The sequence below is a fragment of the Sturnus vulgaris genome, chromosome 2 (genome assembly GCF_052056855.1).
Source record: "Sturnus vulgaris isolate bStuVul1 chromosome 2, bStuVul1.hap1, whole genome shotgun sequence".
Taxonomy (NCBI): Eukaryota; Metazoa; Chordata; class Aves; order Passeriformes; family Sturnidae; genus Sturnus; species Sturnus vulgaris.
This window is the reverse complement of record NC_142244.1, coordinates 47625646-47756549: the sequence shown is the minus strand read 5'-3', so window position 1 is coordinate 47756549 and position 130904 is coordinate 47625646. Positions and strand designations below refer to the sequence as shown.

Sequence of the window (130904 nt, the reverse complement as noted above, 5' to 3'; positions counted from 1 at the left end):
TTCTTCTGAAATAATTTTAAGAGGGTTTACAATAATCCATGTAATCTTTACTTGCAAAGTAATTTTTATTATATTTTAAACATTTGAGGGGTTTAGTTGGATAAATCTCGTTTTAATGGAGAAATGGTATTACAAAACAGAAGGTAGGATCTTAAAACTGAAAGAGACTTCCCAGGTCACTGAGTCCGCTATCTTGCTATTAGAGGAAACTGTGTCATATAATCCCTTGCAGAAACTTTTCATGCCCCATCTTAATGGTAGCCTGATATGTTTACCCCCTACTTCTGTTGCTAATCTGTTCCAGAACTTGATTGTTTTGGTGCTTATAAACCTCCTTCTAATTTTCAGACTAAATTTATTCAAGAATTTATTTGTTTTTGTGCCAATATTCATCCTTTGGCTTAAATAGCTCTTTACCCTCCCTGGTGTTTAGCCCAGATATATTTATAGACAGCCATCATATTCCCTCTCAGCCTTCCTTTTCCTAGACTAAATAGAGATTTTTTAGTTTCTTCTTGCTCAACAGATCTTCAGTCCACTGGTCATTCTACTAGGCTTTATTGCTGCCCATCCCAGTCTGAACTCATCTGTCTGAATGTGAGTTCAAATTCCCAAAATAATCCATTTTAGGCTGAATTATTACTTTGTACAGCAGATCAATATTTCCGTATCTCCATGAAATATTACAATCTTGGGTGTGTAGTTGCCTTTTTGCATAAGTACATTATATAACCACCATCTAGTCTACTGCTATCCATGTTCTTTTCTACCACTCAGTTACTGGGAAAGGTCTCCATTAACAGCAAAATTTTTGTTAGCCTCCAAGTGCATGACCTTGCATTTTGTATGACAGCAGTTTGTTTTGTTTCCGTGAGTTCAGTCATCAAGGTCATTCATTGTTTTTCCATATGACATCCCACTGCAGCTCTGTTGATGATGCTGCCTAGTTTTGTGAAACCAGCCACTGCAATAAACTTATGTTGTCTTCTTTGCCAAACAAAAAGATCAATCCAAACAATAACTCCCAAATAAATCTACTAGAAGACACTATTCATTTTGGTACTCTCCTGTTTGATGCTACCTGCTGCCATTTCCTTCCTTCTTCTCTGGAAAGTACCACTTTATCTCTGTGATTCTCAATGTGTAGCAACACTCTTCTGCTACTCAGTCCCCCTTTCCCCAAGAGCACTCTACTTAATGATCCTTTTAATGAACTGTCTTAGCACCTGCCCCTTTAAGAAAGGGTAAATAATTTTAATTTCAAACTTCTGAGGTCCTCCATTCAGTTGACTTGATTAAATAGGTCATAGTTGACCAAAATTTGCCTTATGAAATCAAGGGATTTAGATACAGACTTGCTTTTGTCTTCTTTCCATACAATTTACACAACATCAACTTCTGGGATAATTTTCTACAGCCAGTTTTTCTATACTGTCCTGTCCTCAAACTGTAAGTCCAAGTCTAAAATAGCATGATTTCGTGTTGGTTTAGTGACATTTTGCCGAGAAAAGCTGTCAGCTGTGACATTCAACTATTTTTGGGGCCCTGCTACCATTAATGACATTTGTTCTCCAACTTACTAAATCAATTAAGTAAAAAAAAAAAAGGCAAATAGCTTTTTGCCACCTTAGTGAGTTGAAGAGACTTGTGTGTCAGCCGGGTACCAAAGACCCCACAAAGACAGCACAGAAGAGAGTGCAGCCTGAAGGAGGAGAGAATGACTCCATTTCAGCAGGAGGGAGTTGTTGCATGAACCTAGCTTCTCATCTTACCATAACCTCTCTTGGGAGCAGCATCTCTGTATGTATTCCCATATATAAGGAAAGTTCCATATTCTTTCTACATCCTTTTTCTAGATTTTCACTTGTGGATCTCAAAAGCTATTTGATCACAAGTATTAATCAACTACTGGACTTGGTAAGTTAAACCTTTTCTAGTTTCCTAAACAAGATCTTTTACTTAAGAGGTTGAAGATCTCCTTCTGTGGGGTGTGTAAGAACAGTGCAGAACAAAAGAGCTTCTATGTACCCTCACCTTTGTTTCTTTCCATTGAATCTGGCTTATGATATTCCTTTTTTTATCCTGGTATTTCTCATACTGAAGAACTTCAATAAGATCAGGCACCATGGTTTCACCACAGGCAAGTTGCTGCATGATAAAGCTGCTGCCAAAAGTAGCTGTCCTGTCCTCTTCTTAGTGACTAGCTATAAATTTATGTCACATTTCTATGGTGACATGAGTATTCTTGCAGCTAAAAATTGGCCAATCTTTAGTTGAACCAACACATTGATCTTTCTTCATGTGCAATCAGATGAGTGATAATGCCTGATAATGGGGTGCAGTGGGAAGCACAGGGGAATAATGTATATAATGTATATATTTTGAAACAACACTACTAGCCTGCAGAAATTGAAGCAGTGCTACACGTATATAAAGGAATGAGTAGTTTTTGGCTGATGACCTGGTTTCTGCTTTATCTCAGTAAGATTCACAATGTAGTTTTTAATTGGTTATTAGCACTGTCTGAGAGAAAAAAACGAAACTTGCAAAATATGAATTTGTCAAGTGAGTTTTATTTCAGAATGCTTAAATTTGGTCAGTTTTTAAAACATTCTTTAATATATTTCTTGTAGTAAAATTAATTTAAAAATCAAATCATTAAAATCATAAGATTCTCTTACTGCAAATCATTGTGATGGTAGTTTGGCAATATTTTGACATGTGCTTCATAGACAAAAACTGGAAAAAAGTTTAATCTTTTGGTGAACTTTCTCATTTTCAAAGCAAAGCCATTTCTCTTCAGTTTCATTATGTGTTTGGGCCTGTTCTAGCAATGAGCAAAGTTGCTTTTTTAGGAAACTTGTCCTTTGGCTGTGCCATAGTCAACAGGACCATCAGGTTGGATTAATGCACTGCTCTTTTTATTCTAAAAGGCCATTTGAAAAAATTAGTTAGGGCAGAACAGAGTCAGGGCATTTACTAGAGCACTTTTCCATGATGGCTTTGTTAAACTGTAATATTCTAAATAGCAGAGTCTCTTCTCAGAATATGTCCTGCACAGAGCCTTCGGAAGACTCCAGCCCTTCTTCTCAGAAAGAGATGATTTTGTGATGACACTCTCATAAGACCCCTTACTGACCTGGCCATTTCTTCCTTTAAAAAGACTACAGGCTTGGACTTTGACTTGTGACCTAAAAACCAAAATTCTTCCTCTTTAAATATGTCATCATGGTGCAGCCTCTTTTTCACATGAACAGTTTTTGTCCTTGTTTATATTAACAGTGCTTTATCCTCAATTTCAGACCCCTTACTACTGCACTGTCACCCCCGGAGCTGAATCTGTTGTGGACTTTTTATTTTTTGATCTTTCAGAGGTCCATAATTTCCTTTTGTCTTTCTAGTGTTTCTTAAGGTACCTTCCTAAAAATATAATTTCTTTCACAAACTTTCCTTCATTTAGTTCTAAACCATTCTTGCTCATCATAAATAAATGTGTTATACATGAAAAAGTAAGTGAAGCAATAGAAACTTTGCAAAGTCTATTGCCTACAGGTTAGGAAGTGCAACATTCCCCACATCCCCATGCAACTTCAGTTCTAAAAGCCAACTGTGAAAATCACAATGAATTTGTGGCATGGCTTTTAAGAGCTGCCTTCCCTACTCTTTGCTCTCTGGAGCTATTGTCTCCTATTTTTGTGTCCCACTGCCTATGTTCAGCTCAACAGGCTCCCTGTCCCACTTTGCCAACTTATGGTGATTCACACTCAAAAATCCCCTTCCTGTCTGTGATCCCATCTTCAAGCTTCATTGGTATAAATTCAGACTGGATAGTAAAAAGTTCTTCACTGAGAGGGTGGTCAAGCACTGGAACAAGCTCTCCAGTGAAGTGCTCATGGCCCCAAGCCTGTAGGTGTTCAAGAAGGGTTTGAAAAATACTCTCAGATATATAATTTAACTTTTAAGTTGTCCTGTGGGCAGTCAGGAGTTGAATTTATGACCCTCATGTGTCCCTTCCAATTCAGGATATTCTATGATTCCATGGCTCCTTTGACATCTATCACTAGCATGTAACAGCTTCACAAACAATAATGCATTTATCCCTATTTTATACACAGAGAGCATACCATTAGTGTCAAAAATATGTGTTATTTGGCTGCCTGTTTTGGATGGCTATGTTTGTCAAGGATATAGCATTTATTTCTACACTTTATTTGGCAATCACATCTGACATCAACTTTGTTTGCAGTTGAGAAGTCTTCACAGCCTTAGGCTGGGTGCCCAGAAAGTGAAAAATATCTATTTCTCATCACCTGTCCCAAAACTGAATTAAATGAGTTTCAGCCTCACACAGGATTCATTGAAACAAGACAAGGAGATAATCCAGTTGCTCAGGAGAGATTCTTCTGTCCAAAGAACACAGTTTCTCTTCATGAAACTAGGTGCCTCAGTCACTGTACTGTGTAGCTTTTGTACTAGAAAAGGTAAATACAAAGTCATACAATCAGCAGGGTACTTCATGTCATCTTCTTACACTGAATGCTAGATATCTCTTGTACTGAAATAAATAAGGAATGGCCTGTGATTCAAACAGGATGTGATCTCTCACAGATAAAAGCCTCTATCTTCCAGGAGTTTGAATTAAGTTTTCACAAGTAACCTGAGTTTGAGTGCTCTCTATTTTTTGAATGTTTTAATGTCTGTATTCTTAAAACGTCCCAAATTACTTTTAGGAATTAACTAATCCAGAAAAACAGCCATCAGAAATTCTCTCTTGTTAAACCAAATTTATATCCCAAGACTCATCCAGAAAGTTTAAAACTATCAAGTTTATGGAATAAATTCTGGTGATATAAGCCAATATCAAATAGAAGCAGGAGAAAAATATAATCTGTGGTTTCTGTGTACCTTGATCATGTGGGAGACAAAAGCTAAAATGTTATGTTGTCTCTTTACCAGCTAACACCAGAATCCTGGATCCTGAGCTGCATGCAAAAGAGCCATACATTCCCTTTTCTATTGAACTGCTACCTGCACTGCAGCCTATGTTTCAGTGTTCCATTTTCTCATGTCTTAACTTCCAGTTTGAAGATGCACATCCTGGCACATTTGAGGCTTATATCCTAGTCTCCTATTTTTCTGAAATGTTGTTCCAGCTCCCATTCTTTCCTTAACTCAGTAATCATTCAGTCCCTTTGAGCATATCTTCTCACATTTATGTATTCCAGCACTGCTTCCCTGCTCTCAGTTCTTGGCATTGTAGCAAGCTGTTCACGAATAATGACAGTTTGGACCTCAGACTGGAGCATATTAGTATATATGGAACCAAGAATTTATCAATCACAAGCTAACTTGTGCAAACAGAGAATTTTCAAACTTACAGTAACATAAAAACATAAAAGCAGTCAAACCAAAGGTTTCTTTAGCCCAAGATCCCATCTCTCACAGTGGCCAGTGGCAGACATCTAGCAGAAGACAGCAGTGCATGGATACCCCCCCAAATATTCTCTCAGCCTCCATCTTATCACTTTTTCAAATATAGGTGAGTGAATAGAAATCAGGGGGGAGAGAGGTGGAAAACAACAGGTTGAATATATTGCCATGGATCATAGCTGTTAAATATGTTGGTTTCAAGGTTTCTTTTGGAACAAACAGGACATTTTTGTGGATTTCTATGAGTTCTGTCCCATGCCTTTTGGCTAACATTCCATGGCATTTTAAAGATTGAGATTTCAGGGTGCCTAACCTTGACCATATTATCAAAACCACCTATCCAGCCCAAAGCCACTGTTCTGCTGGAGAACAGTTTATCCACTGAAGTAAGTGGCTAATTTTTCTAGTCAATTAGATACCAATTAATTTCTAGACAAGGAATCATAGAATAGAATAATAGAATATCTTGAGTTGGAAGGGACCCACAAGAATAATTTAGTCCAACTCCTGGCCATTGTGGAAAATGGACTGGCTGGTTATGTCAAAACAGAGAGATGCTGTGAGATGGTGGAGAACTGATGAGGCTGATTCAGCAAAACCACAAGCTAGGCCAGTTGCTCATCTTACACCTGGGCTTGAGCAGGGCTTAACAACTGAATGGTGCCTGGGCTGAAGCAGAGGCCCCACAGCCTGATGCTGTCCCAGTGAGGAGCAGAAGAGCACCCACATCTCTGTGTCAGCCCTCAGCCTCACTGCCCCTTCACCGTGCACAACAAGCCTGGGTTTAATCTGTTCCTCTGAGGAGACAATGATGGGATAAAGCCCTGGCAAAGGTCAGACAGCCACCACTGCTGCCCCAGCCCCAGTGTGGAGGAGCACACTGAAGTACCACACGTCTGCACTGTCTTTGTTTCAGCCACAAGACAGATAGCTTGGCTCGATAAAGGTAACCAAAGACCCTCATTAACCCCTTGTTTATGTATTAAAAACCACACCTACAACTATGAAAATAAGAAAACAGTTGTCCCCCCACCCCACACCTATGATGGCAGCAACATGCACTCAATGATCTTTACTTGAGTCATGCATCCATTTGTCCAAGAAGTATAAAACTGGTATTTGAAATCTTCCACTATGAAAGGACAAGAATGCAACCCCACTCTACAGACAAGTCAATGGGCTTGCTCCTCTCCTCTCCCAAAAGCAAGGACAACTCTGTGGTAAGATTTGCATCTCTGACTGCATTGGAGCTTACCTGGGAACACTTGTACACAGAGCTATGCACTTCTATTTTGTAGGTCTAGTGCAGTTATCAGCAATCTAACAAGAATAAATAACCTATTATTTCAGTAAACTACACTGTTTGTGAAGCACTGATTGTGAAAGTTCTTATTCCATGTGACCAGACTTAAAGTGTTGAATTGGTAAACTGCATTATTCCTGAATCTGTGATTTGTGAATGTTCTTAACTGAATGCAACCAGACTTTAGGGCCTAATTAGTCATAAATCAGAAATTAAGCTCAGCCGCACCAATCCTCTGTGGTCTTTCAGGACTAGTTGGGATGCAAGGGGGTTTATTTTCTGCCACATTTCTTATACTTACTGCAATAACTCTGCACAGCACAGCCCCAAGAATCACACCATGTGCCTGGGAGCATTGCTCAAACGATTCTTGAACTTTGTCAGACTTGGTGCTGTGACCACTTCCCTGGGGAGCCTATTCCAGTGCTCAGCCAACCTCTGGGTGAAGAACCATTTCCTAATGTCCAACTCACACCTCACCTGACACAGCTTCATGCTGTTCCTTTCATTTCCATCACTGGTCACCAGAGAGAGGAGGTTGGCTCCATGAGAAGGTTTCCCCTTAGTCTCAGGAGGAGGTAGAACCTTGATGTAGCACATAAAAGAGGACCACATAACTTACAGGAGAAAGTTTCATCTGAACTTAAAATATTGTTTCTGATAAATCCCTTTATAACAATGCCAAATGTCACAGATTTTAACTCTCTGCAGTATAGAGATCTTTAATGTAATGGAAGAGTGTCAACAGATACATTTTACTGATTGAAAAAATTGAGTATGAGACTCACTCTCTAATTACGTTGGTAAAACAGAGGTAAAAGTGTGGAACAAGTAAAACTGTAAATACTCCCATGAGGAAAGATCCTAGGCTGGAAACTGCTCTACAAAGACACTCCTGAACACACACAATGTAAAATGGCTGGAGATAATTAGTGGAAAATCCCCATTATGAAGAGCCATTCATCAGGGAATCAGAGAGCAGAAATTAATGTATAATCATGTATTTCATACAATCTGGGAATGGGAAGAAATTCGTTTTCTTGCTCTATACCTGATGGGCCACTGATAATAGCAGCAAAATTTATGATGGCATAATTTACGGAAACTCTTGCTTTAACTTTTGTGGGGACCCAAACAAGAGATGAGAAGTCACTTTCCACTATGTAAAGGAGCAGCACATGTGATCCAGTAAGACATTTATAAAATACAGTTTATAGTCTTCCTTGGTTTTGACTGTAAGCCACTTTGTTAATGCTGTTAATCTGCAAGCACATGTCACTCTCATAAAATTGTACAATCGTTTAGTAAGAGAGTGCAAGGAACAAATAGACATTTTAATATTTCTACATGCAAACTCATCAGCTGAGAAGAAATTTTACCATCTTTAGAGTCCAGGTGCTCTGTTCTGGCCAGTGCTAACTGGGTCACAGTGAAATATGATTCTTCAGCGCAGTCTTGTAGGAAAGAGGACCTTTATAATCCTTAAAGGTATAAAGAATGACATATTAAGAGGTTGTAGAGAAGTTATATTACAACTGTAATTGCCAAAGTTGTAGACCAGTACTGAAGTGACCATTGGCTGTTTAGCATAGCTGGTTTGCTAATACTAAACACCCAACTTTTGGATGTCATGAATCCAATCTGTAGTTACAGACACCCGTTGTACTGAGAAGCTCAGGTGATTTTATCTTTGTACGAATCCTAACTTTACTTAACATTTCTCTCATGGGAAACTTCTGTTTGGTAAAACCAGAGCACCTTGCTCCTTGCCTAAGGAGATCAGATAGAACAAGAAAAAAAAAGAAAGAAAGAAAGAGAGACATAGGCTGCCCTGGAACTACTTATCGAGCCTTGGTGTGAATTCTTCATTACTACAAATGTTTTAATATTTTTTTTTTCCCCCAGAAGTTGTACTATAACTCACATGGGAAATAATTCTGAGTCTTTCTGTCTATGTTGTTTAGGCACCAAAGGTCTGTTCTAGAATCAATCAGCAGAGGAGAGACAACAGCCCTTCCTGGCCTTCTGTCAGTAAAGCCATCCTGGATATCCCTTTTTTTCCAATAATAGGCCCCAGGTAGTTTAGCAAGAATTAGGAATTAAGAATTAAGAAGACAAATGGAAAAATGCCCTGTGACACTTAAAGTACATGTAGTCTAATCAGTTCTTCAGAGGAAGATCGTGTTACTGTTTATTTAGATGTGATTATCATAAGTAGAATACACATTAAGGAACAGTAAAAAAATTCAGAATGTAGAACTGCTAAAGAAGACTTACAATCACTTTCTTGTTCTTCTGCTATAAAAGAAAAATTTTTTTTGTATATTCCTCAGAATATGTACCTTTTTATTTCTTTGGAAATAAGTGAGATTGTGTCAAGAAATAACTGACTGTATTACCAGTTTTTCTTCTGGAGGAAACAAATCAACACCCAAAGTTGTTGGGAAAGCCTCTGACTAAACAGAGGTATTGTATTTTCCTCTAAGCAGCTTTGTGTTTTGTTGTTTGTAACAATTATTAATTTTGGAGAGCTTTTCAATCATTATTAAATTCTAAGAGAAGGATAGCAGGAAAAAACTTCTGGTTTATTTACAAAGAGCAGTTAATAACAATTGACCAGTTATTTCTCCTGAATTGGGTTGCATTTCTTAATTCTAATTTTCCTCCAAAAACAAATAACAAGGGGCTTAATTTTCTTTAGTTACCTATATGCAAGTTCAGATAGATATTTTAAATTAATAATCACATTGTTGTCAGTGTCTATATTTCCTAGAAAAAATTATCTGATTCAGACATTTTTGTGTAGATTAATGGGTGCACTAAGAATTCACTGCAGTTCTGTATCAAGTCTGTCACTGCTGTGAATATCATAATCACAGTAAATTTATAAATCCAATGTGATGCTTTCAGAATTAAAATGAAACTATTTTATTAGAACTAGAAGCAGAGAGGTAAACAGGAATTTGTATAACACAAATTAAGTTAATGTCAAAACTTTTATTTGTTTATTGTAAGATGTGCACTTTTGTAAGAAACATTTCTTGGTGTATGGAATGGAATTTCAAAGTGGTTTAATTTCTTTCTTTCACTGATTCAGAGGTGAATTCAGAAGCTTCACAGAATTCCTACCCCTCCCAATTCTCATAGTTCTAAAGACTCTAAAGTAGGTGTTTCTCATGCATCAATCACTTTTAATTTCAGACTAAATATGATTCATGTAAAAAAATTAGAGAGAAACTACAACATTTTCCTGGTTTTGTGTTTTCACTTTCCAGTTGTTACCTAGAAGCTGATGTACTGAATATTCCCGGTTATATAGCAGCTGAGGTAATGGTCTTCTTATATGTTTGGCATAGGCCTAGGGAACCATCATTACCTTTTTTGCTGTAAAATGAAGGAATTATGTACTATTTGATAATAAGTGATTGTGAAATACTCCAGAGGAAAAAGGGAATTAGCTAACCTTTTAGAAAAGATGAGTATGAAATTTTCTGCATAGCACAGGATTTTTAAATGTGGGTGTCAGGAAAATTAATCCACAAACACCAGAGGTTCGAGTCCAAAAAGGAGACAGAGGAGTCCTTTTTGCTTTATTCGAATAAAGGGAGAGGCCATGGGACATTCCCCTGGGATCTCTCAAATTTTTGGAGGATGCAGCCTCCTTTTTATCCTATTTTCCCGGCCGCATTTCCCTCTCTCTTTCCCCATTGGCTGAGGTACTTGAGAGGCACAGACTTCCCGGAACGCCTGATACCTGAAATTCCCCTCTAATGTATCACCCTCCCTTTTAATTTTTAATTCTTATAGAATTCGTAGTTCTCCCCCGCGTTGCTTCTTTCATTTTTCGATATCCAATTTCATTTATCAGCAGCCCTACAGTTTGTTTGCAGAGGAAAATATCTTTTTCCATTCATCAATCAGTGGAATCCATCCCATTGTTTCTTTTATCTCTCAGTGCTAGCCTTATCTACAAGCAGATCCACAGCTCATTTGTAAAGACAAATTCAACATTCCTCTCACGGGAATGGAATATTGTTAATCCAGTGTATTTTGCATTATAGAGAAAGAAACATAAAAGTTGTGTGCTTGGACACTACTCATTTTATATGCAAGGTTAATCATTCTGTCTTAAGATTAACCTTCTTTCCATAAAATACTCAGTGTCTTTTCCTTGTTCGCTGTTGACAAGCTTTATTCCAAGAGTCTAGCCAAAGTCAATGGATACTGAAAGCAGAATTTTGAAATTAAAATACTTAAAGTCATGTATACATTAATAGCTGAAATTATTTCCACCTACGATTTCTCAACAAGCAAACAGGTTACAGCAAAACCCACAGGTTTTTGTTTTAAGTAAAGATGACACTGAACTCAGGAAGACAGAACTGCCAAAGGATTTAACACATTAAATAGTCAGTCAAGTGTCCACCGACAAAGCTGAAAAGAACCAAAGAAAGTTCTAGTGCATGCAGAGGGCTGGTGTGAATTAGTCAAAAACAAGTGCCACTAAGGGAGTGGCAGGGAAACAATACAGGGCAGAAAGCAGATCTCAAGAATACCAGTAAGTGCTCAAGAACAAAAGCCAGGAGCACGATTACAACTTAAAAGCAAAGAGCAGCAAAGAATGACAGTACTCATTAAATGTATGGGGTAGATCTCCTGCAAAAGCAGAGACAAAGCTCTAAGATCAGCTTCTAAATTGTCCACTTGTCAGGTATTGATATGATCAGCTACGGAGCTGTTAGCCCAGAGCAATCTGGCTGGAGAACACAGCGGGATGTGAGCCTTAACACATCGATGCTACTTGGATTTCTCAGTAGCACAAGTGAGCAAGTCAGCTCCACAATGTATTTTGCAGCTGAGCATGGTTTTAGAGGGAACAGAGTAAAGAGTTTTAAACCAAACAAAGCAGAAATTCTACTGTGGGCTTGTGACAATATTTCCACTTGAATATGAGGAAGAACTTTCTTACTATGTAGGTGACCAAGCCCCGGAACAGATTGCCCAGAGCGGCTGTGGTGTCTCCCTCACTGCAGATATTCAAGAACAATTCTGTGCTATGTACTCTAGGATGAGCCTGCTTGAGCATAGAGGTGGCACTAGATGACCCACTGCAGTCTCTTTCACCCTTACCTATCTTGTGATTCTGTGAATACCACTTAAAAGGGTAATTCCATGATGAAAAACTGGGTTTAGACATTTTGACAATTTTAGTCATTGGAGCAGCTCCATTACCTAACACTGGGTCAGAGCAGCTACATTCAAATGAAACGTTAAACAGTAGGAAAGAAGTGAATTGGTCTCCGCAGACCGAAGTTTTCAGTTGTCATTACATTTTTATAATCTGAAATGATCCTTTAATATTATTGTACATCTTTGCATATAATTTGTCGTCTTCCTTTAGAGACAATAAAAGTAATATTTTAAAATATTTTAGGATGATATTGAACGCTTTTATGTTTTTAACTCTTACCTATGTAGAACACAACCATGTGTACATTAATAAAATGTTCTGAGAACTGGAAAAGTGTCACCAGTATGGGTATGGAAAGCAACTTACCAGAGGTAACATCTACAGATTTTTATTCAGTGCTGGAGAGAGCTCCTTTGTTGAGTGACAGCTGCATCTAGATGGGCTCTTTTATCCAGCATGTGACAGAAAGAGTGTACAATCAATAGAGGTGCGAATCTGAGAGTGGGTGGGAAGCTGGGAGGGGTTCAACACGGACCTTCTACCCTTCTCTGTAATTGAAGAAAGGGATACCTGGAATGGCAAGTGTCCCATTAGAGAAACAAATGTTTTCAAAGACTTGAAGATAAAGAGATAAAAAGTTATGACCATCAGAGTGGTGGACGTCTCACTTTTGTATCAGTGATGGCAGGTGAGATTATCAAGATACACAACAAGAAGTGGCTCATCTGTTGTGTATGGCACAAACGGAATCCTGTGGAAACAAAGAGATACAACATGAAATCAAAAGTGTGATAGTGCTGGCTATGATGTTATTATATTGAGAAAAAGGACTTGCTTAAATTAATTATTTACTCCATCTTTTTTGCTTAAAATTACAGTTTAGAATGTACCAAAGATAGTGTGAAGTACCAAAACAGTTATTCCTGTCAAACTTACACAGAGAGTAGTAAAAATTACAGTCATTACAGAGATAGTGTAGTATCTTCTGCAAGTAGAAATTATAAACTCAAGGAGAATGACATCAGCAATAAGTGTAAAAGAAACTGTCTGACACTTTTGGGAATGGCTAATTACTCTGCAGCAGTCTGTGCACTCTGAGTGATCAGAAAGGGTCAGCATGTGACAGTGTGCCATACCAGCTCTGTTTAGAACATCAGACAAATATTCTGGCACTTTTCAGATACTGATCAGAGAATGAATAATTAATTCCATTTCAACTACTGTGCTGTATGTTTAGGAGCAAAGAGTCTAAAATAATCTTTAAGTATTCTATGCAATGAACTGTAAAATGTTCACAAATAAGAATTCCCTGAAGAGACAATAAGTTACAATGGCTCAGTTCACATATGAATAGTTCCAGCTGCTTTTTGAGGAAATGGTATCAAAGTGACACATCAGCCTCTTACCCTCCTGCCATGAATGAATTAGTAAAATCATTCATTCATTCATTCAGCCATTTGAGAAAGCAATCTGTGCTCCATTCCTCCATGGTATTAAGCTAGCTAGCTCAAGCTAGTTACCAACACAATAATCTTCTGTGTGTAGAAAGGCACTCTGGCACTACCCTTTGTAAGGCTTAATTTAAGGCCTCACCAGGACGTTCTAATCCTTAATATACAGATGGATACTGAAAATAAATATTATGACTGAATAGTTCCAGCTAAAAACATCAGAACTTTCATGTTACAAAAAAAAAAAGGATATATTGGAAGCATTTGGAAAGGTGGAGTAATTAGGACAGAGAGTGATCCCATCCTCTGCTTCACTAAGCTGAAATCTCATAGAACTAATTAGGTTGTGAAGAAGACATGGAATGCTGAGGCTGAAAGAGGTGTCTCTAGGTCATGTAGCCCATTGCTTTGGCCCAATGCAAAATGAATTCTATCTTTATCATTCCCAGACTGCTCTTTAAAACTTTAGTTAGCTTGGTTTTAAACAACCTTTACAGCCCTGCTCTTTAAAATTTTAGTTAGCTTGGTTTAAGACAACCTCTACAGCCTGTTGAGTTTTATTCCAACACCTTCAACATCCAAAAGTTTTTTCTAACATCCAATTTGAATTTTTCTTGCTTTTTCAGGACAAATATAAACAAACTGTATTCCTAATTTCTTTCAGTCTTTACTTTCTACAACTCTAGTCATTCTTTTGGTTTTCTCTGGACTCTTGCTAGTTGATACATGACCTTGTTCAGAGCCACAAATTGAACATGTCGTTCCATTAGATTAGTCCTCAGAGCCATATAATGTGTGTCTATTTCCCGTGTCAATAGATTGCATGACTGTGCATCCACTCCACCATTGCTGGGATGTTTGTAACACCACTGTATGTTGGCAATACACCAGGAGTCTCACATCCTTCTTTGCAGATCAGTCACCTGAGCACTTTATTGTTATCCATCCTATATTTGATTATTTTTGCCTGAAGATATCATCTTTTCCCTGTTTGAGTTTTATCTTTTTTTTTTTTCTTCAGATGATTTCTCTGATTTACTTTTTTGAATACTAATCCTGACTAAACACAGCTAAAATCCCTCCCATTTTTGTGCAAAGTTAAAGTTTCTATTTAACAATTCAGATATCTTTTTAAATAGGGAAGAATACTGAACCCCACCCTTGTCGGACTCCAGTTAATATGCTGTAGAAACAGTCAATAAAAACTCTATTAGCACAGTTTTGCATTACAGTAGTTTCATCCAGGTCGTCTTTCTCCAGGTTATTTATTAGGCTCTCACATACAGGAATATCAAACCAAATACTTAAGTCAGTATACAAAACATCAATCAGTTCTTCATTTGTAAAACCAATTAATCTGACACAGAAAATAATTGAACTAACTTGCTATGATTTTTTTTTTATGCTGACTATAACTTTGTTCTTTCTGATTCTTACAAGTTGTTTGTTCCAGCATTTTTGCAGGAAAAGACTGATTGGTTTATCATTTCCTGATTTATCTTTCCCCATTTTAAATGTTTTCCCTTTCCTAATCTCTTGACACTTTTTAGAATTTGTCAAAGCTAGCTACTAAATACTTCACCCATATCCTAGACTGAGGTTTCTTAGGTTCAGACAGTTTGAGAGTTCACAATTCAAAGTATTTTCTAGTCTTCTCGTGCTTATTCTTGGCTGAATACTTACTCCTTAACGATGGGCCTTGCACTATCATCTGATTGCAACTGACCTTGATGGTAGAAGCTGACCCAAAAAAAAGGCATTAGACTATCACATCTGTTTATAACTTTCTTGTGTATTGGTCAGTGGGCTAATAATTTTCTTAGCATGGTATAGCCAATGTATTTATATATTTTTTGTGGGTCTTGACCTCTCTGATTTTTGTACCTTTATATTTATGCTACATATTTTTATTTCTTCCTTGGTAATTTGACCTATTTTGTACTTTCTCTGTGTTTCCTTGCTGCTTAAGAAGAACTCATGATTTAACCAGGTTGGTCTCTTTGTGCATTTGCTGTCTTTCCTACACAATGAAACAGTTCACATTTGTGTACATACATTATTGAGGAACTGGTCTCTTGCCCCCAGTTTCTGACTGCTTTTACTTCCCAAAAATCTGGAATTCCTATTTTCTATTTCCTCCTTTCTAGGCGGTCTCCTAATTTCACGTTTTCAACCAGTTCTCCAGCTGGTTAAAAGTATCTTATAGAAGATACCTTCAAGGTGTTTTCTCCTGCTGCATCAAAAATTTTTCACAGACTGGACAGTCTGTGTCCCATTGTGTTCTTTTCCCAACAAATAACAAGCGTAATCAATAACTTACATTATTATCAAATAGCTGCTCTTAACCACTTGTCTACATGACCACAATTAGTTACAACTTTTGGTTTGCTGGTCTGTGATAGGTTCTCACATATTTCCTTTATTCTTTGTCCAGAGATCTTCAGCATAAGATCTACCATCTGCAGCTCATATCTTATGCAAAGATAAGTCTTTGCTTATTTCATTATCTATGTCATTTAACAACGGGTTGTACACAATTATAGTTCCCTGAAAAATAATACAATCTATTACTCCAACTTTGCGATCATTTGAATAATGTATTAGGATTTCAATGTCTTTAGACACAGTTGTATTTAAGTGGAGAAGTGAGAAGAGGGAGTGTTCATCTTCTAAACCTCAGCTCAAGACTGAAGATTCACGACTGCTTATACTAAGGATGATCTGTCAGGGGTTCTGTTTAAGATGTCCTCAGCATCCTGTAAATTTTTATCCTGCAAAGACTCAGAGGATTCTCTAATCCTTCTAATGCTACAAAGGGGGTCAGTTTAAAAGACCTGTCTGACTAATCCCAGTGCACCATCCATAAATTTGTGCAGCATCATCTCCTAGCCCTTGAAGCAGTCTGTGGACTCAGGTATATCATGATATGGGATTCCAGCTTTGCTGTGAGTTGTCTGCGGGAGTAGTGGTGGCAGGAGCTGCCTTCTCCACTATCTTGGCAAGAACAGTATCATAGAATCATCGAATATTTTGAATTAGAAGGGATGCACAAAGATCGTCGAAATCTCACTGCTGGCCCCAACAGGTCACGGCCAAGAACCACACGTGCCTGAGCGCCCTCTGTTACCTGCTCACAGACAATCCTCAGGGAATGACTCCACTCAGGAACAATGAAGTGACTATAGGAATCCCCGTCTCCCTTCAGAGCAGAAGCAGGAGGAGGAAGAGGTATGCATAGATAGTACTTCTCTGCAGCCAAGCTATTCATGTGCCTTAGTCTGGAAGAAGTCATCTGTGAATTCTTTTGTTCACAGAGTTCTTTCACTAAGTGGTTGTTTCCGTTCACAGCTCACATTTCTTGTTTAGGCTTAGAGATTACACACCCTCAGTCAGTCACACCTAATTTATGGTTGCAGTATTTCCTTCAGAGCCACATGACTGGAAATATGCTTTTTAAGTTTTAAATACAAGTCCGAGGTTTTTTTAAAAAATAATTGTGTGGAAGTAATACAGCAGGCACTAGGATATAATATCTATGCTTTAATCCTACCCTAGATAAAAAGTTAGCTCTCATTATCCCAGAAAAACTCTGAAATGCTTTATCGAGATCAGGTAGGTTTTCTATCACGCTGTTAGGCTAAGAACGAGATTCTAAGATAGATATTGAATAATCAACTGATATTTAAATGTGACACCTGATAGTTCCTAATGAACTTACTGGCAGCTCTTAATTACTGTTGCCAAAAATCAAACTATGCAGTTAGAAAAATAAATATGGATAGAAGATGCTAATTTAAATTTCCGTTAGAAAACCGACAGTTTTTAAGTAGCTATAATGCAAATATACAATCAATTACCACACACCAAAAACTTCTCTTGCACCCTAAGATTACATAATGAACTTTCCATGTACCACGTTCTATTATGAGGAGGAAAATTTATTTGAAACTGTTCCTATTTAAGTAACTTTCACAGTGCACTAACTCAGAAACATTCTGGTTTCTTTAATCTTTCTCAGTCTTTATACGGTGCAGCTGGAATTGTTACTCGGGTGCTTTAATGAAAACCAAACCAAACCAAATTTTGCAAAGTAGATCCAGTAGGTGATTTCTGAAGACATGCTTCCTCTGCTTGATTGTCAATGGATGCAGAGAGCCCGGACCCAACTTCTGGCCTTTAAAGACAATCTGCACAGAAAGAGGTGCTAGGATTCCTGAAGTTAGCACGTCTCTTCGGAGAGTTTGCAGGCTTTTGCTTTATACAAGTGACAGCAAAGAAAAAGTTGTACAAAACTTGTTCACTGGTTACCTTGACCAATGCATTTCTGCATGTGCTCTGGCTGTTCACTACATAGAGGCAATCTGATATTAGCATGTCAGGTTCCTCTCAGGGGTGTAATTTTTATCAAGGTAATTAATCTTTAATTATCTTCAGACAACCTTGCTCTCCTCTCCCCAGTCTCCCTAGACAGGAGGTGATCCATCTTTGGCATTTACACATCTTTGTCATTCTTGTCACCCTTGTCACCTTGCTGTGATTCTCCACTTTGAGGACCAAAGTATTGGATCACAAACATTGAAGCCAGGTGATGCAAAGTCCTGAGCTCACACAACCTACACTGAAACTTCAAGTGTGTGTAAAAAATGTGAAGACAGACTCTGTCCTAGAGGATTTGATATTGGTTAAGGTATTATCAAGCTACTTTTGACTCCTTGCTGAATCAAGCATACTTTGGCCTCCTATAGACTCTATGAAAAACTACAGCCATTATAAAAGAGTCTGTATCAAGTACTATGGTAGTGTGATGGAAATGCAGTGTTTTGTTCATGCTTGATCTATATTAAATCTGAATTGAAAGATGATCCACTATGTACAAATTTGGAACCAGGTCTGAGGCTTCTCCTGGTCAAGGGAAATACTCCAATGAATGACCAGTATGCTTATTGCACTTCTTATAATTACATATTATTTTACTTCATTGAAGCTCTGTTTAGATAAAACATCCCTTCCATTATTTTTCCCAGGACTTTTAAGGGTAGAGGGTAAGATAGAATAGATCCTTCTGAAGTAGTAGATCTAGATACTACAAGGTATTTGGCTATCACACTATTGTGGCTATGTAACTTGAATATTTTGTGTTGAAGCAATTTTAAACCATATATCAGTGCTGCACAACATTAGGATTTTTTTCTCCATCTTCTGGAATTCAGAACTAGTCTGCCCAGCTTTTTGAAAAAATTAACTAAAATAAAAAATACAGGGAATTTTGATGAAAGCTTAATTGTTCTGCCAACAGTTATACAACAGTAGCAGTACAGTTTCTATAGGTAAGATTGAATCAATTAGATTGCATATTTAATTACAGTAAAAAACAGTGTATTCTAGCGAAATAATCCCGATATTAGGAGATATACCCCAGCTTCAGCTGAGTAAATGAAGATGCAATATTTTGCCACTTAACAGTCAAGTAAGTAACCACAGTTACTTTTTATTTTACAGCTACTCCCAGACAGTGTCTGGAAGGTGAGTAGAAATAGATTTGTAATTGTGTAACTAAGAAGAAATGTGGAACTTTAAAAAATACATTGTCTGAAACACCTGGTATTTGGGATACTAGGTACATTTACCACGGTGTCTTTGTAGGTAGATAGATAATTTTTTGACCAGTTCAATACAGATCTTTAAACCTCCTGTACTGGGACAAATGCTATAAAAACATCAACAGCAACTCCAGTCTCCAAATAAAAACAGGCTGATTAATGTTCTTCCTTCATCATTATTTCACTCTGCAGCATAGCTAGCTGACTGTGTAATGATGATATCCAAGCCACTTTTTACTGTAATTCCTGTCATTCTACATCAAAAAACTTTGCATATCAAGAAGGCTCTGTAATCTTTGAAGGCATTTTTTCACTGAGACTTCATTCAAGCTTGATCTCTCTATGCCATTCACCTATTCATTTAAGCTACCCTAGAGAGCAAGTTTCTATTGCTTTCCACGAGTTTTGAGAAAGAATAAGAGTTGCCTTTGATGGCCTTACTGCATTTCTTTGTATAATACACTTTTTCCACACTTCTACAATGTGCTTAGTTTTCCCCTCTGTACTACTTATTCCTCTGATCCTCAAATGTATGTTGGAAGAAGTATCAGATTCATACCAGAATATGGAATATATATTTTTAATTCTTGATTAACCAAAACTTCTATCACACTCTCAAAATAATTTGCATCTGAGGATGGTGGGATAGGCTTCCCTGGAGTGATTCTGAAATACACAAAGAATGTTTTATAACAGTAAATACAGTGCTTCTCACAGACAACTTTTCTCTAGGTTAAACATTCACACTCTCTGGATGGACTGCAGTCTATGTTCACAGATTTAAGTGTATTTTTCACCCATTTTGTACAGTGTGGTCTTCTGGAAGTTCATTTGGCAAGAAACAATTTTTTACTAAGTATAAAGTGTGAAATCTGGCAATAAAGTTTTAAATTAAACCCAGCATTTTTCAGCCTACATTCTGGCAACTGTGGTCTTACTAAACAGTATCAATTTCTAGCCAGTATTATGTTCCATGTCCACTGCCAATTTTTCAGAGCAACATACTCACAGCTATTGAGATACCAGGTATCACAAGGCAACAAGGATAGGCAAGAATGACTACAACACCTCTGTTGAAGATATGGTGAATGTGAACCCATAAGAAAGAATAAATTGAAATAGTAAAATGACATGATTGTCTTTCAAATGTGTTGCCCATTGGATAAATGTCTTGTAAGAGTAAATCCATCTGGGGGAACCCTGGCCAAGTGGCCATTAAAGCAAATGATGCTCAGTACTGTTGGCAGAAGGGATTCTGTCTTGGGAGACCGTTCTCAGCTCTGACGTTTCCAGGTATGAACAGATGGATCAGTGTAGACTGAACCTCTTTACTATACATATCAAAAAGATAATGTATTTCTGAGTATTTAAATAATCTCCTCTTGAGTACAAATCAGTTACAGCATTGTGTAAATCAATTACTTAGCCGACAAGTTAAAACTGATTGTGTTGAAAGTTATTTATGCCATGTGTAGCCTCAGACTCCTAACTTTTGTCCTAATACGGAAACAAGGTGGATCATTCAGACTCATGCACTGTTGAAAACCACTGAGACCTCTAGCACTGCATTCTTCCAGCATCACATATGGGGCTGTACTCCATCAATGACCATTTCCAGTACTCCCAGAAGTGAAGATATGCCCTCCACAGAGGGTAAAGCCACACTGCACCAGCACTCTCTTTAAAAATAGCATCCAATTCCCATAGTTCTCAATGGGAATGAAGCCACTGTTGCCCCCAGGCTTCTATTTTGACAGCTTTGTAGCCCTTGGGTGGGCTGGGCCTGCCCCTGTGGCAGGGCTGGTGAGCTCAGTTCATCAGGAAAAACAGCATGGACCTGGAAAATGGTAGAATAAAACAAATCAGCCTGCACTCTCAGGAAGAACAGAACATGCTGGCATTGTGGAAGGGATCAATTATTCATTAGGTTCCTCACAGGTGACTTTATGTACTGCCTCTGCTAAGCCTCCAGGTACAGCAGAAAATGAATTAAGCAAGGATTTTGACTATTAGTGCTAAATAAGTACTTTAGAAGGCAACCTATGGTAAAATAAAGTAATTAAGCAAGGAGTTTGATTATTGATGCTAAGTAAGTACTTTAAAAGGCAACCTATGGTAACATATTTGCTAAAAGATGAGAGATTAGGGTAAGAGAGATGCAATGATATTGAGGCTATAGGGATGTAGGATAAGTGAGGAGGGCATTGCCATATACATAACAAAAAGTGTGTGTTTTTCACACATGAAAGGAATTTCCACTTCAACCTGGCCACTTACTGCAAGTGCAGCTAAATCACTTTCTGTTTGCATAACCCAGCTCCTTCTCCCAGCTTGATCTGCTGCTCACTCAAATAAAGCCAATTTTTGTGCTGATTGAAGCATTTTTTCCTTTTTACACTGTTCATCCTTCTGTCTTTTATGGGAACATTCACTGAAGTGGTGTGGAGGATACTGGTATACAACCCATACCAGAGACAATAAATTCAGCCATCAGTGTATTTTGGTATTTTGACCAACAATCTTCCCATCATCCAAGCACTCTGCCTCAGGCATCTCCCACAAATAGCAGAAGCATGAAGCAGTGATGTTGATGTTGCCATGCTGTTGAATGAAGACTTTCATCCTGCCAGTGCACTTGCTCTGCAGGTTGGCACATCCTGGCTCCTCACATTGCTCATGCATCTTCTTTCTTCTTTCCTTCCATGTAAGGGCAGATTATATTGCATTTGGTTTTCTATCATCTATGTTCTAGACTTGGCCTTATTTGTCTTGATGAGTGGGCTGGATTTCACTGTTCTCCGGTTATTTTCCTTTTTGTTCCTATTATTGACCTATTTCTGCAACTTCCTGATATTACCCATATGACAATGCAGCATGGAAAGGTTGTTATTCTTCAGTGTAATAAAGGAATGGTTGTATTCACCAAATGCTTAATTGTGTGTCCCAAATATCAGGTCTTTTTCTCTTATTATAGCAGAAAATCTCCTTTGCATTATCTTCTCTTAATTTAAACATAATCTTCATTGTTCTTTTTCTATTCTTAATTGAAAACAGGGAATCTGTTCTCTAGTCAGTCAACTGGTTACCAAACTGAAGCTAATCGAAGCTAATCAGTTTAGTCCCTGAAACAATACACCTTGATGGTTCAAAACTGATTAACAGCACTCCAGGTCTCAACTTTTGATCCAATTTTACCTGTGCTCAGATTCTTTCCTGTGCAAAACCATTTGCATTCCACTGCAATGCATGGTAGTACCTTGCCTAAGTGTGGTCACCAGACAAGTTTAGGTGACCTAGTCCAGAACCAAATCATATAAAGATCCCACTTGGCTAAATAAGAAAGCAAAAGTGAAGATGAACACAAGGAGGTGATTATTTCTCAATTTTTTTTTGAGCCATGAGAAATACTGAGAAAGAATACATTCTTTGACACAGAGAGCTCAGGCAAAAGCAATTAGGTTATTGAGATATTGTAAGCAAACTTCTCTCACCAGGCCTAATTTCAATACACAGGCTCAGAGATAGCTGAGAAATCCCTTCACACTTGGACCCTGGCCTGTCTATTTTAGGGCTTCCCTGAAACCTGACGTGTCATAGAAAGTGTGTGCACATGTCTGAGGGTGCTCTCCTTGTGTTCTGCGTTCATCACACTCAGCATAGTGTGTCATGATTGGGCTTGTTTGAGAAAAAGTATTTCAAGTGTTCTGGTTGCAGTTCTCCACTGAGTGTCCACCAAGTAAGTTCATCTGAAAAAGGCTGAATTAGTGACGTTTTGTGACCTTATAGTTCCAGGTTTGATTATGTCCAGAAGAACTGGATACACCACTTAGGACATTCCAGGACCCTGGGTTCCAGGTGCTTCTGCATCAGCACAGCTTTTTCAAATGTCATGCCATTTCCCATATAGACTAACAGAGGCATTCATTCCTAGCCTAGTTAGGCTTAGGCACATGGCTCCCACTGTGCAAACAGTGTAGGCTGCTGGGTTTGCTTGTGGCCTGCTTTGTACATTGTACATGGCAAAATTGGTTGCATGCAGGATGCCTCTGTGAGCATCAGGTGATCATGTGAGCAGATTTGCAGAGTTGTATGGGTATCTGGCTTTAAGGTTGGGGTTTGTTGTGGGTTTTTTTTGTGGGGGTTTTTTTTTTGTTTGTTTGTTTGTTTTTCTTTCTAGTCCTGTTCCTACAAGCAGTACATTTAGTCCTTTGCCTTTTTAAAAAAATGACTACAGTGTCTCAGCTTCTCTCAGAATTGGAACATCTAATGAATGTCACTTGCTTTGGGGATTTGTCCTGCTCACATTTCTGCCATAGGAAAACTGGGATTCTGTGTGTGATAATACACACTAATAATCTTGGGAATTTATACTTGAAGTTTCCTTCATTTGAGAATTCAGAGTGCTTAAAATTGAATTCATATTACATTACATTACCCATGTGAAACAAGTAAACATTTTCCTCAGTGCAGAAACTGAGATATTATGAAGATCAAGACTTTGTAGGCTGTATGTCTCACAGACACCTGTATAAAAAATGACCTTATTTTTGAAAGTACTAAGTGCTTCAGGCTTCTACTGATTTTAGTCTCTAGCTTTTGTCACCTGCTTTGGAAAATACTGACTTAAATAAACTGTGCTGCATCACAGAATGATGTGTTAAGTGTGTTCACATCAAATATCTGCCTTTGGTCTGACATTCAAACAGAAACCCTTCTTTAATTCCCTTTACAGTCCTTAATATTAGGAAAAAAATACCAGGAGAAAAAAACAACACCACAACCCAAACCAAAAAGAACCTCATATATGTGTCTCATCTAGAACCAGATAAGATGTACTATTGTCTTAAATGTCTCAATGGAGAGACAATTACAATTTCTAACAGATTTCTTTATTGCTGGGCAACAAAGCAATCTTGCTATGCTACAGATGTAACCAGTGACTTGCAGGAACTGTCACACAGTGTGAGGAGCACCACCAGCACCTGTGGGAGTAACTTATTCCAGCCTGTAACTAATCAGTCACTGGTGCAGGGAAGCACTCAAAGGAGCAGATCCCTCCTACTAGGTTTAAACGGGATTCCAACAGGCATAGAAGCTGGCTGGCTGTAGGAGAATTGTTTTTAAGTGCAAGAGGTTTTCTCTGAGATCACATTATCACACTCTGAGATCACACAAGGCTGCCTGACTTTCAGGTATGTACAGAAGTTTACTGTATTTGTTTGCTGAATGAGCTAAACTGCCTTTGCATTTACTTTGGGAGTAGATCTTGTGTGAGAGATTAACTGGGGTGCCTGTGGCCTTCTTTATTCTGGTCTGAAAAGAGATAAAATGGACTATACCACACAACTTTGAATTACAACTTTGGGGAAAAAAGTGGGTCTATATTTAAAGTTTTTGCTCAAATTTTATTGTTGATTTTACTATCATGATTCAGTGTGTTACATTCATCAACTACCTGCTTGGTAGCTGAGCTATTTCCTTGACAAGGTAAATTTACCTTAATCCAAAGATGAGCTGGGAGCAAGGAATACGTGCTCAGGTCTCATTTACTCCAGAGTTCAAATCCACTATAATGAACAGTGTAGCAGATAGCTGGCAACCCTTACCTGAAAGATGGCTGGCATAGGGATAGAAAAATTTCAAGCTGTAGCAGGACCTGCTCAAATGCCTTAGGTTAGGTTTTTGCAGGTGTTTTTTTTAATAGTTTTTTTTGTCACACTCATGAAGGTGGACACTTCCAAATTCCAGACATGGAAGGAGTTAGTACTTTAGGAAGTGCTTCTTTCCTCCCCTCAGGTAACAGGAAACCTCTATCAGGTGCTGTTTGAGATGAGGCTGGAACGGTAATACCACATTTATTAACCACCAATTCTTGCTTAAACAACCTTTCACTTGCTCCTCTTCTCCCTCTCCCTTTATTCTTTCAGCTGGATTAGTTCCCCATCCCATTTACATGTGGCTGTGTAAGCAACAGAGTAATGTGTTAAAAAAACCCTGCAGTAAGAAACAAGACAGGGACAGTAAGAAATGTCAGGTCAAAGAATGGAGCAGAGACTCTACAGAGCAGTGTAAATGGTGCTGCTGGCATGGGCACACTCACAAAAACTAGATGCCCAGAGTTTTGGAGGGAAAAAAAGTAAAAATGTTTAAAATCTGATCTATGTGTGCTATAATTTTATACATGCACCTGAATTAACGAATACTGAACAGCAACTATTAGCAAGTTAAAAAGAGCTTAATGCCTTGTTATATAACAAGAAATTCGACTTAATTTTCTGGTATCAATTTTAACTTATCAATTTAGAGATTATATATCTTGCATTATTTTTGTTGATTTTTAAAAAACACTAAAACTGTACATCTGCTTTCTACATTTACTTCCTAGACAGGTTAACACTTTTCCCTTTAACATTTGGTATCAACTACCTGTCAAAAATAGTACAATTAGTAAGAAAGGCCTTGAAGTTTCTCTAATATGGCAGTTCCTGAATTCCTGTGTGCTACACTACAGACAAATCACATTGCACCTTAAAAAAAGAAGAAAAAATCAAAGTTAACTTTTCAAAAAAGTGTCACAACAATATTCCAATTCATTTTTCATTATTTCCTAATTTTCAGTTAGGTAAAATTTTCAAGTTAATGAGTTTTCAGGATGGTAAAATATTTTGACCTGTAAAAAATGTGCAAAGATTATAAATACTATTTCTTGTCTAGCTGTAAGAGTAATTGACAGATATGAGTGAAATCAAAGGGGTTTAGGTAAAAGTATTAGATAAACTCCTGAAAATTGAGTTCACACATTCCTAATTCAGTTTAAATTTCTTCCCTTGACAAATTCAAAATTCAATCCTGGAACTGGAAAGCAAAAATAAAGACCACAGAGAAATGTCTTATACCTTCTCAGATCACAGTCACTGTTCAGATTATAGAATATTTTCAGCCCCAGTGGCACTGTGGAAGAGTAAGTCAATTCATAGAGAAATAGCCTTATGTTCCAATTTGAAAGGAAATCCAAAAGAAAAAAATAATGAAGAAATAAGAACCATGTAAGAAAAACTCACAGAATACATTAGCTTAATTTCAGAGGATACAAATAATCAAATGCAAGAAATATATTTTGCTACAGATTGTAAAAGAGATGATTTGGAGTAAAACAGAACAAAACCCCCAACCATTGGCCATCTACCATATTCCACTGAATCCCCAAGTGAAGCTCTACTGCCAGATGTGCTGACAGGATACCAAATGATTGTTTAGATATAAATTAAGGGCTGAATACCTTTGGGAAATGCTTCCCTAAGTCTCTAACTTCCTTCTTGCCTTAGTGCTTTACTGTCACTCTTCTACAGAAAAGAGAAAGACAATATGCTGAAAAATATTCAAAAAGGAGTGCATTGCATGCATTGATTATATTAATGGAGAAAGTAGCTTTGGAAAACTCAGGTAATGCTTGTTGAGCCTATATGTCCATCTGACAAGTACCTTCATAGACAATATATTTTCATATATTTTCAGTTCTTGTTTCCTTGAGACCAACATTGTTTCAAAGAATAATACTAACTAGTCAAACATGGATAATTTCAAAATACAGGTCTTCATTCACATTAAAGTATCTATTAATATGGAATGAATTTAGGTGACTACTAACCATTTTAGGTTAGGTTGTACAGATTTTATAAATGTGATTCATGCACATTTCAATCTAGAAAGGCAGCTTTCCCACCAAGTTTAAAAATAGAAAATCCGAGTCGTGCTGTCCATCTGGGACCGGAGAGATGGTGTTACTGTAAGTTTGTCATGTTTATTTCCACTTGAATTATTCTATTAAAGTGATAATTCCAGTAATTGTCACCAGATGGCACTGCAGTGACATGATCCATTAACCTCTCCTCACACTCCGTTCGTGGCCCCATGAAGTCATCCCCAGGCAATCACAAAGAATGCATCCCTGCTGCAGATTGCACTAAGCCCCTCTTCCTCCACTCCCATATGTTTACCCCATCAGGCTTGCTGGCACAGCTGTGACAGTTTTTAATATTCTTAGCCAGCTAGATTTGGTAAGAAAAGCTCAGTAGTGGAGAACCAATACCTGCCTAAAGTTCATTTGCCCAGCTATTGCTGTGAGCAACACCGAAGGCAAACGCAGTCTTTCATGGCAGGAGATGAAGCTCCCACCTGTGTCAGGCCATGCACAGAGGCTGGCCTCAGTCCCCTGGCCTTGCAATTCTGCATAGGATCTCATTCTCTACTTTTCCAGTGCAGAATTTTGTGTTTTCCCTTGTTTCCCTTCTCCTCTCGAACACAGCATCTTCTTCCATGCCCAAATTTGCCTCTCAGTTCTAGTGCTCCCTGACACATTCTGTCATGACCTACCACCGGAGCTCGAATTAAAAGTACTGATCCTAACTGCAATCCTCATTGCAGATTTTAGGAAGTAAAAGGAAATAAACCTGGGAGTCCAGAGATGTGTTGAGCACTAAGCCACAGTTGTCTTTTGAGAAGTCAGTTTCAGCACTATCACGGCTGTCACCACTGGAATGCTGGCATTTGAGCAATCACACTGAAGATATGCAAAGGTAACTACAAATACTGTCAGATTTTTATTTGCAAACCAGGATGTGTAGCATTTTCAAGTTTGCAGCATAAAAAGCTCTCGTAGCTTCCTTTTAGAGGTCTGATGCATTCCTGATATTCAGCAGGATGCTCATATTTGGTAGGAAAGTAATGCTATGATACAGAAAATTAAAAACTAGGTCAGTTCCTTCTGACTGTCTCTTATAGCACATGGCTGGATGGTGTTTGTTTTGAAAATATTGCCAAATCTCTTGATACACTTTAGCATACCTCAAATGCAACCTGTCCCTGTAGAAAACAAAATGAAAAATACTGCTGATTTTCACAATTCTGTTTTCTTCTTTTATTTGCCAATAAATGTTCTTAATAGGTCATTAGGGCAATAGTGATTGTACTATAGATACTCATACCTATGCAGAATATTGTATTTATGCTAGTAAAATTAAATACAAAACCGTCTGTGAGATGATAATCCAAAATATTACAAGATTAAGAAAAAAGAGTCTGGCAGTACATGTAAAGACAGAAATAAAATTAAATGAAATTAAAAGACAAGAAAGTAAATATAATGACATGAAGTGAAATTGCAAAACCCTAGTATTCCTAAATGAAATTAAAACAATTGCAGGATCATGACATAGCCACGTTTTTGCCTCAACACCTTCCAGCCTAGGGCGATGTGCAGGGATGGGCACCTCAGCTCCAGCCCCACGCTTGTTAAAAGGTTTATGTGAAAAAAAGAGAAAATTCTGAAATTAAGTGAAATCAAATAAATAGAACACAATGAAATGAAGTGCAGTGAAATGAGCCAAAACTTAAAGGAACCCTTTTTTCTCCTTTCAAAATATTTATTGGTTAACTAGTGTCAGTGTAGAAGTCACCAAGATAACAAGACTCTGAGCATTTTGGGAGATAAACTGTCTGGGACTTTTCTGATGAATGAGTAATTATTTTGAAGTGATGTGTAAATGAAGGTGAAGAAGTGACTGAACACAGCAGATATCAGGTTCTTTTTGCATGTTGCCTTTAAATGTTTGATCATGTGGCATGTGCAAACAGCTCCTTCTCAAAAAAGCAAAAACAAGTGTAAGCATTATGGTTATACTGTGAATCTGACTAATTAAGATAATGTATGGATTCAAGAGCACATTAAGTATATATGTATATTTTCAGACATATTTCCTTGTTTCTGGAAGGTGGAATTTTGTTCTCTATTTTATTGAACTATAATTTTTAATTGAGATATTGCTATAGTTAAAGAAAATTTAGAATAGTATGGAATTTGTAAACGCTCCTTCCTCTTCCTATTGAAATTTTTATAGTACACAGGAAATTGTGGTTGCAATTTAAATAGTTGCAGCTTTTACCACTAACCTGATTTGGAAATGTCTATTTGAAAACCATGACAATTTTATGATATTACATTGTAAAAACTTAACAGCCAGACTACCTTGCATCTCCTTTTTCCCATCTACTGATGAGTACACATCTACAGTGTATAGTCATCTCATTTTTAACATATATTTCACTCCCTTTTCATGCTTACCCCTTTTAGAAAGTTACTGATTTGGTGTAAGTTGGTTCCTTTTTTAACCACTTGAGTCTTAACACTTGTTACTGAATCCTACATATACTTCAAAGCATTGTTCTTTGGACAGTCAAGATGATTAGGCTTTAGGGATCCCATACTGCTTTAGGAACCCCATGCTCTAATGTCTCCATCATGTTCCTACACTGCCTGACTTCCTGTCTTTTCTATGAGTAGACATCCTTCCCCCATCATCTGTATTTTCTGAATTTCAGAGGTTAAAATCAGCATTTAGCTTGATGCCCTATACCCACTACTCTGCTTCAGAAAGAGGTAGACTGATAAAGCCGGGAACTTGTGTCTTCTCAATATCCTTGAACAAGCTCAGAGATAGGAAGAAAGGGACAGATCTTTGTTGTACCTCAAGTACAAGACAGAGGAACTTAAAATATTCCACAATAGACAAAGTAATCCCCAAGCAACACATTCATGCCTGTTGTAGAATTAATTTGTTCTTGAGTATTATAGATGATATTGTTATTTCCAAACAACAGTATATGCCACACACTAGTTGAAGTAACTACTGACCTCATAAGATGGTCTGGATTTCTTCAATGCTAGAGTTGTATTAATGAAACAAATAATTCTGAGAAACCACTTTGTTGTACTACTGGTTGAAGCACACAAACCGAGCCAAGCAGCTGCAAATCTGGCAGGGGAGCAAACCAGTCTGGTGCTGCAGGAGATCCATGGTCTTTGCTACAAGAAGGCATGCCCAAGGAAGGAAACCTTTGACTTCACACCTCTCAGAAGTCGCCTCCTTTATAATGAAAGTTGTTGCTCTGTAAGAAGTTGTCCTGGAAGCAGTGTAGCAAGACTTCACTCAGATTTGTCTCCCATGATTTGTCTGCCTCGGTGAATGCTTTTTGTGCCTGGTCTGTCCGCAGATCCTGCCATGCTGCACAGCAGTGCCTGAACAGCCCTTCTTGGCCTGGCTCAGCAATGGTGTGGCCAGCAGGAGCAGGGCAGTGACCATCCCCCTGTACTGGGCACTGCTGAGGCCACAGCTCCAATCCTGTGTTCAGTTCTGGGCCCCTCCCTGCAAGAAAGACATGGAGGGGCTGGAGCGTGTCCAGAGAAGGGAACGGAGCTGGGGAAGGGTCTGGAGCACAAGTGCTGTGAGGAGCAGCTGAGGGAGCTGGGGGTGTTTGGTCTGGAGAAAAGGAGGCTCAGGGGAGACCTCATCACTCTGCAGCTGCCTGAAAGGACGGGGTAGCCTGGTGGGGTCAGCCTCTTCTCCCAGGTAACAGGTGACAGGACAAGAGGACATAGCCTCCAGCTGGTTTAAGTTGGACATACGAAAAATCTCTTCACAGAAAGGGTAATTAGACATTGGAATGGGCTGCCCAGCGCAGTGGTGGAATTACTTTCCCTGGAGGTGTTTAAGGAAAGATTCCGTGCCACGGTCAACCAGACCATGGCAGTGCTCAGCCACGGATTGAACTCGACCCCAGGAGGTGTTTTCCAATCTGATTGATTCCATGGTTCTTTGACTTCCTCAGCTGTCCCCGCCGCCTCAGCGTCTCTTGTGTCACGCCTGCCTCTGTCTCCCGCAGCGACCAGACACACCCCAGGGCATCCCACGCATCCCACCCGGCTGCCTTTCCCTCGGGAGAGAACCCAGCGAGGGGCCTGGGGACGGGCTGAGGAGACCACTGCTCCAACACAAGGCGGCAGCGCGGCCGCACATCTGTCTCTAGGGAGGGAAAGGCGGCTCTCGGGGGGCCCGGGGCAGTTCGGCCGCGGAGCTGAGGGGGGGCGGCGGCGGCGGGGCCGTGAGGGGAGCGGAGCTGGGGCGGGGCTTCCCGCGAGGACGGCACAACTCGCAGGGGTTGGCGGCGGCGCCATTTTGAACTGGTTGAGGGTCGGAGGCGGCGGCTGGCGAGCAGGGTTCCGCGTCCCCCGAGGGAGAACCCGCGAGGAAGGAGCGGACATGGCCGCGAATAGGAACTTGAAGCAAGTGCGGATCGAAAACAGCTCCCCAGCGGCACCGCTGGGCATGGTGGGGGGTGGCGGCGGCGGTAACCTGAAAGGATTGCGCGGCCTAGAAGCGGAGAGTGAGGCGGCGGCGGCGGCCATGGCTCTGGCGCCGAGCAAAGAAGGTGGCGGAGATGAGGAGCGAGAGGTTGGGTTCACCATCGATATCAAGAGCTTTCTCAAACCTGGCGAGAAGAGCTACACGCAGCGTTGCCGGCTCTTCGTGGGGAATCTGCCTACTGATATCACCGAGGAGGATTTCAAGCGCCTTTTCGAGCGCTACGGGGAGCCCAGCGAGGTCTTCATCAATCGAGACCGCGGCTTCGGCTTCATCCGCCTGGTGAGGATCCGGGCGGGCCCCTGGGACTGTCTCTGAAAGCGGGAGGCTTCGGACTCTTGCCCCCTTCCCCCCTTTTCGGCGGTGTAAAAAAAAGGCAGCATCTGCCTCTCATTCTCTTCCTTCTCTCTGCTAGCGCTGGGTCCCCCCGCCTCTTTCCTTCTTCCCCCTCTCCTGTTCGCCTCTACACATCCAAGCCAGACCCCTGCATTCAGAGTACTCCTCCCAACCCCTGGCCTCACCCCATGGCACTTAATACAGTTAACTTTAAAGAATGGACAGGATTGTTTCAAACTACGGTTGCTCGCACATCGTGAACACAGAACAAAATCTCGGAATTGAAAAGGTTGCGGACCGCGGGTTATTTAAATTACTTGTGCTCAGATAAGACTAGATTTTTAAGGGTATTTGATTTGATTGGCAGTCAAATACAGTATTTGATTAAACATGCTCGAGTTAAGTATGCAAAAAAAGTAATTATCCGAAAAGTTTATGGTGCTGTATTTACATGGTAATTTAGTGTGCGAGATTATTTTTCACGATTGCTCTGTTTAAAATGCACCGATTTGTATCATTCTGGGAATAGCTTTAGAGTGCTTTAGGTGTCTGGTTAGGATTTTTTCCATATATTTTACTGGTTAGGTAGGTGTTTTTTTTCTTTTTGGTTGTCATCTAAAAATACTTGTGGCATTCTGCTATGCATCTTTTACCCTGAGAATTCCTCGGCCCGAAATAGCAATTTTATGGAGGAAGCAAGATGTATTTACATCTTGTTACTCATTTTTGTGTGTAATAGAGATTAGGTAGAGTTTTCATGTGAACTTCCCTTTTCCATTATGTTTAGGGAAAATATATGTATTTTTAACAGCTTGCCTAGCCAGTTGAACTGTGAAGAAAGATATAAAGAATTCCTTTAAATGTCGCAGATTGCAAGTATCAAACCTGGTGAAGATTTTTGAAGTGAGGAAATAAGGTAGTTTTTGATTTACACTATCTCATGGATGTGGGTGCAGAAAGCCCATTAATGTGAGACGAATGAGTATATGAGCAAAGAAGGTAATTTCATCATTTGTTGATGAAATTTGAATTGGCCATCCATTGAGAGCAAGTGCGATATTTTCACTTATTTAAGAGCAAACAAAAACCTGATTCAAAACACCTTAGGTCCTGTAGTGTAACGTTTGAACACTTTTCCTGCTGCGGGGAGGTAGGGATGCAGAATATAAACGTTTGAGTAGGTAAATGTGAAAAGCATCAAGGTTTCAGCTCTACTCAAAACCTTTATAGAGCAGGACCATCATAATGAGAATTTGTTAAGTCCTCTCATGTGCAACAAAAAATTTGTGCCTATACTTTTTAGAATAAACCATAAGGGATAATGAATGCATTTTTTTTCCAGAGGGCAGAGACTTTGTTGGTTTGTTTGTTGGGTTTTTTGTTGATTTTTTTTTTTTTTTTTTTTTTTGATTGAAGGGGAGAAAGTTGAATGATCCTGATGCCAGTATGCTCAAGTGAAGGAAAACAACTTTGCTGCTTTTGGGGGGGTGTGTACACAAAACTGATATTCTCTTTGAAAATAAAATATATAAAATATTTTATATCTTTATAAAGGAATCTAGGACCCTGGCTGAAATAGCAAAGGCAGAACTTGATGGTACTATTTTGAAGAGCAGACCTCTTCGAATTCGATTTGCTACCCATGGAGCTGCCTTAACTGTGAAGAATCTGTCGCCTGTGGTTTCCAATGAGCTGCTGGAACAAGCATTCTCGCAATTCGGGCCAGTGGAGAGAGCGGTTGTTGTAGTAGATGATCGCGGCAGAGCTACAGGGAAAGGTTTTGTAGAGTTTGCAGCAAAACCTCCAGCACGGAAAGCTCTAGAAAGATGCAGTGATGGTGCATTCTTGCTTACAACGTAAGTTCGCAGGTTTTGTTTGAATTTGTGAGTATATCTTCCTGAAGTGGGCAAAAATTACATTCTTAGTATTCCCTAGTTCTTATTTTGTTTTCAAATTCTGAAAGCCATGAAGTTAGAAATTAAAGTGTTTTCATGAATATCACAAATACTCTTGATTTTTTTTTTTAAAAGGAAACTATCTTTCTCTGCTTACTATTTATAAGGATTCTTATTACCATATGAGAGTCTGAGAGCAAAATTCTGGGTTTTTTCTTGTTCATATGCAACATTACTTTTCCTTCTCTATATAATAAAGCATTTTCTGTTGAGACTTTATTTTCATTGATTGCACTCTTCTGATCCCAGTAACAAAGTGACAAAATAATATTCCTATGTTTCTTAACAAAACAGTGCATGACATTGCTGGTATTTCTGTAGACTAAAGAAAGTGTTTATATCTCAAAAAATATCTGTGGCTTGTAAGGCCGGGGCTTTCTCGCTGTGTGAAAAAAAAGACTGAGATTCTGAAGAGGTTTATACTAGTGACCTTTGGAAAACAATCCATTTCAGGGACAAGCAAGCTTGCAAATAGCTGCACTTTTCTTGCACCTCATATTTCTGTGCCTGCCAAAGAGAGTTGTTGCTTTCTTAATAACTGCATGAAATGATACACATTTATGATGATTTTTTAATTTTTCTGATTCTCATTGGGAAAATAAGGCTGTGGTTTCACAGCATGAAAACTTGCTGCCGTTGAATTGGACTTGGAGTTCTTTTCCTGCCCTGGGTGTGCTGTTCTTTGATGTTGTTGAGAACTTCATGATACTTCCATAAGCCACTTGTGCTTGCTAAAACAGCAGAAAAGCATTCGTTTGTGTGGGAGTCCATTGCAGTCTGTTCAAGCACAGGAAAGTGCTTGCTAATGCCAGGTCCAGCAGAGAATAAGGCTGGAGAAGATGTTGCCAGGAGGAGTTGGCAGGTGGCTAAGGCGTCTGGAACTCTAGATCTTGTGTGCTAGTTAACTGATTTGATGGTTACATAGTAAATTTAATCTGAATACAATCTTTACTCTTACAAGGAGGTGCCAGCAATTTGTTCTTCCTCCCTGGGTTTTCTTTGCATTAGTAATTGAATGGAAGCGTGGTGAGCCAAACAAGGGCAGTAATGTAGTTCAGTGTTACATTAGTGCTATTCTTGGCATGGGAGCTGTGCCAGGGAAGAAGAAGCTGGGAGGGTTATTCTTGTTTTACCAGCTGGATAAATCAGTGTAATTGAAATGACCATCTAACCATAATAAAAAGCACTTGATGGTTTTCTTGCTTAGGTGACTTGTTCCCTATTGCACAATTGCGAAGATAATTAGTATGAATCTGCTGCCATCTGCTTTGATATTTTGCTTCAGAGCCTAAAGTTTTACCTTTTCTACCTGAAAATTCTTTGTCCGATCAGAACATCTTTCAGTTCCAGTTTAAATGTATCAAAACTAGACATTCAAAACATTAGCGCTTCAACATTGTTGTTTTACATCATAACTTGTTAGTAATACAGCTCAGTTGCAATTAAATAGCAGAACTGTCAGCAATTGCCCTGCAGATGGCATCAGAAAAAACAGTTGCTGATCTGTGCCCTGTGATTCCAGATTTCATCTTTTTTAATCTGAACTTGATGCCCAGAGTAAAATATATTGGGGAGTCTTTGGTTGTTTGGTTTGGTTTTGGTTAGTTTTTGTTTGTGTTTTTGTTTGTTTTGTTTTATTTTTTGTTTTGTTTTTTTTTTTTCTCCTAATGAGGGACTGGGGAAGTAGGGGAAAGTCTGCAAAGTGAAATAAAGGCATGGAACAGAATAAATGATTAATAAATTAATTCAGAGTTTTTACACTGCTCTCTTAGATAGTACTGGCTCATGCTTGCCTCTTACTACATGTTAAGGAAGGTTACTACATGTCAAGGAAGCTGCTTTCAGAGATGAGTTAGGATTCTGATTTGTGAGTGTATGGTTCTTCAAATAATGGATTTTGAATAACTTGAACAGAAATGTTTTTCTAATTATCACTGTAATATTAATACCAAATTATCAAGCTGTTTTCAATTGTAGAGTAGCTTACAAAACTAAGTAGTAAAAGTCAGTAGAAATGAATCAGTTGTGCTGCTCTGTTTTGGGTCTGTTGTTTTCTCAGTACAATCATGGCTTCTGTGGTGTCTAACTGATAAAAACAGAAAGGTAGTTCCTTCCTAACTATTTTGTAGTTACTGGTAGATGGTTTTGGTATTTTAAAATTCAACCAGGACTGTGTAAAGTAAGTTGTGGTTCCTAGTCAGAATAACTGGATTTGGGTATAGAAACAATTATTTTCCAAAGGTAGTTCTTCAAATTTGGATTCGTTGGAATTCTGTGATTTAAGACAAGACATAGGAATTACTCGTTAGCTTTCTGGAGCATTTCTCCAAAAATGCTAAAATAAATTGTAACTACTTCAATAATCTAGTTATTAAATTGAAAATGTTTTCCAGAACACCTCGACCTGTTGTTGTAGAACCAATGGAGCAATTTGATGATGAGGATGGACTCCCTGAGAAGCTAATGCAAAAAACACAACAGTACCACAAGTAAGTTGTGGTTAGCCTTTTTTTATAAAACATGATTTATGTACTTAGTTACTTTTGTAAATATATACGAATTTTTACTTTTGAGTTTGTGTAGCAGGAAGTAGTAGTGCTTTTGTATGTTGTGCTGTTTTATGTCAAAGGATTAAACAGGACCTTCCCAAATGTCCTAATCATAGTAAAATTCAGACTTGGCTCGTTGGTTTAACATTCTGTGCATTTACTATAGTGGAGAGATTCTTGGCCCACACTGCAGTCAGTAGGGGCTTGTTGCCAGCAAACTGTAGTCTCTTATGGATTAGGGGAGTGGTCTAATCCTGCAGAAATTTTGAATACCCACAGATCTTTAAGTTCTCTGAATAGCCCTGTAGCTATTAGCAGACTCCCTGGCTTGTAAATCTTTGCAGCTTTCATAGTTTAGGTAAAACATTGAGCATGACATGAGAAAGTGAATCTCAATCATGAGATACAAGTCTCCTAATCTGAAAATACTAATATTTAATATTGTAATTTGCCACTCATGTTGCTTGAATCGAAAATGTTTATTTTGGTAAGACGGTAGAGCACCACGTCTTCAAAATTTGTCACCGTTAGGTACAATATTAATATTAGACTCGGAAATGGGGGCTCATTTTAATGGTTACAGATTCTGGTTAATATTCTGGGCTGTCTAGTAAGCATTGATATTTAAATAACTGAATTAACTGGTTTAAATAACTGGTTTAGTGAACTGACTGCTTGATTTAGAAGGCCAAACACAGTTAATCTAGTGTTGCAGCTTAGTATTTTGTACTGATGTCAATACAAATTTTTATCTTAAAATTAAATAAATTTAATCTTTATTTGGGCAATTTTTGGAAAATTGTCTTTTTACTTGTCTTAAAGTCTGATTTAAGCTTTACCTGGTTTAGAATGTAGTCATCTGACGTCTTGATAAAAAGTGAGATCTACACTTGAAGTGATTGTTTCTACATTCTCTGGCTGTTACAGCTGTTGATCTAAATGTGTCCTTCTGTACATTTTTACTGCAAAATTTTTATTAGGGAGAGAGAACAGCCACCACGCTTTGCTCAGCCTGGAACATTTGAGTTTGAGTATGCTTCACGGTGGAAGGCTCTTGATGAGATGGAAAAGCAGCAGCGTGAACAGGTTGACAGGAACATTAGAGAAGCCAAAGAGAAACTTGAGGCAGAAATGGAAGCAGCTAGACATGAGCATCAGCTAATGCTGATGAGGCAAGGTAAAACCAGATAATCTACTAGTATTAAATTTGTTTTGTCAGAGGTTATTTTTTATTGGTGTAGCATATTGAGATGTATACTTGGACATTTTGCTGGTCACCAATTAATTAATTGCATTTAGCTGAGAAGAAGGAAGGAATACTTCTCTGTGCACATATTCCTTGATGATTTGCAGAAATTAAGTATCTGATAGAGAGGTGATTTCTAAGTCTGTTTTCTTCACTTCCTAAATTTATCTTTAGGAAAAAATTTACTTAGCCTGTTTTTCCTGAATAGGCGCATGTGCTCCCAGTGTGGAGCCTTGCTGTTTTTACAAGGTCTTGTACAAAGCATAAGGTCTTATGCAGAAGACAGTTACATAAAAACATAACTATATAATAACATAAAAAGCATAAGGTCTTATACAGAGTATAATAACATAGAAAACTGTTTTGAAATGCCAAATAGTTGGTGCAGCACCTGAAATGGCAACTGTTTCTTGGTTTATTTTCCAAGAAAAATGGTTGAAGCATTATGTTTCCCTGTAAGCACAGGTGCATATTAGAGGTGAGGAATGTCCATGTTAATATGATCCAAGAATCCTGCCTACAATACACAGTGCAGCCCTCCCTTGGCAGCTAGACACACATTGTAATTTTCTGTGTATGCGTGACTGAAATTTGTGAAGATGGTTCAGTGCTTAAGATACAGGTTGGATAAATCTACTGTTGACTTACCTAATTGTTAATATTTAACAGTGCTAATAGTCAGTTCCAGAACTCATGCTCTTCTGTTTCCTTTGAATTTATTCACCTGTTGCCTGGGCTTGACGGCAAGATTAGAGATTACTTTGTCTTAAATACATGTCTTAATTACATGTTAAACTGAGACAAGATGACAGTGGTCTCTTCATTAAGATAGAAAAACACTTGATGGTAAAACATGGGCAAAGATCTTTGGTATGTTTTTGGGTATTAGGTTTCTTTTAAGGGCAATATGAAGGAAAAGATATTCTGCTTTTTGAATATTTGTTAAATACCAGTTTTATATGAAAAAAGAGAGACGTATTCCTTCCATTAAAGATCCACTAAAACATGAATGCATGTGGTCCTGCTATTCCAGTGAGAAAATGTGGGGTTTTTTTTGTGTAGGGCAGGGCTTTTCCTCCTCACAGTTTGGTTAGCAGAGTACCTCTTTCGTACCAGATAACTTAGAATTTTGTTAAGATAGATTTCTTCTTAGTTACCTGGTGACATTTAATTTTCAGAGCTGTACGGATTAATAAGTATTCCATCTTTTTAATCTTTTCAATTCTTCAGCTTCAGTATGCATGAAAATAAGGTGATTTTTCACTTGTATTTATTTTCAAAGATTAGCTTCCTCTTGTTGCTCTGAACAGTGTGGTATAAGTTCATGCCATGCCAGGACTATTGATTATATTAATGAGATTGCATCACAGGATTTTGTAGAAAGGTGCAATGAAGTTTCTAAGGCACCAGAACCTAGAATTAATACTTTCATATCCATGGTGCACAAAGTCTAATTTAAAGATGTATTGAAGTAGTCATTATGAAATATGAAAGAAAATATAAAATGTCATGTTTTAGTTGTGTAGGAGTTAAAATTAAGACAAGAAGGACGAGCTTACTGGTCCATATACTCTAGCAGATGAAGGTTCTGTTGAAACTGCTCCACAAGAGCTAGTAGGACTGGAACTCTAGAATGTGTTGATCTGAGTACTCAGGTTTTTGTGGTATGATATTAATTCTTGAAGTAGATTTAATTCTTTTGATATGTGTAATTTTTCACTTTGAAGTGTCATATTTTGACAGACTGAGTCAGAAGTAATTTGTAAGCAGAATACGTGTTTCTATGTGTAAGTAAATTGCATGGTATTTTTGATCTATGTACTGGTGGTATGCATCAAACATTTGTAAATATTCTCTCATAATGATGGTTAAATAGATTATGAAAATAGTGGAAAACGTGACTGAACTTAACCGGAAGCTTAATTTTTAAACTAATTATATGGAAGCTTGGCATTTATTTTCCATCTTTAGAATCTGAAAAATCAGCAGCTAAAATTGCCTAAAAGTCTTTGTGGAGTTAATATTCCAGCTTGTAGGATTAACTTCTGCTCTTTGCTATGTAGAAGATTGAAGGTAAAATGAAGACCTTGTCCTTTTATAAGGCAAGAAAGTACAGAGGGTAATAATAACACTCTCTGATTTCTTTTTTTCCACAAGTGCTTTAATGCAGATTTTTTCTGTTCTGAGAAATCAAAATCCTGTCGATCAAAAATTGCCGTCATTACAGGTCTTTTAATATGGATGGGTCTTATGCAGAGTTTGAATCTCTATATCGTATGTTTTCACCCGCCCTAGTAAGGCTTTCTGCCAAGATTTGGCAGTTGTCAAATGCAGTTGTCAAATGATATTGAATCGTAATTTGCTATGTTGCACTTTCAACATACTGACAATTTCAGGAAAGGCAATAAACTATGCTATGGATAAGAATTAGGAGAACACTGAGAAAAGTAGAGCGTTATACCTTAAGAACAAAGGACAGTAAATGATGGTGGTAGAGAGAAAGTAGAAAATCCTGTGCCTGTGTGCACAAGGACTAGGGAATGCTGTTAAAATTTGAAAGAACAAGGAACTAAAAAGAAAACATCTTTTCACACAGTAGATAGTGTTGCGTACAGAATGGGTTGGTTTTTGATCTCAGTAATACCGTGAAGCAGCTAAAGTTTCATTTTAAGAGAAGAGTACACTTGTACTCTGAAAAAACCTTTAGGTTATTTAAAAGGAAAAATAAAGCATGCTTGTGACACTGCCCAACAATCAGGATGTCAGTGGCCAGGCCTTCTATGGCAAGCATAGCTGGAAGAAAGCAGTCCTCGGACTTTGTGATTTGAGTGAATCTTCAATGTAGTCCTATTCTGTTTAAGTGTGAAATGTGTTGATTTTGCAGAAGAGAATGGAAAAGCAGTCTTGTGAAATGTGCTTGAAAAAGGACTTCTAATGTCAACAGATGTTGTGAGAGTAAATATCTGATAATCGTCTTTGTTCAAAAAGAAAATGAATACATTATGTTTTGGCAGAATGTACTGGCTGTTGTAGTTTTTGGATATTAAAGTAAAATTTGAAATTGTAATAGTTTATGCTGATGCAAGTTTGAGGAAACTGATTTGCATAACGAAAAATATGTTTTAATTAGTATAGTGAAGAAATGCATAGAGAAAATGTGCAGCACAGTTGAACTAAAGCATAAAAGGCGTGTAATGGCTGGTATGGCAAAATGTTACTTTTGGTTTCTCTAAATAGTAGCATGTGGCCAATATCCTCTGTAGTTAAAAATAAAAAAAGCTGCTTTCCAACAAATGGTGAAATTATTATTCGTTGAAGAAAGCATAAATTTTCAGGCAGAAATCAATAATGTGATGGTCAACAAAAGTTATTACTGTGAGATATGCCCTGCTTTTTAAGGGCTTTTTAGGTGCTTCTTAGGAGGCTATGGCTGTGCCTTTTTTGTGGGATTAAAAGACTAGTAATTTTTAAGTTGCAGTAAGTAGAGTCGTGACAGATCTTCATGGAGGTTCAGACTTCATGCACCTGACTTTTCTTTTTCTGATGTGTGCCATGTAGGGGTCTGCAGTAGGTAGTGGAGAGCATAAACGTCCATTAATATTGTGGTTTCCTTAGTAGTGTGACTTTAGCAGTATACAGCATTGTGAGAAAATCGATGCCCTGTCCTAGATGTAAAACCAGGATATGATTTAAGGGATTGAGAGAGATTTTCTTCCTTTTCTTTGAGAACTTCTGTTTCTGTAACCTGCTTTGTACCTTTCTGTGTTTGTAAGCCACAGATCCAGTGTTTTTTCAAGTACTAGACTTAGCTTTATGGAAAGAAATGAATTAAATTCATTGAAAATTTTTTTAAAATTGAATGTTATAACTGACAGTAATAACAGTTCTTGTGTTGCCACATTATTGATTGAAAGCTTTTATATTTAAATACACTTTTAATTCTGTTAGATCTCATGCGTCGTCAAGAGGAATTGAGGCGCTTGGAAGAACTTCGAAACCAAGAACTTCAAAAACGCAAGCAGATACAATTGAGGTACTTTGTCTTATGCTGTGCAGAGGCGTGGCATGCAGCCACTGTAGGCCTGGGTGAATTTAGATATATTAGCTAAAATTGCTTCTCAAAAGCATAGTGTGTGATGTTTCTGATAATATAATGCTAATATAAGATTGTTTTCAAGCAATTGATTTTTGTCACTTACTCCAGCTCTGCTAGTTTTGTTGTAAATTTCTGAGATTTCTGAATAGCATAGAAATGTCTTAGCCTATTTTTTGTTTGATATTTATTTTAACATGACCGAAGAATTGCTGTAATAGATAGGAACATGCTTCTAAATTTTATAGGCAGGTGATCTGAATATAGAATCGTAGCATTGCAATTGTATAGTCTGATGTGGGATTGTGGAAGTTATTTTCACTTGATATTCCAGTATGTTGAAAACAATTTTTCTTTTAGGATTTGATTAATGTATATAATTGTTTTAATGCCTCTTCTAAAGTTTAAGAAAATAGACGTAGTCTCATCATATTGATTTATACTTTTTGTGTTAAATATAATAATGTCAATAAGATAAAAAGAACAGCACTCTCAGAATTAAAAATGTCTTTTGGCACTGTTGAAATATTTTAACCCATAATGACTTCTTAAAAACTGGAATATTTTAACCTATTTACTGATATGTAGCTGGAAGGGTAGGTATAGAATCTATTGGTATTGAAATTACTTGTATTGCAGTATTCCAGTAAAAAAAGAACACAAAACTTTAAGTACTCAAAGTCATCAAGTTGAGTAGATTAGTGCCTTACACTGTAAAAAATAATTAATGACCAGTTTTGTTTATATGCTTGATCTTAACCTCTGAGACTGAGTGCAATCTGAGCGGGTCAAGAGACTAAGCTGACATAATTTTGAAAAATATCTTAGACATGAAGAAGAGCACAGACGTCGTGAAGAAGAGATGCTACGCCAGAGGGAGCAGGAGGAATTGCGACGACAGCAGGAAGGAGGATTTAAGCCAAATTTCATGGATAATGTAAGTACAATTCTATGGTGAAAGTCCAAATTGCAAAATAATTTTTTCATTATATTATTTTTATATTAGTTATTGAACTGCCATCTTCTTGTTGGCTGTTTCCACTTCAGTATTTTATTGTTCTTGTTGGTGAATTGCTCATATTCAGTAGTACAGTTACTCTTTTGTATGATGACATCACTGTTATTTTTCCTACAAGCTGGTGATGTAACACATCCATTAAGTGAAGGTGTTCAGATACTAATTTTTTTTTACTTGGGAATTGAAATGTTTCAGTAAAATAATTTTTCTAGAATGAGAGGTGATAGGAATCACCCATCCTGGCGCCCCACTCTGCCTGAAGGTTTGAATTTTAAACCAGTTCATGGTGCTAAGCTTCTTTGAATTATTTGGTTTTTGTTTTATGGTTAACTTACTAGGAAAGATTTCAGAAACAAAAAGGGCAATGTTAGTTTCATATAGAGCTTAAAATCACTCTCCCCTTCAACCCTGTGTAAAACTAGATGAGGACAACATCCAAATCATTACTAAAGGAGACTGAAAGATTATAAAGCTGTGGGAAAATTTGTCCTCTGCTATAATCTGTACATTATTTATATTAGTAATTTAGATATGCTCTGCCTCTGAAGACTCATCCTGTAGGACTAGCAAAATTCTGCTCTCAAAGGAGTCAGCTTCTCAGTTTTTTTGGTCAAAGAGTATGACTTTCTTCTACCAGCCAGATCAGTTCAGTGAATCCAAACTGTGTTGCAAATGCTTTAGTTTCTCTTGAGTAGGATGCCTTTTACTATTACAGCTATTCCTAATGAAGAAATAATGAATAAGCAATTCACACAATGCTCTTTTATATTATTAAAACAACTGTAGTCTACAGGAGGGGATCTTGCTCCCCTTCACAGGTGCAACTTCATACATCAATCAATAATGCACTGCTGGTTTCTCAGCTACTTCCTGTGAAAGAAAAACTTGATTTACATTCTATACAATGAAGTTTTCTTAGGGTTGTGAAGAATTTATTATGTATGTTCAGAGATATCCTGAGAGATGTTAGAAAATGAATGATGTCCTGTTCTCAGCAGGACATTTTTCCCCTCGTCTTTGCCTGTTAGTATTTTTAATAAAGATAGGGAGGAAGCAAAATAATTCCTTTGATTTTACTAACAGGTATAATTTGTTTTTGCTCACTGTGTTTTGAGGTACTTGCATCCAAAAGCAGATGGTAACTTATTTCCGTATGTTCTCACTCTAAAAGAAAACTGCATTCAGCATGTCTTTTCTTCAGAGTAATGAAGACCAAGAATTCAGAACTTATACTGTCCTTTAGTATGTTCCAAAAATTTTTAAAAAGAAGTGGAGAAATAGCATATAACAGTTGTCTGATGTAATTTAGAAATAGTACTTACTGATGACTTTAGAAATAGTACTTACTGATGCCAAATGTGAAATTTCGTATCACTGTAATATCTTAACGAGGCATCTTTTGAGGTTGCCTGACTTTCTGACCCTGTAAGCTACTTGTCAAAACCTCCTGGCTCCTCTGTGAGACCCATGCTTCTTGCTGCAGAGAGCTGCAGTAATAGGAAGCTGGGGAGCCAACCCGCAGCCCTGGGATGGCAGTAGCTCCCTCAGATTCCATTGTTGTTAGGAGGTTGTGGCCTGTATTCTGCAGCTTGGAGGGGAGAAAACGAGATAATGGTTTATTCTTATATCTGTCTTGAGATAATAGTATTTAGTCTCTGTGCTTAAATTGCTTACCACAGTTTGTCCATCCTTGTTGCTTATCTACATTTTTAAATTCCAAAACCTATATGAATAGCAGCTGTTAAAGTTGCTATGCTGGACTTGGCAAAAATGTAGGATAGTGGTTCAAATGGAAAGCACTTCAATCACTATGCATAATTTTTATGACTTTTATACATCATATTTTTTGGAGAGGAAAGGTAAAAGGTGGAAGACTGCTTTAGAAGAGTGTAGCTTTCCCACTCTCATGCCCTACTGAAATTGTGTGTTCATCTGGACCTAATTAATACTCTGCAAGAATATATAGATGTAGTTTTGCAGTAACAGCCCTTCCAAAAGCATTTTAACGTATATATATAAAGGAGTATAGAGTACATCATATAAAATTGAAGTGGCATATACAATAGCAGATGAAAAAATATATTCTTTAGACTAGTCTTTAGTATTCTGGTTGTGCCTTGACTTAGGTTTTACTTTTAATGCTCTTTAAACTTTGAGTGGAAAAATTGAAACAAAATGGCAAGTGATGTGTTGACTTTCTTTAGCAACAGTTTCTAATCAGGGCAGCTGTGTGACTAAGCATGCCTATCATTTTATAGATGCTTGTTATAAAGTGTTCTTGGATAACTGTAGTTATGTAGTGTGAATGGAAATTGAAAAAGCCTTTGCATTTTGTGGCAGAGAAAAACTGTAAACCTTTTCTGGAGCTTGCAAAATGATGCATGAAATCTGATTTCAGCTTAGACTTTCTTGTACAACCAATTTGTTTTTATTTGTTCTTGCTAATACTTGTTTACTGTGAACAGATTCCACCTAGCACTTACTCCTGCTCTCAGATTATTGCTGTACATGTACTGAGAAAGTTATTCTCTATTTTCAGAGGTTAAAAGTTGACTCTTGGTGAGAATTGCATTTTTTAATACTGTTGGATAGTTTTTTTACCACAGCAAGTCTTGATAAACTCTTCAGGCCTTACACTTACAACATACTAAAGTTTTCTGCCAACAATGTATTTAGTAGGACAATAACAATTGTTTCTAATCCTTGTTTTTGTTTCTTAAAAGCTTTGAAAAGTAAGCTTCCTTCACTTATATCCTATCACTTTTTACTGATTAGTCTGAGACAGGAAGATAAATGGTAAGTGCAATGGCAACCAGAACTGGACCCTCTCATCTAAGGCTGCAGTATTAGTCTTTCCCGTTGAAAGTTTCTGTCTATGTCTTTTCCTAACTCATTAAACTTGGATTTTTAAAAAATGCAACTACATTTGAAAAGTATCTTGTAATCGAGTTTAATGCAGCTGGCAATTACTTGATTTTTTTGGAGATGATAAAAATATTTTCTGTGAGAGGATTTCTTTTCCTGAAGCATTCTTGTTGCTGGTGATGATGAACATTAGAATTTTGACTGCATTGATTATTAATTTATGGGCAGCCCGATGATGCCTAAACAATTTATTAATCTAGATGTGATCTCTACTAGATAAATTATTAATAAACACTTTCATATTGGTTGGGGTTTTTCCCTTCTTTTATAAAAGTCAATTAGTTGAAATGTGCTCAATTTATATGCATTCTGATTTCAGAGAAGCTTAATTGAGAAACTAGTTTTCCAGTAGTATTTTGCTAATTTTTATTTTGCATACATTCTTCTGACTGAAAGAGGAACTTGCTGATGGCGATTTATTTTGCAACAGCACAAATACTTTTTAAAATGAAAATAATTCTGAGTGCAGTAATGCATTAATTACTCAAACATGCAATGGTTATTATCCAGTTATGGGTGCCTTGCTTGGATTTACACTGTTGTATCTCAGTCAGAGCCATTTTACAAAATAATTCCAGTTCCAAGACCTGCTTTTATTCGCGTCACCAACTTAGAGGTTTGGATTTAGTGTATTGAAATAGTTTCTACGTGTCTAAAACAGAGACCAAAATATGTAGGAGTTGTAGTCCTAGTTCTGTGTGCATGAATTTACTTTGTAGTAACACTGTGAAATAGTGTTGGATGGGTATTATACTTAATGAAACAGTAGCTGCAATACCAGCCTAAAACTTGCAGCTCTTCTTACTGATAGTTTAAAGAGGGAATTGAGATTTTTGGACATCCTTTCCCACTTCCCTCCAAGAAAAACCCCTTTTTGAATGTGTAAGGGACTGTTTCTTGAGAATTAATCAGTTTCAATTTATGAATGCTTGCTGTTCTTTCGTATAAGACTTTGTATATTAAATACTTCTCTTTTTAATCTCATAGTCTTTTCAGGAATTATTTCTAGATGTTGTTTTACTTTCCTTTAGTTCTTCTTGCAGAAGCACTGCTCTCAAGTATGTTGAGTAATTATCAGTATAAAGAGTCAGCCACTAAAGCAGTGTCAGCTGCTAAACAGCAGGGATTGTAGTGGACTTGGATCAAAAGCTGTAAGACAGATGAGAGCAAGAAAATAAAAAAAGCACATTGCAAAACAGCAATGAAGTTTATAGCTTCAGGAATGCCATTGCAACCTAGTTTTTGTTCTCAGAGTTCAGTCCTTTGGAGCAGTACGTAAATGCACTTTTCAATTTCTTACTGTTTGGAGCCCTATTGAGGCATATCTTATCCTTCATGTCCCTTCTATGTTCACTTGCAAGTTAAGCATTAGACATGTTTGAAACAAGACTACCAGTTAGGTTTCTCAAACTTTAGTAATTCAGGACTAGATTTTTGCACTTCTTGCCTGTTTAAGTGAATAGAACAATATTTTGATCCCGTCTTCTCATGGCATTGTGCTCAAAAGCTCCAGTTAATATAAGCAGTTGGAATTTGCACTGAAAGGTGAATTGTTTCCTACCTAACTCTAAACTAAAGCAGAGGCCCAATAATAAATTAATGAAACATTTCTAAGAATCTTTTCAAATGTTGGTTATTTTATCCTGATAGCCTTGTATACTTAATGAACCTAATGGTGGTGAAGTTTTGTGAGTTTGTATGAATAAAATCTCAGTTTCTTGCTGCTTTATAAAGGCTCTTTTGTGGAGCGTGATTGGACGAGATGAATTGCATCCTTAGTGCAGTCCAGCATACATAGTTCATGTGTGACGCCTTAAAGGCTTTTAAAGGTAAAACTAGCTTGGAAAAAGACAAGTCATTAAATGTAGAACTAAAACACCAACCTGACAAAATATTGCTACTTTTCTTGGTAGTGGTTTTACTTCAGTGATCAAGTTTCTTCCTATGCATAAATCAACATAGGATAGGCCTTTGAGCAAGCATTCTATAAATAGGCAGTTTTTGTGGGCAGTCCTAGTTCTGACAGTAGCACTAAATTATATACATTTTTTTACAAGTGATGTACATCAGTAGACAGATTCTTAAATCGTGCATTTCTTCTGTTCATTGGTGTTTCAAATACTAAATTTCTTGCTTTAGGCAAGAATAATACTTCCTTAACGAGCCTTAAAATACTCTATTTATATTATTTTCAGTAGCTAAATAAATTATTTTCAGCCCTTAATTACCTTGTCAGGTTGGAAAAACTATTTAACTGTCATACCTGCTTTTAGTATGAAAAGACATTGCATGAAAGTCAATGCAGATCTTCATGTATCTTTTTGTATCGTATTATGTGCTTATATACATTAAATCAAGGTGTTTGTGGAATAAGATCTTTTGGTTGTAAGTATTTCATACCATTTTAAGATGAATAATTAATTTTCTGGGTCACGTTTTTATGTATGTCAAGGATGGTACAATAATTGTTACAATAATATATTTCATTTATAGCTATATTTCTGTATGTGTGAACTGAGATTATTTAGGTACTGTGATATTTCTGTGTTATATTTAGGAGACTAATCTTTTGCTCTGTTGCAGTCATCTTCTCACGTTTGCACAAACTGCTTTGGAAAATACTAAGATGTACTTTATGTGAACTTGCAGATAGAACAAGTGACTATTCACAAGTAATTTTTATACTCTTAATGTGCTGTCAAATGTGCATAAATCTCCAGTATGAATTTAGGTGTCGTGGTACTTTTAAGCTTTCCCAAATTTGTTCTTTTCTACAGTAATTGATAGAGAATTTTCTGTCTGTATTCTTTAGGTTATCTGGGTTTTTTTATGACCTTACTTTCTCTTAGTAAGACTGATGATCAAGAAACTAAAATAACACTTAGCAGATGCTGCTTATGTATGGCAAAATGACATTAGTCTTTGTTAGTCTTGGTGTTTCATGAGGCCTCAGCTGTAACAGATGCCATTTTTGTTCAATTATTGATAGAAGGGCCTCAAATGCATCTGTGCTTCTTTATAGAATGCTCCATTTGTGTACTTAACTTTGGCTGTTTCATGGTTTTATGGATAAAAATGAAAAAATCTATTTAAGAGCAGATTTAATAAGTCTATATTCTATATTATAGTATTATTATACTCTTATTTCTGAAAATCATTGCTGCTCACAATTTAAAGTCTTCTTATTCAACTTAAGTTACTCAAATAGAGTTCTTCAATTTTTCATACTCTCACAAGCAAGAATACTTAGAAATTGTATATATAACTTTGAAAAAAATCTTTGATGTGTTTGATAGATGCCATATATATTTGAAGAAGATAAAATTAATGTTTGCCTTAATAATTTTCATTTTTTCTTCCTCAGCTACTGGAGTTAAGTTTGACTTGGCGTTTGTACACGTATTTACCCAGACTAAGAAGAAACTAACTTTCAGTTTCAGTTGTCTGCTTGGTACCTATTTCGGACTCATCCACTTCTCTATATCCTGAGATCTTGCTTGGTGGCACTGAGACTTGCAACCAAAATAAGTTCCTCTACTTAGAATAGTTTGTCTTTGTTCAAGGGATCTGTGTTTAAAGAAAGAATAAAACACCCAAGAAACAACGAGTGAGATTTCTGTAGAAATAGTATTTTTGGATGCAAGGAAGCCTGTTAATTGGCCTGTTGCATAGTGTGAGGGAAGCCTGTTTAATGACCTGGTTTCTGTCTCTCAAGCCAGTGCCTTCCAAGTAGTTTCTTTTCTTAATGTGACCTTTTGCTTAGCCCTCTAGCATTTTCCTTCAGTAGCTCTCTCAGAGCGGAAAACGTTAATAGTGATAATGCAGTAAACTGATAGAAATAGAAATGAATAGAAATTAACTTAGCTCTGTGTCCTGTCTATTGATACCAGGCTGCTATTTTTAAAATCAAAATATTTATTATTTTTCTTTTGAATATTTTACAAGCCTCCTTGTCAAAGTAGTCTTATTACTGGAGGTAGTGCTTGTTTTGGGTTATTAAATCTTCAGTGAGGAAAATGGAGTTTAAATCTGATACTTCTGTCTTCCATCAAGTATGCTTTAATTGTGTGTAATAATTTAATTAATTTCCAATTAATTAACACTTTTAATAAATAGTGGGTTTTGGTAAGAGGATGAGTTTCAGTAGAGCTGTTTTCTAACTGTTCAGATGGGGAATTCAATAGAAACTAAAGCTTAAAGAGTCAATTAAATATATCTAAGGTTTGCTGTTCTAAGAGATTTCTGTGAATATAATCTTAAAATCATAGCATGATTTGGTTGGGAAGGTGCTGTTAAAGGCCATCTAGTTCATTGCCTCCTGCAATGAGCAGGGGCATCTTCAACTACTTTAGATTGCTCAGGGCCCCATCCAGTCCTTAATGTTTCCAGGAATGGGGCATCCACAACTTGTCTGGACAACTTATTCCAGTATATTTCATTGTAAAAAATTTCTTCCTTTTACTTAGTTGACGTCTACCCACTATTAGTTTAAAATTATCACCCCATGTCCTGTTGCAATAGGTCCTACTAAAACGTTTGTCACCATTCCGGTTTCCTACAATAATTAATGGCTCATTGGTTTAGGCTTAGAATTGTGTAGGATGAAGGAGTGTTTGTATTAGTTTTGTTCTGTACATGGCATAAAGCTCTTACTACAGGTTCCAAATGCAGTTTGGGTTATCTGCTTGTGACAGGATAGGTGATAGTTGTCTGTTCTAAGACAGAGACAATATGATGTTGAAGTTAGGTTCTTTGGGCTTTATTTATCCTCCTACATGCTTCTGTTTTTTGTAATACTTTCAAAATGTTATTTACTTACGGAGTCTTCCTGTTTGTTCCCCCCCATTTCTGATTATTAAACGTTTGTTTTAACTATAGGGGAACATCTGAGTTTAGGTAAGAACCAGCTATTTATGTTTGTCCCTATTGATTGGATAGTCCCCATTGAGTCCCTAACATAATTCGGACCTCTGGGTCTATTGTACATAAATAAAATTGTAGTTTTTGTTGGATATTTTTGATGAAACCAGACACTGTAGTAGTTTATGAGTGTGTGGACTGGGTTAGGGTATTTAGCTAGAAAGCAGTATTTCTCAATCTGTTTGGATTTGTTCAAATGACCATTTTCTTAAACTTTTGATGGAAATACTAGAATTGCCTGGTAGAATGTATTATTTTCATCAGTCAAAACTTTGTTCAAATGACAAGCATCTTCCTCATTCAAGTCTGCCTCATGTTGCTCCAGTTTTACAGGAAATGGCCTACAAGTTGTGTAAAATAATTGTGGAGCTTGGCTTCCTGCAGAAAGTTTCGCTGATGCTTCTCTGTTTATATTTTCTTTTTAGTATGCTGTATGTGTGCACAGGCCGTAAGTTAATTGGAGAAATCTTAAACATTGAACTATTCTGGTTGTAAGCAGCATCCATAACATCTATAAAAGACACTATGGGTGCTAGAAGTTTCTCCTGCAGGACCTCCTTGGTAGCATTAAGACTTCAGCTTTCAGCTTCCTTTTGACAAATACTTGCAGATTTTATTTACCTGGTAACTCAGATAGCAACTACAATTGGACTGTTTTTTATATTATAATTTATTTGGCATATATAATACCTACTTGGTGAGGAGAAATTGTTAATAGAGAAGTCTGGCAAAGAGTCATATTTAGTACACTGTGGCTATATCTAGTGGTGACTTTAAGTTGATTTTGCAGTCTTATAGTTGACACTTCAACTAAGAAGTAGATTTTCACATAAACATTCCATGATAAAGAGTGTTCTTGGCAGATTAATTTCTCTTCTAAGTAAACATTGATGACTTTCATTACATCTTAACCTTGAATCTTGAATTGGGGAAAACTTTTTTTTTACTCCATCTAGTGTTCACTCTTTCTAATATTTGTGTAAATTTGAGGTTTGTGCAATGAAAATGTATCAGTTTGGGAAATCTAAAATACAGCATTGTTCTATAACACCTGATTTTCAGTGTAGTATTTTAGTGCATTTCTGCATGAGAATACAGTTAGCCAGTCTTTGTTACCAGTTAAGCTGGAGCAAGTCCGCCCCCACCATGGTAAATAGTGGAGTGCATTTTAAATCATTTGCAGCCTTCCAGGTTGTCTGTTTTCATACTTATCTACTCCTTTGACATTTCTTCAGCTCATATAAAACTAGAATAATTCTAAGATGCTGCATGAATTTCTCTAATATGCCTCTGAAGATGTGAATATATTGTGAATGTGTTGTGTTACATGTCTCAGTCGTGAATGTGGTGATATGCTGTGTCTTTCTTCTAGAAAGTACTTTTGTGGGTAAGTAAACACTAAAGTGCCTTTGAAAAAAATACTTTTTAGTATGTTCAGCCGTTGATCTGTATTTAATCTATATGTTTAATTTTTTTACTGTTACTGAAAAAACGAAGCTAACAGAAATGGGAGAAATGTTCTTTATATTTTAGTTCCATGAATATAAGGTGGCTCCTAACTCCAGCAGTACCAGATTAATTGGCAGATTTGAGAAAGTTGCTATTAAGGGAATTGATATAGTGGAATCTCATTTTTCAAAGGATTTCCAAATCTTTTGAAGGTGGTTACCTTCTGTCTTGTGAAAAATATTTCTGAATTTTAGCTTAAAATATTTGAAAAGTAGATTTTTACCTTTTTTGTGAGTCTTTGTTAAATCAAGGGGAAAATTTGCCAGAATACTTCTGTGCTTGTTTTCTTTCAAATCATCAACAGCAAAGGCATTTGAAAAAAGTATCCTTCTTGGCAGTTACATCCTCAGAGAGTGCTTCATATACAGTGAAGGGATATGGTAGGATTTTTCTTTACCTGAACAGATGATGTAATGATTGGAGGCATGGACTAAAAATACTTCTATTTTGTTCCTAGCTACTCTACATGTATACAGTTTGTTTAGGGCCTGATTTTGCCTTCTATGTATATTGGTTTTTTTGGATGATGAATAACTTTTACCTCAGGTTATGAGAATATGAAATACATTTTTGTCAGTTTTATAGATATTGTATATACAATGTTTTACTGTATTTTAACAAATGGAAATGAGAGAGATGGTAGAAAACCTCACAAATTATATTAATGCATTGTCTAAAATGCAATATTATAATTCAGTGAAGGAGCAAGTAACTACAAGACAAAATAGTGAAGCGGAAAAGATACAAATTGCAATACAGAATCAAGTTCTATAATAACAGAATAGGTTCCATGGTATATCTTGGCTTTTAGGCTATTTTCTTTTTTGTTAACAAGTTAGATTGTAATTTGAATTTTGACCTGTAATACATTCTGAAAGTATGAGTTCTTGTGTAAAACAAAGCTGTTACTTTCATGTGTATTAAATAATATTGTCTTTAACCTTTAGGATTAACCTTTTCTTTAATCTTTAGGATTATTAAATGTTGCCGGCTAATGATGTATCCCCTAGAGGTCTTTGTATTGAGAGTCATGTTAGTGCAATTAAACTGCTTTCTTTTCCAAAACTGTCAGTTTAGACCTGACTTAAGCATCATGTGAGGATTGATGTATTGAAAGGAAGCTAACTTTAGTTCAGATGGGGTTTTGCATTCAGCTGTAAGAGAATGACAAAACCAAAACATTCTGGGAGGTTCACAGCTGTTTAACAGTTTACTGTAAAAATATTTTTAAAGAATAACTTAAATTTACAATAGTAAATACTTTTGAGTAGTTTTAATTATATTGTTTTAATTGAGTGTTTTTTCTCTGTGGGCTTTAGCTGCTGAGGACTATCCTTAGCAACTGATACAGAAGGAAAATGAGACCCCACAGAAGTTGAAGACGTTTTGTTCTCGGAACTAAAAGAAGAGAACAAAGATGTAGTGCATTGAGGTTCTTCACAAATACATCCCTATACTTTTGCAGTTAGTTTTAAAAGAAATTCCCCTCTTCAAATAAAATTGATAGTTCCTTAGCAATCTTACTGAAATGACAGGAATACTTAAGAAATATGCTTGACTAGTAATAATTTTTTTTCTGTAATTGTAGTTTTTATTACCATTAGAAGTGGTTTTCCAATTTTTAATATTTACTGAAATATGTACATCTGATTGTATTTCATGTACTGTGTATTCCTGATTTTACCGATGTGATACTTATTTAATGTTTAGGGTTTTTTAGTGTTGGAACTAAATGAGTCATCTCCATCAGCTTTATCCATGACTTGAATAAGGAAGCAGTAAATTGCCTTTATCTCTTCTAGCCTTCTTACTGTGGTTTTTCAAAGATTGAGTCCTGGTGACAACTATTAAACCTAACGAAAATTCTTTTCATTAGGATTCCTATTTAAAAAAGGACTCCATAGTTTACTGCATGCTGTATGTTCTATAGCTACGTTTTACTTTAGTTGTTATCTATTTATTTGTGTAGGTTTGTGTGAAGTAAGAGAGCTTATATTTTTCTAGACTCTTGGGTGAGCACAATCACACAGTTCATAGAGTTTTGAGTAGTTTAGACTGGAAGACATTTCTAGAATCAACTAGTATGATGCCCAGCTCAGAGTAGGGATCAGATCTGAATTTAGATTTCAGTGCCCAGGAGCAGATACAAATCTTGGATTTTGCAAGATCAATATTTTTAATTTAAAATTACTTATTGCTATTGTATATGAACTGTGTGGGGGATATTGTAACTTTTGGATCTTACAGAGACACCCTAATTGAGGGAACAAACTGTAGAGGGAAGGGTGACAAGAGGAGATAGATGGAAGAGAAGCCTTTTGCTACTTTAACTTCTTACTGCTGCTTAACTTCCAGTGCACTTGTCATTGGAGTGAAATAATGGACTACTCTGAGTGGACTGGACTATTATCTAATGCCAATAGCACACAATCAAAAGTAACCCCCAAATTCTAGTTTTGATTGCTAACTAGAAGCTTTAATAACTTGTAGGATTTGTATCATTAAAATATAGGTGTCTTCCAGTAAGTTAGAATTTATGTAAGGTTCAAGGGCCTTATGCCTCTGTAAAGAGGACTTTGGAAACAATTTTTCTTTTCTAGAAGGAACTTAAGGAAATCAACCATACTAGAAGTAATGAATTCTACTAAGAGGTACAGAAATGTCATACCTGTTTTGACAAATATATAGTCAATTAGAGAATAAAAATCAGCTTTCATGTTAATAAAAACAAGTGAGAATCAACAGCACTGTTAATTACATTTTGCTCTACACACACAACCTAGATAAAATGCTAATTAAACCATTAATTTTCAAGTTTATGGAGAAAGTGTTCTTTTCTTGCTAAGACACCTTTTGGATGCCACATCTTAGCATTATTGTGGTTACTAGGCTATAAAAGGTGAGTAAATAGTCACATATTCTTCTGGCCACAAACTACTGAAAACTATGGTCTGTCATCATAACATTTCTGAGATGCCTTGCCTTTTTGCTGTTCTAAAATTTTCCGTGCCATATTTTGTTCATACCATAATTTTTGACAGCTTTGTTACCATGAATATTGCATCACTTGGAGACAAGATTAATTTTTACTGGGCTGCTGCATTGCAAGGCCTATTTTTAAGGAAAAAAAGTAGCACTGATTTGTCAGTTAAAAAAGTCAGATTTAAGACTATTTGTATTTTAGTTGCAGTGTGACCTGTATCAGTTCTTAGGTCTTTTTCAAAATATTTAGTTTCATGTTTTTTTAGAAAAAATTTAAAAATAGTATAATATATTTAAAAAAATCATAAGAATCATCTTCTGTATATTTAGACTGCTGTATCAGTAGTGATAAGAGGTGTAAGAACACAGCACATGATACACCTCAAATACTTTGGAAAATGATTTCAAGTACTTGGTAAAAAGGGGAGAATCTGTACTATGTTAAATGTAATATACATATTTTGAAAACTGAGTATATTTAATATTTTGGTGTAGATCTACTTTTTACATTTGACATTAAAATTAGTTGGCATTTTGAGAAATATAATTTTTAATGCTTCCGTCTAAAGTAATTAGTAAGTATAATCCTATAGTTGTCATTATAGCAGTTTTTCTAAAAGATTACTCAGATGAATTGGACCTTTTTGAAGGTTGTTCAGCATTAGTGAGCTCTGAAGTATTTTACAAGAATCGTAGCAACAAATTATTTGGAAAGGTTTGAGTTGTGTAAACAGTGCTGTTACAATAAGGCATTTTCTGTTTGCTCACTTTGTCTTTTTGTTATTTTTTTTCTCATCTTTACAAAGTTTCACATTTTCCTGCACATTCTTTGTCTTATGGCTTTCTTTTCCCCCATAATACCATATCATCCATTTTTCTTGTTCTCTTCCTTTCAAGATTGTTTTCCCAGGTACGGGTGACTTCAGAGGTTCTTAATCACCCCACATATTTTTCTTAGATTTAGCCCTGTTCTGTGCTGCTCAGTTTTAACTCCCTATTGTGGGTAGTTATGGGTAGCTTTGGGGAAGGGGCTGAAGCAGGCTGCTACTGAAGAGAAGAATGGGAAGTCATATAGTGAGGAAAAGAAGCTCTGAGAAGGTAACACTATCATTGTTAAACTCTGCAAAAGGCATGAGTATCTGAAAATGAACCTCTCAGGTGAGCTGGAATTACCAAGCAGCACTGGTTCAGCTGTTGTGTCAGACTGCCTCTTGGTATTCCTTTCTGTTCTGTTTTGGGCAAAACCCATGGACTAGTTGACCTAACTTACCTGTAGTAACATATTTATGCTTACGTAGTAAAGAGCTGTCTAGGACCTGATTTGTGTGTGACAGGACTGAATTTTTGTTATCATCCAGGACTCCTCCAGATAGAGTTTTTGAATACATCAATCATCTAATGACATTAATGATATGTACTGCTGGTAAACATTTGAAGTTGATTATTTTCTCTGACAGGAAGTGTAAAGTTGCTAATTCTGTGTTACAAGTACAGAAGAATTTTCCTCTGCTGAAAAGTCAAGGGAGCATGATATGTTTTGAACATGCAGTAGTAGGAATAATTATAAACAGCAGCAGAATCTTAATCTTGCAGATGTATTGATAAAGTAATAGGCAGAAGAGACCTTAAGGCACATTTATGGATCTTAATTCTATATCTGAAATGTTTTAATAATAACTGTAATAATTCAACACTAAAGCTAAAAAATGGCAAATAATATCTTTATGATTTTTCTTAAAGTAGGCTCTACCTGTCTTTTGCTGTACTTCAGTACTGAAGACTAGTAGCATTTCAAGATAGGGAAAAAAAGGTTGATTGTTAGGTGGAAGGCTAGTGTGTTTTCTAAGGTGTCATCAGAGCTTGCATATGCTTCTGTCCTTTACAAAGAAAACAAGTTAAGTTCTAGTAACTACTGCTGCTTTACAGCTCTGTACTTGACATCCTTATATAGATAGCCAGTGTTGTACTTAGCCTTGCCTTATGGCACTTGTCACATTAAAGAAGCAAATACCAACCAACTTGCAAATGAACCTGAGATGAATCAAGTAAAGCTGTAAAATGATTTGCTTTGTAGTGAAAATGTTTCTCACCACTGTTCATGACGTTTTCACACAAGCCTATAGGCGTGCATGTGTGCACACAGTCTGACTAGTGTGAACTGATAGCCATGGTGTTTCCCTTTCCGTTTGGGCTAGGGGCTGACAGTAGGGATGATACACCATTTTCCCTTCTGTTCCTGATGTCAAGACTGAGGTGTACAAGCAGTCTAATAATCAACACAGTTGTATGCTGATTTGTAACTAACTCGTGTCAGTTTATGGGTATGGTTGATCCCCTTGAGACTGCTTATTTTACTTAAAATGTCAGTTGGTGTTACTCCAAAAGGTCTGTCAAAGTAGCTGCATGTTCTCTAATAAATTTTTAACATTGGTTGTAGGGTCAGAAGAAGAGATCCTCCTTAGTGTTCCATCAATGGCCTTTTTTAGCTGGACTTTAAAATCTGCCTGTGTCTTTTAGTTACCAGACCTTATTTTTCTGCTCCACATTAAGCCATATTCTTTTAAAAACAGTGTGTACTCTTCTTATGTTAAGTACTTTTTCTAGGTTAATATGAGTTACTACAAACAAAATTGTTGACCTGAGAGCTCTTTATCTCGTGACAATTTCCTATAGCAGGGTATTTTTATAAAACTATTGATTCTGTTCTGTCAAATAGTGGTGTCTGCTGCTTCAAGTGGCTGAAGATAGAAGACTCATTTTTGGCATCCCAAATATAATTGGCCAAACCAGACTTTTGTGAACCTGTACAAATACTATGGATATATTTTGATTTGTTAATATTTCCGTGTAAAAGTTGCTTACAGACTGATTGCTAGTATGTGAATTTGTTTTCAAAGTGCATCTGAACTTAGGCTCTTAAATTGTAAGTGTAATGGTTTTTCAGAATGAGGTACATTTTTTGGAATTTTTTTATTCTCAGCACATGTGTTTGTTTACTCAAGAGCAGAATACATGTTAATATTCCTGTAGAAAATTAAGATTTTTTATAATATAAATTTAATTAGGCTTTGTTTTAAACTGTGACTTTGTTTCTGCTTAATTTTTTTGATGAAAACAGTAATCCTAAAATCTCTTGGAATTGTCTCTGATAGAGTATTTTGTTTTCCCATAAGTGATGATTTTTTTGCCACTCTGGGTACTATCCTTTGAGTATTGTTTCACAGCAGGCTGGGGTTCCTGTTTAGTAATGTCAGAAATCTTTTGCTGTTGGGTCACTGAGCATCAGTTGAATCTGGATCAATTTGATGTGTTATTTGTCTCTTCAGTGTAAATGCATGTTACATTTTCTGGTGATAATACAGTTTTATGCTAGTTTTAAAAGGATGGCCAGTATCTGAACTAACTTTAATAGCAAAGTATAATTCATTAAAAAATATACCACCACCATGTTAAGTCAAAACTATTTGAACAATGATCAATTGGTAGGTTGAATTTATGTACCATAATATAATACATCAGGGCTTGATTTTCAATCAAGACAAGTATTTTTGAGTCATGAAATCAGATTGAGTATTATTGAACTGCGGCCTTTAGGCAAGTACTGTAATAAGACCTGTTTGTTTACAGGTTAAATAGAAACATTTATTAATTAAAAACACTGCATGAGGATGGACTCATTTGCAGTTAATAACAACTGTTGGGGAGCTTGAGACTGCTGCATCTGATAAATGAAACTTGGGATATTTAATCTTTAATATGCTAAAATGTACAGCATTGTTATATTGAACTTATTCATCCCTTTGATAATATAAAAACCAGGAGTATAATTAACTTCATTCCTTGTACTGTTTTTAATCAATGGAAACTTTTGAAACTTTAACATTTTTATTTTCATGGAGTAAATGGGAATGTTTTAAGTTGTAAGAATGATAGGTTGACCATGAAAACTATGCTTACTTTCAGAGAGAACAGGAAATGAGAATGGGTGATATGGGTCCTCGTGGAGCAATAAACATGGGAGGTAGGGATCTGAAGGAAAAAGGCTTCTGTAATGTAAATTTTTTTTCTTTGGGACTGTACATGTTACTCAAGCACTATTAACTAGTGACAACTGGTAAAAAAGGAGTAAGCAATATTAGGAAATTGCAAAAACCAGCATCGTCTTGCTTTCAAGCAGCTTTTTTCCCCCTACTCTGGTATATCTTTGTTTTATTGCTTTGAATATACATGGCAAAAAATGATGTGCAAGTTAAGAGAAACAAAAATCAGGGAAAAGTGGTGCTCTGGGAGTTACCTGATATGGAAGAGGAGTTTTATGTTAAAAAATATTTGGCATTATTTTGGAGGGACTACCTATTCAAAGAAATTGTGACTGCAAGTGCATGCAGTGAAATGAGGTAGAGGTTAAAACTGGCAAGTTCTTCATGTACTTGGTGTGATAAATGAATAATGTGCTTGGTGTTCTACCAATTTCCTCCAAGTCTCTTATTTGCAAATATTCTCAGTTACCTCTTGCAACTAAAAATACTCTCACTGCTAAAACCTATTACTTTGTAACTAGAAGAGTATAATAATTAGTGCTTGCTCCATATATGCAGGTTGAAACAGCTTGGAATCTTACTTATCCAGAATATCTGCTTTTAAACAAGACTGAAACTTAAAATATTTCTTCAAAACCACCAAATCTAACTAAACTGTGTAAACTGTTAATTTCCCGGAAGCTTCCTAATGGTAATTAAAAATAAGATGGTAATTTAAAGAAAAGTAATAAAATTATTTTTCAATATATTTTAAAATTGAAAGTCCGTACAAAATTTAGTAAACATTTCACTTAACCTTTTGAGTAATGTGAATTTATAGAGTAATGAATGTGCTTCAGATTTTAAAACACATTATTTGCTATTGCCTTGCATTTATTGAGACACATTTGTATTTGAAAAATAGAAAGAGGCTTGTGCTTTAAGGGATGATAAAAATGATTTACAAATAATTCTGAAGAAGGACATTGTGAAGTTATCTACAAATATTAAACTGAAGCATAAATTGAGGCTTAATTTTTGTATTTTATATTTGTATTTTTGCATATGATTGCATCATACTTGAAAATGTCATTTAATTAGAAGACTTCGTAAATATTAATACTGTGCCAGTTGTCCAGATCCACAAGATACACTTTTTACATGCAGATTTAAAGTGTGTATTTACTGCAGTTCTTAATAGTGATATTGGTCTTGCTTTCTCAGTTTTATGTTAGGACTTGATTTTTAAACTCAATACTTTTAGGAATAAATTGTATCATTCCAGAAAAAGTTATAGTAACACTGAACTGCTGTTTTAAAATATCCACAGCAAATAAGTGTAGCATTTATTTCTGCAGAGACTGGATTTTAAGTTCAGTCATTATAGAGGTTTTTTTTTTTCTTTAGTATATTAACTACCTTGATACAACCAAAATAATTGACCCCAAAACCTTACAGTAGATTTTTAAATAGTAGGTACTTAGTTGTTGACAGTAGCATCCTTTCTTCGTATTTCTGTTGGAATTGTAACTTTATTTTTAACTGATCTTTACTGTGCTATTTGTGACTTTTAATAATGTGGGACAGAGGGAGCTGAAATATCTCCAGTAACTGAAATACCTGCATGATGACTTTCTCAGAAAGCAGAGTACCTTTGTGACAGATTTAACAAATGTTGGGCTGACTTGTGCAGAACTGCTGATTTTTACAGTGTTCTGTGACAAACAAGTTCTGAGAGTATGTATACCTTATCAGAGCATTTAATTGGATCTGTAGTGCTAAGTGCATATTATAAACCTAAATACGGAAAAAAAGAGCTTTTTTGGGGAACAGTTTCTTCATTGATGAAGATTGACTTTCTTGTTGGTGCATTTCAGGCATGTAGAGTGGACTTTTTCAGCCCTTCAGTTTGCAGAAAAGGACTTTTTTTTTTCAGTGTCTTCATTATGGCATAAACACTAATGACTGCTTTCCATCTGTTGCTGAACAAAAGAAAGGACAATCCAAAACCAAAAAGAAAGGACAATCAAGCTCTTAGAGTCTGCTTTGGAAATAGGATTTTGGAGGACCTCTGATTTACAGCTAATATACTATAGTGGCCTCTCGCTGAAAGTGTGCAAGGCCCCACTCCTTGCATTATACCCTGTAGTTCTGCTTTCAGATCTGACTCTGCCTGAAACAGGATCAGTATTCTAGATGTTTGATAGTACAGGTTACTCTCTGCCACACTGAGTGCGTTTGTATGATACAGAGCATGAGGACTTAGTGGCAGTTGACAGATAAGTGACAGTACCTGTGGGTGGCCACCTGGCTCAGTTTAATTACGCCGATCAGCAAACCAGTAGGAAGTAATTTAGCACTTAGTTAATGGCACTACTGCATGCACTATGTGCTGCTGCCATCATGATAGTCCTGCAGAGTGCCTCTAGACTCTGAGAATAAAGGTTTCTCCTTACATTGGCAGTTTAGACTTCTTTTCCTTCTATATCTAATTGAATGGGTGACAATAAAAAAACATTTTAGAGCATATGCTACATAATTTTCATGAGTTGTAGCCCAGTCTTCTACCTGCTATATCAATGGATTGTGTGTATGGATAGGTAAGAAACATCCAACCTGAGTGTACCTTTGCTTTGACTTAGTGTTGTAGGGAGAAGTCTGGGAGTTATTAATTATTACTAAGCTCCAAGACTTCTGCTTTTCCAAAGCACAGGATTTCTGACATTTGTAGTAAACTTATTTAGCACTTCTCATGTGCTACTGTGTAGCATGCATTGTTTTTGCTAAGGAGTTTGTGGTTGGCCTAATGTATATGGTCTTCAATTTTAGTAGCAGTATCTTGAATGCCATGGTTTCAGTGGCTGCTGTGACATGGTGTTCTCAAGGCAAGTAACTGAGATGTAATTGTGCCTGTCTGCAGATAGTCACAGTGCTCTATCTGTGCAAAGTGGCTTCCTTTGAATGATGTATGTTTATATACGCATTACTAAAAAAGTGCAGTCATGGCAAGAAGTGAGAGAGTTTATTTTTAAAATATAAACAAGCTTATTAGTCTAGCAACATGTCAGATTTCTTTATATTATGAAAGTGTATACTTAAAGTGTACACTAAATTCCAGAGGTATGGTTTCTTCCATTATCAACTTTTAGATGCATACTTTGGGCTGAAAAGGAGAGATTATTTTGCAATTGGAAGGAATGCACCACCAACTTTGAAGTTGGTATTTCATAGTAGCAAGGTGTGAGGTAGATAATCAGACTTTTTTGTTATAACAACATGCAGAAATACTGTGAAGGCATTTTTAAGTACGTTAATGAGTACTGGCAGAGTGAATCTTCTTAGTGTAATATTAGAGCTAAATGATCTCCTCAGAATATGTTTTCAAAATTTTCTTCTTCTACCTCTTCAATTCAGGCTTCTGGAGGAGATTGTTGTGTTATTTCAAGTTCTAATGAAACTACTTAGTTTTCTGGTACTTATACCATAAGAAAATACAGCAAAATGTGAGATTTTATTTATTCTATATTGCAAATATTTTATTGTGAGGTTGAGTACTGTCATTGTTCTTACACCTTAGACTAATCTACTGTACACTATATCGATTAACATACTACTGGTAGAAGACTTCTTGCAAATGTCCATTTTGTCTGTTAAGATCCCTAAAGAGCCAAGTTGCCATATAGCTGCCAATATCTGTAAAATCACTTGATATTTTTGCTAATTTGTAGTGTGCATACTCCATATAGATGCATTATGAACACTTTGGTTCCTGCACAGCAACTGTACAGCTATATTTAGCTGTAAAGGTTGGGATTTTCAAATACGTGAGGCAAATTATGTAATGCAGAATAATAGAGATTATTTAAAATCTGTTTAAAAGCAGATGATTGAGATAAATGTACAGTCTCAAAGAATATTTTTTTTCAAGTATTTGAAGTCTTGTACATTTGGCTTTTTAAATATTGTAAATTGTTTGTTTGTTCTTGTAAAATTAAGATAGGACAGCTCTAAGTATAGATTGTTTTGCATAGATGCGTTTAGCCCAGCACCTGCTGGTAACCAAGGCCCTCCTCCAATGATGGGTATGAATATGAACAACAGAGGAACTTTACCTGGCCCTGCAATGGGTCCTGGTCCTTCCATGGGGCCAGAAGGAGCTGCAAATATGGGAACACCAATGATGCCAGATAATGGAACAGTGGTAATGTATCACAAATTTAATTCCTTTGAATAGCTGTCATGTCTCATGGCCCATTTTTCTTACCAAAGGTATTTTCACGCTGAGTAAGAATGTGTTACGTGTTTCAGATCTGTTAAAAGTAATTGGTAAAATCTTTTCATGCAAATAATTTACAACGTGAAAGATAAATATTTTTTTTATATTACTGTGAAAATCCTACTTCCTTTAGGAACAAAAATCTGTAAAATTAGACTTTTGCTGTTCTTTAGTAAAACTAAATTCTGTGAATTAGCTTATTGGGGTTTTTGATGAACAGTTAAATGTTGGAAGGTGCAAAGTGTGAAGATATCTTTGTGTAAACTATTTAATTTTTTTAAAACAACTTTAGTGTTCTTTGTATTTCTTTTCTAACAGTTAAGCGCATGAAATTGACAGTAATTAAGCCACTTAGAAAATCAGTAGCCAACAGCTATTGATAACTGTTATATCAATACAACAAAAATAATGTTGCCCAATTGCCATTGGCAATAGGGAATGTCTTTTATATGTCTGGGATTTTTAATTGAGAGCAGATAGGCCATTGGGATGCAGTTAAAGCACTACTAGCCATTCTTGCTTTGTTCTCATAGCCAGTTACTTTTCCTAGCTGTAATGTCTTATGTAGAGAAACAACTATATAATTTGAAATCTGACTCTTACATGTTTTTTCAGTGCTGTTCTGTTACTAGATATTTGGATTAGTGGTGGTGTGGTATAAAGGAATATATACTACTAACAGTTATTCTGTTGTAGTTTTATTGAAACACAGAAGCATTTTGTAGCTGTGTTTTTTTAGATAGACCTTCTCAACAGTATCTGTCTGTGATTGAGCAAGCTGTATAATGAAGTTAGAACAAAATCCTTTGTTTCATAGAAGAAAATGAATTTTCAATTTTGCATAAAATAAATTGTGGGTCTGGTCTTCACCAGATAAAGAGGAGAGGATCTTACTTCACATCATAGCAGCCAGCTCATTTTATCAGTTGTGTAATTTCTCACAAAGTGGGGAGGATGCTATTCACAAAAGACTGGATTTGGAAATGCTTTTGCTGGAGACCACTGTGTTACTGGTCACCTTGAGAACCTTCTCATGTGATTATATAGACACTGAAAAAGAGGTGTATGGAAAGGAACATGGTATCAGAAATCACGATATCTAACTTAAACTGTTGTTTTTCTACAAAAAGTCATTCCAGGTATGGAAATGTAGTAAATATACTTACACTTCAAAATGCATGTTTAAAAAAATTCTTTCTCTTTCCATTTTCTTATGCATGCTTCTGAAGGATGCAATTAATTAGACTTTAGTTTTTCCTTCATTTTGTTCTTTGAAGGTTTTTAACTTGGGGGGGTCACACCCCTACAGAAAGGCATAGCCGTATTGCATTATTGCTGTTGTTAGAAAGACACTTTAAAGATCCTTTGAGAGCTATCTACTAAAGCACTGTAACAGTTGTTTTCCACTGAGGGAAATGAAGAATATTCTTTATAGGCCAGAATTACAGATTTAATGCTTTTAATTGGATGTTTGTCTGAAGTCTTGAAGGGAAAGTTGTAGCAATCTCCCTTTTGTTTCACTGCAGTCTTTTGAAACCTTGGTTGTCTTTGAACATAACATTTTAAAAGTAGTTTCTCCCACTTACTAATGTTGGTAGCTAATTACAGCAGTTTTCTTGTTATGTAGAAAGAGGACTTGACTTTTTGGTCCAAAAGTCAAATGTTAAAAGGGATCAGGAGTATGTGATAAGTTAGTTGTTGAAATTCATATCCATTGCTAACAAGCTAGCATGCATTAAGATAATTTTAAAACAGTTTTTACCCAGTGCTACAGATTTATAGGTGCTTTAGTTCAGTAGTAGATCTTTATGCAGCTCTTGAAGTGGCCTTTCTCCTATACAATGTTACATTTGAAACAATGCACATATATACAGCCCTGATCTAGGTTGCATGTACTTTTATCTATATAGATAAAATGATGGGGTTTTAGTTATGTATGCATATATATATGAATTATCAGACTCCAGAGCTGCTGAGCTTTACTACTGTTACTGGAGTTAGGCTTTCAGAAGAATTCTTTCCCAATTCAGGCATATGGATAAAATTCTGGTCTTAAATGTCCTTATTGAGCTCTGAACACCTGGGGAGTTGATGTAGATCTCTGTACAGAAGGAATTTCTTCTGAAAGTATAACTGTCCTTAACTGGTGAATGATGACTTATTTCCACATCTGATTGTACTATGTGTATCTATGCTTTTAATGGTTTATGTTGAGTAATTTCTCCTTGTGGGGGTCTGTTTTAAAACACTTGCATAAATACTGAGCTGTAAGTGCTCAGATGGATGTTTTTTGCTTAGTAATTAAGCAAATAAATCTGTGTAAGGATATGTACCTTTATTAATATTAAGCGTAGAGCTGAGGAAAGTAAATATGGAATATTAATTGGATTTTTATCTCACACTGATATTTCAGAATGAGCCTTAGTTACATACGGAGTTTTTAATAAACTAGTAACAGTCCAAAATTACACATTTTGTCACTAATATAGTTTTGTTCAGACAGAATTTCAGAATTTTAAAAGCCTTAACTCAAGATCTAAGTGCCATACAAAAGGCTAACTCCAGGTAGCATGGACTTGAAACATCCATAAATATGTGGGTATAGAAGTCTTAAGGCTATGAGAAGAATAAATATGCAGTGTCTAGAAATACAGAAGCTGATTTCCTCCCCTCCTAATTTGACAATGTGTCTCTAATTCATTTAATGGGAGAAGCTTTGTAGTTTATATGTAAAGCACAGTAGGGCTCAGATATAAAACTGTTTGCTGTCTCCTCTGTTATATAGAGAATATGTGTTGCTTCAGATGTGCTTGTAAGGATGAAGTTACATTCAGCACCAGAATTGGTCTTAAGTATTGTTTTTAATTTTTAATTTGCTTTACAAAGTTGGAGCATAACATTAGCACTCTTTAATTTCCAGCTCTTTTTCCATAATAACTAATTGAATTGCTCCTTTCTTCCTTCTATGTGTGATCCTGATTCTGCTGGACTATCTGCTGAACTCCATGACAACATCATTTGTGGTTTTTGTTGTAACTCATATTTGGCATGTTCCAAATGGACTTGTGTTAGCATAATGAGAGATTCCCTCAAGGAGGCCCATCCCAGATGGGTTCACCTCTGGTTAATAGAACGGGCTCTGAAACTCCTCAGCCGCCAATGAGTGGTGTAGGTGCCGTGAGTGGTGGACCTGGTGGCTTTGGTAGAGGAAACCCAGGGGGCAACTTTGAAGGACCTAACAAGCGTCGCAGATATTAAATCTTAATTCATTCCTTACTGTTTTAGAAATTCCAGTAAAATTATACAGTGATATGCCTTTATAATTTTAGCTGTTATCTGGAAACGGTTCTATTGTTATTGTAGTCTTTAAAACAGTTTCTTTTGTAAAACTTTTTTTGTATTCAGTCATAGGCTTTGTAGTATAGAGCAGAAATGATGCGGATCATTATGTAAGGCGATGTGTTTGTGACTCTAGCAAAATACAATGTGTGACTATACTGTAAAACGTGCAGTTATCTGATTACAATAAAACAAAAATCACTGGAAAGGATTTTGGGAATGTTATTGCTAATACTGAGTAAGAATAATTTTATGCTTAATTACAAGTGGCATAATTTTCATTTTTACATAGTTTCTACTATGTATCAAGAAAGTTCCATTCTTAATAGTGAGTGTTCAGCTAAACTGCATGGTGCAGTACATACTATGAAAAACTTTAAACATACCTGCTTTTGTTTTGACTTTCAAAGAGCATAAAATTTTATACAAAGTGTTCTCAAAGATACTGTGTCTTTACATCTCAATCCAGCATTGCAAACTTAGTCACAGTAGTCTTATCAACAGAGGTTATCTGTCAGGCTGTTAGAAAATTTAACTTGGGGAGGGAAAAAAACAACTTTGAAAGGTATCTCTATGTATGCTTTATTCATTACAGTGTGAGTGAATTTACCTAAACCATATTTATAGAGGAGAAAATCGGTTGTGACATCTGTGTGTTCTGCTGATGGTTAAAGTATCTTCCATTGCAAGGAAGGAGACATTTCTGCACGCTGGTTGAAAGCTTTCCGCTGTGTTTGCAAATCATTATTGATAAGTATTCATTTCCCCCAGTGGTTGGTTTGAATAAAAACATGTCTGTTATCGATGAGTAACTGTTTGATTAGGAAACAAATACATGTTTTCCAGTGAAAAGAAATGTTCACTTGTAGTTGAGTAATGTGCATTTGGAAGGATTGCACCACCAGTATTCTTCAGAAAGATTTTACAGAACAAGGAATTTGGAAAATGCCCATTTACAGCACAACTCAGGGTAGATTTGTTGATTGAGTTTTAGGATAAAACTGATAGGCTATTAGGAAGCTTATTACGATTCTGTTTTGTCAGTCTTGGAAGATGATGGAAAAGACCTATTGGTTCTGTTCCTGTAATAGCAAATAAGTAGATGTATTGGTTAGTTACTATTGCTCTTTTCCCTGTGCAAAATAGTTGTAAAATAGTAGTGTTCTTTTTTGTCAGTTCACTCACATTTTCAGAGGTAGACATTACTAAATTTTACCTACGTGAATTGTGATATTAAATTGGTTAAAAACTTGAAATAACCTGATGCCCCAATAACATCCAAATGATATATACATAACTCACCATGGGATGCAAGCAGCAGAGAGGGCTTTTGTGTGTTACTTGTTAATCTAGCTGTGATTGGTTTGGTGGATTGAATTTTGAGCAAATAGTTAACAAGAAAATTGCATAATTACTGGCATTTTGGAAATACACTGTTAATTAAATTGCCAGTGGTATATGGCTTAAAATACTATTTTCATACAATTCAGGAGTTACCTTAGTGTAACTAAGGTCCTCACTTGTGACATCTGTACCTGCAAAGCATTTTCCTTTAGATTGTCTTTTTTGCTTGACTCAATACACGCCACACTTTGTGATACACTGAGTTACCTTTAGAGTCTGAAATACTCTTTCCCCAGTATATGTATCACATTATAAGCACTCATTCTTAAAATAAACCTCAACCAAACTGCAAATGGTTTTACTTGACACACTGGTCCTGAACCTCAAGATTTGGGAGAATTACTGTTTTTTCACTGCTATAAACTAGTGTTTGCATATGGCAACTACTTAAGCTGTCTGCTCTAGTGTCCTTTATTCAGTTGAAATTGCGGTTTACATTGGTATCTAGTAAGGTGTCTAAATATAAGATTACTTTTTTCTCATCTTTCTGCCCTTGTACATGACTTTTTGTAGAGGATTGAGAAAATATTGGTGTGAATTGGTAGTTCTCAGCTGTAAAGCTGTACAGGGAAAATGTTTTAAATACAAATTAAACTAGATTCAAAAGGTTGGTTCATTTTCTTCAAAAGAAAAGGTTGTGTTGTTCAGGCCTTTTAGCTAGGTCCTGTATATTTATGTATAGAAACTCTCCTTCTTGTAGTATCTGAGCATGTTTCAGAAGAACATTAAATATACTGAATTTGCAAAAGTGGTTCATACTTCTCATGCCAGCTTCATGGTATTTTAAGTGCACGTTTATTGCACTGTGTTTTTGGTAGCTAGTGAAGGTATGCATGTATTTGAAGTTATTGTAGATTTTATTTAACATTAGTGATTGTCATTCCACAGTTGTGACCTGCCCTTCCTGTAAACCTCTGACTTGGATAGATGGCTTTTGCTGCGTGGTAGCAGTGGATTTGCCAGCTGTCCTTACTGCAGAAAATCATTTAACCTATTTTTAAATGTCCATGAACCAAGTCCTAACAAATAAATAATGAAATGTATTTTTTGGCAAATTGTAAAGAGTTAATGAAGAATGCCTTTTGTAGCTGATGACACGATAAGTTCAGCTGTTGAAAGTTTTCTTTGGGCTGCCTGGTTCAAGTCTAATGGCAGTGCTTCTCATTTTGCCAAATGTGGTAGCAACTGATCCTAGCTATATAATAAACACCTAATTTTGTTAAAAAGGGAATTATCCCAGATTTTTTCCTAAAAATGCATAGATGTGGCAGCCAGTGTCTTTGCATGAAGGTTCTGCCCTTTTGCTAAAGTGATTCATTTTTATTGTTCCTCATCTGGTTGATCAGTTTATCATTTTTTCTTTATACACATGTACTCAGGTTTTTAACTACATTTGCACTGTTTGACTGGAAAACACAGTGAAGCCTTGACTGTGCTATATGCTATGCTAAAACAAATAGACTTGGAATATATGTGAATCTGCCAACTACAGTGCACTTACTTGTGTAATGTACTTACTGAGCTTTTACATTGTTCCTGAAGTTTCATATTCCTAAACTGCATGGTTTTCCTATGAGTTATAATTTTGGTACTTAAAGATAAGAAAGCTTTATTATTCCATTTAAGTTAAACATTATTCTGACCAATGTGCTCATTAAATAAAGCACATTGATATCTTGGGAAACTTTGTGGCAATCCTAATATACTTTTCTGCATTTATTTCCTAAGAAAATCACGAACTACTGTGGATTACCTAGAAAGAAAATTCCTGATGTGTGCTTGTTTTATTTATTGTCCGTGTTTTTAATACAGTTTTACATAAAGATATAATAAGCTGGAGATTATTACTAGAACAAAAAATAGATTACAAGAAGACAGTATGACCTAAATACTGTATTAAATTAATTTTAAGAATAATGCATAATATGCATAGTATGCATTCTGATCTGAAGTATGCTACCACATTTTAAAATGTTACACAAAATTCATTCCCCTCTTTTCCACTCTTGATTTCAGATATAGAATAATTTGTAATTACAAATTCTTTGAAAGGTACTAAACACAAACATGGTGACATTTATGAACTACATTTTGCTAAACAGTTGCGATCTACCTTGAGATAACTTTGTTCAAAATTGCTGAAATAACCAATCTAAAAGCAGATTCTCAAGTGAAACCAAAACCCTGTAGGCCTTTTGAAGGGAGAAAATATGCTTGGAGGTGAGATGTTCAGCAATTAACTGGTGTGCTATGGTGGCATGAAGTTCATTTTACTTAAGTATGTTGCCGAAAAATTTTTTTGCGTACTTCATAATTTATCTATTTTTATAGCAAGTTGGATCATGATTTTTCCCTTCACAAGTCAAACTAAAGTGTAATTGAACTAGTAAAATAGCATGGAAGGCAGCAACTAGAGTCAGTTTATGTTGGATCAGAAATGTGAAGGGGTTCTAAATCCCATTCCCAAGACTTGAGTGTTGCATATCCATGGGTAGTTTAATGTGTGCAGCATCTTTTTAGCTTGTGCTTGTGGCCGAGAGTGGGTGACTTCAGAGAGCACATACCTCCAGTGCAATTTAAGTGTCTTCTCAGGAGCCCTCAAATTATTGATATGGGCACTGTGCTGTTATTAAGATGCTCATCTTGGAGTTTGGTGCTTTCCTTGGACTGTTAGCTCACTCTTCAGATGGGGGGAATATCAGTCCAAACTTCCCTGATTTGGGAGAGGTAAGGAAGGGAGTGTGGCCTATGGGAAATGCAGAGGTTGGACATTACTACTTTAGATTATTGGTGTTGAGTGCTAGTTTGGGGGCAAATGTTGAACATTTCAGTAATAGGAAAACATTTGCTTTTTTAAAAATTCACTTACTGAAATGTAGGAACTTAATAAGAGGATTGACTAAAAACTTGGAATACCTAATGTCAGGTACAATTTTTCCCATGGGATTGTTTTTATGTTATCTTTTGTTACCTTTCCAGATATACTGTAAAGTAATTTTAGCAATCTCACCAGTTAAGTGTATTTCGTTAATAGTTTTGGGGTGTTTTCTCCTAAAGTATTTTAAAAACTGTAGCTGTAGGCATTTCAGGTGTGTTTTCCTGAATCCTTGAAAACAGTAATCCTTGAAATACTGAAGCTAGTTATACAATTGTCTAAAATGTTACTTGTAGAATAAATAAAACTGAAATGAATTTTTAATGAAAACAGTACTTTTAATGGTTTTAAATGCATGGAAACAAAACCTCAATGTATTAATTTTCAGGGGGATAGATTTAATAGGTCTTTTCCATCCTGAACTTCCTTAAGATACTCTGAAAGTTAATATAATTGAAATTTGGAGGCATCCTTATTAATGGCCTCAGCCTGACTTTTAAAAGCAGTGAGAGGAATTTCTTCTGTTTAGAACAGCAGTCCTTTTTTCCTAATCGAAGGAGCTATTTGGAAAACCATTCAGAGATAAGCACAGCATACTTACAGGTAAAACTATTTAAAAGCCTCTCTGCTCTAATGATTATTATACACACAAATCACATTGAAAGAAATATACAACTTTATAAATGTGGGTAAAAACTCAGGTGATTTGTATGTGGTCCCTTAAGTGGAGAATAAAATGCTCATAAGAAGAGGTACGGAATTCAAAAGGAACTGGACTGTGTTACTACATACATGTGTGGGTAAGGTTTTCCATTTGTTGGGTAAATTATTTGTCTGGAGCTTCTGTTGTTCCCGGATTTACTAGTGTGCTTTCATATCTCAATTTCTGTAGAGTAAAGCATAGCTGTATAATTTGATTGAATTTAACATGCTAATTGTATGCGGGATGTTAAGTGCTTGACTCGAAAGAATTGCAGTGAGAATAAAGATACTGTTCTTGATTTTAAGTAAAAACTGCGTAGATCCTTGAACAGGAATAACTGTGGAGAGTCCTGTATGTAAATTGAACAAAAAATTGGAGAGAGGGAATAAAGTAACCTAATAAAAGTGAGAAAAGTGTGGTTTAATTTTATATCTACAGCAGATTCACAAAAATAACGTTAAGTCTTGTTCTACAAGAAAACCATAAACCAATTTTTAATAGAAGAGGTGGAAATACCAGTTACATTCATGTCTTGGATTTTTTGAACTGAATTTAGTTTTGTGCAGATGGCCAAGGAATATCAGAAAAACTGAAATGAATTTGTCCTAAAAAAAGTTGGTTTTATGAAGTTATTGTGTAGGAATTGATTTTTATGGCTGAATACAGCAGCTGTATACAGCATACACACACCATGTAAGTATGTAACAGCTGATTTTAAGGTTGCTAGCCTCTCATCAAACCAGTGAGAATCCAGTCTTAAACCTGAGTGCATCATAGACACAGAAGCACCAAACAGAAGACCATGGTAAAGAAAAATGAATTAGTACATATCTATTAGTAGTGATGAGATGGGATGGGATTAAGATATTTCTATTAATTTTTTGCCTTAATTCACTGTAATCAACTTTTTGTGTGAGAGGGAAACTAATTTTATCAGTTCTTACTTGAAAGAAAAAAAATCCCCAACAAAACAAAACACCTCTCCCAAAGAAATCCCCAAACCCCAAATACCTCAGTGTACAGCCCAACCCCAAGCAAAAAGTGTTTTCCCCACTTCAAATAACCACATATATTTAAGCAAGGTGGAAGAGAAAATAAATCTAAAAAGATGTAAAAACTATAAGGGTTTATTGTAATTATTTTTTAATCTGTTAGCTCTTAATGCTTCTGCTCATTTTTAAAGTGTCACTTTAAAAAAAATCCATTACTGTTATTTTTTTGTTATAAAAGGATTTATTCTACTAAATTTACTTATTGTTACTAAGTTTGAAATATTTTTTCACATAGTGTAAAATTGCACAAAAAACCACTGCATAAACCAGCTGATGCAGTATTTGAACTGCCAGCTGAATTGATCCTCCAGGCTATTTACAAATGTTTTAAATATTTGTATGATAATGGGAATTTGAAATATTTGTAGTGCATATTTAAAATAATCCAGTACATGCCTTGCTGTAAATATGCACAGCCTTTTGCCCTCCTTGCTGCTTGGTCCTGCTTCCTCTGTGTCCCCAGGCAGTGAGCAGCAGACGTGGGTAAAGGAGGCCCAGTGAGAATCATTGATTCTGCTCCTTTCAGTGTGGAGAGAAAGAAGAGCAAGGAGGGGCAGTAGAGCAAGACTCTTCATACCTGTGCATACATAGAGTAATTTGTGCTGCAGACAAAGAACATAATTCAATAAATGTTCTCATTTAAGTGAGTTTGGAAGAAATATATAGCCTAGAACAAATGGGTAAGAAGCATGTTGAGGGCTTTAGATGTCTGAATAATACGGTTATGGTTTACATTCTTTGTGATATTTGGTCCAAGAGGGCGAGTATTTCAAGCAATGAAGAAAAAAATGTACACTAAAATGTTGAGCCAAATTTCATATGAGCTTGATCTGTCTGTTCACTTTCTGCAGTTACCAAGAAGGTTACATACAAGCCAGTAAAAAAATGGAAAATAGTGTTCTTCGTGATTTCTCCAGGAGAGATGATATACACAGTTGCTTTAAGATGCAAGACTATGCACATGTACATTTTATTGGAAGAAAATATATAAACTGCCATTACAAAGATGGGAAATACTGTTATTTTAAAATGCTAACATTCTTCATTCTTTGACATGATAGTGCTGTGTTGCTCCATGTATTATGTTCCACTTTTAAGGGAGAGAGCATGTGAAAGGTAAGCCACAGCTCCAGTTTTAATCAACTTCAAATAAAAGGCTTTTCCCAGAAGACACACCTGTAATAATGAAACAGTAGTTCATCTCCAGTTTGTTTCAGTGTGGAACATTGTGTTTCTAGAACTTCCAGAATTGTACCAGTAGCAGTTCCACATCTGACATTTTCAGAACCAGAGCTATGCCAAATCATAAAAATAAAGTTTTTGCCTTAGGTTGTGAAGAGTGCAATTACTGCAATTCAAAAACTGAATGTTCGGAGTTTTGAAAGAAAATGTGTGAAAGAATTGTCCTCTATTGAATTGCTGATTTAAAAGTGAAAATTGTCAACTTCGCAGCAGGGATGGCTGTACTTCTAAAATTATTTTGGGATACATGTCAGTTTATTATTGCCATGTTATACTTCGTGTAGTTTTTGTAGTACCACTTAATGCATGTTTGGCATCATTCTTACATCACACTTGTGTAGTTTCATTTGTTATTCACATTGATTAATGCAACTGTCTATAGATGGGGGGTACCAGAACATCTGTTTAGTATTATGTAACTTGTTTAGGAGGGTTTTTAATTGATAAACTTGTTTTCTGTCTTCTGTTTACTCTGCATGTTCTTAACATAATACATTTTTTCTACTTTATATGGGAAAAAGTAGCAAGTCATGAAAAAGTGTTTATTAGGAAAGTAAATGGAAGTCCTGGATGCTTCTTACGGCTTCTAAAATGACAGCTGACTCAGGAGAATAAAATCACTTGGTGTACTTTCTGCATGATTATTCAAGACTTTCTCCTGCTTATAGCGCACTTAGGAATCATTATCCAAGGTTAAAAACCAAAACGTTTAATTTCTGTCTGGTGTTAATCTTAAGCATGTTTACAAGACAGTAAATGTCTTGATGTTTGCTCTGAATAGTACTCTTAACTCCACAAGTTGTAGTAAACATAAAGAAAAAGAATTTGTTTGAGTTTCATAGTTTTTAAATACTTAGTTATCCAGTCCCCTGGGGAAGGGGTGAGGATGGAGAAAGCAGAGGTTTCTGGAGAAATCATATTCTTGTTTTCAATTGCGTTTTGTTCCTGGGCATACATTTTTTACTCTTTACGTTGGGCCCATTTGTTACAAAGATTTAAAAAGAAATAAAATTTATCATATTTCAGCCAGTTATAAGTATTAGTTCATTGCTACATTGTAAAAATAGAATTGGTTAGTTTAGGCACATGTACTTTACTGGAGATCATTGCATGTGGCATAAATATCAGGGTAATTCAAGTGTTGATAGTTACTGTTGATATGTTGTTATGCCTTTAAGCCTGGTTGGATTAGAGCTGATACATATTGAGCATAACGATGTTTTAAAACTCAGTGCCCAGAACCTTGCTGTTGCACTTGCATTTCTGCTTTATTGCTGTGGTAATCACAAAAATACTCACAGGTTTGAAAGTGTTCATCTAGATATATGGGGGAGAGCAAAGGACTGATTATTGTATGTTGCTTGGTTCTTCAGGTCTTGTGTAGAAAAACTGGTATTGTAGAATCTACTTTATATGATTGCTTAAAATTTTAGTGTTTTTTAAAAACTGTCATATATTTAAGACTGTCCAGTGTGAAGGAAGCCAAATGGTGTATCTTTAAAGAATGCTGGAAAACTTTTACTAGAGGTCTTACTTGAGCTCCAAATCTTTTACTAATTTGACACTGAAAACATGGTCTTAACTCCAACCTTACCCTACAGTTATGTTGGAAATGGTGCAAACTTCTGCCAAGCTTTAGAAGTGATGTGAGGATGTAAGGTGACTACTGTAGGATTGCGCCAAATCATTCATGTGCGAAGCTTGTTGCTGGCCTGCTCCAGTTATCCTAATCCATTCCTTTCAGGATTTTGTTTCCTTTTCTGTACTCTAGATTTTCTTCTTTTGTAAAAGGCTTTACGTTTTCCTGATGATGTGGAAGATAGGAGCTGTATGAAATTTTATTTGGGAGTTCTAACACTAAACTTGATGGGAATGGTTTAAAGCAAGGGAAAGATGTCAGATGCACAGTAAAAATCAGTTCTTTCTATGATTTGACAAGTTATATACCTCCTCAAATGTGTTTTGTTAGTATATAGCACGTATGTATTCTTAACCTATTGTGCCTTTAAAAAGGATTTATGTGCTTTCTAAGGGGGGCAAAAAAAAATCTGTTCTGGATTAATTTAATTTCATAGTTTCTCTTTTGTAATTGCACAATAATTAAGTGACAGAGAGTACATGAGAACTTAAGAAATAGTTACCTTTTCTAAACTCAGAGATGTGTGCAAATACTAATACAGAAAAGTAAAAGTAGATAAGTGCTTTTCTTGGATTTACAGATGGGGCAGATACTATTTTGGAAAAGCAGGAAAATGTGGTTTGATCTCATCTTGCACTTGCAGCTTTTAAGAATTTGGGAGCTACCATAGAATTAAAAACCCCAAATATGACTCTTATAAACTTCATCTAAAATTCTTAAATGTTGTTTCAGAGTTCTGATATAAATGAAACTACTTCAGTGTAAACATTCAAATAAAATACATGTTTTAATAGAAAAAGTAATTCTGAAAGCCTGTGTTTTACTAAGATAAGAAGTAATGTTATTGGGGAGTTAGGTGTATTTTCTTGTATCTTTACTTTTTAACTACATAACTTAAAAGTAACAGAGATGAAATTAATAACATGCAAGGAAAGGCTAAATATACAGGACAAAATTTCCTGTGAAAGGACTGAAGTTCAAATATGTATAACTTAAGTACTGGTGCTTCTACTAGAAGACTTCTGTCTTGAGTTTAGAGAGCTCCTGTTTAGAAACAGGTGCTCCCCAAATATGGTCCTGCTCTTATGGCAGGAAAATGTCGTCTTTGCCTTGATTGTGACAAACCAACAATAGGATTATCAGGATTTAAGTTTATGAAGAACATAGTTATCTTGCCACAGTGATAAATCTGAATGGCTGAAGAGTCAGCATCTTTTTGTCTGCTGAGTTGGTATACAGCTGCATGATTGTCACAGCCCTCCCAGGACTTGGAATATGGTAGTGCCTTTGGTTGTTTCAGCAGTTGCTTCATGTGCCTCAGTTAATGAAGTTCATTTATGGCTACACAGATGCTTTTCAAAGTCTTCTCAACATCTTTTCTGCTTAGCAAATTCTCTCAAGTAATGACAGCCACCACAGTTGTGGGTTGAGAGTGATGCTGTCATAAATCAGCGTTTGCTCCTATCAGCTGCAGTCATCTTAGTTTATACCTGTTCAGTCATTACAGTGCACTTCCAAATATTTCTTTTCATTAATGAAAGTTGTATTCTCAATGAGGTATTGATCTGAGCAAGTTTGAGTAGAGACTTAAGAAAATACAGAAAATACAAGCTAGTTACATTTGTACTGTTAATGAGACAAATTCCTTTAATAATTCCAAGTGTGCTACAGAAATTAATCTCTTGGATGATTCTAATTCCCTAAGTTTGTAATAAAGATAGTTGGATTTTGTTCTGCGTTGCTTTTCTGAGGTTCGTCTTTAAGCTGCTTGGACATTGCATTTCTTTTAGCTTTCACAGCCTGATGTAAACTAGAGTCCTTCAAGCTTTATGCATAAATATACCTTGTCAGAGCATACTCATCAGTCAGGTGCTGATCAGATGCAAGATTTTGCAGAGTCCACAATGAAAGTAAGTTGACCAAAATAAGTTGTTAAATAAGATGGAAGTTACAAGAAGACCAGGACAAGATTGAGCTGAATAGGAGAGCAAAAAGTTCTGAAGATTGTCTGTAAAAAGTAGTGTGAAAGAATCTGAATCTGTTAATTGTTCAAAGAAATTGATCCATCGGGATGCAGAACTTCAGTTTGAAATGCAGACTTCTTTTGGAGGAGCTGCTGCTTACTTAAGTGGAATTTCTTTTTCACGACATTGCAAGTAATGTTTGTAGTGTATTAGAATGGATGTTTTTTACTTGCGTACATTAAAAGTCACAAACAGGTAACTGAAGTAACAGCTTTTATATTTTAGTCTGTGTGTGTAACCATTTTCTCATTAATGTGTTGATATTTACAAATTTGGCACGCGAGATAATTTTGATAGCTTGTTTGTAAATTAGAATTTTTAATGTGAGAATTATAGTGCGAGCTTGCATCTTGAAATCTGAATGAGCCATGATGAAAAACAGTACCAACCATCAGTCTCTTTGATTAAAAATATTTGTTTTGAGTATGATGCCAAGTTACTGCCTTTGTATAAAAGATGATATCAAAAGGGAGTTCCTCACTTCTCACAATGTCATCTTGACCTAGTCCTGTGCAAAGGAGTGTCATCACTGAGGCCTTTACTTTGCTATCAAGTAAAGAAAATGGTAACCAACTGGAGTGTTGTTATGGGGGTATATGGTGGAATGGTTAATAGTATTCTGAACACTGGCTAAGGTGCCTGATCTGTCATTCAGACTTGAAATTATTTCTAATACAGTGCTTTTCAGTCCTCTTTGCTATGTGTTAGTGGGTGTTCGCTTTGCTCTACGTACAACAGCTGAGCTTAAAGCTTTTTTTAAAATGTTTGGTATTAACTTAGAAAGCTATTTCACTTTGGGTAGGAAGAATAGCCTTATCTTGCAGGTAATAGTGACTTACACTAAAATAAAGAATGCTGTACATAGAATTTACAGCATGCTATGGTACTATAAAGCTGAAATAAATCCTGAGAGTGCAGCATCAGCAATATGTCCAGTTGTGCAAGGAAAGGACAAAAAGCCAAGTTTGAGTCCCAGTTTGCCAGGCAGTACAAGAGTAGCAAATAGAGAAATGGTTCCTTTATTCAACATTGCATTGTGGATTTTTTCAGAAACAGGTAAGTCTATGTCAGTATACCAATATGGGGTAGAACATTCGCAGGATACCTGCGGTTTATTAATGCTGTTTGTTGTCTTTGTCTTGAAATACAGATTCCATTTCCTGTATATTTCAAATCTAATGTAAGATTTTCTGTTTTCTACCAAATACAGTTTTATTATGGTGGAAGCCAGAAGCTGGTATTCTGATTTGTTACAGAGTAATTTGAGATGGAAGTTGTCACCCAGTAGAATTAGTACAGGAAGGAAATTACTTAATTGCATAAAGAGTCACAAATCTTTTGAGAGGACCAGAGGCAACAGGTACCCACAGAAACACAGGGGTTTACTTCTGAGCATCAGGAGACATTTTTACTGTGAGGGTTGACCAAGCACTGGCACAGGCTGCCCAGAGAGGTTGTGGAGTCTCCATTCTTGGAGGTGCCACAAGCCATCTGGATGTGGTCCTGAGCATTGGCTCTATGTGGTCCTGCCTGAGCCGAGAAGTTGAACCAGATGATCTATCGAGGTCCCTTCTGACATTAACACGTCCATGATTCCGTCATGTAAGCAAAGCTTTGAATTTATTAAACTTTATATGAATGAATTAAACTATTATATGCTTAGGTATTTTAATCCTTCCTTACAAGGTTTCATTTCAATGTAGATGTGTGTACTGGGTAGTATTGTTAAATTTTACATTTTCAAATGAAGCATGTCAAAGATGAAAGCTCTCGGAGTGAATGAGTTGTTGTTAATAAAGACTGTGTGACCACGTCTTGCCCTGCCCTTCCCCCAGCGCAGTCTTACAGCTTCAGAGATTTTAGCCCCACAAAGATAATCAGTTCTGCTGTCATTATTATGGAAGAGGAGGTTAGGAGACTGGCCTAACTTGGCACCTGCTGCAAAAATGACAGGTAAGGAGCCTTACAGGAGGGAATGGGGAGCATTGTGTGAAGTTCTGTAAAGCAGAATTGCAAACACTTCAAAAGCTGTGTATTAGTGAGTTTCACAATTCCTTAGGAATACTGTTTTTTTTTTTTAAACTGGAGAAAATTGGATTATGCACAGTATAGGAAGTTTTGTGTGAAACTAGATTCCCCTTTAAGTTTTGTAAATGTCCTCAAACTAGGGAGGTCATCACTACTATATATAAGAATTTTTCTACAATACAGAGCTTATGGTGATTTTCTGTAGTCCTAAAACTAAGAGAAAACTGTCTCTTAGGTTTTGCATATGCACATTTTTACTACTTTAAAACAATTCTAAATTATTTTGAAATAAAAAAAATAGTCTTAATAGAAGTATGCCTATTTAAACATCCCTAAAATCTTAGTGGTTCTTTTAACTCCTTGCATAAGTGTAAATTTGTTTGCATTGTGTGTAGCACAATGGTATCCTGACTTCTGTTAAAATAGTAGAGTTGTATTGATCCTACTTAACTCTGTGCTAACTGTGCTGGTTTAACGGTATCATGTTTACAGCAGACTTTTCTAAATCTGTTTCTGTGATAGGTGACCTCAGAGTTTCCAGAACCTGGCAGAACTATCTCATGGAATTGTAACTGTAGCTTCCAGTGCCAAGTGCAGCATTTTCAAATACTTTTCATCTGTCATGTTTCTTAAGTTTTCTTAGTGAAGTCACATCTATACATCTTTATTTCTAGGGGAAAGAGATGATGAGGATTAAGGTTATTCCCTTGTTCCTTCAACAGTTTTGTACTTTTTAGCTGTTCATGATAAAGTATCACAAGATGCTCAGAACTTCACATCTGTGTAACATGTCAAGTGAGTTCTGAATGGAGAAAATTACACCATTACTTGGATATTTTTCCAAGTTTAGCATTAACACAGTCATTGAAAGTAAAAATCTGAACATTGAAAGATATTTCTGCTGCTTTAATGACAACATTTGTAAAACGGGTAATTATTAAAATCACTGATGAGCCAGCTATTCTGGTGCTGCAGGTTCCTCAACTTGAAATGGGAGTGTCAGGCTGTATTAAGAAATACAGGATTTAGTTGCTGTTTCATACAAGATTATCTTAATGACTTAATGACTACTGCCTCACAGTGCACAAAAGTGTGTATATATATATATATACGTAAACCCCACTTTGATAATATTGTGTTTTGCATCTAGGAATGTAATGACTTGCCAATGAACAATTTTTATTAATTTTACAGAGTGCTTACCGATTTTAATGTCTTTGAATTCAGACCTTGCTGAAGCTGTACAGATGAAAACTTTTGTGTCTTCTATTTAAATACTTTCAGACATGCTCACCATTCCCTAAATACTGAAGAAATAATCTAATTTCTATATGGTGAAGATTTGCAATCCAAGCAAAATAGAAACAAATGTCCCTTGGTTGCAGTTTGTCAGTGGCATGGGTTCATTGCCTGGCCACCAGTAACTGCCACCATTTTTTCTTTTTTGAAATCTGATCCCAGAAGAGGAATATTACTGCATTCACATTCCTCATTCTGTGTAACTTACTAACTTCAGGTACCCTACACCTTGTAACTTGAAAGTTGTGAAATGGATGTAAAATGTTTTTAATAATTTTGCAAAGGAATTTGAATGCCTCATTGGCTTAGCTTAAGTAGTATTTTCCCTTTTGTTTGTAGTTTTTTTGTTTTCTTGTTTTCTCTTTTGAGCCCTAATTTGGTAATATTTTTTCCTTTAAATGCTTGCTTGCTTCTGCTTCTCTGCAACTATATGCACTTACTAAGAGAATTTGACAAACACAAGATTGGGAAAAATTGATTTAGTCTCTGATGGTTTATTGTCCTCAGCAGGGACTACCCATTAAGATGGGCAGGTTTGGCCAGACTAAAGTTAAAACTAAGAGAAGAATGGGGAGGATAAGATTGCTTGACCATTTAAAAAATGTCTAGCACTGTATCTTCTGTTAGTATGTCAGCAGCCAACATTGTTATCTGTTACCTTTTGATAGGTAAGCCTGAACAAATGCAAAAATGAACCCAGCTCTGCGGATCATCTCGGGTTCCCTTTGGAAACCCCAAATAAGTGGCTACAAGGGATTGTGTGTTTTCCTGAGAACAGCTCGGCATTGGAGTTCTTCTTTCTGTGTGCTGGATAGTGGTTCTGCTACTCTAAAAATCGTACCTGTGCCTGCTGGTGCAAAATGCCATATGGTCACTTCAGTGGAAGTCAAAATTTACCTGTGCTGCTGTTGTGTGTTGCTAGGTAATTTTTAAAGTAGACCTAAAATACAGGGGAAACTTAGGGGGGAAGCTCGTTGTTACAGTAGCCACCAAAAATCCTATTAATTAAAAAAACTAAAACCAAAAAAGCCCTCAACCAAACCACAAAACCTGTTCTGTCAGTCAGGCTGCTGAAGCTGCTGCGCATCCCTGTGCAAGGTAAATGTGAAGTGTCCTTTGGTGTTGTAGTGTCACAGCTGTTCCTGCTCTGAACTGGTGCTGCACAGCCCTTAGTGTGTGTTACTTGAGATAGGTGCACGTAGGAGTTGGTTTTCAATTTTCCTTCCTAATGGCACAATATATGCACAGTATCACTCAGTTTGTGTGTGATGCCTCCCTTCTCTCCAGAACAGGCATGTTTACCATGCTGTTAGCCTTTCAGACTATTTCAGATTCATTTTGTTTGGCACCATACCCACTTGGAGCTTTAATTTAAAGAAGAGCGTTATCATAGGAATGAAATTTCGGTCTTCTTGCTTTGAAAACAACTTTCTGTTGTGTTCCAGCTCACTCTCAGAAATCACTTTTTTCATCACTGGCTGCTTGAATACTTTCAGCTCTAACAAAGTAATTACTGCTAACATAAACAATAGGGTTTATATAGGTTTATATAGGTTTATATAGCGTAGAGAGGTTGGAATGATCTTAGAAGAGAGAGAATTGTGAACAAATAGTGCAGAGGCACATTCCTAGTAAAAATACACATTTTAACACTCCCAGCAGTCTTTCTGGGAGGTTTTAGAGCCTGTCATCAAAAATATACCATATTTATTTAGCTACAATTTTGTCACTAATAATCTTCTGGTTGCCAAGAATATGGCTCACTGCTTTCCCTTCACCCAGTAAATCTGGGTGGCCAAGAAAGAGAAATTAATATACACTGTCAGTTACAGAAACTGGAGAGACTGTGTTAGGCATTGATGCTTTAGCTTTCTTAATAGAGGCTACAGGGAGAAACTAATGACTGGGTTTTTTTCATATTAAAATACAGACTGAAAGACGGGCAGTTTGTAATTTTAGCTTTCCTGTTAGATGGGTACATCTAACATTAATTTCACCATGTTGAGGTAATGTCTCAGGACACTAACACTTGTCCAGATGACAATTCCAGCCAGCTCCCTATGACTGACAGTTCATCACTACAGCTATTACTGGATTTGACTTGCTAAATGATCGTAGTATCAACACTTGTGAAGTTAGAGCTCTAGTTAGAAGAGGTTAGTGGCTGTGGTTTGTCATTTGTGCTTTAGGAAGAAAGTTTCTGTCTTGCTGAACACAGAATAGATAACTGAACTTTTGAAATCTGCTAGCAAGGTTCACCCTGGGGTAGGAGGGGAGATAAAAAGGAACCAAATGGGAGAATTGATTTAATAGGACTCAGACATTAAGTCATGCCAACTTTAAAATGGTATTTATTCTGAGCTGCAAGTCTCAGCCCGTTTTCAGCTGTGTCTGATAAGGTAAATGTTACCTTTATTGTAAATGTTTGTGGTTGTGTGTTGTAATTTACACGTATGTCACTTTTTGAGTTGCTTTTTGGGACTGTTCCTTAAAGTGAAGCTAGCCTGAAAGGTGCAACCTGTGTGTGGCTTTCCAAAGGAATTATTTCTGTAATAAATATTTGAAGAGTGTGCTAAGTATTATCATTATCAAACAGGACCTCAGGATGTTGGAAAATTCTTTTTACAACCCTTACTTGAGAGTTCTTCACCCCTTTGTGCTGTTGTAATCAGGATCTTTCCAGGCAGTCTTCTCCGTAGACATTTCATTAGGGCTCTCAGACTCTGCAATGCATCTCTGTGCCCCAGTAAGGGATTATGCTCAGCCTATCAAACATCACAGTGCTCACATCTTATTTTAAGTCGGAGGCATTTATGGAGAAGAGGTGATTTTAATTCTGGGAGGAGGGAATGCATGTACAGGTGAGAGCTATTTTGAAGCCTGAATGGCTAGGACATGGAGCTGTTGAATTTTAAACATTTTGGACAGTTTCGCATGTGTACTCTGTGAGAAGACACACACTGTGCAAGATGGATACCCTTATTAACACTTCTATTCAGGCATTTTTAATAGAATGACAATAATTATTAATCAGTAAACGTAGTAGAAATAATGTATACTAGCTGTTCTTCCAACTGCACTTGCTGCAAATACAAGCAGATCTATTGCAGAAGTTGTAAAATTATGTAAGTCTTAAACTTTTGCATCAATTTCTAATGCTACTAGTATTAATCTGTATTTGAATGGTACTTGTATGCAGTTCTGTTGTGACATGGTATTACAAAGTGGGACATTTTACTTCAGCTCAGTTCAGTTGTATTATTTTGATAGATAGTTTTGCCCCTAATTAATAATGTCTGTACAACATGCTGCAGAAAGAGGAGGAGATTGCAGTGAGAGCTGTTAGTTCTCAAGTGTCACTAATGAGTCGGTGGTGTGTGCAGGGATCCTGATCATTTTGGTGGCACTAATACTAAAAGGATGAAATGCCACTTTTGCCACCTACCTTGGCAGGCCTAGAAGACAACCTGTAGAATGTCTATTGTCACATGAAGTACATATGTTTAAGAAAACCTCCAGAGAGAAATTACTTGGGGCTCTTTGGAGCAGAACTGCAGTTAATCTACTCCAAGCAAAAATATGAAAATATAGAAACTTGTTAATGTTCTTGGAACAGCTGTTCAACTGCAGAGGTAGTAAAAATTTAAATAAAATCTTTGGAGAAACAACTAAGTGGTAAGAATGGGTAGAAAAAAAATAGATTTTTTTCTGGTAATGGGAAGTTTTATTATGGTTTATTACTCCATATATAATGGGTTTTTGAAAAGAGAAGCTACTGTGTTTTCCTTGAAATGTCAGTTATTTACAGTCTCTTTATTTTTTAGGTTACTATTAAAATCTTAAAATGCAGATGAAGACTGGCTTGTGCAGAATCCTTCTGCTATCTTATGCAGACAAAAGGGAATCCTAAACCAGATTTTAGTACAAGGTACGTATTAAGGTATATGGCTTTATCCAGCAGTTACTGAAATGAGTACCCCACTTTTTGTTCAGATTTGTGATTTGATGTAGTTGGGCTTCTACACTTCAACTAATACTGATTTCAGATAATGTAATTCCTGTTATGTTTTTAAAGGACTTCAAGCATATGTATACAGCCTCTAGCAGTCAGCTGAAGCTCTCTCCAGCCATCCAAACCCCACAGTGCAACATTAATATGATGCCATGTCTGAGCTGCTGGATGTTACTGATACATTGCACTCAGAATCCTGTTTGTCTGTACAATCAATCCAGTAGTTGCTGATTCTGAACGGTTTGGCATTAATCAGAGGGCTCTGATCTGGAAGGTGGTGTCCATGCAGCCTGAGAAGCCTGAGGCACTTTGATTTGCACACACACAGGTGTGTAGTGCCATCTACCCTGACTATGAGCAGCATCTTGGTGGGGCTGACAGATAGCAGGGTTTTAAAGTGAGTCCTATGCAGCTAAGTTCAGTAGTTCTGGTAGTTCCAAAAATTGCAAAATACCAGTTATTTTTATAAAGTAAAAAGTCAATTTAAACACTGGTGGGATTTGACCAAGATGTCCAAGTTCTACTGGTAAAGCAAGAGAAAGTTGTGTTAATTCTCCTTTGTTTGGCTTAGCAAAAGGACTCAGAGCTGTCTCTGTGGTTAACAGTAAATAAGAGAACAGGATATATAAAGGACCAGAACAATTTATCTGTTTTGTAAGCACATGTAAAAGGTGTCCCTGTCCATGGCAGGGGTTCAGACCAGGTAATCATCTATCTCCATGTGCTGGCAACTTTCTTTGTAAAGCAGGATGCCATTGGCTGCCTGTGTGGCCAGACTGTGCTCTTTGCTCAGGGTGGTCCTTGGACTTGGTGTTCGCCAGGGCCACTGTGTCCTTACCTGCAAAGGGGCTTTCCAGCCAGCTGGCCTCCAGCCTGTCCTGGTGTCTGGGATTACTTCTCCCTAGGTGCAGGATTTGGCATTTCCTTCTGTTGAATTTCATGAGATCCTGTAAGTCCATTTCTCCAGCCTGTGGAGGGATCACTGGATGGTGGCATGACTCTCTGGCCTTAGCAGCCACTCCTCTCAGTTTTGTGTCACCTGCAGATTTGCTGTGCATGTGTTGTCCCATCAACCAGAGCAGAAATGAAGATCTTGAAAAGTATGGGAATACTCTGTTATTTACTTGAGTCCAAGAGAACTTCATGTCATTGACAATCTTCCAGGCCCATCTGTTCAGCCAGGTTTTAGTCCACCTCATGGTCCTACTGAGCCTGCCAGTAGTCTGTCAGTATTATGACGGGATTAAAATGATAATTGGAGATACTATGGCAGTGTCAAAAGATTTCCTAAGCCAAGGTAGATAATAGCCACTGCTCTCCCTGTGTCCACTGAACTGGTCACCTCACCAGAGAGGCTCTCCAGTTGGGATACTTAAGAATTTGCAAATGACCTCTTTGTAAATCCATGCCAACTGCTGCCACTTACGTTCTTGCCCTTCTTGGTCTGGAAATGGTTTTCTGGAGTAGTTGGTCCATCACCTTCCCAGGGCCTGTAGTTCCCTGGGTCCTCCTTCCTGCCCTTGAAGACCAGAGTGACTTTTGCTTTTCCCTGGTCCTCTGCACACCTCTCCCAGCTGCCACACTCTGTCAGCAATGGAGAGTGGCCTTGCAAGGCCAGCAGCCAGCTCCTTCAGCACTCATGGGAGTATCCCACCAGGCTCAGCATGTGTGACTTGTCCAGTTTGTGTTCCCTAACCTGGACGCTGTCATATTCTTGATACTGAGAGGGGCACTGAAGAGGCGGGAAAGTTGTTGCACACCTTGTTTTGTGGTTTTGCTTTTGCCCTTGACTAAGGAGTCCCATTATTCTGTAGTTGAAGTAAAATCACAGTATAAAAATTACCACACAATAATTTGTAATATAAACCAGACTATGCAAATAAGCAAGCTACAAGCATTTACTCACAAAATCTAAAACAGACAAGCACCTAAAGCTCTTCGTCAGAAAATTAGTAGTAAAACAGAAAATGCCTAATTTTTTCAGCGTTTGATTCAAATGGGATTTTTTTTAATCCAGAGGACATTTTGTGTTAACCATGTAGCCATTGGAATTTAGTCTTGATTGTCACTAGATATGAGAGTGCTGCTGTGCACGAGAGCCATTTGGGAACCTCAGCGTTTGGCAGGTTTCCCAGGCATCTCAGAATTTTTCTGTCAGCTTACAGTTTCCTTCCTGTGAAGGGAAAAAAGGATAGTCAAAGTTCCTTAGAGATACAAGTGTTCCTTTTACTGGCTAAATAAAAACTCCTTGTCTCAATGAAATGATAAAAACCTTTCTTCCTTTTTCCCCATTCCACACTTGTGTGTGGACCTCAGACTGCAGTGTGAACCTGGCTGACAAAGTGTAATGACCTAATGAAATTGCGTGCCAGGCTGCTGCTCCTGGGCTTCCTGAACAGAGGGAGTTCCAGGTAACCTTGGGGTGGTGGGCTGTCTGAAAAACTGCTGGCATTTCTCAGCTCTTTTTCTAGCTGTATTTGCTGATTCCAATTGTATTTGTTGCTCTGTTACCTGCCATTTTAGCCTTCTTAAGTGCTCTACTTTGATGACAAAAGCACAGTTGCAAGGAAGTTATCACTCAAGTGTCTAACTCCTCAGCCTGAATCATACTTACTTCTTGGAAATGTTCCTCTCCATTGAATGCATTAGGTTTCAATGAAAGCAGCTGGAGGCTGCCCACTCTCAGAACTGAAGCCGGCTTTTACACTGTGATGATGTGCAAATGCTGTTTTGCACCTTGGAGTTACAAGGACCATCACGGTGAGAATACAATTGTGTTGTCACCTGTTAGAACTCCTGTAATGGTACATTTTCTACTCAGTTTTGTTAGTACTATTTTTGTGCTTAATGCATGCATGGTTTTTTTTCTTTGTATCTCTGCTCTTGGGCACACAAATAATGCTGTTATCTAATACAATAGTAACTAAATCTGTGCACTTGGCTGAAGGTAGGAGAAGGATAACTATCATTCTCAGTTAAGCTGTTTTGTTTTCTCTCTGCTTGCAGACAGGCTGGACCTGTGAGACCTACCTGAGGGAAAAGGACTGTTTGAAAAATGTGAATACATCTGCTTGTGATGAAGAAGGCCTCTTCCAACACAAGGAGACAAGTTACAGCTTTTTTGTGATGTCTTCAGCCTCTGGCACAGAGGGTGGTGCCAAGTCCAGCATTTCATAGTAAAGCTGATGTTGGCCTACTTTGATGTCTGACTGAGATACTGATGCTCTTTTCATCTAGACTGCACTCAAAGTAGATTTCTTTCTAGAAACAGCAGTGTTAAGGGAAATGGGTGTCAGTAAAAGGATTAAAGTTTGTACATTCTACAAGAATAATAAAAGTAAATTATGTATTAAATGACTGCTCCTTGGTTTATATGATTGCTGTTGGGCTTTTAAAAAAGCCTTTAAAAAGTATGAAAGTATTTTCAAGCCTTGCAATATAAGACAGAAATAAGAAAGTGGTAGGGGTTTAAAGAAAAAGCAGTAATGTGGATTCTGTTTATGCTGCAGCAGTTTAGAAAAACAAAAAAGTATTAATTACATAGAGAAAAATGGTATGAGCCAGTGACAGCTGAAAAGAACTGGAAGGAAATGTTAATCATAGGGGAGATTATAGCTACAGTAAGATGTCTGTACTGTTGAGTAGGAAGTTATGCTACAAATGCCTGCAGCCTTAGTGTAGCCCAATAAAAAGATGAAAAACCATGAATGAAGAATGGAAAATTAATTTTATGTGATGTGATTTGAACATTGGCCTGTAATATATCACCAGGTTTTTTTTCAATTTCTCTAGCTATTGCAAAACTATTTCAAATTAAATGAGTAACAGGATGTTTATTTTCTATTTCCTGAAATCAGCAAGGCAGTGGACATGAATTGAAGACTTAACAGGAACCTCATGCACGTAAGTCCTGCAGTGGGAACGAAACTCAGCTGATGCAGTTGTAAATCCTGGGCACAGACTGGTGGTGAAGTAGCTTTGTGCTGGCTGATCTGGGCCCTGAGGGACAAGTGAAGACGAAGGTGTCCATCACATGCTGGACTCCATTGGAAGATCACGGCTTAGCAGGGCCCAGAAGAGCAGTCTCTCTGTTTGGCACTTCTGAGACTGCAGCTGAAACACTGTTCCCAGTTCTGGGCTCTTGAAGACAAGAAGATGTGGGAACAAGTCCCACGGAAGCCATTGGGCAAAGAGAAGGCTGAAGCACAGGAGCCATGGGCCCAGGCAGCAGGGTCCTTTCCAGCTGGAGAACAGGAGGTGGGGGTGGTGAAGAACTCCTGTTGATCCAGCTGTGCAGGAGAAGTGCGTAGCGAAGATGGAGTCAGGCTCATGGTAGTGGTGCACAGCATGGTGGCAGTCTTGTATCATTGTTTCAGTGCATGGAAGTGTCACACCATACCACTAATACAAACAGTGCAAGGCACTACTGTGTGGCTGTACTTACCTGGACTGCCTGCACTGTGGAACCATTGGGTGCTTCCTGGTAATCATTTGGTTTCAGGAAGGGTGGATACAGGGGACCTGGTCTGGGGATTCACTTGTGATTTCAGAGATCTTAACCCTGCTATTCACAGAAAGAACTATTCTGATGTTGACACAGTAGAGCTGACAGATCTAGAAAGGTGAGGGAACTTCCAAAGGCTTTAAATCTCCTGTGCAACCTTTTCCATATGGGTTGTCTCACCCAACTTCATAAAGCCTTTTGGAGAAAAAAACCTGTCAGCACAGCCTTTACAGGTGGCAGGGGCCAGGACAGACCTTCCCCGCTCCCCCACTGGAGGGTTGTAGTAAGTGTAAGACATGCAGCTGCTGTAACAGGCCTAACAGGGCTTTCTTCCCAAAATCATGTCCCTGTTCTTGGCTAGGCAAAGTCCATAAAAGTAACAGCTCCAGGGCACGAGACATCTCAACAGGAAGTGGGAATCTGTGCTACAGATTGAGATGCCACCACATTGGTAATCCTGTCCCCTCAAGATGTGGTGGTTCATACCCACATAGTTGCAATGCATCCCGTTTTGCCAGCAGGCTCTCATCTCCCTGGGTATGTTCCATATACATGTTCCCATATACATGGTTTGGGCACAGCAGAGGAGGGAGACGATGGACGGTCTGGCCCCTCAACTAATAACTGCACCAGTGCCACTAGTAATTGATCAGAGGAGTTCCTTGTATCTCAGATCATGTAAGAAGTATTACAGACATTCTTGGAAAAAGATTCATTTGTAGCATGACAGGTGAGACTTTACTGTGGAAAAACGGGTGACTTGAAGTCAAAAAGAACAATCTCCTGCCTGGTCCCTTCCTGCTGGCTGCTATACTTGAGGTATCTGAGATCTAAGACCCTTTTATGGCTTATAATTTTTCCTGCTGCCTCAGCTCTGCTCAAATTTGTAGTGTATGGTGTCTCTCTCAGGTAGTTTTTTCCAAACTTGTCTTTGTCCCTCACTCAGACATATTAAGATACATTCAAAAGGTGAAAAATATTTTCCTTGTTTATGTGGGACACAGAAAACCAGGAATTCTGAAGTGTCAGGATTCAGTGATGGGCTTGCAGTACATGCCTATGCTGCAGTAGCTTAGAAACACAAGGCCTTTATAGTTCTCTTGCCTTGTTAAAAGACAAAGACTCTATTATGGACTCCAGCAAAAGTAAACACACTGCTACAGGGATGCATCCTGCAGGGTCATCACTGCTCCCATGATCTGGGGCAGCCACCACTTTGAGAGACTAACCTCAGAAAAGACATGTTACACTGGCAGCACCCTATGGAAAGGCAGATGGTGGTAACAGAATTACAGCAGGGACAGACAAGCAGAACATTTTGGGACATCTCCTGTGCACTTGGAGAAGTCCTGGCTAGCTAAGATGGCAGTGGAATGCTGTACTGTCTCTTCCCCATATTGGAATAGCTTTTTAAAATTCAGACTGATCAAAACCCGTCTTGTTTTTGCCAATGGGTGCAGAAAGCACAGAAGACCTGTGACATGGTCAGCTGCATCACCCACCACCTTCAGCACCTGTGAAAGAAGCCAGGAACAGCAGTACTGGTGCTGAAGCAGTGAAGGTAAGGACCCTGAACCTTCAGAACCATTTGCTACCACTGCAGTTCATGGGAACTGCTGCTGCAACCCTTGCTGGTGGCAGCAAGAAGAAACTGAGCAAGTACTTCACAGATATTTCTCCACAATGCCTAAGAATTGATTTTTATTGTAGCTACTTTCTCTTCATCCTTTATCCACCAAAACCTTTTTCAGCAATTGGATAAAAACCATACAATAAAAACGGACAAAACCCAGCTTCAAACAGCTTTTCATACATTTCTTATGCATCTTCAATAGGGATTCTGAATTTATACTGCCAACTAAAAGAGAAAGATGGCTGCAAAATATCCATCCCTATTAAAAGCATCATGAAACCCAGATTTCATTCCCATGTTCTGTAGAACTCCTCCCTCTCTTCCAACTGCCTCAAGATAAACAAAAAAAAGCCCCTAAATCAACAGCCTTTGACAAACTACTTGCTCTATCAACTCTTGGAGCATTACTAGAAATTTTTAGGTTAGACTGTACAACAGTTGCTAAATAGCATCTCTATCATTTGGACATTTGTTCAAAACACCTTTTATCCCCGCCTGGAGCAGCTCCAGCATTTCCTACTGGCAGGTGCTGTACAGAGCTTGTCCCACACACACTGTGCTGCCACACGTCCTGTGCCAGAGTAACTGCAGCCACGTAGATAAAACCTGGCACTGCAGCACAAGGAAACACGAGTGTCTTCTTTCCTTATGCATAATCCAGGGTTATGCACAGTGACTAAAATTTCAGCTACACAAAGTCCCAAGTGCTGGCAGTGACGTACCTGATTCTCAGCCAGTGCTTTTCATGCATCTCAGATGTTCACACTTAACAAAGTGAGGTATCTAACACATTTCAGAGGTGGAGGTATCAAGTCTGTTCAAAACCCAAATTTGTTAAGATTTCATCAATACTGTGCAAAAACATAAACAACTATTCTAAATCAAAACAGAAATGAGTATTTGTATGTCATGCTGCTGTTCTAGTTTTATATAGCTTAATGTGACATTCCACAAAACTGGTGTCCTTTATTACTCATTTGGCATCTTTTAAATATGAAAGATTTAAACTTCAAGAACCAAAAGTTAAAAACTGGTTAATTGAACTTCATATTAAAAAAATCACAGTTCTTAAAAGGATACTTCATACAGCTGCACCATTTTGATGGTGAGCAGTCAAAATCATCAAGAATTTATGCACAATAATTTTGCTAATAATATAGGCACATAGTGGCATGTAAACTACACATGACAACTAGAACAGCAAAGGCACGATCTGGTTTGGTTTTTCCTACCTTTCAAGATGTTGGTTAATTTACAAAGAAAAATATTCTATACTCCATGCAGAAGTATTACATTTATATTTTACAGGACAGGACCGTTACAAAACTGCTGTCATCTGATAAAATGGGTCATTTAAATAAAATAATAATAATAATATAATAATAATAATAAAAAGATAGCAGCTTTTTGCACTGAGGAACTGAATTTCTGAAGTAAAGGACAACACATGTTCTGTCTTCTGTCAGGCTGAGGACATCTGAAATTCTCTATGTATCTTCTTGTCTACAAAAAGCACTGCCTGGACACTGAAGACAGGTAGAAGTTTTCTGGTTTACTATTTTCAGCCTGTGTTTGTTTTTCCAGATGTCACCTAAGACCTTAGAAGTTAAAAGACGTCTGTAAAACTACCAGTTGCTTCTCTTAATACCAAAGCAGGTTAAACCAGTGATTTAACTGGGAACCTGACTGCCACCCATCTGTGAATTGAGCCTGTTCAGATGTCTCTGTTCATGCCTGCAGACTGAACTCTGTTAGTTCAAAGGGAATCACTCTTAACACAACTGGTATACCATTGAGAGACAGGAACAGGAGCACTTTTAAACCAGAACACAGCCCTCAGCAACTTAAAAGTTAAACCTAATGCAGTCATTTTTAAGTGTAATTTCTGCCCATGGCTTGAATAATATGACAGTTCTGCATTTCACATAGAAACGTTAGAGTAAGTAGAAAACTTTAGTTTACAAATGAAGAAGATCTTTAAAAAAGACATTTCATGTAATTACCTTAAATAGTTCTTATATGCACTACTCCACATTGTGGAAAAGCTGAAATATGCAGTCTGGACTCCACAAGTTAAAGAAAAACAGAATTATATGTATTGGCACAAATACTTACATCTACATCTGTACAAATTTTAAAAAGCTGACAACCCTGTACCACCAGTGCAGCGTATGCAGCTGCTCTCCAACACACACTTCCTGTGACTGCCGAGTGGCAGCGAGCTGGGAACTGAGTCTTCAGAGTGTGGTGCCAAAAAGTTCCAAACTGCTTTGTCAGTCTCTGAACAGAGGGATCGAAAGTACATCCAAAAAGTGTCAGTCCACTTGGCGTGTGCAGAGGTCACTGTAGCTGCACTCTGTAAGCTCCTATGAGCAGCTTTACCTGTAAAAGCAAACAGTGGTTTCCATATCAATGCTGGCCATGGGTAATAAATGTGTTAAATGCTCCTAATGTAGGAATGGAACAAGAAAAGGCATGCAATTGCTACTAAGAAGAAAAAAGAGGAATTACAAAGTCCTTAATCAGTTTATAGGAGCCCTATAATGGGGTCCTATAATTATAATGAAATATGGATGGGTTGTTAAAGGGCTCCAGTAGAATACTGCAGCATCAGGTGGTGTTTGAACAAGTTAGCCCAAAATCTGAACCAGACAAACATATACTTCTATCTGAATACACCTTTTTCCATTTAAAAAGAAATTAAAATAAAGTACAATAAAACATTTAAGAGTATAATTTCAGTTCAACTTTTAAATCTAAAGATCTGGAAAATATATAACATAAAAATATGTAAGATAAAAAAAAAAGATCTGGTGTGTCTTTCTAGGATAAAATAAATGCTACCAGAACAGGACTCATCTTGCAACATGTAGTGTGGAATACTGCCCAAACCATCTGTAAAATGCAACAGACTATTTAAAAGCAGAGTGCATACCCAAGTAAATATTTCCAACACACAAAAACAACTGTATGCAAAAAAACAAAGGTGGCCATTCCATGTATCTGTCAGTCATCAAATTCACAATACAGATGGAGATGTTTAGCTGGAACATTAGTTTATCCTAGTGTATTAATTATTCTGACTGCAACATAAAAACATTTAATTATAACAGAACTAACCCTTGGCAATGTTCCCAAGTTCTGGCAATGTCACAGGATGTAACTGATGGAAATTGGGATGAGGAGACCGAGGAAAATCCTTAGTTTTACGTTTGCAACATACAGCTAGAAGCATTCAGACTATGGAAGAGTTACTATACAACAAATGAACACACACATTTAATTCTGAGAACATTTTATACCTTAGCATTAGGAGCTTCTGCCAACCGTATGAAAAGCTTGTTAAGGCCTGCAGTAGGGCTGAAGGAATAAATAAAGTGACTATCCTACAAGGAAAAAGAAAATAGACAAGGTTAATGGTAGGTTATGGCTGAAAGAACTATGTAAGAGGGCTAAAAGAACACAACATTTTCACTATGCTTTTTTTTGAAAGAACACTATGTATGAACCTTTTATGCAACCACCAAGAAAACAAGAGGACTTGAAAATTGTGCAGAGTGATGCATTTAATAGATTTTAAAAATCCAGAAATTAATTCTTAGAACTTTGAGGTAGGTTGCTAAGAAAATATTTAAGAACTTACTTGGGTTAAAAATGTGAGAGGCTTGGTCAATTAGAGAAGAAACCTCAGTCCCTCACAGAAGGCTGGAGAAGACCTCTCCAGGGCATCTAATCCAACCCCCTGCTCAAGCAGGGCCACGTAGAATCAGGCTGTCCAGCACTACGTCCCTGACTTTTAAGTCATAAATTTTAATGGAATCTAGTACATGCAAACATTATAGTTCTTTCCATATCCAAAGGAAATTAGGTTTCATTTTAGAAAAACCTCATCATGATAAAAAGTATGCTTCATCACATTACTGTCAATTCAAATTACTGCACTGAGATTTCCCAGGCTGCTCTATGAAGACTTTATGAAGTAGTTTTACAGTCAATCAGTTATATGAAAAGATTTACCAAAAATACAGGGAGCTGGAATTTGTCATTTAAAACCACAGCTTGTACACTGCATGGTCCACAGAGCCGAGCAATCACTTCTTTACCCAAGAAATTTGCATGGAAAACAAAGAGAAGAATTCCAGATCCTGAAAAGGAAGGCAATTCAGTTACATGAATTTGAAATGAGATCCATTATCTAGAACTGTGTACACTGGACCTTTGAAGACAGGTGCAAAGACATAAAAATAAAAACCATTATATGGTGTATATATATTAACAAACCAAGATGCAAAAATCCCATTTCCCAAGCCAGTGGATCCAGAAAACAATGGCTTGGTCACCAAGTTAAGGACTTTTCACAGCAGAAATAATTATCTAATGTGGATATTAGAAAGGAAGGCAAAATGGAAACAGCAATCCTCAGCACAGTTCCCTTCTGTGGTTTCAGGTTTACCCAAAAGTTACAGAATTTAGTGTGGTTTGGGTCTAGTCAAGAGAACAGACAGTTGAGCCCATTCAATTATAGATCTTTATGAAATGCACATAGATGCTTCATTTTAATTAATAAACTTACATAAAGTTTCTTAATTATATAAGACAGGATATCTATAATCAAGAACTGGAAGACTTATTCAACAACTCTGAATAAGCAGAAAACTGAGCAGACATACCCACTTTCCATCTCAGTTTCAGTGGATTCTAATAGTCCCACTGATTTATCACTAAGAAAAATCAGTATCAGTAGATATTTCCCTGATATACTCATCAAAAATGACTTAGCTAAGCCAAGCAGCAGAGAATAGTATCTGAATTCCTGGAAGAATAAAGAAACATTCCCATATACCTTGGGAATTTGATTCCCAGCTTTTCAAAGGGTTTGTGGACAAAACAAAGTTGACTGCAGTTGCTTCCTTTTCCTAGTATTTCTAGACTGCATTTGTCTAAGAGGAATTCTGGGACTACATTCCAAGCCTTCAGCACATGACCTACTGTCCATGAAACAAAAGGATCCACCACAAGATCTCCTCTCGTAATCTACTAATCCTAGATTTTCCTGAATCATTAATTCCAAGGTAAAGGTAAACCACTCCTTTCCTACAATGCCTGTCACTGAGCTAATGTAACTCATGAACAGAAAGAAGTTGACACTCTGTATGTGGCAATTAAAAATAGTCAAATACACACAATCCCTACCCATAATAATCAAAATATATCCCTATGCTCCATAATCAGAGCATTCCTAATGTGATGTACTGCAAAGTCATACAAAAATAATTTTGCATAGGAGATAATTTAAGATATGCTTTAACATATTGTTCTACCTTTTCTAAACAAACAAAACCCCCAACAAACCCCTCCCTACCTTCTGGCACATTTTGTGGAGGTTTGTAGTTAAAATCCAACGAGAAGTCTGGCCCTTCGCAGAGACGATGACACGCAATTGGGAACATTGGCTCCAGCAAAACGAGGCGAGCTTCAAAATAATTCCTGATGGTATCTTCTGCTACTTTTGAGAGCCTGAAAGACCAAACAAGTCAGGCCTGTGCTTCACACAGTGAATTATTTTACCAGACATAGGCTTGGTGAGAGCTCACACACACACACACACACACACACACACACACACAAAAAGGATTCCAGATCACCTTTTTAGATTCCCGATTTTCAGGAGTGAATGCCTTCCTCACTAGCATTTATGCATAGATGAAACACAGGTCCCAATACTTTGTTAATAAAATATTTTATCAACAATCTGTTTGCGAAATTCCACTGGGTCAAAAAAATAGTTAATACAAATGTACTACATTAAATTAAAAGAAAAATATAACTAACCACCTATTTTGAAGGCTTTATATACAGAAAGATATATAGATATATACATCAATATATACCTGGTGGCTAAACAAACATCCCCACTTTCCCAGCCTGACTGAATTATCAATCTGCCTGCAAGTAAAAATAAAAAAGTACATCCCTGTATAAGTTTACTGGCAATACCACTGGAAAAATGCAGTTCCTAGTTAAACCCTGTGAATAAAGCAGTGAAAAAGTATCCATTCTACCATAAAACAGGCAAAGTGGGGGCTTTGTTTGTTTTTTGGGGGGTTAGGCGGGCAGGGGGAGTGGCAACCCAGCCTTCAAAGAGAGATATTACCCACCAGTGTCTGGCACCTTTGCAGGCAGATTACTCAGTAATCCTCTTCAGAAAGCTGTTTTGTCAGAAACGGGTTTTAAATACTTTAGCACAGCAGAGGTCCTGCCTCTAGCAGCTTTATAGCTTTTTCAGTTATTATTTCCCCACCCTAACTATCATCTGCAGAATCTCAAACTTCAATGTTTCACTGGAAAAAAACCACAAGAATTGCCATGCCTAAGCAAGCCCCAAAGTCCATGTAGCTTATATTCCAGATGCTTGACAAAGCTGTATTAAATATGAGAAATTAGATAGTCATCCTTTTCTAGTGCACTGTCCTATTTTCCAGCAATCTGATTAAGAGCCATCCAAAACTAGAAACTGCAGCCAAATCACATCTCCTTAGATCTACTTAATCCCTTCTAAAAACCCATGTATTTGTGACCACAGTATTCTGTGACAATGAGATCCATGATTCAGTTTTGCTGTGCAAAAATATTCCTCCAGTTCAAACCTATCACTAGATCATTTAGTAGCATGGCCTGCAGAACCTGTCTCACGGCTTTGGGTTATTTTCTGTTGCTGTTTCATGACTTTACATTTTGACCTCTTAATCATTTTATTTTCAGTTTCACTACTACTATATTGTCCTCCTTTCTGACCGACAAAAAGCACTGAACTTGTATTTTCAGGTAGTGAGTCTAAAAGCTTCCTGAATTAGCAAAAGCAGTGTTACTCCCTGTATAGTTCACATCAGTGAAGTGATACCCCCAGACATCACTTTGCAATCATCAATATTTAATTTCAACTGCCACTTTACTGGCAAAATTACATAGTCAAGACCTTCCAAAACTCATTATTCAGATTAGTCAAAACTGAAGGTGGCAGATGTCAAATAGGAAACAAACTGGAAAGGCATCAAATAGTGAGTGACAAAGTCTCACTACACTGAACAGGAGATACCTTACACATCACTTATCTATCTACATGTTTGCTGTTGCCTTTAAAACTTTAACTAGTAAGTTGTTCTTCGCTTCCCTAGGCAAGAATCAGCATACTCCATTCACTCACTTCTGCTGCCCCTGCTCACTTTAACAGGTTTCCAATTTTTGAAAAATAATTACTAGCTTTTAGCACTTTTCCTTTTAGCGTTCTACAAGAGAAAAAGATTCTTTATAGTGTTCATCTGCTCAGGACAGAAGTTTGATACAGTGACCTACAATTTCTCAGGCAAACTTTACCGGGCACTAAAAACAGTGGCATTAATACTTTCCTCCCAGTATGAAACTGGATCCAAACATGTTACTTCAGCAAAAATAAGTAGCACAAAATCTAGCTGGAAACCACTCACTGCTGGTGCATCCCTGAGATCAGTACTGGCTCTGGTCCTGTTTAACATCTTCATTAATGACCCGAAGGGTGGTGCAGCAAACCCTCAGCACTTTGGCAGATGAGACAAAACTGGGAGGAGTGGCTAATAGCCTCTGGTATTTCTGTCGTCCACAAAAGACCTCGACAGGCTTGACAAAGTGGGCTGACAGAAACCTCACAATGTCCAGATATCATCAGAAAGTTTCCAAGGACCTGACAGCCTCTCTGAACAGCCTGTGCCAGTGCTGCATTACCATCAAGAGGAAAAATTTATTTCCTGATCCTCAGAGGTAGCCTCCTGCGTTCCAGTTTGTGTCCATTGCCCCTTGTCCAGTCACTGGGACCACTAGAAACAACCTGACTCCATCCCCTTTACCCTGTCACTTCAGGTATTTTTTGACTGATACATATTGACCATTATAAGGCAGTTTCTGTAAAGACAGACTTAAGAAGTGAGCTGATGGGAAACACAAGAGATAGGAGGCAGAAAACAGACAGGGCTTTCTATACACTGGAAGAGAGTAAGTTTGGATTATAAACTGCTTGATAGATTGTCTTAGATTACACAGATGAATCACGAGGACTAAATCATCATGAAACAAGAAAAAAATCTTGCACTGAGACAGTGTTCTTCCAGCACTAACTATGCATCCATGGCAAAATCTCACTTGCTGCAGGTCCTGAGACCCACCCTGAGTCTTCCCCAAGTTTAGAGACTGCTGGCTACAATTTTCTGCCCATATGCATTAGCTACAGTATTCCTCCAAATGGATATTTGAAGAGCTTGCTCTTTCTCTGTATGTTTGTCTCAGTTTAGGTCAGTATATTTTTACACGACCATATGACATCACCTTTAGATGTCACATACACTGCACTGCTCTTCAGTCATTCTGCATGATGATGATGATTTTCATCATCTACTGGCATGAAAGCTTTATCCCTGGCACTTTAAGCTCATAGCTGCCATTTAAAGATCCAAGAACACCACAACTGCCTGCATGGACTTTTTCATAGTGTTTCTGCTTGGTGTTCTTATGTTTGATTTTTTCATATGCTTTCTAGCAAGGTATTTTATTTGGCATGCCCTACTAAGAGCTTACAATCAATGGTCCAGTGCTTATACACTTCTAAGTTTTCATGATTGCTGTATCTTAAGTTAAAGGAATCTTTCTCTTGTAGGAATTACCTTTTCCTCCTTTCCATGCTTTTACTCAGTGTTTGAGCAAGTGTATGCCAATTCTGCTAGCTCACATAATTTTGATTTCACATGATTTATTAGTTAGCTTTCTGCTCAGAACAGATCTATTTTCTTTCCTGAAATTTTCCTTGACTTAAACCAGAATTATGACATGCCCAGTGTATAAATACAGCTGGAGAGCAGGGCTCAGAGCACTGTTCAACTCATGACTGAAGTGGACGTGCTAAGTTTGGTAGGCCACAAGCCTTGGCAAGCTGAGGTAGAAGCCTGAATGGGAAACAAAAGGCATGCTTGGTGTGCTTTATTTGAGATAAATCATGCAAGACCCCATGTGCCTATGCTGGTCTGTACAGCTCTGTGCAGAGCTCTGATTAAGTAATGTTACTTAGAAATACCAATCCTGTGGTTGTGCTATTTTTAGCCATAGTTGAAAAGGAATATATATTGATGTGTGAAATCAATAAATTGGTTTCCTGCTTGCATCAAACAGGCGTCCTGTCTCTTTGCTGATCACCGTCACTTAGCACCACAAACTTTGGCAGAACAAACTTCCAAGTACGGTTTACTCACGTTTCCAAGTGGCTCCTGAGCTGCTCATACACCACTATGTTATTGCACTGCTTAGCAAAATGCATGGCACTGTTCTGATGCTTGGACAAAATGTTGCAGTCGGCTCCGTTTTCAATCATGAGACGCACTATATCAGGATTCCCTCTTTTACAAGCCTGGGTGGGAAGGGAGAAGATGGAAGGGCAGAAAACAATGACAAACCCATTAGAACAGAGCATAACATGAGAATAAGCAGAACTGCAGAAGTGAATTAAAATTAGTTACAATTCAGAAGTTTAAAAAGCACAGGAAAATAAAAAACAATTTATACTTTGAAGAGAGCAAACGTGCTCTTGGTCACTTGTTTTCAAACACTTCACTCAGATAAATTAGGAAAAGGCACAAGAGATACATTTTTATCTTTTAAAGACCTTTCAGAAGACAGCATCTGAAATTTATCTCTGGTCTGAACTTTGATCTGTGCCTTTAATCCATCATCTTCCATAAATAGAACAACCCACCTGCCTTCCTCAAACCAAAAAACCCAGAAAAATCTCACACCACATGAAGAAAAGAATTGAGTGCTAAGATCTCTTTTCTCTCCTAAAAAAAGTATGATCAAACCTGTAAGGTTAAATAAGAGTGACTTGATAAACACATTGATAGGTTTATCCACAGAGGGCTAACCTCATCCCAGTAAGTTACTGGAAATTAAGATCCTATTCTTTGTATCTGCATCGCAAAACAAACACCTGGAATAAGTCACTGTAGGTTGCTAATTGGTTTGTATTGCTGTGGATCAAAGACTAATAAAAACTTTAAAAACAAAGAAGTTTAAGACTGAGGTTCATGACAGTAACCAAATTATGAAGAAATTCTGGATTGAAGTGGCTGAGGAAACTACAAGTGAGCTGTTGTCTTCAGAGAAAATGTGAAATCCCCACTTGTTAAGCTCACAGAGGGCAGAACAGAAACAATACCACATTGTGTGGGCAGGAAAGCTTCTGTAACCTCCTCAGCAAACGAACTACACGAACAGCCTACACATAAACACAGCACAGTACCTTTATCCAAAGGGGAACTTTGGTGAAATTCATCCATGTAAAGAAAAAAATATTAAAAGTACAGACTGTTTTAAGAGGGTTAGAATTTTCCCATTAAAACAAAATTAAAAAAAAAAAATCAAGACTTATTTGTGACTGGGTGGTGCAGAAAAGGCACTGGGAATCAGACTGTAAATTGGCTATTTCTGGCCTGCCATAATACAGCAAGTGTCAATCACAGCAACACCCAAGTGAAAGATTTTTCTCTTCCTGTTGACAATCTGATTATCTCAGCTGGAGGACCACATCTGCATTTCTTTGAGCCAAACAACAGAAAGGGACACGAGCCACATTTAGCACTATTTAGCACTTCATGCTGAAGGCATCTGTGTTTCTTGTTTCGATGTCACAGTGCATTAAAGGAATAGATTAAAACTCTGCTTAGAGTAACTATGAATGGTATTTTTATTTCAAATGTGAGATGTGTTCCTGAAACGAATTCTACAAATATGTTTCTATGTTTTACTGGTTTGACAAAAGTATTCCTATGAAACCATGTAAAGACAAACACAGAAATTACCTTCATTAAGGCAGTCTCACCACTGCTCTGCTGCATGTTCACATATGCTCCAGCTTCCAGAAGAATAGCTACTGTTGTTAGAAAATTCTGGGAAAAAACCAAACCAAACCCATAACACAAGTAAGTAAAAAATATTCTGGTTTTGTTTCAGAATATAAAATTGCATTTACTTGAAATTCATCCACAGAATTCAAAACATGAGTCATGGTACAATTAAAATTGTTCTCTCCCATGGCTAATGAAGAGCAGTTCAGACTTAGGTAAATGGATAACCCTAATGATTTACAATTCTTGCTTTTTTTTCAAAATCCTGCAATAATAAACATCACAGGAAAGAAGCGGTGTATTTGCATCTGTCACCAAACTGGAATGAGGCTCCCTCCTGGCTTTCTATCTACTGTACATGGGAAAGCCTGAAGAGTGTACCCATGAAACCCTGACTTGCTCTAACTTACTGCTTTAGCTGGTCTTCGTTTGGGGAGAACTTGTCACTGTGTCCACTGCCCAATTGCTTCAAAATACCAAATCCTGTTTAATCAGAGATTTTCTTTCTAAGTGTATCCAGACATCATAACAAGCAATTCTAGCATAAGAACTTCAAGTCTCAGACACAAAAAAAAAAAAAAAAAAAAAAAAAAAAAAAAAAATCAGAGATACCCTCTGCCTCCACTTTTCCGCCTATGATATTCTCTGCTCAGGGCGGAGTTATTTATTTACTTATTTATACTACAATAACCACAGCTGCTGAAATTATTATTAGTCACCCAGCTGTATCTTGCTAACTACTTTTTAGGCATCATCCAAACGTAAAAAATTGTGTACCACCTTTAAACATAAGTAAAAGAGCCCAGAACCACAAATACAACAATAACCAAGCCAACCTTTTCAGCTGCATGTATCAATGCAGTTGTTCCATTTTTCTGTGTACCATTAACTTTAGCTCCTTTCCTGATCAGCACCCGCAGAAGGTCATCGTGTCCTCCAGCAGCAGCAAGCATTACCAGGGTCATTCCACTTGCATCCTGGAACAAGAATCACTGTCATTACAAAAAAAAAAATAATAAAAAAAGAAATACTTCAAGGTAAATCAAAGCTGCAAGATAAAAATTTCAAGTGCATCAACATGTTTCACAAAGATTTCCCTCCCTGGCAGAAGAATTCACACATACATGGCTGCCAGACACCAGCAAACTATCACCTCCCACTTCTCCGGTCTGCAGGTCTCACACTCAGCTCTATAATCTGCAAAATCCCTAACATTCTGAGGACCAGAACAAGAAGCAGGAAAACCAGAATGAACCAGGAAGAAAGGCTGTAAGGTATTTGAGGGTGGGGAAGACAGCAAGACTGTGGGAAATAGAAGTCAGCACCCCTGGAAAAAAAACACTATGGCTCAGGTCAGCTGCTCCCACAGCGTTGCTTTTTGATTTTATCAGAGCGTAAGTACAAAGACACTTCGTGACCAGCTGGTCTCCTCACTCATACCTGCATTTTTCACCAGACCTTACAACTCACAGAACACATGCTGGACTCAGTAGTTCATTTGGCATCTTCCCTATGACACCTCAAAAGTCTTAGCATAATGTGGAGTTCTCAAAATTCTACAAAATACACAAGATCCGCAGTGAAAATATCAGTATTGGAAATTTTAAAACTCAAAAATGGAACTTACAGTACTGTCCAACAGGAAAATAGATCCTTTAAAGTAAACCAAATAAGAACACAGCTGATGACAAACTGGCAGAAAACTAATTATGAAGTGGTCCAAATGTGTCAAACAACTTTCAGGTTTTGTTTCCCATGTACAATGTTTTACACAATGTTTAGCCACTGAATTGGTGGTTATCATTCCTAATGACACGCAAAGCTCCACACTGAGTCAGTTAAATACACTGGGCAAGTTGGCTGGAAAGCTACTGGGATGGTTCTATCAAATTTCATTTTTTCGTAGAAGAAATGGATAACAAATACAGAAACTTCCAAGTCTGTACTCCTTTTTGACACCTTGTGCTTTTTGACCTAGGTGAGATGGAAATCTGCTACAACACAAGAGGGGGAAGCTTTTCAAACCAAAATTTGTATCCTTCCCTCCTCCTGTCTTCCAATACTTCCACTGCACAAAAATTACCTCTTGATCCAAATTATATTCCTCATTTGAAGAAAGCGCCATTTTCACTGTCATGTAGTCTCCACTTTTAACAGCATCTCTCAGGAGAGCTAGAAAATAAATTCAATGCTGTTATAGGATATTTCCCTTTGAAATGTCAGCTAAGAAATACCCCTTCTTCCCAGAAAATACTCACAACTTGATATCGGTTCTGTTGACACATGATTCTCATCTTCTCCATCAAGATGCTTCTGGAATTCTTCTAGTGTCAGCCACTCTAACTGCATGTCCATACCCAAACTCAGGACTTGCTGCTTGCCATCTATGATGTTTTTAATTTTGTGGGAAAAAAAAAAAAAAGTAAAATGAGTAACAAATTGAAAATTTTCAAGCCAATAAATGCTTGCACTTGCTTCAATGGTCAGTCATCAACAAACGACTATTGCTACTTTTCATTCATATAAACTCTGGCAGTCAGCATGAAATGGTTCTCAGCAGCAAAGGCTGCATTACAAACAAACATAAAATGCTTTTACTTGAAATAAACTGTTAATTTGTTGCAATAAATAAGACTGAAGTGATTATGGGAAGGTGAATATCCATTACTGTAGTAGCAAAAGCACTGGAAAAAAGATACCAGTGAGTATCAAGAAAACTTAATTTCAGCCCCTGCAGAGACAAGGACTGCAGCACTAGAGATGCAAGCAGGGATGGAGAAAGTCTCAGGTACCAGTGTTCTCCATTTGACACACACCCAGTACTTCTTAATCACCTTCTGCAGCAATGCAAGTCCACGTGTTTGCTTCATCTCTTATATTTCTCCTTTCCTTGTACACCTTGCTCTTTTAATTCTTCTATGAACTTATATTCTAGCAAAGATTCTTTTCTTTTGCAGTTATTCTCATAATATTCACTTTTTGTTTCTTCTGAAGCTACAATAAACAACTCAAATGCACTTCTGATGACCTTAAAGCCTAGAATATTAAGACAATTACCAAGAGTGACTACTTGAGCCACTAAAGACTATTATGTAACAAAATTTAAGTAAATGACCAGCATTCATTTAGAAGAGATCTGTTCTCTTTCTGTAAGTATTGAAGCACAGGAGCAAGCCAAACAAAAGACAAAAGTCAGGGAGAGTTCACCTCCACCTCCCCTGGCAAGTCTGAGTTCTGACTGCTTTCAACATGGCACTGTCTTCCTTTTAAAAAATGCAGTTTAGAATTGTGAATAAATTACTACTTCTAAAATATGGTTCAGTATCTGTGATGACCAGACAAAGGACAAGTACTGCACAGAAACTATCGTTAATCATTCTACTTCTTACTACTTTTCTTAGCACTGTAAGCATTTATGTCACTTTCAGGAAAAGGTGTTCCTCTAGTGAAGGAATTTATCCTGAAAAAATAATCCAGAGTTGTTCTGAGATCAAGAGCAGTAACACAATCATTCATTATACTATTAAGAACAGAAAGAGAACCTAGACATTTTTCACTCTGTATCTAATCATCCAGGGTTGTATAATATAACTTGTCTCTGTGGCTAAAGCAGAAGGCAAGAAGGTGTTTGTCTGATGGGAACCCTTACTAGTTTTTCTAAATATAAAAAGTATATAGTCAGAACACTTCTGAAAATAGCCAAGAGTTGGATGAATCCCTCTTAGAAAAAAACACATTACTATTACATGCCAGAGAAACACAGTTGTCAGTATTAAATTTAAAAGGGCAAAATGTAGACCTGTGTATAAAAATGTCAGAGACTTTTATAAACTTCTGTGCTTCATACATGAAGCATATATTAACACTCTCATGAAGCATGTATTAACAAAGCCATTAAACAGAAGACTTTTGCTTCCCAAAATAAAAACATAAAAACAGAATTTCTTATTTCTGGTGTGTGTGTTACAAAACTACACAACATCTGCCCTTGTAGAAATAAAAAGAGAATGCCCTGAGGGGTCATTGCCTTCTCTGCTTCAAGAAGTTAGCACTTACTTTTCAGTACTTTCTGCTCTTTTCTGTTTTTTTCTTCTTTTTCAGGCTCTTTTTTTTGAGATTTTTCTTTGATTTCAGTTTTCTTTACTTCTTTTTCCTAAAATTGAAAACAAAGATCTAATTTCAGTGGTAGAGAAAAAATGGAAAATAAACTCCTTTCACCACTCCAACAAAGAAGTATATTTACAATTAATACTACTGAAACCCGTAGGCAACAGACTTGTAGACCTTACTACGAATTAAAATAATTAATTCCTAAATATTAAAAGCTAAGTCAGGAGTTAAGTCTGTGAAGGCTTCTTCCCTACCAATAGAGGTATTATATCCTGAACATAGTAACTTCAATTCATATTTTTACTGCATCCTAGCCATTCAAGTTGCTTTATGGAAGAGCTGTAGATATGACAAAACCAGCATTTTGAAGGAAATTCAAAATTATGAACTTTTAATTTGTTGCAAATAGTGAACCTGAACAGAATGTACTTATTTCAGAGTATTTAACAACTTTGTAGCATTATGATAGTATTTACTTGAACATCAACTGAGAAAACCTGACAGTTTTGGACACAAAAGCTTCCAAGCTTTCCAATTTACACAGACAGAACATTATGGCAACAGTTATTTGTGAAAAACAGACACTCAGCAAAATGCACCCAAACTCATTATATCCCTGCAGAAGTCCGAGTTTAGCAGTATCTAGTATCACAGAAAAAACTTACTGTAGATGTAGATATATAATCAAATTTGCCAAAATGGAATTCAGCTGTCTCCACCAAAGTTTGCCTTTCTCCTCCTGTAATTTTCTCTCTCCACTCAGCAAATTCAAAAGTAGTAGAGTAGGTTGGACAAGGCTCCTTGGCATGGCTTTCTATCAGTCTGATACTAACCTGGTACAGGGAGTAGCACGGTCTTTCTGAAAAACTGCCCCAAAAGAAGTCCTCACAAAAATTATATATATGCTACCATCTGATATAGCAAAAACCTTAATTGAACCAGATTTATTTGGTGTATCATTATGTATTAGAAGAGCTGAGATATTTAATTGCTTTCCTCACCACCTCCCTTCCCTCCACAAACTCGGCTTTTGATCAGTGACGTGATTAATGCTCACACACGCAGCTGTTCATCCTGCCAGATGCTTGGCATTTAAGAGGAAATCCATAACTTACTACAGGCACTACCCGGTATTTGCTACAGTGGAGCTGTTAAAATCTATAATCCAGATTTCTATTCCAGATTTCTAATGCTGATCAGATGCACAACACACATACTTATTTTTGGAAGCAAATGAAATGGAAGGAATGGTTCAGCACACAAACTGACCCCAAACAGAAAATACTATGTTAGGAATTGACATGACTGGAGCTCTATAAGCCGAGTTACATAAGACATGTACCTGAAATATACGTGATGACTTTCTTTGAAAGATATCATCTGCTTGGGCCAACAATTTAGTGAACAAAAAACCCCTGCAGAGCTCTCCACCAAACCCACCCATGCAAGTGCACAGCTGCTCCAGAGAATAACTAACCAGTTTCAGAAAACACTGCTTAAGCCTTCTACACTCAGAAGAAGCAAAGAGCTGAGCACCTTCCATACTTCCTGGTACTGTTCCTGGAGCATAACCTTCCATGGAGCAAGACCACAAGAAAAGCATACAGACAACTTACTGAGAATGCTGACTGAAGAGCCACAAGCAAACCCTCTTTCCTCTGCTGTGGATTTGTTCATGGTTAAGGTAACAGGATTTTTATACTACTGGTAAATAGAAAGAATTACAAAGATTTTTTCCTATTTTTGTCTCTCTCGCACAAACACTATAGCCTCAAACTACAAGTAAAATATTGGGGTAATAAAGGACCATATCACTCCAACTAATTAAAAAACCTTCTGAAACCGGCCTATGACTCAGAGTAATTCCTTATTTTCCAGAGCTTTCACCACTAAGATCCTGCAAAAACACTCTTTTGTGTAGCTCTATTCCAAGATTATGCCACATAATTCTCTATCCCCAAAATAACTTAAGGTGACCTACTCCATATACAAGACAATCACAAGCACAGGACCACTTGCTGAACCTACAGAAGAAACTTTCCACCATGGAATTACGGTCTCAGGTGTGGGATATAGTCCACTAAGTATCAAAGTGTTTTGGCTGCAGCCCTGTTAAATCAGAACATGGCTGCTCCAAGCAGCCAATGTTTTATGAACTGCAAACTGTATATCAGGCTAAAGCAGCTGAAATAAATTATATGCCCAGAAACATTACAAAAAACATTTATTTTTGTCCTAATTTTTTCTTTTGATTTTATAATACTGCTTTTCTTAAAACACTACTGTGTTAAATAAGGAAAAACAAAAATCCTGGTATTTACTTAGCTCATTTCTTACAACAGGTACAGCATTTCTATTTCTATTAAATATAAAACCATGTCACGAAACTAAGCAATTGCTGTATGCACTCCAGGAACTCTAACAAGACAACCCTGCTACACAATTATCTGGGGGACCTGGGCTTTAGAAGTGATTTCAGCATTCCAGTTCTCAGGTAGGTGTCACCATATGTAAGCCCTAATGTAAAGCTGATTATGAGATAATGGTGGGATGTAGAAAGAGTACAATCTGAAGTCCAGGACAATTTATATGGGCAACAAGTGATGGTACCTGGACAACACATCTGCCTGTAGACGGGAAAGTAAAAGAAATTACTCTGGGCCTCCTTGCTTTATGCCAAATTGGAAAATGTCCCCATTTAATGGAAAACACGAAGTTCTGCAGATAAGAACAAGACAAGAAGTCGCTGATCAAGATGAAACTTGGCAAGAATCCTCTAGTGGAGTGAAATTTGGGTGGGCCCTAGAGTCCTTATTCGGTCCCATAGCAAACTACCGAAATAGAGAAACGTTGTATAAACTCACAGATCAAGTAGATAGACTAGCAAGAGTCACCAGGGAAGGATTTAAAGAACTAAACGTGCAATTACAAGCCACTACAAAAATGACTTTACAAAATCCATTGGCCTTAGATATGTTACTTCTGAAAGAGCACGGGGTGTGGGGATTTTTAAAAGGGCCAATTGATCATTGCTGCATTCACATCCCAAACGCAACTGCAGATGTAGAATATGATATCAATCAGTTTTAACAAATAGAGTATGAGGTACAAGAAGAACAAAAGGACTTGACTACAAGCTGGTTAGACTAAATCTTCAAAGGGTTAGGATGGAATGTGAGTTCATGGATTAAGTCTATCATTGAGAGTTTGATAATGTTACTAATTATGTTCTTAGTGATTTGGTTAGTCTACAGCATCCTGAAAAGAGAAATACAGGAAAGGACATCCTGGAACCAAAAGATAATGAAGGCACTAACACGGGACAGAAATCCACACCCATCATCTTCAGGTTCCCCGGTTCGTGACAGCATCTATGACAACAGTTGTAACAACCATGGATTTGAAGACAAACATCAAGTATAAACTCAAGAAGCCAAAAGGATTGTATCAAGTGAAAGCATTTACACTTATTACAGTGAAGTGAAAATACTTTCAAAGGGGGGAAATAATAGCATAGGATTAAAATTTTTCTAAAATCATGGGAATTGCATATAACAGATTCAGGGGGTGGAAAGAAAGGTTGGGTCTGGTAGGCCTGGGAAAGGGAACTAGGTCCTGGAAATGAATATTGAGCTTTGTCTTTTCTAGATCATGTGACGCTACACCTATGTAATTATCATATGATAAATGATATGATTGTTAAATGTAATGATTGTTTGGTAATTGAATATAATTACTGTTTAATCGTAGTAAGAATCATGAGAAACGATGTAATCATAACAAGAATCATGAGAAAGGGTATTTAGGGGGCCTAATAAAAATTACAAGAATCTATGCTTGGATAAGATCAATGTATACAATAGAACAATACGGGTTTAATAATTAATACAGAGTTATATAATGAAAAGGGTATAAATACATGTCCATCTCAGATTCATGTCAGAGTCAGATTTGGGTCTGCACCCCTGATTCCCAGAGCTCTTCAATAAAAGCACCTGCATATAATCATTCTGTGATTATGTGCTTCAACACTAACAGAATGGCCAGTGTCTGAGAGAGCAAGTATTGCTCAATGCTGTTCTGTCTTACTACACAAGTAGAAAAAAGTCAAATGAGGAAACTCTTGAACGTGGGCATGAACAAAGCTAAAAACACAATGCCTTGCAAGAACTGGAAATTTCATTCTAAGACGACACAGCAAATGGGACAAATTTATCCATTCAGATTTAAATATGGTCTCCTTTCCCCTTTCAGAATCCAGAAATTTCCCAGTCTCTGTTATATATTGTGCAGTGGGTGTTAAAGTTCATGCAGCTCAGTACCTTTCCAATTTGTACTTTTCTCTTTGCCATCATGAACAGTCATGGTTTGAGGTATCTGTACCTCGAAGATGACTGATTTTACCCCCAGCCCTCACCCTAACCATGCTTACCTCGCCAGGGGAATCAGTGGGCTTGCACACCCTTTCATCAGCACTCAATTTCAAACCCTTCTGCACTGGTGAAAGAGCAGGTGACACTTTCTCCAACTCTCCTGACACTTTTTCTTGACCTGTTTGCTTTTTCTGCATGCTCCTCTTCTCTAAATGAGTATCCTGAATTTCTGCTTTTCCACCTTCTTCTCTACAGTCTTCTGCTTTCTGAACTTTTTTCTTCTTTCTTTTAGCCCTAGTATCAATACTATCATCTTCATTACTTGCTGATCCATCAAGATATTTATCAGTAATGGGATCTTTTTCATCAATTTCTTGTTCCGATCTCTCTTCTCCACTTACTACCTTCTGTTTCTCGTCTTTATTTTCAGAATTTATGTTTGAATTTTCATTATCAGTTCCTTGATAAATTGAATCATCTACAGTGCTTGATTCTGAGTCAAACTGAACATCACCATGCTTCTCCTTCTGTGATTTTTTATTTTCTTTAGAATCTTCTTTAGATTTTATTTTTAAATCTTTAACCTCTCCCTTCTTTTTCTTGATTTCTTTAGTATCGTCTTTTCTTTGCTTCTTTGGGTCCTTTGAATCCTCCTTAGTTTCTAAAGTCCTTTTTTTTGGCTTTGAATCTAAAATCAAAGTATCTGTGGAATTTTCACATTCTGTTCTGGGTTTTTCCTTGAGTTTTGCAGACTTAGATTTTTTCTTCTTCGGGTCCTCTGGACTTTTATCCTCTCCCTCTTTTGACTTCTTCTTTTTCTTCTTTGGTGAAACATCATCTTTTGTTTCACTTTGCCAGTCGCTGTCAGACTCTGCTTCAAATATATCATCATTTAGAGACGGTTTCTAAAAGATAAAAAAAGAAAAAGTTTTTCCTTCCCCAATAAACTATCACTTTGGTACAAAGTATACAAAAGTGGTAGTAGCTGTGCGTGGGAAAAGTAAATTTTTAAGCACTTTGATCTTTTGATCCCTGCTAAGATCACTCCTCACTGCCAAACTGAAAAATGTGATAGCACAATTCTAGCTTACTTACCTAAACTACACTACTAACTGCTTGGATGAGAATCAATACACAAACAATTCAAGTAAACCAATTCTACATCCAACAACCAGATTCCAGAATAGAACTAAATCTGAGCTATTTTACACCAAAAATAATTGATCTGATTTTGTAGGATTTACCTATAGGTTTCCCAGAAGCAGGGTAACAGTTTTCAAGAAAATATCCTTACACTGTTTTTTCAAACTAACTGAACAGTTAAAAAGAAGAAGAGAAAAAGCCATATTCTGCCCTCTAGCATCTGATCTTTCTGTATTCCTCTCTTACCAAAATTAATGATTACATGTTAAAACTCACTGATCTCCTACAAAAAGCAGGAGGGTGACTGGAACAGTGCCCAGCTTCAGTGACAAGACTATTCATGTGGGTAGGGAAAGGGGTTATTTCTATTGTCAAAAACAAACCAAAATGACCGTACATTACTTATACAGTCCCATTAGAAATGGAACTGAAGTTCAGATGGATTCAGTCTACAAGCAAACTTGTCAATAAAAAAATCCCTACCAAAGGACAGCAACAATATTAAGTTTCACAAGAAACAAAGCAGTTTTAGATGAGATTCCTTAAGTCTTCTTAATTCCATGTTTCAAATGCCTTCCCTTCTCCCCTCCTCTCATTAGTAGAGTCTAGACAGGGATTGTGTCTCCAGTGTAAGATACTGAAAGTTGAAACACACCTGTATGTCTTTTTTAATAGGCTTAGGCTTATTATTTTTTCTGAATTCAAGAAGCACTTCTTTGCAGTCTTCCAAGTGAACCTCTGGTTCCCAAGTATCATCATCAGAGGTGTATCCTTTCCACCGGACCTTATAGAGAGTTTTACCCTGTAAGAAAAACCCACAACATTTAATACAATATAGCAGAGTATTGCATTAGCTAGTCAGTTCTTGAGGATGTCAGTAGATATACAATTTTGTGTATTTAAAAACCAGTATTTCTGTAGTTGGAATAGTTTTATCCAAAATATTTGCAGTATATAACATTTGTTCAGAACCACAGCTACAATGTACGTATCATAAATTCCCAGTCAGTTTATCAAAATGGGTGTTCTGACACTTAAGAAACTATTTATTAAAAAGTTTAAATATTTCTTCCATAAAAATGTCAAGCTTGATTGTTTTCTCTTTGCTGAATAATTCGATACAAACTCTTAAGATTTCTAATGAATTAACACCATTCACCAAGTTTCATATCGAAATTTATAATTTATGCTATATTTGTGATCAATTATATTTTTGATAAACTGAAATACCAGCAATTAGGAAAAAACCTAGCAACGAGATCAAGTTAAACCTAGACAAAAATCTGAGTGCATGCATCTCAGTGGAGTTACAAAGATTTTGGCAGACTATATACAAAAATCTGGGACCAATTGTTTCAACAGTATTGAACTTCACTGAGGGATAAAATTCCACCTTGCAGTCTCTATCTATTTTTTTCTACTAAATTACAAAGTTCTTTACCATTAAAAAAGTAATTTTTTAGCAGATGGACTAAGGAAAGCATCTTCGTAGAGACAAAATAGTACCTCTTGCTTTCAAACATGGACTGATAATGTTCTGAAAGCTTTACAGTGCTAACCAAGCCTGGAGAAAGAAAGCTTCAGAAGAATTGCCATTTGGCACTTACTGTTAAATGTCTATGCGTAAATTTTTGCCTGAGCATAATTAACCTTTCACCAAGTGCATATACATGCCACTAAACTTCAGCAACCAAATAACCAACTCTATTTACAGTCTTCTGTATTTTGTTTCACAGACATCCAAATAAACAGCCTATATTCAAACACCTTAGTTTAACATTTCTCTTAAAATTTACCTTAACTCATCTCTCTTGACTTGGGAATTAAATTTTCGAAATCATATTCCTCTCTCCTCTTTCTTTCTTCTATTTGGGTTACTTACAAAATAAGCAACCAGTAACTTTCTCATTACAGTCACAGAGTGTGTGAGGTTACGAGATCTCCAGAACTAACAATTAAAATGCCCTCTCAAAGCAGGACCGCCTACATCAGGCTGCTCAGATATCTGCCCAGTCAGTATGTCTGTGAAGGTTTCCCTGTCTTCCAGCTTGTCTCCACTGTCTGTCTCATCCTTTCCCTGTGCACACCCAAGAGGGATCTGATTCTGTCTTCTCTACATCCTCCTGTTAGATACAGGTATTATTTTGATCTCCCCTGATTCTTCTCTTTTAATGGCAAAACAAATCCAGCTCTCAGCATCCTGTTTTCATTATGCTTCTCTCTGGTATGTACACGTCTCTTCTGTCCTGTGGAGCTCAGAACTTCACACGGTACTCCGCATGCTTCTCAGTAGCCTGAGATGAAAGAATGAAGCATCTCTTCATCTCCTGGCTACACTCTTGGATGCTGCTGGCCTTCTTTGCTGCAAGAACTGCTGATTCATGTTCACCTTACTTGCCCGTGGGGACTCCTAGCTCCTTTCCTGTAAATCTGCATCCTAGGCAGCTGGATTTCACCTGCCTGGTGGCACAGGGTTATTCCCTTCCAGATGAAGGACTTCTGCCAGAGTTAGGTACGTCTTTGTAACATCCTTGTACCAAATAAGCTACAAGTCCTTTTTTCATTAATTGAGAAAGATGCATAAAATAAAGTCTAATGCAAACGCAAAACCACTTGGCTGTTGAACAACTACATCCCGTACATGGAGAGTGACAGAAAAATGGAGCTTAGGAGAGTGATACAAAATTCAGCTTAAGTGAAGGCAGAATATTGATTCTTACACTTAAGAGAGACAGTTTAAACTCACCGATCAACACTCTTTCACTCAATATTGTTTCCCCCCCCCCCCCCGTTACCACTTAGAAAAGAGCATTTTTATACTGCTCTAGCTTCTGTGAGAATTAGTGATGAAGTAGAACCAATTCGTATGAAAAGGGGTACCACCATGTCATTAAACAGCAGAGTTAAAATTTCCCACTTCCACTGGGGAACATCACAATTTGCACCAGAACCTGTTGTTTTAGTATAACTGAGGTGCAGTACACAAGGTTTTATAGATACACTGAGAGACTGCATTTCCAAATTTTCACTGCTTGTTCTCTTAAGTAGAACACATTAATGTTTCATTTATCCACAGGTCTAACTCCCCAGCCCAATCCCCACCCAGGAGTGCTGTCTCTCATCCTGCTGCTACTGTCAGGCCCAGCAACACCAGTACTGTGTGTGGGAAGAGCATCTCTGTGCAGGGCTCTCCAGCTGTCACTCCTGTTCTGTGACACAGAACACCCCGACCGGCCTCATGCCACGCTCGACAGGGGCTGACTCACTCTGTGGTGACACACGGCTCTCCCCAGCCATTCTGCAAGTTTGAGCTCCTGCCTTGCCCTGCATTTGTGGAGCCCAGGCCCTGCTGCAGAGCAGCTGAGAGGGCACCCGATGCATTTGCAATGCCACAGTCACGGTGTGCCGGGTACACCCACACGCTGAAGCTCACTGCATGAGCCAGCCTGGAAAACTCAAGCACACAGAGCTCAGAGGGTGCTGCAGAAAGGGCTGCTTGGAGGGGGATCCATGGAAAAGAGACACCCTGTTACCAGCATGTGCCAGTGACATTTTTAAGAGATGGTACTTGACGTATTCTAGTACTCTTTAATGGTATGTCTCACCACCACGACCACCTAAAGCTATCGATTTCGGGCTCCATCACATGGGGGTGGGTGGAAAGAAAAAAAAGAAAAAAAGAAGAAAAAAGAAAAGGAATCCTCTTGTTTTCAAGCCTGACTTATGTTTCAACATTTCATACAGGCAAAGCTATAAATACGGTATTACTCTGAAAGCATAACATAATCTTAAGACATCAACATATTTCAGCTAAGCAATTAATAACATCACAAACATCGAAGAAAATGCTGATCTAAAGGTTCTCCAGCCCAAGGGTTTAAAAACTGATGTTTTACATGGAATTGACAGAATTTTATAATGTCATGTACCTGACTGAAGCCTAAAATAAAAAACATAAATTAGTTAAAATAAAAACCTTTCAGGCACAAATTCGTAAAAAAAAAAACCTGTGTTAATTATTTTTTCTATTTGATGTTTAGGAAAATTTTTCAAGAACTTCAACCAGTCTACGTTGCTTTCAAAGACTCAAATCAAGGTCTGGTATTTCAGCTTAAACAGTGCAAGACTACTACAGCTTATTACTTTCATTAGGAGAAGACTCTCTTATTTTAGGAGGTCTACAGTCCCTGGCAACATACCTTAAAAACACCCCTAAATTCTCACTTATATTCAACCCTGCCCATCTTTGCTCTAAAACGTTGCACATCAAATTAGCACCGCAGTTCAAACCTAAGAGCCAAGAGCAGTTTAGCAATGCAGACAAAAAACAACAACTTAGTAAACACTTATCTTTGGCTGAGGAGATTGAATCTGGACCAAGGGACAAAAAGCCTCCTTGCACCACTGTGCACAGCGCGGCTTACATTGCAATTGTAATGGGATTACTCTTTCCACGTGTAAGAGACCCGCGCACTCACCCCCTCGGTCTTCACGTCAAGGATCTTCTCCACCTCGAACACGTCCTCCCCCTCCTCCTCCTCGTCCTCTTCGCTCTCACCGCCGCCAGTCTCCCTGCAGGCTGCTGCCGCAGCGCCCGCCGCTTTGCCCGCCCCGCCGCCGTCTTCCTCCCCGTCCTCCTTATCCGCCGCTGCCGCGGCCGCCGCCGTCTCCTCCTCTCCCTCCGCCCCCTCCAGCCTGGCCGCCGCCGCCGCCGCCTCGGTCCCGCTCCTGGCCGCTGCCGCCATTTTGGGCCGAGTTTCAAACGACAAGGGCGCACAGCGGATGCGACATCCGCGGCGGGGCGCGGGGGGCGGGGCCGCGGCCGCCGCAGCCAATGGGCACGCGCGCAGCCCGTGACGCAGGGGGGTCGCGTGCCCTCCGCTCGGCGGCCGCTGGGCGGGGCTTGTGAAGGACCTCAGGGATAGCCCGGGTGCAGCCCCGCCCATGGATAGGGAACAGCTCCGCCCATGGATAGGGAATAGTTCCGCCTATGGATAGGGACAGCCGCGCCCAGGGATGGGAACAGCCCCGCCCATGGATGGGGACCGCTCCCGCAGGAGTGACGTGCTCAGAGCCGCGTCCCACCTGGCCTCGGACACCTCCAGGGGTGGGGCAGGCACGACTTCTCTGTGGCCTTGGACACTTCCAGCCGTGGGGCATTCAGAGCTTATCTGGGCAACCTGTCCCAGTGCCTCACCACCCTCACAGGAAAGAATTCCTTCCTGACATCTGATCTAAATCTCTCCCCTGCAGTTTAAAAGCATCCCGCTTTGCCCTATCGCTATCTGCCTATCACTCTTCCTCTTTTTTGTAATCTCCCCTCTAGATACTGGAAGGTGCTACAAGCTCTCCCTGGAGCCTTCTCTAGGCTGAACAATCCCAATTCTCTCAGCCTTTCCTTGCAGGAGAGGTTCCCCATCCCTCTGATCATGCTGGTGTCCCTCCTCTGGGCTCTCTCCAGCAGGTCCCTGTGCTCCCTGTGCTGGGCCCCCAGAGCTGATGCAGCACTGCAGGTGGGGTCTCAGCAGAGCAGAGCAGAGGGGCAGAATCCCCTCCCTGGCCCTGCTGCCCACGCTGCTTTGGATGCAGCCCAGGACACCTTTGGCTTTCTGGGCTGGGAGTGCACACTGACAGCTCATGGCCAGCCTCTCACCCACCAGCACCACCAAGTCCTTGTCAGCAGGGCTGCTCTCAAAGAGTTCTTCCAGTCTGTACTCGTGCTTGGGATCATCCCAATCCAAATGCAGCATCTTCCACTTGGACTTGTTGGATCAAAGGTATTCTTATGCTGGATGACTTTTTGGAGAAATGCACAGGAAAGATGTACATGGATGTCTCAGGACAATATCCTGCTGTGGCATTGATAGGGATTCTTACTATGGAAAAATAAGTGTTTTCAGTATCATAGTGTTTTGCACATTAAAGTACTTGGCAAGTGTAGTTTTTTTTAGTTAACATGTAGGAGGAAGAAATTGTAAGAAAAAGGAAATAAACCACGCCCTATTTGCTTATTCCTCTGCCTTTTACTAGAGCCAGAGTGTTAGTATATTGGATGTCAGAAACAGATCCTTAGGGAACATACATCTCTGAACCAAAACTCGGATTCTAGAGTGAATGTATCTTCCACACACGCATACCCATGTGGGATGTATTGCTGCAAGAGTGACAGACACACTGAAGAAAAAAAATTATTCCTATTATTGCCAGCACTTGCTTTCTAAGGTAACTCTAGTAATGGAGCAATTGACTGTGCAAAGACTGAAGAGCAGATTTGGAAGCTAGTTTATCATTGTCTTTCTAGTTCTTAAGAAACTCATATCCTAGCTCTTCTCGTAGTGTACTACAAATATTTCCTTTGTATTTTTACTAAAAAGAGCCTGTCTCTTCCATGTCGAGAACAAGGATTCAGAAACAGAAGGACATTGGGATATCCCTCCTGGCAACGTCCTCTACACGATCAAGTGTATCTACTCCACCCTTGAATTCTCAGGAAAGTTCTATGAAAAAGGTTCTGCAGTTTTCCTTAGTAACCTCTTCATCATTTGCAAGGGCAATATAAGGCATTACCTATAGTACAGTTGAATCTCCAGATTCTGAATATTTTCAAAGGATGGACAAACAAGTGTGGAATATGTTCCATGCCCACTTGATCCCTCAGTGCAAGCCATTGTGCTCTCTCCAGCTACATTTCAGCAGATCACAAAGTACCAAAGTGGTGTTCTGTGTAGCTCCTTAATTTAGAAGATGTAGTGTGTTCATTAAACACCTGTGAAAAGCCCATTAAATTAATGTTAGTCTGGTTTTGTTATTAGGCTGTAGTGTTTGGTCTGGTATAAAATAAAATTAATTAGTTTGTTTCTCATCAGCATAAAATCAGAATATAGAGTAACAACCGGAAAAAAAGAGAGAACTCTTTCCTCCTAACAAAACTGACCTATGTATTCACAAATTAACCTATGATGAGTAAGAAAAGCAGTGCAGTAGAAAAATATCTGTTCTGCTATTTGCATTTCGAGGCACACTGTAGTAATTACAAAACCACTCAATTAAGAACACTGATATGTTATAAAGGTATTTATTAGTTCTTTGTTAATCACATTCTTGTATTTGCCAAAACATCTCCTGCCATACTTAACTGAATCGCTACATTATGCTTTCTTTACTGTGCCATTGAAGTATGTGAGATTTTATCAGAATTCAAAACAAAGACATTATAAAAGTACTTTACAATGTGCAGCAAACCAGAAATTAGCATAAAAAATTAAATATTAAGGTACTTTAAACAGTTACAGGTAAGTAAAATGTGACATATATGTAAAAACTACACTTATTTACTGTAAGACCCTTTGTTTCCATAACTTAAAGTGTGTGATTGTGAAAGTTATTATTTAATGACAATATAAGATCAAATGTCCTCAACTTAAAAACTGCAAGGAAAGCTAACTTTGTTATTACCTTAAAGATGATGTCATTAAATATTTTATGCAAAAAGAAGATTCATGTTAGATAAAATTGATATCTTCTTGGTAGCAGAATCCCAGTCTTTCCCAAGTTCAACTTGATAGCAAATAGATGGAAATTGCCTTCTTACCAACTCTATTGCTTTCTTCATCAACACAAAAGCCCAATGAGCACCACTGGGAGTAGAAATGAAGTTTCATTATAATAAAATCTTCTAAGTCCACCAAAGGAGCAGGAAAAATATAACTTCTTCGAATGATAATTATTTTAAAGAAAAATTTTCCTACAGTATGATGATCCATCACGTATAAAATACCATCTGATGCAGAATGAGTAATATAATTCCTCAAAAGAGGAAGGAAGATTTTCAGGGCTCTGTTGACTGTTTCTGTATCCTTTTCCTACATGCCCAGTAAAGTACGAAGTGTGTAGATCTTCCCCTTTTGGCACAATGGTGTATATTGGTAATAATAGTCTTTAATATAGCCATTTTATCTCCATAATGATATTAGTCTTTGTATGTCGAGAGGATTTATATATAAGATTTTTTTTTAAAAGTGCACCTTCTGTTAGGTGAATCTTCCAATTAGATGAGTCTTCCAATTTCATTAGTATTTTGAAAACCATTCCTTGCAGTTCCTTTGTGCATTGTATGAACTCTAGCACAAGAACAGTAGCAACCAATGGTAGCAGCTTTTCTTTTCCATTTGGAACCAAGGAAGAAGAAAAGGGAACCAAGGAAGAAGAAAAGGGAATACATTAGTATTTAAAAGATTTCTTGATAACAAAACCAGTACTCTCTGCAAAGGCCTTTGAACCAGCATTTGCCTAATGCCAGTTAATTGTTTCACCATGCAATCACTACTAGGGAGAGAATTCACATTAGTGCTTTGTCTAACATGCTCCTGGGTTTCACGCTTAAACCTGGTAGTGGGTTGTTGGGAATTTTGCAGTTTGTGTTTGCTTGGGTTCTATTCTACTTCTGACACTGACAAAATACAGCACTAATCAAAACCTCCTGCCCTAAGCAGTCTGCATCTGATCCTTTAGTGGCAAAAGCATTTTCCCTTTCACTGAATGTTCTCTGGTCTAAGTGCAGCCTTTACTTACAAATTATAGATTTCCAGAAGGAAGGAAGTAATTTCTGCTATGAGCAAGAAATGAGAGGTATGAGACTCCAAAATATTTATTTGGGGGGAACAGTATTCAGATGTGACTGTGCTTGTTAATAGGGCAAATTTACTTCAAATAGACTAAATTACAGAAAAATCGTAAAAACTGGCCTAAAGAAAAAAAAAATATGAAAAGTTGCATATTAGAGTTTTGCAATGCTAAGCATTCCATACAAAAAGCATTCTTTAGAACACAACCAAAGTGATTTCTTACTGTAGTAAACCCCTTCAGTGATGCCAAATCATGTATGATGTTCATTGAAAATGAAGAAAATGATGTGAAATCTGTGAGTAAAGACTGAATTTAAGACTATTAAAATATTAAGCATGGAGCAACAATATGGAAACACAAACTTAAGATTTATGACTGGAATATCAGAAATATTACAAACTGCCACACATTCCTAGTTGTGGTTCAGTATGTTTTTCTGGTTTGATAATAATGATGTGCATAAAATTAAGCCATAACAAGAAAGTCACAGCTGGCTCTTGGGTAAAAAGGAAATAGAGGAACTCCTCTGTGCCAAATTTGACTGTATTCATGCTTTCTCTTAAAAAGAAAAAATCCAAAACATGTAAAGCAATTGGCTTTGCTTGGTGTAAAGCTGAGCCTGCCATAGAATTTGAGAAATATATTCAAATAATAATTTCATTGGACAGCTGCTCTTCAAATGCTGTCTCAAACTCTGGTTGAAACAGAAGCATACAAGCTTACAGGAGGAGAAGCAAAATCTTCAGGAGAATGGACAAATATTATTTCATTACAAGTGTACCCAAACATCTTCATTATTCTTATTTTGGAATAAGAGCAGAATGCAGCCACATTTTAGAGTTTTGACAAATATACGTGTCATTTACTTCTAATGCCTGAAAAGTAAAAATTCCCAGTCTTTTACCTATATTCCAGGTATCACATGAAAAACTGAAAAAGGAATTTTGTGGTTTCATGTTCTTATCCAATTTACTCTTCTGCAAACAGCACTGATTCTAAATGTTAAAAAAAGACAGGTTAAATCTTTTAGTCATCACTGCCACCATCAGTTTGTGAGAAGTACTAGAATTAAAAAGAATATGTAAACCAGAAGTGCATACTTTCTTTGCTAGGTACAGAAATGCTATAAAAAACAAAACTTTTCAAAAATGGAACAATGAAATGCCTGAAGAAGTGTTTCCACTAGGGAAGGAAAGGTTTGCATAAATAGGAATCACTTTTTCTCCTTTCCTTGAGGGAGTTGCTGTATTATTGCAGTCATCAGAAAGAAATCCCAAACGTAATACATTTAAACTAATGAAAAGGAAGAATAAGAAAAGACATCATTGTTGGAAAGAAAATATTACCTGTCATCTTACAATTTCAACAGTGGATGGACAGATTAGTCATGTGAAGACTTTGCATTTCACCTCTCCAGCATTTTATCTTATGTAAGAAAAAAAATATATAAAAGGAGCTGAAAATAACTAAAAGTGCCAGGGACTTCATAAAATGTGTGGGAAAATAATAACCTAGGATCACATATTTTAAGATATTCTCTTGAGTTTTAAGTGTATTTCTCTGGCAAGTAGTTTCTATGAGTGAAAGTAAGAGGGGTTGAATTGATCTTTCCTTTCCTACCCAAACTTTTGTTAATGTTTTCCAGTGGTGAGTTTTTCTGTGACACATCCATACCTGGATGCTGTTTGTGGGTGCTTCAGAGTGCTAGAAGCGTCATAGTGACAGCTATGTCTTTTTCACTTTTTAGTGACAAAGATTAAATACCTTTGAGAAAAATCACTGCAGCAGCAACAACTGCAAAATCTAGGAAGGCCAGATGCCTTAGAGTAAAACACTGACAGATTCTATAAATATTTGTGTAAATATAGTCCTAAAAATGTAACAGTTTAATAATTTGTTTATATTTGATTTGTGTAGCAATTACATGACTCATAGATGCCACTTAGTTCCAGCCTCAGCTGTGACTTGTTTGTTCACATCCACTGCTCCAAATGCAACATCTGTATAAAACACTGTAGTCATATTTCTAGGAAATACAAACAACAGCACAACAGTTGGGAAAAAACCTGTGATTTAACAGAAATTATTGGACATTGTGTTGAAACGTTTTACTTGTTGAGGCAAAGGACAAAAAAACTCCAAAAGATTCTGTAAAACTCAAAAGAAAAGTAATTCTGGAGAATGTTAAGCTTAAGAAAACAGATCAAAATGCATTCCCTTCCATGGTGTGAAATACTCATCAAAACTAAACTGCTCCTGTCTATGACGTTTTAGCATATTCATTATTACATCTTGAACAGTACAATTTATGCATTATGTCTCTCATTTTGTTGGGATGCTTCTCTACCCACTTTTGAGGTGGGTTCACCTGAGAAATCTAGATATTTAGAACAAAGCCTCGTTAACTAATTTAATTACAGCTTGGCAGTTTGTCTTCTAGAAGAGTGAAAAAAACCACTTAAATTTTTATTTAATAGGGGTAGAGAATGACGACAGTAGATTTAAAAGAGGTAGTTCCAAGGCCTATTCCCAAAGAGATTATAGAAAGTCCACAAGGTACAGTTTCCACTTAAATTTTATGTTCCTTAAGATATCATTCACTTTCCCCAACATGCTTTTAGGTAAGAAGGCAAACAAGAAAGGCTTCAAGCACAACAGAAATTTTCAGCTGAGAAGAATAGAACCAAGCAGCTTGCAGAATGAACAGTAAAGCCAAAGAGATGAGACACAAGTGTTTTCTAGGATAAACCTTCATTTTAAATACACAGCAAAACTGTCAAGGCAGAAGCATGGCTACAGTGAAATTAATTTACCTCTATCTGTACAGCAATGCATGTGTTTAATATTAGATGGTATCTCAATACTGATATCCATGGAAAATCCACTAAATAAAGAGAAAATAAGAAGACCACGAATGGCATTCCATTAATGTTTAATGTTGATGTTTAATCTGCATACCATGACATATCCATGAGAAGGAGCTCTGTTTTCTGTCTTTTTTAACTCTCTAGATGAAAGTGAGGAATACCAACCTTGTTAGACAAATTTTTGTTCCTAGGCTACCCAAAGAATAACCACATTGATTCATTACTGGTATTCATAGCTTAAAAGGCTCAAGGTAAGGTCAAGAGGTCATTTGGCATGATCTCCTATATAACACATTACATTTATTTTCTATAGCAAAGCTTTATAACAGCCAGCCAGACTGGATTTCAGAGAAGGTGAATTCATAATTTTCTCTGGCTAACTCTTCCAAACCTCGCTGGTAAAACTGCATGACTTTTTTTCTTTTTTAACTTTAATTTGCAGACCTTGCTTCGTAGTTTACTCCTGCAATAGCATTAGAAAAGCAATTTAATAAGTCTAATAATAAAATCAAGATACAAAAACCACCCAAGATACCACATGATGTTGTAGAATCACCTCCCATTTTGCAGAGAGGTCAATATGTGCAGGCCAAAGGAGAAAGAGCAGCACAGACACAGCAGATAACTCAAAAAGGAGATGTGTGCCAACACAAGTCAACTTTCCAAGTTCTACAGGAGGAAATACATCCTCAGAGATAGCTACAAGGCCTTCTAACCATCACAGCAAGCCTACCTTTATGGTTTAGTTGCTTTATGACAAGAATGAATACAAGCAATTATCTTCTAACAAAAGAGGAGAAATTAAAAGGAAAACAATCATAAGCTTAATTAAGTCTCTAGTGTAACTACATTCCTCCAGGAATGGAACTTTTGCTTCTTAACAAGATGTTATTTTAAGATCTTCTCTTAACAAGATGCTGTTTTAACAAACCTGCATGCTTTCATTCAATGCTTTGTCCTGTTGCCATAGTGACACAGAAGCACAAGAAAGGAGGTACAGCTATTCTGAAAACTCAGTGCAGTGACATAGGTGATTAGATCACAACTGTAGAACATGGAGATTAATTTCCAACACTTATTACAAAAGTATCCCAAGAAAACCCCAAAACAAAAACCAGAAACAAGATTTAATTATCTCATTAAAGCCAGTGTTTTCCAAAACAATAATTTAATTAGTGTTTAGAGGCACTGAAATTAAAATCTAAAACAGAAACTGCTACTTGTTTTTGATGAAGCATTGAATTGATAATGAATTGGTAATAAAATACTAATAATATGAAATGTCAAACTTTTCATAACTCCTTAATTTCTGGCAAAATCTGATTCACGGTATCAAATTAATGGTCTAAATAAGTTCTAGTAAAATAAGTTTCCCAACAAACACATAACTCAGCAAGGATTCTGCAACTGGACAGTTGTAAATTTTCTGGTGGGCACTAAGCCATGACATTCAACATACTGGTGCATCTTGGTCCATTTGCTGAGCTCCATCACCCTGACTGATAGCCTTTTGATATCACCTATTCTTTTGATTCACCACTCTTTTCTTTAACCTATGAAAGATTTTTCCAAAATAAGTAATTTGATCTCCATAAACAGAAAACTTAGCCAATATTCTCTTAAATGACAAGACTACATTGAAACACTGCTAAGTGGCAACAACAAAAGAGATGAGAGAAAGTAAGATTAGCATTGTACTTCTTTATTACTAATTAAGTGGTTTCAGATTTTGAGATTGAAGGAACTACATCAAAGTACAATAATATTTTATCTCTCCAGTGATGAGTTTTCCATTGATAAAAGCTCTAAATCCATAAATAGCAGCTTTATTGTCCAAAAGAGAGATATTTTTAGCTTCAATTGATTTACTGTTTTAATTGGTGTAAGGCTGTAATATCACTACCTGAAATGAGTATTTTTTTGTGCAATATTTGAATTTTCATTAAAACATCAACACTTTCAGTGTAATACTGCTTTTCACTACAAAATATGATTCATCATGCCACAATTAGAACTTCTATTTATACTTTAGAAATGAAGGTATAATATTCATCAGTTCTTGACAAATAGACATCTCCAGAAATATATAAGTAGCTGTAGGATTTTAATCTCTCAATCATTAATCAAATCTCTTCCAGAAGAAGAGGAAAACGTGGCCTTCTAAGGATTATTTGATACACTGGCAGAGCTGGAGGTGTCAACTATTGTCCACAAAAGAAGTCACCACTGCAGTATGTCTGTAATAGTACAAAAACGATTATGTGCTTTTATGAGGCTGCTTTGGCACTGAAACCCCCCCTTGAATACAGATTCTTGTGCAGAGACACATGTGACAGATTTGGTGAAGCCACAGCTCCAGCAGGATGGAGAGTGCTTGGGGTGGGATGTAGCTGAAAGGGGAGGAGGTGGTGGAATTTTGTTGCAGGATTGGAAAAGACTTGTGACTTGACAGAATGTGTTCTTAGGAAACATGTATTAAAAACCAAGTTAGCCTGCTTGGCTAACTTTTATTAGCTTATTTTCAAGTTAGAGTAGCAACTTCTTCTGAAGTGATTGATATTTTACTTGCAACAGCTAACTTAGCTTGTCTAACCAAAGCCAAACCCCAAACACAAATACATTTCCAGAAACCTTCTATCATCCTAGGCATTCCTCATGGTTTACAGCTCAGCCAAGGAGGTCTTTTAAGAGGACAGAATGTGTATGTTACTGCAGAAAGCTTCTCGACAGTAGTCACTTGATTACACATAGGAGGAGAACAGACTTAAAAATAGAGCCAAATCTTTCACTGACTAAAGAGTTTTAGTATTTGACTATACTTCTCTAACAATAAAAACTATTTCTACTCAGTTTCAGGACTTGCCTTCATTTAGAGACTGATTTGCCCCCCCCCTTTTTAAAAATTTTTATTTAACTAAATACTAAATAACATTTTTCTAAAAAATAGCTAAACAAATGAAGTATTTTTTCGGGGCTGAGTTATGGAAAAGGGCAATAAATAGCATTCTCTACCTGGGCTACAAAATCTATTATCCTTGCCATAATATAATCACCTTCCAGAGGGAATGCATTTCCCTCTGGTCCTGAAGACCACTTTTTACAGGATTCGAAAGATTTGCATTTGGTGATGCACAGGCTAAATAAAGAGTTTATGAAAGATTAAGAAGCTATTTTCTGAAATATACACTTGGGAAGAATGATTGAAACTAATCCTGTATCAATGGTCGACATTCATTGATGAGATTCAGAACACAAAATTAACACTCAGTTTCTGTAGTGGAAACCTGTGTTGTGTATCCAAGGGATCATGAATTCAGCATAGTTCTTTAAACTTTACAAGGTCTTTGTTTAGAACCTTGCATTTGAATTATTTCAAGACCATCTGATGATTTATGTAGAAGTACTTCCTTTGCTTCTCTTGAAACACACTGTGGCAGGAGTTGCAACCGCTGTTGGTAATTATGCCTGTAGGAAATCTGTTAAACAGATGCTACACAGATGTCACATGGTAACCACTAATTTGGTAACATCTGCAAACAGATGACAAATTACTTTTTATTATGTTGGTTTCAAACAACTACTCAAAAAAAGGTTCAGATAAAGCATTTATGAAACCCCTTGCTCTGACAGTCCAGGTAGTGCAAGGAATTCCCCTGAGCAGTTTATGCTGTAGGTGAAGGAGGAGACCAATATGTACATGGATTGATAATTTTTTATAATCTCTGGAAACTGTTCTGGCATATGCAGGAAAGGAAAGGACACACAGAACAGTCTGTGCATGTAGTTACAACAGCTCAGATATATTTTGCATATAGTTTAAGATAATCAAGAGAATTTTGTTATGTATATGCTGGAGTATTTGTTAGGGTCAGCTGGAGGATGATTGTAACAGTTCCCTGATTCTCCTTTGATCCAGCTGAAGATGCCCTCACAATGATTACAGTGGAAGCTTTGGTCACCATTTAGAGAGCAACTGGTCCTCCTGCTGAAAGCACTGAATTCTCCCCACGAGTGTTACTCTAATAATAAGATTCCAATAAATTATTTTTTTTAAAACTTACAGTCTTTGACTAGTTATGCAAAGTATCCTGTCAATTTATCTAGTAAGTATGTTCAGAACTGGTGCAGCAATGTGCTTACAAGCAATATGGAAAAGTTACCTGCCACAGGTCCTATTTTCTAGGTAACAACTTTTTGGAAACTATGTACTCTATTTCAGTTTGGTGATGTCTAACTTCACAGAATTCCATGAGTATCTTTTATAGTGCCTCATCACCAGTTCCCTCATCCAGACGCATTTTTAACTTGTAGTAAAATACCTTCTGCTTTGCTGACCTCTAAAAGCAGAGACTGTTGAAATGAAAGCTATTGCAAAATTGCAGAAAGGGCACAAAGCAACAGATACTGAAAATGAATAATTCCACAGTGAAATAAAACTTTAATTCTTGTTAGTGCAATACCATTAAATATACTATTGCAGCTAGAATATGTAAACAGTATTGAACAGCTGGATATTATTCTGCCCTCATACTGGGCTACTTGCAAAGTATCTCAAGCAGAGCTAAGAGACAGTAAAATAACCTCCCTGAAATAAAACTGAATGTAAATCAGATTGAAAGGGAACAACATTGTGTTGATTCACATTGCCAGATTTAATGTATTGATGAAATAAGATAAAGAAAAAATTTCTTACTAAATGTTTAAGTGCACCACATGATCCTAAAAGACATAGTAGAAGTCTTATTTATAAAGTGCAACCTACAGATGAAATGATAGTAATGAATGTTCTATTATTTTGTCCTCTCAAGGCAAGAAGAAAAAGACAAAATGCTTTCATTTACATGAAACACAGGCAACAGCTAGTAAAATGTTGACATAAGAGGCTGCATAGCAATGTCTTACTGCAGTTCAGTATTGATCCAAGAATTAGTCTCTGTCTCTCAAATGCCTTTGGGATAAAATGAAAGGTTAATCTAACTTAACAGCATCCCACTTCTTGATTATTGTGTGAATATTTTTTACTGAGATTTTTTTTCCTTCAATACAAATGTTATTTCTCTTGTAAATTAATTATAAGTGGGAAGAGCTAGTGAAAACTCTTTTATTGTATTCTTATACATAGATGCATTGAGATTCAGAATCTTTTATGTCTCTGTGGTTCAGTTTGTGTAAAAGCTAACAATGATTGAACATTATTTACCAAATACTTCTCAAATTTCACCTACCTGAAATACGTCAGGAATCTTAATATCCAAACAATTGCATGCTGTAAAAAGCATTTACCACAAATAGCATTTCCTTTTTGCTGATTTATGCAATGTAGCCATTACAGTTCTTTAGTATATTTATACGATATTGCTAATGTACTCCTTACTCACCAGAACCCATATAAGAATGTGTTATTTCCACTTCTAAAAGTGAAAGGAATACTCTTCTGCCATATAGAAATTGAGGAAGAGCATCAAAAGGAGTTTCATGTAGTAAGATTTAAGCAAAGTCATTTCAGAATTGGGGAACATTCTACTGGCAAAGCTCTTCTAATTTGACATAATTTTGCCTTCAGTTATAACAGAAATGGACAAAATTCTTGCCTTAAGCAGTGATTTTCTTCTTGTTCTTAAGTCATAGTTGTTTGTTAGGTCATAGGAACTCAAATTACATGAATGAAGATTATCCTCCTCAAAGTTTAAATAGTAAAGTAAAAGAAATGAGGTATGTGGGAAAGGGGGATTAAATGAGGCATGGGTTTAACAGCAGGGTGGATAGGCAGTTGCTCTTAATAACAGCTTTAATATCCAAAGGGCTTCAGCAGTAGCTGTGCATTAATTATATGTCACCTGATAAAGCAACAAGGACTATAATTTAAACTATTTTTCCATTACAAGAGAATGGCTGACTGAAGGATGGTTGAAACCACTGCCTTCTGTGAATATCTTCTCACATGATTTGATTTATCTCATGAAAGGCATCCTAAGGATTGTGTAAATTGCTGTAAAATAAAAATGTCATGTGCCCTAGGGAAGTACGGCAAAATTTGAGATAAAAGTGTCTGAAGCAAGGATTGGAACAGACTACATGGGAAGCAGCTGAGTCACCATCCCTGCAAGTATTTAGAAGACGTGCAGATGTGACACTTAAGGACATGGTTTAGCAGTAGACTTGGCAGAGTTAGGATGATTGGAATTGATGAGCTCAAAGGTCTCCTCCAACCTAAACAATTCTGTGATTCTATGGATTTGCTGAAGTAGACAAGTATCAAAAGTGTAATTACCAATCCCAATCTGAAACACAACATACATGTTTACTGGGAAAGAAATACTTCTAACAGCATTTAGGTATTCACCCTCACAGATCAACAAGAATTAACTTACATCATTTAGGCTTATGTTGTTCACTGATTCCATTAGTAAACTCTCCAGGCCTTTCATAGAATTGTCAGGTATATGGACATAACAGTCTGCAGACCCCAAATTCTTGCATTAACAATAATAGAACTAAACTCAATTCAGTGATGTGATTCTTTATTCAGAATTTCCTCTTTCCAACAATGAGAGAAGATCAACAGTGTGGCAATTTTAGCCAGGGGAAAAAACACCTCCCTGGTTCTTTTTGTGGAGAGAGAATATTGTTCTTCATTTCTTTATGACATTTCAGTACTACAGCATCACATGCATTAAAAATGTAAACGGAATATTTTAATTTAAATATTGACTCAAGATATAATCTCTACAGTTCTTGTCTCTCTACATGAAGGCAAAACTCTACAACACTTGCACCACTTGGTATTTTCCTTCTGAAAACTCAGAAATAAGTATGGCACTTACTTTGTGGTTAAGCACAAAATTAACTACTCTGCCCTTTTTTTTGTGGATGCTTTCAACTTGCTCTTCTCCTGAACAAGCAAGAATTTCAGTTTAATAAAGAACACACAGTTTGCAAAGATTGCCACTGCTGTCCTGTTAAAAGAGAAAATATTTTTTCTTTTGGCTGAGAAAACTTCTATTCCCACTATCCACCTAAGTAGTCTCTCATTTTCTTGCAATTCCAGGGAGTTCCAAAACAAATCCCATTTTATCAAGTTTCATTTAAACAGGAGTAGAATTTATGACCACAAAATGTCAGTACTTGGCTTAAGTGATTAAAATGTATCATCAATGTGTATTTGTTTCCCTGGACACTGATGAGTCTAAAGTTGTTTTAAAAGCTGATTTAAAAAGAATTATAAATGCTGCGTGAATGAGCACGCTGCACAGAGCACTGACCTCTTTATATAGCATATGAGCTCCTCAGCATGTCATGGGGCTTTCTAGGGTTTCAGAGCCCATCGCTGGTAAATAAGTCTTAAGTGCAAGCTAGCTGGTCTTATGACTGGGTGGGTTCAGACAGAACAAAGCCAAAAACAATGCCCCCATTAAGCTTGAAGCACAGGGCACAGTTTAGTTTTCTCTGAAAGGCATTCGCTTCAAAACTACTCTGAGAACTTAATCAACCTTAGGCAGCTCTTGATTTGGCTTAAAGCTGCACGACTGCTCCAAGCCAAACTAATGCAGACGCCCTGCTAATGCTACAGTAACTAGTATGCTTGTAAAACAAAACATTCAATTAATAAGTTGTTTCACCAAGGTATATTTGGATACCAGTGCACCGTGTCCATATCTCATCCAGAAGGTTTGTATCAGTGTCACTGGTAAAGACTTTTACTCTATTTATATTTCTGAAAAGGCTACTTGATGATGTAAATTTTCCACAGTGACCTAAGGCCAAGTAATTCTATTTGTGAGATAACTGCACAGAGCTGACACTCTAGAATACTTGGCCCCTCTAAATTCATCCTGCACTTGCAGGATGAGGCAGAAGAAATCAGAAACTTCTGGTTCAAAGGTAATGTGAAAGGAACACAGTTCTTGTGCTTTGCAAAAACACCTGATGTTAAACTTCCCTCTCCCTTGGAGAGGCCATTTGGAACAAAAATGCCTTTTCTCTGCCTTAATGAGAGCTCCAAATAGACTGCAAATTCTGATTAAGCTTCTATTCTTCTATAAATAAACAACACCTACACTAAAGACTGGGGAAAAAAACAAAAAGAAAAGCAGATGCTGTTTGAAGTACTTGT

General features: G+C 37.2%; 2 protein-coding genes across 11 annotated transcripts; one reads left to right on the top strand and one right to left on the bottom strand.

Moving 5' to 3' along the window:
* Window positions 1–30928: 30928 nt before the first annotated feature.
* Window positions 30929–92168, top strand: PSPC1 (paraspeckle component 1). 10 transcript variants are annotated; one of them, XR_015801378.1, is made up of 13 exons: window positions 30929–31454; window positions 33063–33364; window positions 35857–35952; window positions 36993–37189; window positions 41207–41291; window positions 42180–42288; window positions 58669–58726; window positions 62756–62925; window positions 81274–81527; window positions 84430–84533; window positions 87267–87377; window positions 87624–87793; window positions 88475–92168. XR_015801378.1 is itself a non-coding variant. In XM_014877595.2 (9 exons), exons 1-9 carry the CDS (start codon window positions 31071–31073, stop codon window positions 66256–66258), a joined length of 1587 nt encoding a protein of 528 aa, XP_014733081.1. In that variant the 5' UTR covers window positions 30929–31070; the 3' UTR covers window positions 66259–66550. The 10 variants fall into 10 exon arrangements, 2 of the variants coding, with proteins under 2 accessions (XP_014733081.1, XP_088015575.1); XR_015801381.1 differs by lacking the exon at window positions 88475–92168 and adding an exon at window positions 79114–79231 and having other exon boundaries at window positions 87628–87971; XR_015801380.1 differs by lacking the exon at window positions 88475–92168 and adding an exon at window positions 79114–79231 and having other exon boundaries at window positions 87624–87971.
* MPHOSPH8 (M-phase phosphoprotein 8) lies at window positions 91701–116082 on the bottom strand. The gene is made up of 13 exons (XM_014877597.2): window positions 115778–116082; window positions 111955–112101; window positions 110216–111061; window positions 105730–105826; window positions 103932–104057; window positions 103757–103845; window positions 102510–102650; window positions 101629–101715; window positions 100027–100181; window positions 96117–96271; window positions 94772–94899; window positions 94057–94140; window positions 91701–93136 (listed from the first exon to the last, which is right to left on the bottom strand). The coding sequence occupies exons 1-13, from the start codon at window positions 116042–116044 to the stop codon at window positions 93095–93097; spliced, it is 2364 nt and encodes a 787-aa protein (XP_014733083.2). The 5' UTR covers window positions 116045–116082; the 3' UTR covers window positions 91701–93094.
* Between the last annotated feature and the right edge of the window lie 14822 nt (window positions 116083–130904).

What these genes read in the sequence shown, in the direction of transcription:
- PSPC1 (XM_014877595.2), top strand. Translation starts at nt 31,071, where the DNA reads ATGGCCGCGAATAGGAACTTGAAGCAAGTGCGGATCGAAAACAGCTCC. An exon ending in GGTGCATTCTTGCTTACAAC is followed by an intron (nt 33,365 to 35,856) that starts GTAAGTTCGCAG and finishes AATGTTTTCCAG; the next exon opens with AACACCTCGACCTGTTGTTG. An exon ending in TGGAGCAATAAACATGGGAG is followed by an intron (nt 58,727 to 62,755) that starts GTAGGGATCTGA and finishes TGTTTTGCATAG; the next exon opens with ATGCGTTTAGCCCAGCACCT.
- MPHOSPH8 (XM_014877597.2), bottom strand. Translation starts at nt 116,044, where the DNA reads ATGGCGGCAGCGGCCAGGAGCGGGACCGAGGCGGCGGCGGCGGCGGCC. An exon ending in AGAGCAGAAAGTACTGAAAA is followed by an intron (nt 104,058 to 105,729) that starts GTAAGTGCTAAC and finishes AAAACATCATAG; the next exon opens with ATGGCAAGCAGCAAGTCCTG. An exon ending in AACAGAACCGATATCAAGTT is followed by an intron (nt 103,846 to 103,931) that starts GTGAGTATTTTC and finishes TTTATTTTCTAG; the next exon opens with CTCTCCTGAGAGATGCTGTT.